This window comes from Thamnophis elegans, chromosome 12 (assembly GCF_009769535.1).
Source record: "Thamnophis elegans isolate rThaEle1 chromosome 12, rThaEle1.pri, whole genome shotgun sequence".
Taxonomy (NCBI): domain Eukaryota; kingdom Metazoa; phylum Chordata; class Lepidosauria; order Squamata; family Colubridae; genus Thamnophis; species Thamnophis elegans.
The window spans coordinates 56,839,169-56,960,118 of NC_045552.1; the positions used below are offsets into that span (position 1 = coordinate 56,839,169).

Sequence of the window (120,950 nt, forward strand, 5' to 3'; positions counted from 1 at the left end):
TTTAAATTATGTATTGTTTTGTGTCGCTTTAATTTTTTGTCTGTATCCCCCCTTCCCTGGTTTGAGTTGTGAGCTGCCCTGAGTCCCCTTCGGGGGAAAAGGGCGGCATATAAATAAAATAAACATTCAAACATTCAACAAACATTTCCAAAATCAGTCGTTTGTAACTAGACACCAAGTGCCTACAGGCAGGGCTATCTGTCCTGCCGTGGATTTTTTCTCCCCATATTAGGGGAAAAAAATGAGTAATTGTATGCTTGTAAAACATCTTAGCTGGAAAGGCATTTTTTAAGTTCTGGTGAGATAAGAGAACTGTATTGTGCTGTTATTTATTTGCTCTTTGCCTGAAATAATTGTATGTTTAGGGAGGGGGACTCAGTGGGACTGAGAAAAATTGCCATGTCATTCTGGCTCAGTCATTCCTAGTATTTAAAGTAACCAAAGTCTTTTTCTCTCTCTTTTTTTTTTTTTTTCAAGCGCCACTTCTTCCGAAACCTTGGATCCATTTTAGCATATGCATTTCTTGGAACAGCAATTTCCTGTTTTATGATAGGGTGAGAATTCCTACCCCTTTCTGCTTCTAAAAATTGTTTCCTGTTTTGCATATTACCTAATCAACAATTCTCTTGTGAGCAGCTGCAATGCCAGAGGTTAAAATCATGACAACAATAAGGATCCGGCAATTAAAACAGGGACAGCCTAAATCACAACCAAATGAACAAGAGCAAGGCAAAGGCCTCGTCGCCTTTTTAAATGAGAAGCCCGAACAATTCCAGGCTGGTTTGGATGTGTTGATAAACAAACCCAGTTTTCAGAGTTCTGTGATTTCCCTTCATGCCCATTGTATAACAGAATAACTCTGTTATTCTATGAGACGTTTCTGCTCCATGGCAGATTGCACAGAATTGAACATACCGAATGAACTATGGTTGGTTAATCTTAATTGTGACGGTTCGACCCAATCACTAAACTGCCTTTGAAGTGGGTCCATCTAGGTTGTGTTTAAGCAGAGACGGGACAGACATTCGTCTGAAATGGTACAGGGTCTCCTGCTTGAGCAGGGGGTTGGACTAGAAGACCTCCAAGGTCCCTTCCAACTCTGTTATTCTAGAAGGATCTCCTGCTTGAGCAGGGGATTGGACTAGAAGACCTCCAAGGTCCCTTCCAACTCTGTTATTCTATAAGGATCTCCTGCTTGAGCAGGAAGTTGGACTAGAAGACCTCCAAGGTCCCTTCCAACTCTGTTATTCTATGAGGATCTCCTGCTTGGGCAGGGGGTTGGACTAGAAGGCCTCCAAGCTCCCTTCCAACTCTGCTCTTCTGCATGAAAATTCTATATTGAAGATTTAAAGCGTGTCTGGATTTAGATGCCGTGATGTGATGGCTAAAGAGAATGTGAAAGTTAACTCCTCCCTGTTGAGCTGGTGGCCGACTCAGACAGTGAGGGGGTTGAGGAGGAAGATGGGCCAGTCCTGGAGTCTGGGGAGGGCTCTGCGTCAGAGGCAGAGAGGGGGCCAGGGCCATCCAACAGTTATCAGCTGCCTTCAGAGTCAGACTTCAGTGAGGCAGATGAACAGCTGGAGCCTGTTCCTGATGTGCGCATATACAGAGCTCCAGGAGAAGGAAACGGCTAAGGAACAAGGGTCCACTTGGGAATAAAGGCACAGGTGGACGGTGAATGGCCCCTCCCATAGGATATAAAGAGGAAGGAAAGGGGAGTGGAGTTTTCAGGAGACATTTAGTTCACTTAGTGTGAAGATTTGTTCGTGACTCTTTTTGCCAAGCATTTTCTTGTTCTTGCTAGAAGCCACCACCACTGCTGTAGGTTCAAGGACTTCCTGTCTTGAGGTTCAGCTTGACAGCGATGCCAACTCTGTTGTGTTCCACAGGTCCATCATGTACGGCTGTGTGGCGCTGATGAAAGTGATGGGGCAGCTTGGAGGAGACTTCTATTTTACCGACTGCCTGTTCTTCGGTGCCATCGCCTCCGCTACAGACCCTGGTAGGTTGTAGGCGGGAACTAGGGCCCCTCCTCAAAAATGCCCTTGGGAACGGACAACCAAGTTGATTTTTTTTTCTTGTTTCGGCTTCCTTGTGGCCTACAAACGTGGAGGTACCATTTTGGAATATCGTGAGATCCACCTTGATGGATCAGGTCAGGTAGAGGTCTGGATGCCCACCAAAAGCCCATCGAGACGGTGTTAGTAACCTTGAAGTTCAAGCAGCGTCTGCTTTATGTCACAAGAGGGGGAAAAAAAGCCGCAAGAGAATTGTGTCCTTGTGTCTGAGCTTCTTGAAAGGATATTGATGTGGCAAGGATCTAGGATGGGATAGGAATGGCTGCTCAGCCTTACAGGAATCTCGTTAAGATTCCTGAGTATGTTTGAACCGCTCAAACTATCATAAGGAACAGTCTTCTTTCAACTTTTCATTTATTTCATGAAGTCCATTGTCAACCCTGAAGCTACCTGACCTGCGCCATGTCAGAGCGTCAGTGTTGCCACACCGGAGCTGAGGGATTAGGGAGTGGGGGCGTGGTTAGAGGTAGCTGGGCCTGTGTAGCCAAAACAAAATACTTTCTCTTGAGAACCAAGGACATTCTCACACCTGGATGGTGGAGGGAGGAGGGAGGTCACCAGACTATCAGACAGCTTTGATTGGACCAGGTGTTCAATGTTCAATGTTTATTACACTTGTATGCCGCCCTATTCCCGAGGGACTCAGGGCGGCTAACAAACAAGGTGGGGAGGGGGGAAATACAGAAAAACAAAGACAACTCAAAGACAAAAAACAGCTTAAAAACAACAAGGTGAACTGATGGTTTGGGGTTGTGGGAAAGCTTTCTCTCTTAACGAGTTGAAAACCACGGGAATTGTTAGAGTAGGTTTTCAGCAGATATGTGCCAATACGGTTTCCTCTGAGGAATCTACCTGCCTCAAAGCTTGTGATGGAAGAATCCATACGAAGTATTCATGGATGACTGAGGTGGACTGTCCTATAAGCTGGGAAGAAGTTCCCCAAAGATGGGCTCCACTCTGAGTCCAAAACCTCGGAAGACAAAACCTCTAGTCCTGGTGTCCAACCCAGATTGGATCCTGTCTTATAAGCATTAGTTGGTTTTTTTTCTTACATGGGTGTTTGCATCTCTGTTGTATTTTGAAGACTTGAGATGTTGCCACATCAATAATGCGGTAAGCTAACTTGGGATTCTGGCAAATTCTTTGCTCCTTTTTCTTGGCTAGTTACGGTCCTCGCCATATTCCATGAACTTCAAGTGGACGTTGAGCTCTACGCCCTTCTCTTTGGAGAGAGTGTCCTCAACGATGCGGTGGCCATTGTGCTGTGTTCGTAAGTTGTGTGTTTTTTGCCTGTTTCCCCCACTCCCCCCCCCCAAAAAAAAAACCAGCGGGGCAGCTCAAGAGCCGAAGTGGCACAGTGGTTAAATGCAGCACTGCAGGCTACTTCAGCTGACCGCAGTTCTGCAGTTCGGCTGTTCAAATCTCACCGGCTCAGGGTTGACTCAGCCTTCCATCCTTCCGAGGTGGGTAAAATGAGGACCCGGATTGTTGTTGGGGGCAATATGCTGACTCTGTAAACCACTTAGAGAGGGCTGAAAGCTCTATGAAGCGGTATATAAGTCTAACTGCTATTGCTATTGCTAACTGCTAAGTTAGGGAGCGTCTGCAAAGCGGTTGTGCCTCGTAGAAAGTGATGGCACTTTTATACCGCTTTACAGTGCTTTACAGCCCTCTCTAAGCGGTTTGTAGTGTCAGCCTCTTGTCCACCCCCCACCCCCAACAATCCGGGCCCTCATTTTATTGACCTTGGAAGGATGGAAGGCTGAGTCAACCTTGAGCTGGTAAGGATTGAACTGCTGGCAGTGGGCAGAGTTAGCCTGCAATTGTGCACTCTAACCACTGTGCCACCCTGGCTCTTCCAACTGATTCTTGGAGCATCTGGCACTAGCAGAAATGAGGAAGGATCCTACTTGGCCACAGAGCCATCTGTGTGACTTTCTGAAGAAGTCCTGATAACCTCAGCTGAACCTAAGGAGAAGGTTGACTGAGTCCATCTTTTGTCCTGGTGACCCCCAGACGTTACAGTTTCAGCTCAGTGCCCAGTGCCATAGTTGTCCTCCCTCTCCTGATATTAGGTAGAACATTTCTTCTAGATAGGAAGGAGTAGTGCAGTGGCCTAGAGATGGAGCTCTCGCCTCACAATCAGGAGGTCACGAGTTTGATCCTAGCTAGAGGCAGATATTTCTCTCTCTGGGAACAACAAGAATATACCGTATTTTTCAGAGTATAAGATGTACCTTTTTCCCCTCAAAAAAGAGGGTGAAAATCTGGGTGCGTCTTGTAGACCGAATACAGCATTTTGAAGTCCCACCCCTTCACCAAAATGGCCGTGCATAGCCTTTAGGAGGCTTCCAGAGTGCTGCTGGGGGCTGGGGAGGGCAAAAATGGGCGAAAAACGGGCTGGTTTTTGCTTGTTCCCCCCTGCCCCCTGAGCACTCTAATAAACCTAAAGGCTAGGCATGGCCTTCTTTTGACATAAAATGGGCCCGTTTTTGTGAAAAACAGGCCATTTTGGGGAGGTCTGCAGAGGTGCAAAAACTTCTTTTTTTTAATTTGCTTCTTCAAAATCTTGGCGCATCTTATACTCTGAAAAATACGGTATCTGCTGGAAATATAAACCCTGCATTGGGGATAGGAAGGGCATCGGGCCAGTAAATACTCAGCTCCATTCAGTTGCCAGGATTCCATCCCGCAAGGGATTATGGGGGTCATTGGAGATGAAGATGAGATTTCTTCTAGATAGGAAGAAGAAGAAGAATTCTTGGCTCCTGCCATCTGTGGAACGCTTAGCAAAGCCGCCTACTAAGACGTCTGCGTTCTGTGTTTTCCCACAGTTCAATCATTGCCTACCAGCCCGCAGGAGACAACAGCCACACTTTCGATGTGACAGCCATGTTCAAATCCATCGGGATTTTCCTCGGGATCTTCAGCGGATCGTTTGCCATGGGGGCTGCCACAGGTGTCGTCACCGCACTGATATCCTTGGTTTGTCCGTCGGAAACTTGGTTTTTGTTTCCGAGCGAGGAGGTTCGCAGCTCGGGAGGCCGTAAAAACCGGCAGAGTCAGGAGGTTCGCCCAGGGAAAGAGTTCAGAATTCTGGACTGGTTTTGTCAGTAAACACCTCACATTTTTACTGAGGTGTTACCGTATTTTTCAGAGTATAAGACGCACCTTTTTCCCGCTCAAAAAAGAGGGAGAAAATCTGGGTGAGTCTTATACACTGAATACAGCATTTTTGGCCTCCCAAAACTCTGCCTCCTTTGCAAAAATGGCCGTGCATAGCCTTTAGGAGGCTTCCAGAGTGCTCCTGGGGGCTGGGGAGGGCAGAAATGAGCGAAAAACGGGCCGTTTTTTGCTTGTTTTTGCTCCCCCACCCCCCCAGGAGCACTCTAATAAACCTACTAAAAGCTAGGCATGCCCTTCTTTTGACAAAAAACTGGCCCATTTTCGCGAAAAATGGGCAGCTTTTGGAAGGCCTGCAGAGTGCAAAAAATATATATATATATATTTATGCATCTTATACTCCGAAAAATACGGTGTTTGTTATTATTAACATGCTGCTTCTTTTCAGAAACAGACTTAAAGCTCTAACCCCCTGATGTCGAACCTGTGGCATGCCACAGGTTTGCCATCCCTGCTCTAACCCATTTATCCTAAACTTGATTGGCCACAAATATCCAAACTGTAGAAATATATTTTTTTTAAAAAAAAATCATTATATGCATTTCAGCCGGCCAGAAGTGCCCCTATTTGCTTGTATTTCCTTATTGGGTGTATAAGACTCTCTTCACTGTCAAGTGGTTTAATTAAGGGCCAGTTGAGTCAAACAGTGCCACGCCGTTTGAATGCAAATGGTTTGGTTTGAATGTGTCTGGTTTGCCAATTGCACAGTGGCAGACAAGACAGCACTTCAGAGGGGTTAACATCATCGCCCAGAGGTCATGGGTTGCCCCCTCCCCTCTGTGGAAGAGTTTTAGAGCTCCCGCTGCCTTAAGAAAGTTACGTTCTTCAAGATCCATCTCATCCTGGGCACCCATTTATTTATTTATTTTGAACTATTACCATCTGGCAGACGGTACAGGACAATAAAAACCAGGGACCAATAGGCTGAAAAACAGCTTCTATCCCAGGGCAGCAACTTTACTGAATTCTACAGTATTCGTGCACTATTAATGCAATATCAGGGGTTTCCAATTTCAATTATGTAGCATGCGAAGGATGTGTGTTTGTGTTTTTATTTTTATAGTGATCATGTACACTGAGGGCGGCATTTCATTACGTTGTACGAGGTACAATGACAATCAAGTAAGCTAAACTAAACGAAGGGCAGAAATATTTCAAGAACAGGCCACAGGGGGGTCCATGACATACACTCTTCTCCCCTGGATTGCAAGCTGAAAACATTAAAAGTAAAAAAAGCCCAATATTTTACAACCCATAGCTTTGCCGATGCATTTATGGGGTGGCTTTTAAATATACTTTTTTTATTTTCCATTTTCATAACATATAATCACATGTATACTATTACATAGCCAATATTCTATTATATTAAGTAGTAATTACATCAGTTCCTCTTGTCATCAACGCCCAGAAAGATAATAAACCCATTATTAGCTCTTCTGCTCTCCATATACCTCTTTCTTCTACCTCTCTCCTACCTCCTTTCTTCTCTCCATCATCCTTTTCTACTCTACTTCCCCTTCCTTTCTCCTTCTCCTCTCTCCCCTTACCACTCCTCCTTATACACCTCATCTTCCCCCCTTACCCTCTCTCCTATCCCTCTCTTCCCATCTTTCGTCTCTCCTCTGCTTCCCACTCTTCCTCTCATTGGTGTATTTCAGCTTCTGATTGGGTGATGCTTGATGAGAAATTGCTCAGGTTTTGTTGGGAGCGTTGTTTTTTTTTTAAAAAAAATCTGAAATCTCTTGTGGATTTCCCCCCTTAACTACTTCCATCTTCACGTCACCAAGTTCACCAAACTCCATGAGTTCCAACTGCTGGAAACTGGCTTGTTTTTCCTGATGTCCTGGAGTACGTTCCTGTTGGCCGAGGCCTGTGGTTTTACAGGTAAGTGGCGGAGTGCTTCTTCCTTGTACCGCCCGAGTGGAGCTGTTCCAGGAACTTTTCCCAGTGAGATTTAAATCACTTTGCCCAATTAGCAGCCACGCCACTTCTCAGATGCTGAAAAGGCCACACCCAGAAAGGTTCCCCACCAGAGGTGGGTTCCTACCGGTTCGCGCCAGTTCGGTAGAACCGGTTCGTCAAATTTACCGAACCGGTTTAGAAGAGGTCCCACCAGAAAGCAGGCCACACCTACAGAAGAGGTTCCAAAATTTTTTGAAACCCACCACTGACACACAGGCAGGCAGGCAGGCAGGCAGGCAGGCAGGCAGGCAGGCAGACAGACAGACAGACAGACAGACAGACAGACTCGCACAGAGAGAGAAAGAGAAAGAAAGGAAGAAAGAAAAAAAGAAAAAGTGAGAGAGAGATGAAAGAAAAAAAGGAAAAAGGGACAGAGAGACAAAAGGAAGGAGAGAGAGAGAGAGAGAGAGAGAGAGAGAGCGAGAGGGAACACATGGCCGGCAAGCCACTCCCACCAGGTCACATAGCCGGGAAGCCACTCCCACAGAGGCCACACCCACAGAGTAGGTTCGAACATTTTTTGAAACCCACCACACATACACAGACACAGAGAGAGAGAGAGAGAGAGAGACTCACACAGAGACTCACACAGAGAGAAAGAGAAAGAAAGGAAGAAAGAAATAACGAAAAAAAGAAAAAGTGTGAGAGACAGCTGAAAGAAAAAAAGGAAAAAGGGACAGAGAGACAAAAGGAAGGAAAGAGAGAGAGAGAAAGAAAGAAAGAAAGAAAACACATGGCTGGCAAGCCACTCCCACCAGGTCACATGGCCAGCAAGCCGCTCCCACAAAGGAGGCCACACCCACAGAGTAGGTTCCAAAAACTTTCGAAACCCACCACTGTTCCCCACTCCTCCAAAACCCCTGGGGACAGTCCAGCAGGGGATCTTGTCCCTACATCATTGTTCAGCAGTTAGGAACCTCTTCGACTCCACAAATTTCTCTCTTTGCTGCCACCATCCCTTAAATTTGATTTATGCCTTTGTATCTAGGCTTTTGTCTTAATCTTCTGCAGTCTCCCACCACCGAAATACATCCTAATATATTACGGCCCTTGGTTATGTTACAACAAATAACAGGAAGTAAAATAATGCAGTTGTCGAGCGCAAATAAATAATTGCCAGTGTGAATGTTTGATGTAAGTAGAGAAACGGCCCATCCGAGGGAAAGTAGGTCTTCCTCTTATGCTGAGGGTTTTCTTTACACAGACATATTTTACACGGAAGGGACGCTTGGCTTAATCACGTCATCTCATTCTGTGATAATATGGTATAATGGAAACAGGGTAGGCAGCCTGCTGATAGTAGGGTGTAATGGGTGGAGCCGCTTATGCCACACGGAACTATGTCATAATCAACCCTTTGGGGCTGATCGCTCTCACCTGTGGGAAGAAATATTCTGCATAACTAAAAGCTTGTGGGTTTCTGTTGGACCCACGGATCCTGCCAGCTTTTTAGCTTTTACCCGAGTCCGTTCAGATCAGGCTGAAAGGCCAATAGCAATAGCAATAGCAGTTAGACTTATATACCGCTTCATAGGGCTTTCAGCCCTCTCTAAGCGGTTTACAGAGTCAGCATATCGCCCCCAACAACAACAATCCGGGTCCTCATTTTACCCACCTCGGAAGGATGGAAGGCTGAGTCAACCTTGAGCCGGTGAGATTTGAACCGCCGAACTGCAGCTAGCAGTCAGCTGAAGTGGCCTGCAGTGCTGCATCCTAACCACTGCGCCACCTCGGCTCTTAATATGCCAAGCCTTGAAATTAGGTTTATGCCGGTACAGCCCTCACCTATCCTGCTAAAAAGGGGGTTGAAGAGAAACGGGAGATGGGCTTTGGGTGCTGTAGGCTCCCTTATTCATCCAATTATTTTTGTCCCCAGGTGTGGTGGCAGTTTTGTTCTGTGGCATCACTCAAGCTCACTATACTTACAACAACCTGTCCACAGAGTCGCAGCACAGGACAAAACAGGTGAGGACTCGGGCCAGACTGGCCAGAGGGGGGGACACCTTCCGTCAACCCAGTTGCAGTTGCAATGATTTTCTTTTTTTTTTTTTTTATTGTCCACTATGCCCCCTTAGAAATCTAATTAAGTTGTAATGCTGGCTGATCTATTGTGTGCTGTCCCATGCTTTGAAGAATTAATTCCCTGTCACTTTAAAGAAACATTTGGGCCGTTGTCATCGCGAGGACCGTGCTGACGTTGCTCCCCCCCCCCCCCAATCTTGTCCAATCTTTTAGTTGTTCGAGCTTCTCAACTTCTTGGCGGAGAATTTCATCTTTTCCTACATGGGGCTCACGCTGTTCACCTTCCAGAACCACATCTTCAATCCAACCTTTGTGGTTGGGGCTTTCGTATCCTTTTTTTTTTTGGTTTAAAAAAATATGAGTGGAAGCCACATAGGTGTTGTGGCCCACAAGCAGTGCTGGGAGCAGATTCGGACAGTGGGGAGGTTGGGGAGGAAGATGGGCCTGTCCTGGAGTCTGGGGAAGGCTCAGATGAGGGCTCTGTGTCGGAGGCAGAGAGGGGGACAGAGCTGTATGCCAGTTATCAGCTGCCTCCGGAGTCAGACATGAGTGAGGCAGAAGAACAGCTGGAGCCTGTTCCCAGTGTGCGCATGCACAGAGCTGCCAGACAAAGGGAGCAGCTAAAGAACAGGGGTCGACTTGGGAGTAAGGCCACAGGTGGATGATGAATGGCCCTTCATCATCATCAGAGGGAATAAAAGAGGAGCGAAAGGGGAGTGGAGTTTGCAGGAGACAGTTTGTTCATTCGGTCGTTAGCTTCGTTTCAGGAGTGTGAAGATCCATCCGTGAATCTCAGAGACTCTGTGCCATGTCTTTCCTTGCACAGCTCCTCATTGGGAAAATAGTGACATGACAACTTTCCAAGTTAGATACACTATATTGCCAAAAGTATTGGCTCGCGACTGAGTCTGATTATGTGGATGGGTGAGCGAATACTTTTGGCAATATCGTGTAAGGTCTGTGGTCATAAATTCACCTTTGAAAGACGGTTTACCAAGCCTTGCGGAATGTGAATGAGAGCAAGTCACGTTCGTTTAATAAAAGGCGTTTTCTCAGGGCCAGGAATCTGCTTCGTGCTTTCGGGGGGGAAACCTTGGTCAGAACAATAGGTTGTTTAGCTTAACCGTCTCAGTTTCTCACGTTCAGAATTTCTACTTGGAAGATGGGTGGGAAGCATTGATTAGAAGAAGAAGAAAAAAACCCCACTGAGTTTGCTTGTTGTTTACACCATTTTGGTTTAATCCTGGTTTGTTGGATGTTGGTTTGAAGTATCCATAACCTGTGTCTGACAGGTGACCAGGAAATTGGGCCTCTCAAGCTGCCAGTCAAGAGTTTGCCGACCGGCGTACCTGGGCTCTGTCTGAAAAAACAAAAGCCAACAGACATTCATTTGAGCTTTTTCGCTTTGTGGCATTTTTCCGTGGCAAGCCTTGTCTGGCTCAGAAAAGTTCTTACTTCCTCACCTGCCTGGTGAGGAAGTAAAAAAACCCCACCAACATTTGTGACATTTGCACGACATTCTAAGCTGCTGTGAACAGGGTTAAATAGCCGATTTTACAGTGGCTTTTAAAAGGAAAAATAATTTATGGCGTCCTTGGTGCTCTCTGAGCTGGGTAGTTTTCTTGGAGACGTTTCACGACCCAACTAGATAACATCATCAGTGCTAGAAGGGACTTTATGTATACAGAGAGCAAACCCAACCCCCTTCTACCACCGATGACACACACACACACATACGAACATCCTTTCAGCTCAACCCTCAGCTACAATTTCAGAAAACAATTTCCTTAACGCAGCCATGAACCTAGCTGGCGGTATTCCTGGGAAGAGCGGCAAACATCTATCCCCTCTCTTTCCTACTTAACCTGGGGAGGCGAAACAAGATTGGGACAAACCTTCAACACATGATGATGTTCGCTGGTGAGTGGCCCTTGGGCTCCTTTGAACGCCGTTGCCACAAATAATTGCACGCTTACTTGAAAGAAGGAGGGGAGGCTAGTTACGGAGGCGAAGAACGGGGCCCTTCCGGTTTGTAGGATTATATTGGAGGGAACCAGGGACGCGGGTGGCTCGGGGGCTAAGACGCTGAGCTTGTTGATCAGAAAAGTCGGCGGTTCGAATCCCTAGCACTGTGTAACGGAGGGAGCTTCTGTTGCTTGTCCCAGCTTCTGCCAACCTAGCAGTTCGAAAGCACGTAAAAAATGCAAGTAGAAAAATAGGAACCACCTTTGGTGGGAAGGGAATAGTGTTCCGTGCGCCTTTGGCGTTGAGTCACGCCGACCACATGACCACGGAGACGTCTTCGGACAGCGCTGGCTCTTTGGCTTTGAAACGGAGATGAACACCGCCCCCTGGAGTCAGGAACGACTTAACACACATGTGCGAGGGGAACCTTTCCCTTCTATTGGAGTGAGAGGGGAGGGCCAGCTGAATCCTTCTTCTTGGTCTGAACGAATTGCCTCCAGGAAACAAACTGCCCCTTCATGGCATCGGACCTGGGTACCTGAGAGACCGCCTCCTGCCGATCACCTCCCATAGACCGATTAGATCACATAGGTTAGGTCTCCTCCGGATCCCATCTGCCAGCCAATGTCGGCTGGCGACTCCCCGGGGGAAGAGCCTTTTCTGTTGCAGCTCCAGCCCTCTGGAACGATCTCCCCGTGGAGATCCGGACCCTTACTATCCTCCCGGCCTTCCGCAAAGCCGTTAAGTTCTGGCTACTCCAGCAGGCCGGGGGGCTCTCGAAATATCCAGCCCCTCGGAAATTGTGACTGTTGTATATTTTAATATGTTGTTTGTCTATTATTCCCCCTCCCTTGTTTTATTGTAAGCCGCCCGGAGTCCCTTCGGGAGTGGGCGGCATACAAATCAATAAAACTCTGAACTCTAACTGGGGAGAGTAAGGGAGCCAGAGGAGGACCTGATGGCTGCTTGAAGGACCAGGAGATTATTTGCAACCTTTCTGGCTGTGTAGGGAGGGGGGAAGAGAGAGCAGAGGAAATGCTTCCGTGTGAGCAGCAGATGTGCGGGCTCAAGGTCTGCAACTCCCATTTGCGCCCACATGGAACTCCACGCATGTGCGCGAATGGCAGCTTCCTATGTCACCCTGCTCACCCGGTGGTGGGGTAGGGGTGGGGAGACCCCTGGACTAGAAAGCCAGCCACGTTTAGGGAAACCTCACGCGTCCTTTCTCTCCCGTAGGCCTGCGGGGAGCCATGGCCTTTGCCTTGGCCATCCGGGACACGGCCACCTACGCGCGGCAGGTGATGTTCAGCACCACCCTCCTGATCGTCTTTTTCACCGTCTGGGTCTTCGGGGGCGGCACCACCGCGATGCTCTCCTGCCTGCACATTCGGTGCGTAGACCCTCCCTCCTCCTCCCCCCCCTCTTCCTCAGCGGGATTGCTCCGTTCGGGTGGCGCATCCTCTGCGCGGTGGGTTTGAAAAGAGTAGCTGCCAAAGGCGCTTTCCGGAGAATTGGGCAATTTTGAGCAAGTCGGTTTATGTCTTTTCGGGATAAGGGAGCTGCCGGTTTCGACGGAGCAAATTGCAGTCATGTGTATGTGTGTGTGTGGGGGGGTTGCCCTTGCGCAAGGGGTGCCATTCACTTACTTTCCCTACCGGCTCGCAAATGTCAGCGAGAGAGCGTCCACCCATGTGCTTGGTCTTAGATTGTGCGTGCAATTTGCACGCAGCTTGAAAACGTGCCTAAATAGGACAGCCTGGAGCGGTGAGGGTGAACCTTTTAGCAATAGCAATAGCAGTTAGACTTATATACCGCTTCATAGGGCTTTCAGCCCTCTCTAAGCGGTTTACAGAGTCAGCATATCGCCCCCAACAACAATCCGGGTCCTCATTTCACCCACCTCGGAAGGATGGAAGGCTGAGTCGACCTTGAGCCGGTGAGATTTGAACAGCCGAACTGCAGAACTGCAGTCAGCTGAAGTAGCCTGCAGTGCTGCATTTAACCACTGCGCCACCTCGGCTCTCTTTTGGGAACCGAGTGCCCCCAAAACCCATGCGGAGAGACGTGCCTGCACTTACGCTCCTCAGGGCTGCGCTGCGGAAAAACCAAAGGTCTGGGTTCTAGCGCCCCTGCACTAGGCGGTCAGCTGATTGGCGCACATGCACACATGGTTTTTTGACACTGGTGCGTGCCCGGACAGCTGGTGGTAGCGCACCTGCGCACCAGAAACCCAGAAGACAAACAGGCAAGGCCGCAACTTGCCGGCCGACATGACTTTGCATGCCACTCTGGGCATGCGTGTGATAGGTTCGCCGTCACGGGCAGAGAGCCCCGCCTGCGATCCAGAGCGGGCTGAATAGCAATAGCAATAGCAGTTAGACTTATCTACCGCTTCATAGGGCTTTCAGCCCTCTCTAAGCGGTTTACAGAGTCAGCATATCGCCCCCAACAACAATCCGGGTCCTCATTTTACCCACCTCGGAAGGATGGAAGGCCGAGTCAACCCTGAGCCGGTGAGATTTGAACAGCCGAACTGCTGAACTGCAGTCAGTGGAAGTACCCTGCAGTGCTGCATTTAACCACTGTGCCACCTCGGCTCTCTTTTGGGAACTGAGTGCCCCCAAAACCCACGCGGAGAGACGTGCCTGCGTTCACGCTCCTCAGGGCTGCGCTGCGGAAAAACCGAACGTCCGGGTTCTAGCGCCCCTGAAAACCGGGCGGTCAGCTGATTGGCGCACATGCACACATGGTTTTTTGACACTGGTGCGTGCCCAGACAGCTGGTGGAAGTGCACCTGCGCACCAGAAACCCAGAAGACAAACAGGCAAGGCCGCAACTTGCCAGCCGACATGACTTCGTGTGCCACTCTGGGCACGCGTGTGATAGGTTCGCGGTCACGGGCAGAAAGCCCCGCCCGCGATCCAGAGCGGGCTGAATAGCAATAGCAATAGCAGTTAGACTTATCTACCTCTTCATAGGGCTTTCAGCCCTCTCTAAGCGGTTTACAGAGTCAGCATATCGCCCCCACAGTCTGGGTCCTCATTTCACCCACCTTGGAAGGATGGAAGGCTGAGTCAACCCTGAGCCGGTGAGATTAGAACCGCTGAACTGCAGATAACAGTCAGCTGAAGTGGCCTGCAGTACTGCACCCTAACCACTCTCTGCCTTGTGTGAGTTTGGGCGAGGCGTCCTTTGTGCGAACTGAGTGGGGACACCACCAGTTTGTGCAAAGGATATTCTTAGCCACTGGGGGTCAGCTTGGCTCTGGGTGATGAGGGTGAGAAGGCCGGGATAAACCACGCCAACCTCCCACGGGTGCAGCCTTCACTGCCCACATCTGAGCAGAGCTGTGAGATTTCTCCCCCTGTGCTCCACCGTGTCCCCTCAGGTGGAGAAGAGATGGATTATGGATATGCCGTCAAGTCTGGGTCGATGCTTAAGATTGTCTCCAAGATGACCTGTCCTCAATCTGGTCCTTCAGATCTTCTAACGGTGCCCTCCGTATTCCTGCTGGCACCCCCTTCTCCTCTTCCCTTCCGCCTTTCCCAGCATCGGAGCCTTCCTTCCCTTTGCATGCTTTTGTGCCCGCCTGTTCCTTTAGCACAAAGGGCCAATGGTCGTATTTAGAGGCGCACACCCCAGAGTCTTTCAGGGGAGGGTTTGTGTGCCAGCTGGATGGCCAGAGTGCTCTGCCCCCCACCCCAGTCTGAACAGGGAATGCAATGTAGTCCTTGTGTGTTCTTCCCTGCAGGGTTGGTGTCGATGCTGATCAAGACAATGTGGTAAGTGCCTCTCCTCCGCTCTCCGTCATCACTCCCACATTCTTGTGGTTGTTAAGTCAGAATTTCCGAGGCTTCAGTGATTAGGATTAGGACTCCTGAAACGTCTCTCACCGTTGGGAGTGCCAAGTGCTTTCGAGGTAAAGAAAATTAAGAGAAGAAATTAGAATAGAATAGGAGAATAGTAATAGAATAGAATAGGTAACGAAGAAATAGAATAGAATAATAATGAATAATAGAATATAATAGAAATAAAAGAATAGAATGAAATAGAAATGGAATAGAAAGAATAATAATAGAATAGAAATAATAGAATAGAATGTAATAGAAATAGAATAGAAAGAATAGAATAATAGAATAGAATAATAGAATAGAATAATAGAATGAAATAGAAATAAAATAAAAAGAATAGAATAATAATAGAATAAAAAAATAGAATAATAACAGAATAGAAATAATAGAATAGAATGTAATAGAAATAGAATAGAAAGAATAGAATAATAGAATAGAATAATAGAATAGAATAATAAAAGAATAGAATAATAATAAAATAAAAAGAATAGAATAATAATAGAATAAAAAGAATAGAATAATAATAGAATAGAAAGAATAGAATGAAATAGATATAAAATAGAAAGAATAGAAAAATAATAGAATTGAATAATAATAGAATAGAAATAATAGAATAGAATAAAATAGAAATAATAGAAATAGAATAGAATAATAATAAATAATAGAATATAATAGAAATAAAAGAATAGAATGAAATAGAAATGGAATAGAAAGAATAATAATAGAATAGAAATAATAGAATAGAATGTAATAGAAATAGAATAGAAAGAATAGAATAATAGAATAGAATAATAGAATAGAATAATAGAATGAAATAGAAATAAAATAAAAAGAATAGAATAATAATAGAATAAAAAAATAGAATAATAACAGAATAGAAATAATAGAATAGAATGTAATAGAAATAGAATAGAAAGAATAGAATAATAGAATAGAATAATAGAATAGAATAATAAAAGAATAGAATAATAATAAAATAAAAAGAATAGAATAATAATAGAATAAAAAGAATAGAATAATAATAGAATAGAAATAATAGAATAGAATGAAATAGATATAAAATAGAAAGAATAGAAAAATAATAGAATTGAATAATAATAGAATAGAAATAATAGAATAGAATAAAATAGAAATAATAGAAATAGAATAGAATCTTTGTCACTTTAAATGTACATCAGCATTAAAATGAAATTCCATTCAGCTCTCAAAAGATAACTATTATGCATATATACACAGGGAGATGCACAAAACGCTCACACACACAAACACCATATCTCATTTCCGACCAGCCTGAATAGCCCCCACCCCCACCCCCTGTGTCCTGATGCCAAGATTCTGTCACAACTTTGTTAAAACACTACAGATCTTTAAATTCCTCCCGGTTTTTGTTTAATGCAATCCAGATCACAAACATCGGACCATCAGCAACGCACCACAGCAAATAAAGAGCAAAACTGGGCATTGGGGGGGGGGGCTCTCCTCCCGCAAACCCCGCTATAACCCTGTCGCGTTCCTTCTTTTCCAGGGCGGTCCAGAAATCGAGGGGCGAAGCACCAGAGCTGAGAGCGCCTGGCTCTTCCGAGTCTGGTACAACTTTGACCATAAGTATCCTTCCTAAAGACGAGCCGGGGTGTGTGTGTGTGTGGGGTTCCAGAGATGGCCGAAGCGCCTTTCCTGCCTCAGCTGTGCATTCTTGTCTCTCGCGGCCATTTATCTGGGCTCAGGACCAAGAAATGCAGAGCGATAGGCCTGTCGTATGTGCCATGCCTGCAGGGGCAGGAGATTATTTTAGTTTTCTCCCAGTCTCTGTATCCCACCCCCCCACCCCGAGTTTTGACACCAGGCCAGCTCTCTGCTGTGTCCAGAAGTGACCAAGCGCCTGCCACCAGAAACAAACCTTTGAGAAACCTGAAACCAAAACTTATACTGAACAACCTGTAACTTCAGGGCCAAAGCCTTATCCTCCTCCTGCTCCTGCAAGCTGCTTTTTTCTTAGAATGAAAGTGGGCCACGCTTGTCTCTCGCTCCGTGGTGTAAAGCAGAAAGAGAATTAACAGTTGACCCCAAAAAAGTTGGGATGGCTTAATTCCAAATTTAATGAATTTATATGCCGCCCAATCCCGAAGGATTCCGGGCAGCTTACATAAAAACAACTCTAAAAAGAATACAAAAACATTTAAAATAGAGAGGAAAAGCAGGTTAAAAAACACATCATGCACTCAATCTTAGTGGGGCTGGACCTCATTCATGAGGTCAACAGCCCCAGGCCTGCCGGAATAGCCAGGTCTTAGTAGACTTTCGGAAGGCCGAGAGAGTGGGGATATAGGAATATAGGAAATATATTTCCTAATATAGGAAAACGGGAGGAATAGCAATAGCAGTTAGACTTATATACCGCTTCATAGGGCTTTCAGCCCTCTCTAAGCGGTTTACAGAGTCAGCATATTGCCCCCAACAACAATCCGGGTCCTCATTTTACCCACCTCGGAAGGATGGAAGGCTGAGTCAACCTTGAGCTGGTGAGATTTGAACAGCCGAACTGCAGATAACAGTCAGCTGAAGTGGCCTGCAGTGCTGCATTTAACCACTGCGCCACCTCGGCTCGGCAAGCATGTGTAGGTAATGCTGTATGGCGTTGGCTATCACCCTGTGGCCCACCAACCTCTGGCAGGGGGGCGGGGGGGGGAGCGTGATGTTGTCACAGGAGGTCAGTGAAATGGTATGATTTCAGTCTTGGGGGGGGGGTCCGTGGCCACAAAAGGTATTTAAAAGGGATTTAGTGTGAAGAAAGTGGATGAAAACCATTCCCAGATGGGAAAGCGATCACTGCTCAGCTGATCAGCAACTTAGAGCAGCAATTATGGCAATTTTACAGCCAGTGGACTTCAACTCCCAGAATTCCTAAGCCAGCATCCCACAAGTCCATCCCATAATCCAATCCCCCACTGCCGGGCTGCCATCCACCCATCCAGTTCCGGTCAGGTGCAGAGACAAAGGATGATGACCTTGGCTTTCTAGAAAGAATGTTGTTATGGCTACATAGCATCTAACTCCGTACAATCCCATTTCCCCACCATAGAAAATGCCTAGTAGGATAATAGAAAGTGTGGCAGGCCAAAAGACCCAAAAGGAAAGATGGCTGCAGGCCTGACAAATGTACTGTTTCCAAAAAGAAGGATGCCTCCTTAACCAAGACCCCCTCCTCAGCTATTTAAAACCTCTGTTGACGCACAGCGGTCCCCCACTCACCACCACGCTCCCCAGCTGCTGCGGCCCCCTTGCACGGTGTTTGACGAGTCCGCAGGCTTATGAGGTGAGTCCAGGACTTCCCCCAACCATAACCTGAAGGACACCCCCCACCCCCCGTGGCCCACCGGTGCATTCTTCTCGGCCCGCTCGCTGTTACTGAGGTGGGCCGGGCAAAACGGCTTTGTCCAATAGGAGTTGGAGAGTAGACATCCAGAAAAGGAGGGAAGGGCCTTGGGGAAGTGGTCAGGGCATGGTTTGGGCCGTCCTTTGCTGAGGTGGGCTCTCACCTCTGCTGGGCGGGGAGGTGGGCTTTTTCCTCCTTGAGGTTGATCGATGAACCCGTTTCCAGCCTCAAAGCTCTGGAGGCTTCCTCCCACATCCCTCCTCCACCATAGAGCTTCAGCCGAAATATAAGTGGTGTCCAAGGGAAAGGTTTCCATCATGGAAATGTCCATTATTCTTTTCTTCTCGAAATAAACCTCTCTCCTCACAGTGCTCTCTCATTGGCCGCGACCCCATCTTGCAAAAAAAGTAGGGAATGTGGTTGTAGATACTAAGAAGTTGCTCATCTCTCTTATGGAATCCTCTTTGGTCTTCTGCTGTTTAATAAAGCTATCAGTCTCCTCCTCTTCTCCCTTATTCCTCCTCACATTCTTTTTCTTCCTCTTCCTCCTCTTTCTTCTCCTCCTCCTCCCTTCTTCTCCCTTACTCCTCTTCCCTGTGTTCTTTCTCTTTTTCTTCCTCCTATTCCTCTTCTACCTTCTCTTTCAATTCTTCATCCTTCCCCCTCTCCTCCCTTCTCCCTTATTCCTCCTCCTCATGTTCTTTCTCTTTTTCTTCCTATTCCTCCTCCTCTTTCTTCTCTTCTCCCTTCCTCTTCCTCCTCCTTGTCTTCTTTCTCTTTTTCTTCCTCTTCCTCCTCCTGTTTCTCCTTTCCTCTCTTCTCCCTTCCTCCTCCTCATCTTTCTCTTCCTCCTCTTTCTTCTCTTCTCCTCCCTTCTCCCTCCTTCTCTTCTTTCTCTTTTTCTTCCTCTTCTCCCTTCCTCCCTCTCGTTCTTCCTTTTTCTTCCTCTTCCTCCTCCTCCTCCTTCTCCTTTCCTCCCTTCTCCCTTACTCCTCTTCCCTGTGTTCTTTCTCTTTTCCTACCTCCCATTCCTCTTCTCCCTTCTTCAATTCTTCATCCTTCCCCCTCTCTTCCCTTTTCCCTTATTCCTCATCCTCATGTTCTTTCTCTTTTTCTTACTCCTCTTCCTCTCCTACCTTCTCTTTCAATTCTTCATCCTTCCCCCTCTCCCTCTCCTCCCTTCTCCCTTATTCCTCCTCCTCATGTTCTTTTTCTTCCTATTCCTCCTCTTTCTCCTCTCCTCCCTTCTCCCTTCCTCTTCCTCCTCCTCATCTTTCTCTTTTTCTTCCTCCTCTTCTCCCTTCTCCCTCCTCCTTGTCTTCTTTCTCTTTTCCTACCTCCCATTTGTCTTCTTCCTTCTCTTTCAATTCTTCATCCTTCCCCCTCTCTTCCCTTCTCCCTTATTCCTCATCCTCATGTTCTTTCTCTTTTTCTTCCTCCTCTTCCAATTCTTCCTCCTCCTCCTCCAGAATCAAGAGCAGCTGAAGGACGATGACTCAGATCTGATCCTGAACGACGGGGACATCAGCCTGACGTATGGGGATTCCAGCGGGAATTCCGATTCGTTGCCGTCGGGCGCCTCCAGGCGGGTGGCTGGAAACGGTTCCGAGGACACGCTGGACCAAGAGCTTGCCTTTGGCGACCACGAACTGGTCATCCGGGGGACACGCCTCGTTCTCCCCATGGACGACTCCGAGCCTCCTTCCGGCATGGTTGACAACGCCCGCCATGGCCCAGCCTAAGATCGGTTTCTTGAGACGACGGGGAGCCCGAGAAAGAGAGGCGACGGGAACACACAAAAATATCCGCAGATGATGGTGAAGAAAACCTGGCTGTCGACGACCCCAAAAACCTACCGCACGGAACCTCTCAGAACGTCTGAGCTGTATAAATACGATTTATTCAAATGGTGTCAGGAGAAACAACCGCTATCTCTGCAAAGGCAGTTCCCGGGGAGCGAGCGGTTGATTTCGTACGCTTAGAAACAACCGTGGGAAATCGATGGGGACTTCCACCAAATAGCAGTGGGACTGTTTTTAGGTAACGATCGGGCCACGAGGGAAGGGAGAGACTCGCCAGGCAAACCTGCTTTGCAGCCGCCCTCCCAGTCCTCTAGAATGATGTGTCGTTGTTGTTGTTTTTGGGAGTTGGGTTTTGACCGTCCCGTGCCCGTTTTGCTGATGCCAGGGAAGGAAGGAAGGACGGAGGGGTAGCGGGGGAACTTTAGACGAGGTGGCCCAGCCGCCGTTAGGCAGAAGGACTAAGGAAAACTGAAGGGGGTTGCTTTAAATCTTTTATTTTTGGGGGGGGAAAACATCTGGATGTTGGAGAGAGTTGCCCAGGGGGCTTCTGTCTTGGCCACCTGGCTGCTGTCCAGATTGAAGGGAGAATCAGCCAGATGTTGGATGCTGTGGACATAACAAGCTTCTGACGTGGCAAGTTGTGCATGTGTGAGTCTTAACAGGAACAACCTCCTTAGTTGTCGCGCGAGAGAGAGAGAGGCCAGGAGGTTATCCTCTGGACCACAAAGGTGGATCATTTTATCATTGTTTGGCTTTTAATTTTCCTCTCACCTTTTATCCCACCCCCTCAGGTTGAGGAACCGAACGACGGAGTGTCTAAAACGGTTGCCATTTTTTAAACATTTTCATGCGGAGAATTAGCGCATGGCTTCCGGAGCAGGTTGGAGGCACCCAGAAATGGCACCGTTAGTTTTTGAGCTTTCCGTTTTAGTGGCTGGGCCCTGGGGGATGTGTGTGTGGAAGGGGGGGGGGCAGAAGAATTTTTTTAAAAATGGGGGCACATCTGCAAACGCAAAACAGCTGGAACAGTAGCGTTTGGGACTGTTTAAAAGACACAGGTAGAGATTTTACAGGTTTTTTTTTTTAAGATACCTGGAATATCCGTCCATTTGTTTGGTATTGGTTGCACGATTGTGTGTGTGTGTGTGTGTGTGTGTGTGTGTCTATATAATGGGGAGGGGAGATTTCTGTCTCATCGTTTACAATTCAGTGAGAAAAATGCCAATAAGGCCTATTTCTTGGTGATGACGTTATTATTATTTTTTCTTTGCCTACGAAAGAGCTCTGAACAACCAGCTGGTTTTTTTTACGTTCAGTTTATTCAGATTTTTCTCCCTCCTAACTTTCTGTTTCACTCGTTTTGAGGATTTTCACTGCATCTTTTCCAGGCACACTGGCCAGATCTGGTAACTGTTACCGACCGAACCTCATTGCTTTTCTTAAGCCGAAAACACACAAAAAGCCAACTCTTACGTTAGAATTTCGAAATCCTTTTTTTTAATGCCCTGTTTTTATTCTAGCTACTGACACTCCCTGTTTTTTTAATCCTGTTTTAAAAATGGGTTGCGTTTTTTTAGACTAGCAAGCAGCAGTATTGTCTCCCTTTGGCTACTCAATCACTCGCCAGAGAAATTTCTCATCCTAAAATTACAGTTAGGCATGCTTTCCTCTAACCAAGGAGGGGAAAAAACGCTCCAAAAATTGTGGAATGTTGTATGACCATTTTGTGCCCTGAAAGCAGGCTGGGGTAGCTGTAGACATCCTGCATTTCAGCATATAAAGTATAACTTTGCATGTCTGGAGTTTTTTTTTTTTCTTATTTTCTTTAATCAGAACATTTGGGCTGAGATTTTTCTCCCTTCCAGAACAGAAAAACGCAGTTGCTTCATCCTTTTAAACCTTAAAAGATTGGCTATGCTGGACTTTTGCCCCCCCAAAATCCTTCTTCTAGTCCAGCAAGGAATCGATTCCATTTCAGCCACGAAAACAGATTAACTTTTCGTTTTTTTCCCCCCAAAGTTTCAGGTCTGAATTTACTTTCTTCAAGTTTCCTTCAGAACAATTTTAGGGACTTGCCCAGGAATGGTGGGGGGGGGTCTGTTCCTTTCCTCTTATTTCCATTCTGCTTTCGTCGTGTCCCACCCACATTTTTCAAGAGATGCCCCAATTCTGTAGTGATACCCCTTTCTTGAGAAGTGTAAAGCTTCACTGCACTGGAAAATAAGATTATTATTTTTTCTTCCTCTTGTCTTTTAGATCTTTTGTTATTATTTTTTTTCCTGCTATGCAGGAAAACGTCATTCAATATATGTGAATGCATGTTGTGTTTCGATATAATGTCTGTATCTTAATGTCTGATGTTAAAATAATAATAATAATAGTACTATTGCTAATAATAATAATAATAATAACAATAATATGAGAAATGTTCATGTGATAACTCTTCGGTTTCAAATGTTTCTAATGATCTTGTGGAACCTGATCAGTCACAGAATTTGCAGACTTCTGTATCAGAAAACGTCGAATTTTGTCAAGGAGGCTGACTTGTCTGAAATGGTGGATCCCTCTTCTGCTCCGTCCTTCCCCAATTTGGAAGATTTGTGCAGACTCCTCTACCAGTTAAGTTTCTTTCTTTCTTTCTTTCTTTTTTGTGAATCATGACTAAGACTCCTTGCGTCCTCCAGATGTTGTGGGACCACAGTTCCCAGCAGCCTCAAATGCCACGGCCAAGAGGGTGGCATGCTGGGAATTGGAGCCCGCCAACATCCGCAAGGTTGAAGGTTGTGCCCGTCCTGTTAACGTGTACTTCAACAACATCTGGAAGGCCCCATTTTGTCCTGCTTGAGGCCTTTGCCCAGGCCAAAAATTAAAACAAGAATCCTTTGCAATTTTGGGTTGTGTGTCTAAATTTGATGTCTTATCAGCATGTAATAAATTAAAAGTGGGTTGGACGAGATCCTAAATCCTAAGGAAATCCACATTCTTTCGGTTCTGCTTTTGTTGCCTTAACTGGACAAAAGAGGGAAATGTCTCCACACCCAGCTCCTTGGTTGTGCCTCCTTTATCCTCAAGTGCAGTTGTGCAGTGCCAGACTATTCCCATAAGCACACCTCACACCTTTTCTTATTTATTTGAAGCAGCAACTTGCTAACGCGCGTTGAGAAGCAAGGACTCGTGATGTAACCATCGGTTGCAGTGCCTCTTGGTTAGAAAACCTGGCTTCAAAAGATAAGGCAACGGTTCCTGGTGGTCCATTGGAGAGGACACCCCTGTAACGGTTCACCAACAAAAGGGCACCCCACAAAAGCGCACCCGACTAAACCGCGGTGACAAAACAGCGAATTCTAAACCGCGCCGACGAATGAGCGCTGAAGCAAGCCAACAACAGCGCGCCAACAGAAGCGCGCTCTAAACCTAACTCTAAACCTGACCCTAACCCTTAACTTAAATCGCACTTCTGTCGGCGCGCTGTTGTCGGCGCGTTGATGACGTGGTTTTAGCGCCACGGTTTTGTCGGAGCGCTTTTGTCGGGCGCGCATTTGTCGGGTCATGCCTTGTAACATCATCTTGAGAAGGTGTCTTCCTTGAACGCATGGACTCCCATCTAATCGTGTTCCATTCCTGAGCTATATATTGAAGAATGTAGTTTGGTTACAAGTTCCTTTGCGGGAAAGGCAACCTGGTCTTCAACAACTTCTGAGCCGGAAATTCTGCATCTTTGAGAATTTCTCTTTCTAAATACGGTAATAGTTTTTCGTGCAAGTTTGCCGTTAAGGCGTAACAATAACCGCCACTCCACTCCAGACGTCGAACGCCTGGGAGAGTTTTCAACTGCTGGTTGAGTTAATACTCACCTGTTGGGAGATGGATCCCAGGTTTCATGGCCAGTGAGTAATGGAGGATCCCTTCCAACGCTGGCATTCTTCAGATCCCCACTCTGCGGTTCCTTCGGGATTAACCATGGCCTGCCACAGATTGAAGATGGCATCGGATAAGGGTTGTGTTTCTAGAGAAGCAATTCCCATGTTCTTGATTTCTCCGGGGTCTGTGGCGACCTCAGAAACAGCTGTGGGGGTTTATAAGCTTGTGACTCCAGCTGTGGATTTAAAATCCGCTGCCCTCAAACTACCCTCTTTTTTCCCCCCCTCCCCTGTAAAGATTCAATTTATGCATCGGTGACATTGTACGTTGAAGTTCTAGTGTTCTCTACTTAACTGTTGAATTGTCTTTATGGTATTAACTGCTGTCGTGGCATTCTTGTAACGATAACCCTGAAGCCTAATAATTGCACCTTTGATGATAACTCAAATCATTTATTGTTACTCGCACTGTGAAAGAAATCATGCACCTATAAAATAAGTTTCTTCGAATTGGATGCGTCTACCTGGTTTTTCACTCCACGCACAAATGGGTCGGTAAACGAATTTATTCCTCGATCGGTGGACCTTTTTTTTTAAAGTCACGTTTTGTAAATCTCCCACCAGGAAACCCTACACCACTTTAGACAGATGGTTCTCCAACATCTGCTTTAAAACGTCCAGTATTGGAGCATTCACAACCTCTGGAGGCAACTTGCCCCCAACAGCAATCCGGGTCCTCATTTCACCCACCTCGGAAGGATGGAAGGCTGAGTCAACCCTCAGCCGGTGAGATTTGAACAGCCGAACTGCAGAACTGCAGTCAGCTGAAGTAGCCTGCAGTGCTGCATTTAACCACTGCGCCACCTCGGCTCTTACTTTCCAGCCTTCTGACCTCAGGGCACCAGTCCAGAGGTGGCACAGTGGTTAAATGCAGCATTGCAGGCTATTTCAGCTGACTGCAGTTCTGCAGTTCGGCTGTTCAAATCTCACCGGCTCAGGGTTGACTCAGCCTTCCATCCTTCCGAGGTGGGTGAAATGAGGACCCGGATTGTTGTTGGGGGTGATATGCTGACTCTGTAAAACCGCTTAGAGAGGGCTGAAAGTCCTATGAAGCGGTATATAAGTCTAACTGCTATTGCTAGTTCAACTTTTTTTTTTTTTTTTTTTTTAAATCCGGTTTTGGGGAAAAAAAGCAAGAAACGTGCATCTTTTTCCAAACTACAAAAGTCGCGTTGGGCCACCGACAGTTCCAAGGAAGCATAAATCCTGCTTGGGATCAATCCGTGTGAAGACAACAGTCACAGAATCAGGGCCCAAATCGCAAGAGAACGAAACTTCCCACGTGGATTTCTATTGTGCGGGAATCTTAAGAATGTGGCTGCAAGAGGAACCTTGGAATGCTTTATAGCAGTGTTTCTCAACCTTGGCGAGTTTAAAGTCCCCAGGACTTTAAGGTTGAAATCCCCAGGACTTTAAACTCGCCAAGGTTGAGAAACACTGCTTTATAGCATATTTAGGCAGGAGTCTCTCTTAGCAGGGATATTTCCTTCCAGTCGCCTTTTTTCTCCCAAAAATATCCCCTTCCCTGCTCAGAGAGGGTCCAGAATGGGGGGGTGGGGTGGTGTTTGTCGGTCATGGCCTTTCCCAGCTAGAAGTTTCCATATATGGTTGCAGTCTCACAACGTGGTGTGTGTTGTGTGTGTATATTTGTATGAGCCTCCCTCATTTCTAAGGTGATGTACGTTTCGCTGCTTCCCTTTTACGTAACCTCCGGAGAATGTGGAAAGCAAAATATCATCGCTCACCAGTCAAAAATCTGCCTCTCCCCCCCCCCTCTCCCCATGCTGGCTTTGCAAACGGGTCGTTTCCTCCTGCGATGCAGGAGTGCCAAAATTAAACCAGCCCCACACTTTTGCTTTCTCTGGCTGCCGTCCCGCCAGATGCTTTCCCATGCTGAAGAGCCGCGTCCTGCAAAGGCCCACGGGCGAGATTGGCCAGACACTCCACACCAGAAGATAACCTTTGACCGGATAAGAGTTGGAAGGGACCTTAGAGGTCTTCTAGTCCAGCGGTCAACAACTGGTGCCCTTGGACCACTGGTGGACCGCAAGAAAATGTTTGGCAATCCATCGAAAAATTATCTGCGTTTTTTTATATTGCACTCAATCAGGGATCCTCAAACTACGACCCCTGGGACAGATACATGCAATGAACACTTGTGTTGCTGCAGAGAGTCTCCCCATTGGGGGGGTCTTTTGTGTGGGTTGGAGAGGGGCAGAAATTCCAACTGGGGGTCTGCTTCAGCCTCCTGGTGGGGGGCTTTGGGCGAAGGCTGGAGGGAAGCGTTGCTGGTGGCGAAGAGCCGGAGGGCCTCGTTCCAGTGGGACTGCATCACGGCCTGGAAGTGGCTGACCATCTCAGCCCGCTGAGCCTCCAGGCGCCGGCACCTGGCCTTGCACTCCCACAGTTCTTCCCTCTGCTTGGAAAGCCCATGCTCCTAGTCCTCAGTGAGGTGCTTCCGCTGAGCCTCCTTCTCGGCCAGATCCAATTTGAACTGAGCTGTTTTGCCAACTCCTTCTCCTGGCGGCTGCTTAGCTCCAGCAACTGCCTCCTGTTGGGGCCCTAAGGAGCCCGGGGCAGGCAAGCGAGGAGGGGCTGGGAGGGGAAGGGCAAGTTGAGGCTGATGAGACGCCCCTCAACATGAGTGACATTGAGTTAGCCACGCCCACCCAGTCACATGACCACCCAGCCAGTCATTAGGCAGATCATATCAGTGGTCCGCGGGATTTAAAACTATGAATTTAGTGGTCCCCGAAGTCCGAAAAGTTGGGGACTCCTGTTCCAGTGCAACCCCCTACTCAAGCAGGAGAACCTCTACCATTTCAGAAAAATAGAAGTCCAACCTCTGGCTTCTTCCCAGCTAAGGTAAAGAGTGTTTTGAGTGGTGGGTTCTCTGCCTCCTGCTCATAGCCTACACGGGGTTTGCCAGCTCTCTGAGCCACCCTTGGAAGTGCAAAGGCTTGATGGTATCTCCTCCAACTTCCCTCCTCTCCAGCCACCAACTCCCGTCTTCTCTCTTGGGGGTCCACACACTACCTTCAGGCCACAAACCAGCCAGCCCCCTCTTCCATTTGACCCATCCGCCAAACCCGACCGCTGGTTTGGTGACCCGATCGCTCGGTTTGGCCCGAGGATGTCCGAAACTTGAGTTGCACGAAGCACAGCAGCCGTAGGAATGGATTGGGAAGCAGAGCAAGTTGCCCATCCTTCCTGGATGGGAGACCCCCCCCCCAGAGAAATCCCACGCTTCGCAGAACGAGCGGCTGTCTGCTTTGGAAGCTCTTGCTGGAAGAAGAAGGAGGAAAAAGAAAAGGAAAGAAAGATGTTTCCTTATTTAGTTCTTTGGAATCGGTTAATTAGGGTCACTTCCTTCTGAGCACGTTTTGCAATAAACAAACAGAAAGCTTCTCGCCTCCCTCCTTCTCTTTAGTTTCAACATTTCCAAATAAAGCTTTTTTCTCGGCCGCAGCTGCTTCATCAGTGACTAATAAAACAGCCTCTTCCAAGAGGCTCTTCCCAGCTCAGGCTTGGCTCATGTTTGGGTAGCTAAGCCAAATCTTCATTTGTCTCCCGCTTCATTATCCCAGCCAGACAGGGATATGTCTGGACAGGAAGATCCCAGCCGTTTTTATGCTCAGCCGTTTCATTTTAAACCTCCCTAAATCTGTAGCGAGGAGTCTTCCATGGTTCTACATCCACCCATCCATCCATGCACGCCTCGCCGCCTCGCTCTTCATCCCTGTCGCTCTCCGATCATTTCCCAAACTTCAGATGGAGATTTTCTTCTAGAGGGAAATAAGAATCGCCTTTTTACGATTTGTGCAGGAAAAGGGTTGTTTCGAAACAAGCAGGGCCTCTAAGCTCATTGGTTTCGGGATCTGGGATTTCCACTTAAGAGATCTTGGCCATTTTCCCTTGAGTGTTGCTATAAAATGTCCAACAATGTTAGCAGCAGTCTGTTAATCCTTTAGAAATGTTAATGCTTAACTTTAGCAAAGTTAAGATGTGTGGACTTCAATTCCCAGAGTTCCCCAGCCAATATGTGGACTTCAATTCCCAGAATTCCCCAGCCAGCATGTGAACTTCAATTCCCATAATTCCCCAGGCAGCATGTGGACTTCAATTCCCATAATTCCCCAGCCAGCCTGTGGACTTCAATTCCCAGAATCCCCCAGCCAGCATGTGGACTTCAATTCCCAGAATCCCCCAGCCAGCATGTGGACTTCAATTCCCAGAATTCCCCAGCCAGCATGTGGACTTCAATTCCCAGAATTCCCCAGCCAACCTGTGGACTTCAATTCCCAGAATTCCCCAGCCAACATGTGGACTTCAATTCCCAGAATTCCCCAGTCAGCATGGGTGGACTTCAATTCCCAGAATTCCCCAGCCAGCACATGTCATATAGAGCATTCTGCAAAATGAAGAAATATTGACCAAATGATAACAGGTTTGCATCAACTCCCTTATGAGGGAGTATTAGAGCAGTGAGGAAATGCTTTATCTGGAAATAAAAAGAGAAATATGGAAGATGAAATTAAGAAAGCCCCTGGATGGGAAAGAAAAATGAGGGGAAGGAAATTTTGTTTCTGGTTTCAAAATCCTGCATTGCTGGTTAACAAGGAAGGAAGGAAGGAAGGTGAGTGAGTGAGTGAGTGAGTGAATGGAGAGATGCAAGGAAGGAAGGAGAGGAAGGGAGGAGGAAGGAAAGAAAATGGGTGAGAGAAAGAAAGGAAGAGCTTTGAGAATTTCCCAGGCTGCCCTTCTGAGTCTCTTTCCTGGTGCCAGTCTGCCAGTCTTCTGTAATCTCCTTGGCTGCCCAAACCTCACACCCAACACCTCCCTATAGGAAGCAACGGCAGCCAAGTGTGTACAGAGGGTGCAAGTCACACCTAGCCCCCTGATCTTCCAAGAGGGGTGCAAGACCCTTGCCCTTCATTCAGGAGACTGGCCTCGCACATTTGCCGCTCCCTCCCTTGGCACCAACTTCCCCAAAACTCTTTTTTTCCCCCTAAGAAATCTCCACCGTTTCGCCTTCACCCAAAAACCGAGTGAAAACAAACTTCACTGAAACTTTCTGCCGAGCGCTAAATCCTCATGCAGAAGAGGGTGGGGGTGTTTAACAAAACAAAAAAAAGGGAATTTTGTAATCCAGGAGCAATGAAATATATGCCCCCCCCCTCCTATTTTCCACTGGCATTTATTTCTCTGGCCTTCTCGCTCCCCCCACCTCCACCCCAAATTCCTGCTGGCTGAAGTCACTTCCCTTCTGTGCCATTTTATCTAAACTGTTTATAAGCCATGGGTCAATTCTTCTGAATTGTGACAATGTGGTGGAGAGCGGGCAGGAACTGAAGCGAGGCTGGCTTGGTGCCCGCCAAGCCTTTTATGGCACTGAAGTCCAGTTTTGTTAGAGTGCTGATTTTACAAGTACAGTCGCCACATCCTATCAACCCTTCTGGACCCAAAATAATAACGATTGTCAACTTTCCCTCTGGCAGTTTGGAACCTTTTCCGAAAAGTTGGACAACCGAAATCTTTCTTTTTTTTTTGGAGTGGGGAGAATTGGAGGCTTTTTCCATTTTGCTTGCATTGCAAAATCTGTTTGTCATCCAGTTTTGGCCACCACAATATAAAAAAAAGATGCGGAGACTCTGGAAAGAGTGCAGAGAAGAGCAATAAAGAGGATTAGGGGACTAATGTCGGATAGAGTGGATGGAGGGAGGAGTAGAAGGAAAGATAGGAAGGAGAGGAGAAAGGAGAGGAATAGGAGAAAGGGAAAGGCAGAGGAAGAATGGGAGGGAATGTAAGAGTAGGAAAGAGGGGAGGAATGGGAAGAAGAGGGGAAGGGTAAAGGGGAGGAAGGGGAAGGAGAGAAGGGAAAGGAGAGGAGGAAGGAGAGAAGAAAGGGGGGTAGGAAGGAGGGAGGGAAGGAGGGAGGGAAGGAAGGAGAGAAGAAAGGAAGGAGGGAAGGAAGGAGAGAAGGAGAGAAGAAAGGAGGGAAGGAAGGAGGGAATGTAGGAGAGAAGGAAGGGGGAAGGAAGGAGGAAAGGAAGGGGGAAAGGAAGGAGAGAAGGAGAAAAGAAAGGGAAGGAATGAGAGAAGGAGGGAAGGGGAAGGAGGGAGGGAAGGAAGGAGGGAAGGAAGGGGAGTAGGAGAGAAGAAACGAGGGAAGGAAAGAGGGAGGGAAGAAGAAGTAGGACCGTTGTAAGATAAGATGGATCTATGGGATGTTAAGAAAGCAATCTTCAAGTATATTGTCAACTGTAGGGAAAAATTGTTATAAATACATATTATTAATAACAGTTATGAGATCATATAATTGTGAATGTATATATGAAATTGATAAAATAAAATAAAAAAATCTAAAAAAAATCTGTTTGTCATCCAGTTTTGGCCACCACAATATAAAAAAAAGATGCAGAGACTCTGGAAAGAGTGCAGAGAAGAGCAATAAAGAGGATTAGGGGACTGGAGGCTAAAACATATGAAGAACAGTTGCAAGAATTAGATATGTTTAGTAGAATTAAAAAATAAATACTAGGGTTATATGATAGAGGATTTCCATTATTTGAGGGGCTGTCCCAGAGAAGGGGCGCGGTGGCTCAGTAGCTAAGACGCTGAGCTTGTCGATCAGAACGGTCGGCAGTTCGGCGGTTCGAATCCCTAGCGCCGCGTAACGGAGTGAGCTCCCATGACTTGTCCCAGTTTCTGCCAACCTAGCAGTTCGAAAGCATGTAAAAACACAAGTAGAAAAATAGGGACCACCTTTGGTGGGAAGATAACAACGTTCCGTACGCCTTCGATGTTGAGTCATGCCGGCCACATGACCCCGGAGACGTCTTTGGACAGCGCTGGCCCTTCGGCTTTGAAATGGAGATGAGCACTGCCCCCTAGAGTCGGGAACGAATAGCACACATGTGCGAGGGGAACCTTTACCTTTTACCACAGGGAAGAGGGGGTTAACCTGTTCTTCAAAGCATCTGAAGGCCAAGATGAGAAGCAACAGATGGACACTGATTAAGGAGGGAAGCAACCTGGAATTAAGGAGAAATTTCCTGACAGGGAGGACAATTAACCAGTGGAACAGCCTGCCACTAGAAGTTGTGGATCCTTCATCATTGGAGGGTTTTTTTTAAATAAAAGGCAAAAGATGTATACAATCTGAAGAGATCATCATTACAGGTTTTTAAGAAGAGATTGAACAAGCATTTGTCTGAAATGGGATTGGGTTACCCGCCTAAACGGGGTTGGACTAGAAGACCTCTAAGGTCTCTTCCATCTCTGTTACTCTATTCTGTTCTGTTCTGTTCTATTTCTGGGAGTTGAATGGAAAGGACAGCTTGACTGCAGAACACAAGTCCATTTTGTTCAGTGCCATAGTAACTTCGAATGGTCACTAAGAGAACTGTATTTGCCTGTATTCATTTATCTTATTATTTGTTTATTTTATCAATTTTATTTATTCAAAACATTTCTATAGGCAGCCCATCCTTCTAGCAATTCTGGGCAACACCCCATCAACAATGAAAAGACCAATAAATTGAATTGCCTTATCAGCCAAGTGTGGTTAGTCACACAAGGAATTTGTCTCTGGTGCGTACGTGCGAAGCAACAGAGAGAATAACAACAACAATACCAATAATGGGGAAGTCAGGGAGATAATAAGGAAGATAAATAATAATGCCACAGCCACACTATATGGGTTATTATACATAAGACATTAGACAGAACTACGAAAATTAGGTGTTAAAATCATTTTTAAAACTATGAAATTCAGGCCGGGAAGACATGGCTGCTTAAACCCATCAGTTTCCCTCCCCCCAATGCATTTTTGGGGTGAAATATTTAGCCCTTTTTTCGGGGGGGGGGGCTTTTGGGGATTGTATGGAGTTAGATGCTATGTAGCCATAACAACATTCTTTCTAGAAAGCCAAGGTCATCCTTGGTCTTCGTACCTCCGCACCTGACTGGAATTGGATGGGTGGAAGCTGCCAGCATGGCAGGGGGAGATTGGAGCATGGGATGGACCTGTGGGTGTGGGGGCAAGGTCATGAACTTTGAACTGGGTGGGGAAAACCCGGGAAGCTTTCAGATTCGGGTTTTCCCAGATGTGCCAACATGTCTCTCTTCATAAATTGGAACTTTGAGGAACCCTTTTGCCTCGGACTCTGATTTACTTTTGGATGCTATTTGGAACCCTGACACGCAATGCATTTATGACGTTGCCATCCCACGCATGTGTGCACACTTACACACGTGTGAGACCAACGGCTAGATAAACGTTTTGAATGCATCAGTGTGTTTCATGGTTTTTAAAATGACTTTCGAGGTCTTTTCGTTTTTGACGGGGGCGGATCCCCCAGAGTGGATTCAAAAATGGCTACAGAAACATATTTTATTAAATAAAAATAAAAATACATTGTGCATGGTGGATGGGTGCATCTACCCATTCTTGCACTGACCTAACGCTTCGGGGGTGGGAGTGGGTGGGAGATGGTTGGTCCCAAATTGTGAGAAGTAAATAAAATCTATTTTATCACTGGAAGCTTTCAAGAAGAGATTGGGCAGCCAGCCCTCTGTCAGAAATGGTGTACCTAATGTAGGGTCTTCTGCTTGGCCAGGAGGCTGGACTAGATGACCTACAAGGTCCCTTCCAGCTCTGTGAATCAGCCATAAGCACCTGAAGATGGGCTCTTTTGGCTGAGCTTCGGAGTCCCCCTTTACTCAAATCCAACACCCCCACCTCTCACAGCAGGTGGAGAATGCATCATACCAGCAAGCCCCCACAGGAGCTTCATGGGGGGTGGGGTGTCACACGAAGCAGCCCAGCTATTTTCCTTGCAAACCCCCCCCCCCAAAAAAAGAGAAGGGTCACCTCTGCTTCTCTTCACCTGGGCAGCTCATTTCCCCATTCCCCAAAAGGGAAAATCCCGGGAAAACTGACATTTCTCCTAGCAAACTCACAGAATAACAATAGTTGGAAGGGACCTTAGGGGGGGGGTCTTCTAGTCCAACCCCCCCCCCCTGCTTGCTGAAGCAGGAGACCCTCTGCCATTCCAGACAATGGAGTTTCTCCTTATTTCTCCGTTTGCTTCTCTCCTTGATTCGTTTCCATCTCTTCTGTGCCTTTTCTTTCTTGCTCCCTTTTTCTCTTTCGCTTCTTTTCCGTGCCTGGCTCCCTCCCTCCTGGGCTCCACCCTGTGTCAACTCGCTTTTTTAGTTCCTGCCTTCTCGCTCTCCTGCACATCGGCTTCTCCTGGTACCCAGACAGCCGCTTAGGAGACGCTGCCGCCAGTGGGTGAGTCAGTACCCCCCCTTCCTCTCTAGCATCTCCCTCTCCATACCGGTGGAGGAGTTGAGAGTTGGGGGGGGGGAAATGGGGTGACCCCTTAGCAAGTTAGGGGGGCGTGCAGGAAAAGGCAAGGCGTTTTGACTCGGCTTCATTGGAACAACTCAAGCTCAGTCAAAGTTCATTCTTGGCTCAGCTGGAAGGAAGAGAGACTTTGCATTCCTTCCTCCCCTTAAAAGAGGAGATTTAATTTCCCTTTAATTTCCTTCCCTGGCATCCTAAGGAAGCTACCCAAGATGGGTTGGCAAATTAAAACTTTCCTTTCCGTTCCCTGCGGGCTTTGGATGTTCCCATCATGGGGATAGCCGGAACTCCTAGCTAGCAGCGCAGGCTGGGCTGTGACTTCTGGGAGGGTGTAGTCCCTAACCAGTGGTGGGATTCAGCCACTTCGCACCACTTCGGGAGAACTTCGGTGTTAACTTTCTGAGCAGTTTTGGTGAGCTGGTTGTTGGGAGAAATCGTTAGGGCAGAGAAGTGGTTGTGAAATTATTTGAATCCCATCACTGGTCCTAACCCCATCTTTAAAACCAGAGAAAATAGGGGGGGGGGGTATTTTGCATGCTTTGCAAAATTAAATTTGGAAAACCTGGAGGATGCATTCAATCTGCTTGGTCTCTCTTTCGTTTCGTGGTTCTGCTTTTGGTCACGAGACCTGATGCTTGTATTTTTGCAAATCTCTTTTGTTCAAGTGGGAAAATAATACTTTCATCCTTCATCCTGCTGTTTCCAGGACCACTTTTTAAGGTTTGGTATGGCCTGAAATCGCGAGAGACAAACAATGGAAGTCTGTAGTGGCCAAAGTTCAGTAGAAAACGGCTAGCGCCATCTCTAAGTGCCATTCATTAACTTTATTAAAAGGCACAAACTTTGGCTTCCTCAAACACCAGTGATTATGTCTTTGAATAAAGTTGATTGCAACAGGTGCTAGGAAACCCCTCCTGCTTTCGGAAGAAGCCAGAGGTTTTAAACATCTGTCCTTGCACCGTAAGCCTTTCAACTTCTTGTCTCTTGCACGAACACCAAGGAGCTGAATTTGGGGTGCGATCACCTTCTTGAAAAAAGTCTCCGAGCTTTGAGTTTTGCAGACGGCAAAATAGGACTTGATCACTCAGGTCACACCCAAAAATTGAAACCATGGTTTGCAGATCCCTGGTTTGAAGCATGAATGTGAGCTGATTCCGGGGAACGGTGGGTGTGGCGAGGCTGTTTTCTCCCCCTTTCAGCTTTTTAATGTTTGAACTTTTCACACGGTAAACTGCATCTTTTAATTCTGTTTTTAACTTTGTTCTTATGGATGCTTTTATGTTTTGTGACCCGCTGTTATTGGAGCCACCCAGAATAATTTAGATGAGACAGGAGCCATAGAAATGAAATGAATAAGTACATAAATAAAATGTGGACCAAATCCACAACACTATCTATCTATCTTATCTATCTATCTATCTATCTATCTATCTATCTATCTATCTATCTATCTATCTATCTATCTATCTATCTATCTCTGTCTATCTCTCTCTCTCTCTCTCTCTCGGTCTATCTATCTATCTATCTCTGTCTATCATCTATCTATCTATGTATCTATGTATCTATCTATCTATCTATCTATCTATCTATCTATCTATCTATCTATCTATCTATCTATCTATCTATATCTATCTATCTATCATCTATCTATCTATCTATCTATCTATCTATCTATCTATCATCTATCTATCATCTATCTATCTATCTATCTATCTATCTATCTATCTATCTATCTATCTATCTATCTCTGTCTATCTATCTATCTATCTATCTCTGTCTATCTATCTATCTATCTATCTATCTCTCTCTCTCTCTCTCTCTCTCTCTCTCTCTCTCTGTCTATCTATCTATCTATCTATCTATCTATCTATCTATCTATCTATCTATCTATCTATCTATCTATCTAACTATATCTATCTATCTATCATCTATCTATTTATCTATCTATCTATCTATCTATCTATCTATCTATCTATCTATCTATCTATCTATCATCTATCTATCTATTCAGTTTTGAAACTGCCCATTTCTCTCATAGAAAAATGTATCGAGAAACAAACATGAAAACTCTTCCATCGTTTTTTTGTTTTTTTTAAAAAAAAACGCAAATACATGAAACAGGAGAGATGGAATTTAGCTCAAGGTATTGTCAAAGACCAAGAGGCTGACATCATGTCTGGTTTATTTGCAGAAATAGTTCAGGGGAGACATGAGTGCAACGCAGTTTCCCAATTCTTATTTCCCAACTCACAAAATCAACCCCCGTTTCCAGGACACGGAATAAACACTTTTGATAAATAGTCCGATTATTCTAGAATAATGAGGCACGCTGGACCTTATTAATGGCAACAGGGGCAGCATCAAATTCATCCCTGATTTGTCCCAAAAGTTTTGACTGTTTCCCTTATATTGTGTTTTTTTTTTTTACTGCTAAATCTTCACCGTCCCCCAGATGGTCCAGCTTGGATCCTTTGCTTGATTCAACTACATTTATGGAGTTAGTTTTGCCAGCAAAAGTTTTGTGATTGTGTGTGTGAAATGCCCAGGTATTCATTTTGGGACGATTTGCAAAAAAATTGACCACGTCTTAACTGGCTATAATGAATCTTGACAACGAAGCAGAGTCAGACCGGCTATATTTTATTTCGCCAAGACGACTTTTATATATTTATTATCTGATTTATTTTTATCCATCCTTTGTTATTTTTTTTTTATAAGTGACTACAGGCAGTAAAAACACCTCATATTCCTTCCTTCATGTGTTTTCCTCAACAACAACAACAACGTTGTGAGGTGGGGTTGGGCTGGGAGAGAGAGTGGCTCAAGGTCACCCAGTTGGTTCTCAAATCTGAAGGAGAACTAGAACTCGCTGCCTCCTGGTTTTTACACAGGTGCCTTCGCCGCTAGACCAAACTGTTTCACTCTGAAAAATCCCAGATCTCTTGGTTAATTTTTCTGGATGAAGGCAATGCAAATAGGTTTGGCCCTTATGACTTTGTTGATTCATTTCCATTTCCTGAATACTAGTAAAACAGGTTTTAAAAGAACAGGGGAGCTGCTCATGAAACAGCTGGAAATGGCTTAAGTTTACTACTCCTTGTAAAACTGGAGTACTGACAGTTTCCAATTGGCTATTACTTTCCTATTCCTTTGCTGGGGTTTTGCACTGGACAGATCCCAGGGAGGGTGACAGAGCTTTTCAATAGTTGCTACACCCAACTTCACAACAGTACAGGCCTGGCATCACACAATTTGCCAGTTGTTTGAGTTCTGTCTTTTGAAAGTTGCATTCTGGATCTCCCACTGGGGGGGGGCAGCAGAGAAATGTAGTTCAGGGGAAAAAACCTACCCTCTACTGCCCTCTGTCGGTTGCCTGGATGCATGGCTTATTTGGGGAACGAAGCAATGGAGATTTATCCCTCCAGATGCAATGTTTGGATGCAAACACAGCATTTCCAAGGTTGGCGCTGCCACTGAGGAAGAGATTGTTTCAGCCACAGATGCCAAGGGGAGGTGGATTATTTTGAGCACACCTCACCTTGGCACCTGCCGTTCCTAAACCAACATAGCATCATCTAATCACCATCAAGATCAGATTTAACTCCTGCTCCTCCCAGTACCTGCACAAAGGAGGACCGGGTTGGCTCAGGAACATGGGTAAGATACCCTGGATAATACAGACCCTCCTGTCCCTCTTGCCCTCGGCTCTGAGAACAGGGATTGAAAGTTTTGGATAACCAATAAAGTTTCCCAAGACCAGCTTCACAGAAAAAGCCCCACCTTATAAAAGCACCGGTGGAACTGACTGCCACAAGAGGCAAGGGGAGAGCTTGTGATTTTGCCTTGCTTCTTTAGCCAAATAAGCAGCTCAGGAAGGTTGGGCGGAATGAAAAGTCTGTGCCAAAATTCAGTCTTTTATTATGGTTACAGACGAGAATAATGTGTACAAAATTAGTTGTAGGCTTCCGAGGCCGAACACCTTTGTTCCCGAATGGAGTTTCATTGAGTCGATTTATTTTTTATTGAGATTTGTGGACTTCAACTACCAGAATTCCCCAGCCAGCCAATTCTGGGAATTGAAGTCCACATACCTTAAAGTAGCTACTGTTGACTTAAACCAGAGGTGATATTCAGCTGGTTCTGACTGGTTCTAGCGGACCAGTAGTGGAAATTTTGAGTAGTTTGGAGAACCAGCAAATAGCAGCAAAAAGAGGATTAGGGGATGATTGGAGGCTAAAAAATATGTGTGTTGTTGAAAATAGAGCTCACAGAAATATAGAAAACTTCTGAGTAAATAGATTTCTCCCTGTTAGAAATTCTGTTTATATATAGCACCACAGAGCAAACAGAGAACACAGTCACCATGTGCTTTACTGCTCAGCTATTTAACTGTTAACAGGAAGCTCTACTTAGAGCTCTGGCTGGCCCTGCCCCTGTCTATTCATTGCCTCCAGTCCCCAGCTGATCGGCGTCCCAGCTGATCGGCTGGGTCTTCTTCTGCACAGGAGAACGGAGATGGAAAGCAAGTTAGTGGAGTGGGGAGGGAACGGGGATTTTGCAGTATCCTTCCCCTGCCACACCGGTAGTAAAAATGTTTGAATCCCACCACTGATGTCTTAAACCCTTTTATACATCCATTCACCTCACAGCTGAGAAGAGGATTAAAACCCACATTGCGAAACTGCCCTTTTGGGAAATGGGTGCCTGGAAGGATTTTTCAAAGGATAAAATGGACTTTGGGAAGGAAAGCAAAAAAGAAAGCGAGGAATGAGGAACGAACAGCAAGCCTCCTCTCTTAAAACAGCTGCTATAAATCTGTTGATTCCACTTCCCATGCGGAAGGGTGAAGGGCGCTTGTCCTGAGAAGCTCCGATTTTGAACCCTGGAGCCGAACAAGCAATTCCCAAAGTTGCTATTCTCAATTCTTGATTTTCCTTCCAAATGATAGGCGGTCACTTTAACCCTTCGCTTCATGGTATTTATTCAACTCCCCTCTTGCTTATCTTCGTATAAAAGGGGTAACTTATTCCCCAGGAATAAATTTATTCCCATAAGGAAAGATCCAGCATATGGCCAGGCAAACAGGCAATTAAAAACTATTGCGTTTCATTAGGAGGAATTGAGACTCGGCGGCCTTCCGGAGATGTTTGGATGCTGGTACCCATAATCCCCAGCCAATTCTGATCACAACTGGGTGCTGTTTGCTTTTTTTAAAAAGCGTGAGAAGTTTGCACCCGTAAAAGAATATTTCTCTAGACTTTCCCAGCACGATTTTCAACCCTGCAGGGGTTACATTTCTGCAGTTGTATTCCCCCCCCCCATTCCAAGTGTTGGAAAAATGAAAAGAGGGGAAGGGGTTTCAGCCACCCCCACCCACCCACCTGTTTTATTTCCAAGGCAAGAGTCTGAATAAATCCACCCAGCCTGGCTCCATCTCTGGAATGAGCCCTCCAGAGGTCCTCTAATTATAAATCTGATTTAAGAGTGGGGGAATAGTTTGCATTCCTCGGAGCCAGTATAAAATTATAAGGCGCCAGATCATTCCCCCCCCCCCAGCCCCACAAATCCTCCAGGTTCTATCTTTGCAATCCTTTCTATGGGGAGAGAAAAGCATGTGCTACAGACCCAGGGCCTCTCTACCAAGAAGAGGGTGGCTGGCACATCTCTGGGTGATTCCCTGCTCAAAGGGGGCGCCGGCTGCTTCCCGGTGTGAGTTGCTGTCCTTGTAAAAATTTACACCCCCGGGAATGAGGGATTTGAACCACATAGCTTTTGTGGCACCGATTGTCCCCCAAAGTCAGTGGTGGGGTGACCTCCCCCCTCCGCCTCTGGGGCAGGGATACGAGATGGGAGATAACTACATTTCAACCTCATTCCTTGCACGAGTCAGGAAAGCTTGGTGATGCTCCCAGGGTGGCACAGATACAGCATAGGTGGTACCTTGCTCAATAGTAGTAACTGCGAGAGGGATCTTGGAGTCCTAGTGGAGAACCATTTAAATAGGAGCCAGCCCTGTGCAGAAGCTGCCAAAAAAGCCAACACATTTCTAGGCTGCAGCAACAGAGGGAGAGAATCAAGATCACGTGAAGGGTTAATACCACTTTATAAGGCCACACTTGGAATCCTGCATTCAGTTTTGGTTGCCACGATGTAGAAAAGATGTGGAGACTCTGGAAAGAGTGAAGAGAAGAGCAACAAAGAGGATTAGGGGACTGGAGGCTAAAACATACGAAGAACGGTTGCAGGAACTGGGTATGTCTAGTTTAATGAAAAGAAGGACTATTCTTCAAGCTATTCTTCAAGCTATTCTCCAAGGCAGCTGAGGGTAGAAAAAGAAGCAATGGGTGGAAACTAATCAAGGAGAGAAGCAACTTAGAACTAAGGAGGAATTTCCTGACAGTCAGAACAATTAATCAGTGGAGTTCTATTCTTTTTGTCTGAAACGGTATAGGGTTTCCTGCCTAGGCAGAGGGTTGGACTAGAAGACCTCCAAGGTCCCTTCCAACTCTGTTATTCTATTCTATTCTATTCTATTCTATTCTATTCTATTCTATTTCTTTTCTATTTCTTTTCTATTTCTATTCTATTTCTATTCTAAATATTGCTGAGCCCCTCCCAAGATCTTTAACTCAAATTTCAGATTTTGCTGGCACCTGCTATGGCCAGAGACCTCCAGGGCATCCAAGGTTGGTCCATTAATGGCTCCCCCTACTCCGGGGCTGCCAGGCGTGACTCCCTGCCCTCCCCTAGGGAAGTCTGACCTTTCTAAGGTCCAAAACCTTCACAGGCCTCCAGGCTTTCAACCTTATTTCCCTGTCCTCAAAGTGGCGGGTCAAACTTAACATACGGGTGAGCGACCTCTGAAGAGTGAATCAGTATCCAGCAAGTCCTTTTTTTTCTGTCCTTTTCTTTTAATAACCTGGACAATTCCAGTTCTTCTCCAAACACAAGGAATTGTGGGCCTTTGCCCTTTCTGTCCTGGATGTCTGAAGAGAACCAGCCTGTTCCTGGAACTCATCTTCTTTGATCTTGTTTCACCCAACTCATAAATTAAGTTGTTCAGGGAATGCAGGCAGGCAGGGACTTCTCTCTGGTGGCCCCCTACTCTGCCACATCTTCTCTGAGAACAGAAGCCCGGAGACGAATCTCAGGCTATTCCAAGGGGGGGAAATGCATAAATTAGTGGCTGCGGTCAAGTCCTCCGGGATATTTCCATCTGGGACGTTGTTTCTATACTCATTCTCTTGTATCGCACCCTTCGCAATAATGTTTTCCAAACTCAAGAGTATTCTTACAAACCACCAAATTAATAAAAGCAATGCATTAAACTGGCAGGTGAGACCTTTGAAACAAGAATCACTGAAGGCCTGAGGGAGCATAAAGTCATGAATGGATTCCATCTCGTTTTGGAAAAATATGGGTAATTCCCCCTCTCTTTTTCTTTTGCACGCATGACGTGGTCATCCACCATCAGAGGCCTTCAGGCGTGCAAAAAAATCACACAGGCCTTCAGAAAAAAAAGTCACACCTCCCCAATAGCCGGGTGCCCCTTTGTCCTTTCCCTTGACCCCCCTCCACCCGCCCCACAGCCCAGAGGTCTACATTCTTTGTGTCAAAAGAGCCAAGGAAGAAATCCATTCTAAACAGATGACTCATAGGGGATTTTTTTTAATAGTGTGGCTGGCGTTCTCGCCAAGTCTTAATTTAAACCATAAATCCGCCCTGTGGCGTTAACAAGGGGATTGATAATGTAGCAGGCTGGGCTTTTGAAACCAGAGAGAGGGCAACATGATCTGCGCACGAAGCTAAAACTATGCGGGAGATCGAGCCAGAGAGAGCTTTTTTTCCCCCCTTTTTTCTTGGGCAGATTACAATTTTTGGGTTAAAAAAAGGGGGAGTGGTAAAAAAAATCACAGCGTTTCTTTTTCTAATTCAAGAGCTTTCCTTCTGGTTTCCCCAGCGCTTCCCGCCTCGCCGACTGTTTGGACATGCAGAGAGACAAAGTCTCCGCTAAGGGATACAGTCTGCCTTGTGTTATTGTTGTCGTTACCTAAACAGAGCTGCTGCCAGGAACCCAAAGGCCCATCGATCATGTATATTGGAAAAGGAAAAAGTTTCTGGGTGACTCAGTGTGATATTTTTTTTTTTTTGAGAGTGTGTGTGTGTGGGGAGGAAACATTGAAACTTTCAGGGTGTTTTCCCCCTCCCGCATGTTAAGTAGACGTTCTTTTCAACCAGAGTGTTTCTGCAGACTGGGAAGCTGACAATGAAGCAATCGAATGAAGCATTGTTCCTGTCCCACCTCGGGTGCCTCGGCTAACGTTAAAATAGTTTTTCCCATGTGGGAAAGGAACAGTCTGTTGATCTGTGCACCACTCCTGATGATGTAGCAATAGCAATAGCATATATATATATATGTGTGTGTGTGTGTGTGTGTATATGTATATGTATGTATGTATATGTTGTACTTGTGCTGATAAATAAATAAAGGGAGACTAGTATAGATCTATTTCAAGCTATTTAGCTCTCATCAGCTAGCCACACCCTTACTGGGATTTGAAATGGTATCTATCTATCTATCTATCTATCTATCTATCTATCTATCTATCTATCTATCATCTATCTATCTATATCTATATCTATATCTATATCTATATCTATATCTATATCTATATCTATATCTATATCTATCTATCTATCTATCTATCTATCTATCTATCTATCTATCTATCTATCTATCTATCTATCTATCTATCTATCTATCTATCGTCCCACCCCTGGTAAGCCCCAATTATGGGAGGAAGCTAACTGCTTCCATCATCTGTCAATCGGCTCGTCACAAGAGTCCATCACGACAGAAACCCAATATTTTTACTGTTGCCTTTGTTATATTTACAAATAAAAAAACACACACACACTATCTATCTATCACACACACACACACACACACACACACACACACACACACGTGTGTGTGTATGTGTGTGTGTGTGTATGTATATGTATATGTATATGTATATGTATATGTATATGTACATAACCAGACTGGTTGTGGATTATGGAAGCTGGTGTCCAAGGGCACCAAATTAGGACCTCTCTGAGAAGATGCTTGGAATTCAAGGGAGGTTGCTAGGCAACAACCAGAGCTTCCCTGGTCCTTCAGCGCCTAGCAACCACAAGACCTTTCCTCCTGTATCCTGGGAGCATCACAGGAAGTGGCCTAGAACGGAAGGCCTCTAGTTGCCCACGTGAATGGGAGCATGGCTGAGGAAGAGGAAGGCAAAACGTCCAAGGATGAAGATGAAACATTCAAGGATGATGATGATGAAGAAGGCGAGTTTGGGTGGCCCGTTGGTGAATATGAAATAGAGGAATGGAGGGGGGCGGCGGAAATGGGGCCTTCAGTTATCTCTACTGACCCAGAGGGTACAATTTTTGGTTGGCTTGTTCTATAAATCCAATATGGGTAACCAGACTCCAAGAAAGTTGGTGAAGGGGTTGAGGAAGAGCCACAGAGCTTTCAATTACTCCTGAAACACCATGAATGGAAGCGTTCTGGAGGTGCTTTTGGTCACACAAAGAATGGGCCAATCCATTGCTGGACAAAGAGGCATGCAATTAAGTATGGTGAGGTGGCCCACAGGATGGTGTTTTCTTTTTTTTTGCAAAAGCAGCTGTCTCTGGCATCTGGATGAGCTTTTTAGGAAAAGCCTCTCAGCAAATCCAGGAGTTGTGTAAAAGTAGAGGGAGATTTAACAACCCAGAGCCGAGAGTCTGTAAAAGGTTGGGCTTTAAGGAAGACTCAATATACTTTCAGCCCAGGGAAAGCTTGGACTCTGCTTTGAATCCTGCTCCCTTGAAGTCCTCCAATCAGTTGGAACCCAAATGAATCCCACAGAGTAAGGTTTCTTAGAGGTTGTGCTGCAGCCCCTTTGGCTTCCATCCTCGAGGAGTCCTATCCAGAGGATATCAAATATCTCTCCCTCCAAACTTTCCCTCTGAGTCCCAGTTTGCCCTCCCGTGTAAGTTTTTGGGGGACAGTCAACTTCAAGCCTTCCGTTTCCACCTCTGAACTTCAACGGACGGTGCACCTTCTCAAGATGAGCCATTCAGCCGCTCAAGGGAACAACTGTTGGGTTCTTCGATCGCATCTCTCTCCTCATCGCAAGCGGTTGGGGGGGGGAGTGAGTGTGGGGGCTCCTGCTAGTTAGAGAAACAGTCCCCGGACATTCGATCTGGTTGCCGCCTCCTGTGTGTGTTGAGTTGTCTTCTCAACACCATGGAAATTAAACCCTTTTGCTGGCAAAGGGTTGCAAAGGGATTAGGTTCTTCTTCAAGTGAGAATGCCTTGTTTTGTGTTTGGCATGTTCTCTCGGAGGGGGTACAGTTTGGGCGACGGACCAAGGTCGGAAGACTAATTTTAGGACGCCACTTGGCCTGTCTCTGTGCCAAACATAGCAGGCTTCATCCGGAGTCTTTGCAGGATAACCTTTGCAGATAATCCTTCCCAATAGATTCCACTCCACGGAGCTTTGTTCTTCTTGTAGAGGAATGACAGATGGAGAGGGACGCTGGTTGGGACGGTCCCATCACTGCCATTCCCCCCCCCCTCCAATCAAGATCTCTATCTCTCCTTTTCTCCAACAGCCCATACAACACTTCCTCCCCCAGTTGAGACTTTGTTGAGAGTTGTTGAGACTTTGGGAAAAGTGAAGAGAAGAGCAGCTAAGATGATTAAAGGTCTGGAGACTAAAACTTATGAAGAACGGTTGGGTTGGGCTAATCTAGAGAAAAGAAGGATGATGGGGGGGGGACGAAAGCAGCATTCCAGTATTTGAGGGGCTGCCCCCAAGAGGAGGGGCTCAACTTATTTTCCAAAGCACCTGAAGGTAGGGCAGGAAACAATGAACGGAAACTAATCAAGGAGAGAAGCAATTTGGAATTAAGCAGAAACTTCCTGACAGTGGGGACAATTAAAAAAAGAAGTTGCCTCCAGAAGTTGTGGGCGACTCATCACTTTAGGTTTTTAAGAAGAGGCTGGATAGCCATTTGTCTGGACTGAAATGGGGTCTCCTGCTTGAGGACTAGAAGACCTCCAAGACCCCTCCCAGCTCTATTCTGATTGATTGATCATTGATTTTCCTAACAATGCGGTGAAGTAGGTTGAGTTGAGAGTGTCACCCAAGGCTGGAAATGGACTTGAACATGGATGCCTAGTCCAGCCATGGCAGTACAGGTGGTGGTTCTTGGGCTTTTAAAAAACTTCCATACAGTTGGCTTCAACTTTCCCCAAAGTGAACAGCTGACCGATTCACCCTCTGAGAATTCCAGAATGCTGTAAATTGATCTCCCCAGATGTATGAAAGCCCTTTTGGCTGGACATTCCTCTCAGCCTTTCAAGCAGAAACAATTGCTCTCCCTATTATTTTTAAGCCCGGTTGTTGATTATTATTATTTTTTTGCTCCCAAGGACAAAAGCCACTTGGGTGTCTATTTTCTGTATCACAATCATGAGTGTATTTGTATCTACAGGACGTCCCACAGGTGTGTCCCACAAAGACCTATTTTCAACACTTTCACCGTTGCAACTTTTCAATGCTCGTTGTCCCAGTTGGTCATTGTTTAATAGCAATAGCAATAGCAGTTAGACTTATATACCGCTTCATAGGGCTTTCAGCCCTCTCTAAGTGGTTTACAGAGTCAGCATATCGCCCCCAACAACAATCCGGGTCCTCATTTTACCCACCTCGGAAGGATGGAAGGCTGAGTCAACCTTGAGCCGGTGAGATTTGAACCGCCGAACTGCAGAACTGCAGTCAGCTGAAGTGGCCTGCAGTACTGCATTTAACCACTGCGACACCTCAGGTTGGTTTTGGTTAATGGGTTGGTTTTTTTTAATTGGATGGCATTGGGTGCCAAGACAACATTATCTTGGAGAAGACCATTCACCATTTATGGAGCAGCCCCGAAGAGCTCTCAGAGCTGGTCTGGATCAGGTGACCCCATTCATTTGATGACCGTCTCACGAATCCTCTTCTTTGATTTGGGTCTTCTTCCACGGAAGGCATCTTGCCAAGAAACCGGTGTGGGGCAGCTGAGGCCAAGAGGGCAGGATCTCTCCCAGGAGGCCATTCTGGGAAGTTCAGATCTGATGGAAGGATTTAAGAAGAACGGAGGAAAAAAAACAACAACCAAGCTCTTTGTTTCCAGCTGGCATTTGTTAAGCTCTCTTATCCATCCCGGTTTGTTTTGTTTCACACTTGGGTTTTACTCGCTCTCCTGCTCCATAACTATTTGCTGTTCTCCTCTGTGAAAGCCTCACCTGTTGTTGCAATGAAACGTCACTGTGGGGTTGCTAAGAGCTCCCTGGCAGAGAGAAGACAGGGTACCATCAATCAGAGCTCTTGCCTGGCATCTTGGCACTGCAGAGCTTTTGATCTTCTCTCTCCCTCATCCCCCCCATCTCTGTCTTTCTCTCTGTGTGTATCTCTTTCTCTCTTTTCCTCCCCCTCTTTCTCTCTCAATCTTTCGCTCTCTGTGTCTCTTTCTCTCAATCTCTCTCTCTCTGTCTCTTTCTCAATCTTTCTCTCTCTCTGTCTTTCTCTCTGTGTGTATCTCTTTCTCTCTTTTCCTCCCCCTCTTTCTCTCTTTCTCTCTATCTCTGTCTCTCTCTCTTTCTCAATCTTTCTCTCTGTGTGTATCTCTTTCTCTCTTTTCCTCTCCCTCTTTCTCTCTCAATCTTTCGCTCTCTGTGTCTCTTTCTCTCAATCTCTCTCTCTCTGTCTCTTTCTCAATCTTTCTGTCTTTCTGTGTGTATCTCTTTCTCTCTTTTCCTCCTTCCCTCCCTCCCCCCCTCTCTCTCCTCCCCTTCCCAGTGCTAATCTAGGTCAAACCCAGGACATTTTCCAAAGCTAGAAAAGTGAACCATTGAGAAGGAAGGAGCTAGATGGAGCGACCCCTGTGTAAAGAAACGCTCCATTTTCACTCTGCCTCTTCTTCTCTTCGTCTTCATGCTTGTTACCCCAAGAAGCCATCTTCTCTTTTGGATTTCATCCCCATTTCTCTTGGGAGTGTGTGTGTTTGTGTGTGTGTGGGGTTCCTCTTCCATTCAGCCCCAATGTTTTCAAAGAAAACCATAATGGCACCCATTTCCTTACTGGCTTTGGAACAGTCAACGGAGGCCCTGGTAGGATTGTCCCAACGTGAAACGTTACTCCAAAGCTGAGAGGCGATGCCCTTTCCCTTCTCTCTTTAACCCTGCAGAGGGTTCTCCATTTGGTGAGAGTGACTAATGATTCATCCATGCTGGAACTGTTTTCATTCTCCAATGCCAAGTGATGGGGAAATGTGAGAAGATCTTGTCCTACTCATCCTTTCCCTTTTAGAGCAAGAGGGTTTAGAGAAGACACTGGGTAGGAAAAACCTCTGTGTGTGTGTGTGTGTGTGTGTGTGTATGTGTCACCCCGTAGACCTAACCCGCAGGCCTGGCCATGACCTTGAGGTGTGAGGGACTTGTCTAATGAACAGAAGACTAGGGGTGACATGATAGCAGTATTCCAATATTTGAGGGGCTCCTGCAAAGATGTGGAGGGGCGGGTGTGTGTGTCAAGCTATTCTCCAAAGCACCAGAAGGAGACACAAAAAGCAATGGATGGAAACTAACCAAGGAAAGAAGCAAACTGGAACTAAAGAGAACTTTCCTGACCGTCAATCAGAAGTTGTCTTCAGAAGTTGGATTGGATTGGATTTATTAAATTTATAGGCTGCCCAATCCCGAAGGACTTTGGGCGGCTTACAGAAAAGTTGTGGGTGCCCCATCACTGGAGGTTTCTAAAAAAGAGATTGGGACAGCCATTGGTCTGAAATGATCTAGATTTTCCTGCCTGAGCAAGGGGTCGGACTAGAAGACCTCCAAGGCCCCTTTCCAAGTCTTGTAATTCTGGTTAGGGCAGGACAAGAAGCAATGGATGGAGGTTTGTCAAAGAGAGACGCAACCTAGACCTAAGGAGGAGTTTCCTGACAGTGACAACAATTAATCAGTGGGGCAGAAGTTGCCTTCAGAAGTTGTCGGTGCTCCATCACTGGAGGCTTTCAAAAGAATTGGATGGCCATTTGTATGGAATGGTATATATCCTTCTTGAACAGGGGGTTGGATTAGAAGACCTCCAAGGTCCCTTCCAACTCTGTTATTCTGGGAGGAAGCCATGCAAAATATGACAGTCTGGAGGAGTTCTCCAGAACTCACCCTGGGAAGAGTTTGCAAAGACTAGAAGTGGGAACGGCCCCAAAAGTCTAGAGGCGGCTTTGAAGCTCCTCCTGCTTTCGATGTGTCATGTTGCAGACCCCCTTTGACCCCACAGCATGGGTTCATGTGGGCATCCCTTCCACTCTGGGCAAAGAGGGGGAAAAAAACATCAGGGAACAGGAGAAGGGCCTGGATGAGTTGAGAGACCCTCTTGAAGCCCTTGGTCAGTGGCCAATTGGAAGCCCGTGTTTGTCAGAGGCAATTTCAGATGTCACAGCAGATTTCGAGGAGGGCTGTCATCTCAGTGATGACTAACAGGAGATGAACTTTAAGGCCTGGGCTGAGCAGTTGGGGGCCAAATGTCTTCAGATGTTATCACCTTGAGTTTATGGGATATGAATGTTTAGTTTGTATTCTACCTTGTTGCTAGTTAATCTTGTGATATGTATCTAGGCCTGCCTGCCTGCCTGCTTGCCTGCCTGCCTATCTATCTATCTATCTATCTATCTATCTATCTATCTATCTATCTATCTATCTATCTATCTATCTATCATCTATCTATCTATCTATATCTATCTATCTATCTATCTATCTATCTATCTATCTATCTTTCTCTCTCTCTCTCTCTCTCTAACATATATGTATGTATGTCTATCTATCTCTCTATCCTTCTCTCTCTCTCTCTCTCTCTATCTCTATCTCTATCATCATTATCTGTCTGTCTGTCTGCCTACCTTTCTCTATCATCATTATCTATTTATCACCATTCTCTCTGTCTGTCTGTCTATCATCTATATCTAATTATCTCTATCATCAATATCTAACACCATTATCTGTGTCTGTCTGTCATCATTATTTATCACCATTCTCTCCCTCTCTCTCTAATATCTATCTATCTATCTATCTATCTATCTATCTATCTATCTATCTATCATCTATCTATCTATCTATCTATCTATCTATCTATCTATCTATCTATCTATCTATCTATCTATCATCTATGTATCATATCTATCATATCTATCATATCTATCTATCTATCTCTATCATCATTATCTATCATTATCTGTGTGTCTCTGTCTACCTATCTCTATCATCATCTATTTATCACCATTCTGTCTGTCTGTCTGTCTCTCTCTCTATCATCTATCATCTATCTCTATCATCAATATCTATCATCATCTGTGTCTGTCTCTGTCATTATCTATCACCATTCTCTCTCTCTCTCTCCCTCTCCCTAATCTCTCTCTCCTCTATCTATCTATCTATCTATCTATCTATCTATCTATCTATCTATCTATCTATCTATCTATCATCTATCTATCTATCTATCTATATCTATCTATCTATCTATCTATCTATCATCTATCTATCTATCTATCTATCTATCTATCTATCTATCTATCTATCTATCTATCTATCTATCTATCATCTATCTACCATCATCTATCTTTCTCTCTCATCCATCATCTTCTATCTCTCTATCTCCCTGTTATCTCTGTGTCTCATTTATCAGAATCATCACCCTTTTTTCCCACTGGGCTGCCCCAGAACCCCTGGGTGAATTCATCCCATTGACATTTAGAAAGCAAACTAAAAGAAAACAGAGCCCAAAGTCTCCGAACTAGGTTTAGCCGTTTCAACGTGGACCTTCGTGGGAGGGGGTGGGGAGTCTCTTTGGGCCCCAAGCCCGTGTTCTGAGGAGCCCTCCTTCCTTCCCTCCTGGTCCCCACCCGGCACGCCCTTGCCCAGCCGCAGGGCCAGTGTCCCAGCGCTCTGCCAGGGCCCCGTCACTAATCTTCTATTCTGTGGCACAGCCATCCCTCTTCAAGATGCTGAGCCCGAGGCAGCCTTTGCAGCCAACTCCCAAGTCTCAGGTTCCTTCAGGCATCCGAGAGTTTTGGAGCCTGAAGTCGGCAGGTATTTATATGTTGCGGGCGCTTCGTTCCGTCGGCTCTATTCTTCTCCCTCGAGATCTCCTAAAATGGTAAGATGTTTTGAGTGGGATGAAGTCCACAGGCCGGGCCGAGGGGTGTGGACATGTGTGGGAAGCCCAGGCCCCCCGTATTAATAGCCTCCCTTAAGTATATCCCGGTGATCTAAGTGGGAGGTCGCTCAACAGCTCCTTTCTCTTGATTCAGCCCGGACGCCGGTCGATTCCCACTTCCACCAGCATGGCTTACCACCGACACTCGGGTAAGGGGGCAAGGCGGGGGCAGACAATGCAGCCACAGCTGCTGAAGTCCCCTGCGGGACACAATTGCTTCAGTGGCCAGAGACAAGAGGGTGGGTGGGTGGGTGGGGGGTTTCCTTTCCTTCCTGACCCTCGATTAAATCATGGATTCAGGAGGAGTTTTTCCCAAAGTTGCTGGAAGCCCTTAAAGCTGCCGAAAAGAACTCTGCACTGATTTTTTTGGGGGGGAGTGAATGCAGGTGTGTGGTTATCCTTAGCATTGGGATAGGGATTTTTTTTTGGGTGTGCAAAAAAACTAAAATACTTCTAAAGCTCTTTAAAAAGAAAAACGAGTTCGACGGAGGATTTTGGAAGAAAACGGAAGCGGCTTCAAACTTTTTCAGCGCTGCTTGGATGAAATTCAATCCCTGACCCTTGGAGATGTCCCGTCTTAACCGGGGACACCCAGCTAAGAGAGATCCCGTCAGTCAGACGGATGGGCCCTAAGGCTGGCTTGGTCCTCCGAGGTTTCCAGCAGCCGTTTTATTCTACCTGTCTTACAGCTTAGGTCAACTGAGACTCAGAGACCAAATCGTCGGGTGCACTTCAAGGTCCTACTTACCACCTATAAAGCGCTCCATGGTAGTGGATCTGACTATTTGAGAGACTGCCTCCTGCCAATTAGCTCCCTGCGTCCCATCAGATCGCACAGAGTAGGCCTCCTCCGAATTCCATCCGCCAGTCAGTGCCGACTGGCGACTACGCGGAGGAGAGCCTTCTCAGTTGCAGCTCCGACATTATGGAACACCCTCCCCGTGGAGATCCGTACCCTCACCACAGTCCAGGCCTTCCGCACAGCCCTGAAGACCTGGCTATCCCGTCAGGCCTGGGGATAGGATTACTCTCACCCCGCCCGAATGTTGAATGAATGTTGTGTTTTTATGGATAATTTTCTTTTATTCACGATTTTTTTTCCTTTAAGTCTTGTCTTGCACCCCCTTCCCCTCACTATTGTAAGCCGCCCTGAGTCCCTCCAGGGAAAAGGGCGGCATATAAATTCTTAATAAAATCTAAATCTAAAAATCAAAGCCCCAATTCCAGGCAGATAAAAGCCAATTCCTTAGCCGTGGTTGGAGGGCGTGGAAAATTCCTCCAGTCTCTTCTTCAGGAGTTCGATTCATTTACAGGTTGCTTATAGGGACGCAGTGGCTCAGTAGCTAAGATGTTGAGCTTGTCGATCAGAAAGGTCGGTAGTTCGGCAGTTCGAATCCCTAGCGCTGCGAAACGGAGGGAGCTCCCGTGACTTGTCCCAGCTTCTGCCAACTTAGCAGTTGGAAAGCAGGTAAAAAAATGCAAGTAGAAAAATAGGAGCCACCTTTGGTGGGAAGGGAACAGCGTTCCGTGCGCCTTCGGCGTTGAGTCATGCCGGCCACATGACCACGGAGACGTCTTCGGACAGCGCTGGCTCTTCGGCTTTGAAACGGAGATGAGTAGCGCCCCCTAGAGTCAGGAACGACTAGCAAGGGGAGCCTTCACCCTTACACATTGGTTAATTGCTTCCTGGCTACAAACAGGTACTCCTTTCTATGCCAGATGGCATGGAAGGACTTCCTTCCCTCCTGCCTTGTAAGAGGAAAGGTCTTCGGCGGTGGGTAGGGACGGGGAATTAAAATGGCACAGTCAGGAGTTTGATGCCTTCTGCACAATGTTGCATCTTGGATTTTCGAACGGGGTTGCAGGTAAAATACTACACCTGAATGGCCAAGATTCGAACCACCAGCCAACTCGGAGCATGGGGGCAGGGCGAACGCTCCTATCCCAAAGCATTTCACAGCTGGCAGTGGGACGGTTTTGGGGTCGATCTGATTTGACCCACTTATTGTCCAGGTCTTCCAAAGCATGTTGATATCCTTGTGTGCGTTTTTGTGGTTCTCTTCCTGCCTTTAACTGCTGTGTTCCTGCCCCAGTTTAGGCTGGTCTGTGACGGTCATAAACCTTGGTTTGATTTCACTTGGTTCCTCCTTGATTTGTCAAGGGGATTCTGGATTCTTCCCCTGGCCCCAAGGATTGGCGTCTCTTGATTCATTGCTCCCAGTGTGGATCAATCCTGCTGGCTTTCCTGGATCTTAACTCTTCTGCAGGGCCACCCACCTTCCCCCTTAATAATCACCCCCAAACCAAACGTCTCAATCTGTGGGCTAGAAACTTGTCTTAGCAGGAACATTAATAGTGAATAATGGATAGTTGGTTGTTGATTTTTTTGGCTCCCTGGGATGTTTAGTGAGCATCTGCTTCATCTTCTGCTCATCTGGATTAATACTGGATTTTTAGATGTTCAGAAAAGAATATATTTTGTTCTTGGAGGTTGTCATGCACACTTTCCTTCCTTCCTTCTCTTCCTTCTCCTCTTATTTCTTTCCTTTCTTCCTTCTCCTCCTCTTCCTTTCTTCCTCCCTCCCTCCTCCTCTTCTTTCCTTCCTTCTTTCCTTCTCCTCCTCCTCCCTTCCTTCTCTTCCTTCTCCTCCTCCCCTTCCTTCTTTCTACTCCTGCCCTTCCTTCCTTCCTTCTCCTCTTCTTTCCTTTCTTCCTTCCTTCTCTTCCTTTCTTCCTCCCTCCCTCCTCCTCTTCTTTCCTTCCTTCTCCTCTTCTTTCCTTCCTTCTCCTTCTCCCCTTCCTTCTTTCTCCTCCTGCCCGTCCTTCCTTCCTTTTCCTTCCCGTCCTTCCTTCCTTCTCCTGCCCATTCTTCCTTTCTTTCTTCTCCTCCTCCTCCTCCCTTCCTTCTCTTCCTTCCTTCCTTCTCCTCCTCCCCTTCCTTCTTTCTACTCCTGCCCTTCCTTCCTTCCTTCTCCTCTTCTTTCCTTCTCCTTCTCTTCCTCTTCTTTCCTTCCTTCTCCTCCTCCTCCTCTTCCTTCCTTCTCCTCCTCCTCTTCCTTTCTTCCTCCCTCCCTTCTCTTCTTTCCTTCCTTCTCCCCTTCCTTCCTTCTCCTCCTTCCTGTCCTTCCTTCCTTCTCCTGCCCATTCTTCCTTTCTTTCTTCTCCTCCTCCTCCCCTTCCTTCCCCTCCTCTCCTTCCTTCCTTCCTTCCTTCCTTCCTTCCTCTTTTCTCTTTCCCCTGGGAAAGTGCTTTCTCTTTTTCTCAGCAATGCCTCAAGAGAGACCAAAGAAAGACTGTAAATCAAATGTGGGTCTCTGTGCAGCTTTGCAGTTTTTCTCCCCAAGTATCTCAGGCGCGGATCTTATGCCCTTCCAAACTTGTAGATGCATGGCTAAGACGGTCGTCTTTTTTTTTTTTTAACCCCGTGGCTTAGAAACACATCTAAAACACTAGAGAAGGAAAACGCGTAATCTCAGCGGGCACCATAAAAAAACAAAAAACAGCCATTCCAGACAGCAGAGAGATCTTCCTTGGAAACACCGTAAGAGGCTCAATTCCCAGGAGAAAAGTCTTCATCGGAGGGTGGCTGGCCTGCTTGGTGGTCTTTTTCCATTTGGCTTAGATCAGTGGTGGCATTCAGCCCTCTCTGTGGGCATCTGTCCTGTCGCCCCAGCCCAGCTCCAACATGTTTCTCCCACAGGGGGGGAAGAGAGAGAGAGGGAGAGAGAGGGAGGGAGGGAAAGAGAGAGGGAGAAGAGAGAGAGAGGGAAGGGAAGAGAGAGAGGGAGAGAGGGAAGGGAAGAGAGGGAGGGACAGAGGGAAAGAGAGAGGGAGTGGAAGAGAGAGAAGGAGAAGAGAGAGGGAGTGGAAGAGAGGGAGGGAGGGGAAGAGGGAGGGAGGGGAAGAGGGAGGGAGGGGAAGAGAGAGAAGGAGAAGAGAGAGGGAGGGGAAGAGAGGGAGGGAGGGAAAGGGAGGGAGGGGAAGAGAGAGAAGGAGAAGAGAGAGGGAGGGGAAAAGAGGGAGGGAGAGAGGGAAAGAGAGAGGGAGGGGAAGAGCGAGAGGGAGAAGAGAGAGGGAGGGGAAGAGAGGGAGGGAGAGAGGGAAAGAGGGAGGGAGGGAAAGAGAGAGGGTGGGGAAGAGAGGGAGGGAGAAGAGAGAGGGAGGGGAAGGGAGGGAGGGAGAGAGAGAGGGAGAAGAGATGGAGGGGAAGAGAGAGTGGGGAAGAGACAAATGATTATACAAAAGTTTTTCTTTTTATTGTTGCTAAACATAATATTTCAAAAGCGGGGGGGAAAGTGAAGGGGCAGAAAAGGGCATTTATCACCTTTTTCTTAGAACCATTAGCTGAACTCTGCCTTGTTTAATCCTTATTTTAGATAGTAAAACCTCATTATTCCGATTAGTTGGCCGTGTTGGCACTTTGCGATAAATAAGTGGATTCGGGTTGCAGTTCGGGCCCTCGGCCTCCAAAAGGTTCCCCATCACTGGCTGAGATGCCCCACCAGGCTTAACCCACACGGCAAACCCACCCTGTTGCGGCCGACTCAATCAACCACAGTTCACAAAACCACCGCTGAACTTTGTGTAACGGCTCCAGTTGCTTTCCAGCTTTAAACCCACACAAACCCACACTCTTCCATTCAGTCCTCCTCCTTCATGTTGGAGGACCACAAAGAAGACCATCTCGCCCCGGGGGTGTCTTCACCCCCCCCCCCAGTGCTGGTGCCTGGAAGGAATTCTTTGGTGGAGGACACTGCAAAATCTCCGGAACACACTTCCTACTGTGTGTATGTGTCTGTGTGTCTGTTTGTGCTCCCCCTTATCAGCCCTTCCCTTCCCGCCTGTGGCGAAGAGAATGCGCCTGCATACCGTTGCTATGATACAACACTCTTTATTTAGCCAGGTCAAATTGCGAGCAGCAACGCGGTGGAAGGCCAGGGGAGTCAAGGAAACAATGGAGTAATTGGCCTATTTTTAGACGGCGGGAGGGGAAGAATGAGTTGGCAATTAACACCCTTGGCTAAAGAGTTCTCGCTTTGCTTTTCTTCCCCTTCCCTGCTCTTGCTGGGCGTTGCTGGCGTGTTCCGGAGCGATCCAACGATCATCCCATGAATGGTCAGAGGAACGGTGGTTGTTCAACTGGGAGCCCAGTCTGGGGTTCTAGATCTAGTCCTGCTTTAGGAAAAGGCATACATCGGTCCCAAAGATCGACTCTGGGAGAGCGCTTGGGACAGTGGTGGGTTACAGGCGGTACGCACCAGTACGGGCGTAACGCTTCCTGGATACCGTTCCGGTACGGTGCTCCAGAGGGCCCACCCGCCCGCCTGAGCTCCTTACCTGTATTAGGAGGAAATGGGTCACCTGTGCATATGCACACAGTGTACGGCGCCTGCGCGATGCTCCGCCGAGCAGCTGGAGCGTCGCAGGTAAGGAAGCATGTGCGCGCTACGTGCATTCATGTGGTTGCCGCCGGACCCCGTTGTACCATACCAGTTGCATCGGGATCCGGAACCCACCACTGACTTGGGAGAGAAGGAGCCACAAAAGTCTGTGCATTTCCGGGGTTCCTTATTTCACCAAAGAGGTGATGGTGATGATGGACGGACGCCTGAATTGACAGGAAGAGGCAGTTCAAGGTTAACGTGTTGGGAAGCTTGGGCCAGAGGAAGAGAAGGGAGAACTCGGTCCTCCTAGAACCTGACCTCCAGCCAGATGCTGCGGTCATAAACCATTTCTTGGCATCAAGAAACTGTTGGCACCATGGTCAGGTTGATGTCAGGGTTCCAAATAGCATCCGAAATTTAATCAGAGTCCGAGGCAAAGGATTCCTCAACGTTCCAATTGAACAAGAGAGCCATGTTGGCACATCTGGGAAAACCCGAATCTGAAAGCTTCCCGGTTTTCCCCGCCTAGTTGAAAGTCCAAGATCTTGTCCCCCACACCCACAGCTCCAATCTCCCACTGCCATGCTGGCAGTTCCACCCATCCAGTTCTGGTCAGGTGCAGAGACAAAGGATGATGACCTTGGCTTGCTAGAAAGAATGTTGTTATGGCTACCTATTATCTAACTCCGTCCAATCCCCCCCTCCCATTTTCCCACCATAGAAAATGCATAGTAGGATAATAGAAAGTGTGGCAGGCCCAAGACCCAAAAGGAAAGATGGCTGCAGGCCTGACACTTCAACGAGAAGCATATCTACAGGATCTTTGCAACTACGGTCTTAAATTCGGAGACACCCCCCCCACAACTTTTCTGAGCCTGTTGAGTTTTGGGGAACATTCCATGAACTTCCTCAACCCTGAAGCTGCAACTTCCCATCTTTCCCAGCCAGCCACCTTCTTCTTTTCCCCTTTATTCTTTCCACGTGCTTATGGCTCTCACGGAAGACCATGGGAAATTGCTCAGCCCAACTCTCTTCTCGCCAATAACACAAGATGTCCGAGGACTTTTTTTTTAATGTGTCAGTTTTTTTTATTCTGCTACATCCCCTTTCTTGAAATCTATCTAGGATAGCAGCAGCTTTATCAAGTTTCCGGTCCTTATGAACCAGAGAGGAAGGATGTGGCTAACAGCAGTTGGGTCCTGCCTCCTTTTTCCCCGGATGTGGGTGGGTTGAGGGAATCCACATTTGCTCTGTTCCAGTAGTCAGAAATAATTGGATGAAAACAACCTTTTTGTTGACTTGTGGATGTGGCTTTGTTGAACATCAGCAGAAGACAAGGAGCTGGGAGAGGGTTTTTTTTTTTAGCGCTCCCTGACGACGCGAAAATATATGCTTGTCTCGTTTCCTCCAGTGAATCCTAAAATGTAGTAATAGTATAAAGTATTGTAGTAGTGTTGTAGAAGACACAATGTAGTAGACACAATGTAGACCAAATCCCCATAGCGTCTATTGCATTGTCTACTACACAATGTAGTAGGCGCAATATAGTAGACAGAATCCCCATTGTGTCTACATCCCTGTCACACTATGTTAATCTGGTCATGATGAGTTAATCCTGTCCCACTCCAAGAAGCTTAATATAGTACAACACAATAGCAGAGTTGAAAGGGACCTTGGAGGTCTTCTAGTCCAACCCCCTGCCTTGGCAGGAAACCCTACACCGCTTCAGACAAATGGCTATCCAACATCTTCTTAAAGACTTCCAGTGTTGGGGCATTCACAACTTCTGGAGGCAAGTTGTTAGTGGGATTAATTGTTAATCCCACTAACTAAATAATAATTATTAATTATTACTAACTAAATAATAATTAGTCAATAATTAGTTAATCAGTGGGATTAATTGTTCTAACTGTCACGAAATTTCTCCTCAGTTCTAAATTGCTTCTCTCCTTGATTAGTTTCCACCCATTGCTTCTTGTCCTGCCCTCAGGTGCGTTGGAGAATAGCTTGACTCCCTCCTCTCTGTGGCAGCCCCTCAAATATTGGAAGACTGCTATCATGTCTCCCCTAATCTTTCTCTTCACTAGACTAGCCAGGCCCAGTTCCTGCAACTGTTCCTCATACGTTTTCTTCATGAGAACAGGGCCAACCAGGGGTGAAATCCAGCAGGTTCTGGAGAACCGGTAGCGGAAATTTTGAGTAGTTCAGAGAACCGGCAAATGCCACCTCTTGCTGGCCCCAGGAGTGGGGAGGGAATGAGGATTATGCAGTAACTTTCCCCAGAATGGGGAGGGAATGGAGATTTTGCAGTATCCTTCCCCAGGAGTGGGGAGGGAATGGGGATTTTGCAGTATCCTTCCCCCGGAGTGGGGAGGGAATGGGGATTTTGCAGTATCATTTCCCAGAATGGAGAGGGAATGGGGATTTTGCAGTATCCTTCCTCAGGAGTGGGGAGGGAATGGGGATTTTGCAGTATCCTTCCCCAGAATGGAGAGGGAATGGGGATTTTGCAGTATCATTTCCCAGAATGGAGAGGGAATGGGGATTTTGCAGTATCCTTCCCCAGGAGTGGGGAGGGAATGGGGATTTTGCAGTATCCTTCGCCAGAATGGGGAGGGAATGGGGATTTTGCAGTATCCTTCCCCAGAATGGGGAGGGAATGGGGATTTTGCAGTATCCTTCGCCAGAATGGGGAGGGAATGGAGATTTTGCAGTATCCTTCCCCTGCCACACCCACCAAGCCACACCACGCCCACCCAGCCACGCCCACAGAACCGGTAGTAAAAAAAATCCGAATTTCATCACTGGGGCCAACCGTTGTCTTGGCTTGAATAATGTCCCCCCTTGGGGTGCTCAAGGCTGCCCTTGGCCCTCAACTCTGCCATGTTGCCTTCTGCCTCTCTGCAGGTCCCAGCAGCTACACCGTGGGCACCATGTCCGAGCGCTTCGACTGCCACTACTGCCGCGCCGCGCTGCATGGGAAGAAGTACGTGCAGAAGGAAGGGCGCCACTGCTGCGTCAAGTGCTTTGAGAAGTTCTGCGCCAACACCTGCGCCGAGTGCCGGAAGCCCATTGGGGCCGATTCCAAGGTAGGAGGGATAAAGTTGGAATGCCCCCCAAGTGCAACAGCCAACCCCTCACATCTCACTCCAGCCTGGGTCTGGAGTCCTTTGGACAATGACGTGGGGTTTTCTTTGTCCTGACAAGAGAGCAGCTCGAGTGAGAGATTGTGACTGTTGAGTTGGTTGATGGGCCTTGTTGGGTTGGGACCACTTTTGATATTATAATCAACCACGTTGGAACTGATTCTTACAATTGTACAGTGCATTTAGCTCTGCTTTGTAAGCGTGGGGTCCCGTTTGGTAGAGTAGTGAAGGGAGACACAGATTCGACTCCTTCTGTAGCAGAGGTGGGTTGTTCCCGGTTTGGAACCGGTTCTGGGAGAACCGATAATGGTAATTGGGTGTGGGAATTGAAGTCCACAAGTCTTAAAGTTCCCAAGTTCGGACACCATTAGATTAACACATCATTAAGAAGTTGCAATGGCTCCATCATCCAATCTTGGACCATTGTCGGTGCAGAAGACTTCGTTCCTGCTCTCAGATTCCTCTCTAGATTGATTGCACCCAGGAGGTTGGGGTGAGCAGACTCCCCTTATTTTGCCCCTGGGACAAAGACCCCTTGCAAAACCGCTCTGTCTTCTTCACGCAGGAGCTGCACTTCAAGAACCGCTACTGGCACGACAACTGTTTCCGCTGCTTCAAGTGTTCCGCATCCCTGGTCAACGAGCCCTTCATGCTGAAGGAGAACAACAAGGTGTGGTGTAACAAATGCACCACCAACGAAGATGCGCCGAAATGCAAAGGCTGCCAGAAGCCCATTGTGGCAGGTGAGGGTGCCAGGAGGGGCCGGTGTGTGTGTTGTTTTCCCGGAGCAATTTCTACCTTGTGGGAGAGGTGGGCTGCTTCATCCATCATGTGAAGGTCTAAGAAGACTTCTCGGGGCTGAGCCCAACCCACTGTGGCTTAGGAAGGGTGAACTCTTTTCTGAGTTAAGGATGGTTTCCTGGGCGCCCCCAATTATGAAAACGTTTTTGTCATTTGCATTAGTTATTTTGAGTTCCCCCAAATAATCTACAGACCTGGAAATTTCTGGGTTTTTTTTCTTCTCATTCAAGGATTAAACCTTATTGACGGGTCTTTCGTAAGACCAACTAAGGTTACAGGAGAAAGCCATCCACAGATGCCCCAAACGTTTGTTGTTAGTTGCAAAGTTGTGTCCGATCCATCGCGATCCCATGGACAACATTCCTCCAAGCCTTCCTGTCCTCTACCATCCTCTGGAGTCCATTCAAGCTCACGCCAACTGCTTCATCCAGCCACCTCTGTCGTCCCCTTCTTCTTCTTTTGCCCTCCAGCGTTCCCAGCATGAGGCTCTTCTCCAGGGAGTCCTTCTTCCTTCTCATTAGGTAGCCAAAGTACTTGAGATAGATAGATAGATAGATAGATGATAGATAGATGATAGATAGATAGATAGATAGATAGATAGATAGATAGTTGTTGTGAGTTGCAAAGTCATGTCCAAGCCATCATGACCCCATGGACAATGTTCCTCCAGGCCTACCTGTCCTCTACCATCCTCTGGAGTCCATTGAAGCTCATGCAGGCTGCTTCCGTGTCTCCATCCATCCACCTCCTTCTCTGCCGTCCCCTTCTTCTTCTTTTGCCCTCCATCGTTCCCAGCATGAGGCTCTTCTCCAGGGAGTCCTTCTTCCTTCTCATTAGGTGGCCAAAGTCTTTGAGTTTCCTCTTCAGGATCTGGCCTTCTGAGGAGCAGTCAGGGTTGATCTCCTCTAGGACTGACCGGTTGGATGGCCTTGCAGTCCAAGGGACCCGCAGGAGTCTTCTCCAGCCCCCCAAAACTAAATAGGACCAAACAAGACCCGCTTTGCATGCTGGGTTTTAGGAGTGTGGCTGGGGCAAAATGGGCCTTAAAGCAGATGCACAAGGCATCTATTTTCACCCCGTAAAACACCCCGTCCACAAATGGGACCTGTCTCCACCCAGATTTGGAGAGCAGCCATGATGTTGGACTGTCCTTCAGATGGTGTAGGTTGCCTTCCCTGCTTTAGAGCATGGGAGCCGAGGTGGTGCAGTGATTAGAGTGCAGCACTGCAGGCCACTTCAGCTGACTGAAAGCTGAAGTTTGGCGGTTCAAATCTCACTGGCTCAAGGTTGACTCAGCCTTCCATCCTTCCGAGGTGGGTGAAATGAGGACCCGGATTGTTGTTGGGGGCAATATGCTGACTCTGTAAACCGCTTAGAGAGGGCTGAAAGCCCTATGAAGCGGTATATAAGTCTAACTGCTATTGCTATTGCTATCCCTGAAAAGTTAAATGCCAATCTAGGCATCCTGAAAAGCTAGATGGTAGAGCTCCATGTGGACCTTGTCACTGCTAATTCTATGGTAGGTTGGGATGAGATCTTCTGATACTCTCCATGTCTTCCTTCTTCTGCAATTTACTACTGCAACGTGCTCTACATGGGGCAGCCCTTGAAGAGCATTCGGAGACTTCAGCTCGTCCAGAACACAGCCGTGCGAGTGATTGTGGGTGCACCTCGGTACACCCACGTTACACCTATCCTCCGCGAGCTGCACTGGCTGCCTATTGGTCTTCGGATACGCTTCAAGGCGCTAGTCGTCACTTATAATAGCCCTTCATGGTATTGAACCTGGGTACTTGAGAGACCGCCTGCTGCCAATTACCTCCAATAGGCCGATCAGATCCCACAGATTAGGCCTCCTCCAAATTCCATCCGCCGGCCAATGCCGCCTGGCGACTACCCGGAGGAGAGCCTTCTCTGTGGCTGCTCCAACCCTCTGGAACGAGCTCCCCGTGGAGATTCGTACCCTCACCACCCTCCAGGCCTTCCGCAAAGCCCTTAAAACCTGGCTGTTCCGACAGGCCTGGGGCTAAAGAGCTTTTGCCCCCCTTCTCGAATGGTATGGCTGTTGTGTGTTTTTAAATTGTGTATTGTTATGTCTCGTCTTTTTTATCCCCCTGTCTATACCCCCTTCCCTGATTGAATTGTGAGCCGCCCTGAGTCCCCTTTGGGGAAAAGGGCGGCATATAAATGTAATAAATCAATCAATCAATCTGGTGTTCCTTCTTGATAGGCACTTGGGCCTTCTAAGTGCAAAAGGATTTTGGAATGCGAGAGAAAGCAAGAAAATATCTCCACCCCTCTCCAATTTCTGGAGTACCCTGTGATTAAAAGCAGGGACCTTCTTCTCCAGGGATGCCATCACCAATGGTCTGATGGACCCCTAGTGGCAATTCCAGGCTTTGTTTTTTTTTAACAGCTCTGGAGATCTTGCATTTTGGACCTCCCATTCTCTCTCCCCAGGTGATCAGAACGTGGAATACAAGAAGACCGTCTGGCACAAGGATTGTTTCATTTGCAGCCATTGCAAGCAAGTGATTGGCACCGCCAGCTTCTTCCCCAAAGGAGATGAGATCTATTGCGTCTCCTGCCACGAGCAAAAGTTTGCCAAGAACTGCGTGAAGTGTAAGAATGTAAGTCTCGGGCGCCATCGCTGCATTTTTCTTGTGTTCAATTAATGCTTCCTCTCTGTTTCCCATCTGTAGATATGAAAATATGAAGTTGAAAGTCACTTAGGTTATTCAGAACTCCAAACATGGCAACTTTAAGACTTGTAGGCTTCGACTCCCAGAATTCCCCAGCCAGCAAGTTGGCTAGGTTGAGAAACACTGGACCAGGTGACTCTTCTGGTCCCTTCCAACGCTATCATTCATGGCTGGCTGGGGAATTCTGGGACTTGAAGTCCACAAGTCTTAAAGTTGCCAAGATTGAGAAACACTGGTGACCCTTCTGGTCCCTCCCAACTCTATCGTTCATGTCTGGCTGGGGAATTCTGGGAGTTGAAGTCCACAAGTCTTAAAGTTGGCTAGGTTGAGAAACAGTGGTGACCCTTCTGGTCCCTCCCAACTCTATCGTTCATGTCTGGCTGGGGAATTCTGGGAGTCGAAGTCTACAAGTTTTACAGCTGGCTAGGTTTAGAAACAGTGGTGACCCTTCTGGTCCCTTCCAACTCTATCATCCATGGCTGGCTGGGGAATTCTGGGACTTGAGGTCCACAAGTCTTTAAGTTTCCAAGGTTGAGAAACACTGGTGACCCTTCTGGTCCCTTCCAACTCTATCATCCATGGCTGGCTGGGGAATTCTGGGACTTGAGGTCCACAAGTCTTAAAGTTTCCAAGGTTGAGAAACACTGGTGACCCTTCTGGTCCCTTCCAACTCTATCATCCATGGCTGGCTGGGGAATTCTGGGACTTGAAATCCACAAGTCTTAAAGTTGCCAAGGTTGAGAAACACTGGTGACCCTTCTGGTCCCTTCCAACTCTATGATTCATGGCTGGCTGGGGAATTCTGGGACTTGAAGTCCACAAGTCTTAAAGTTGCCAAGGTTGAGAAACACTGGTGACCCTTCTGGTCCCTTCCAACTCTATGATTCATGGCTGGCTGGGGAATTCTGGCCTCAATGATCATCATCTTCTTCTTCTTTGAAATACCCCTTGTGGGGTGGAGTCTGGGCAACTGAATGGAACTGTTTACTGGCCAGATGCTCTTCCTGTCACCAGTGCGGAGTTTCATCCAGCAGATACATTCTCATTGTGAATTCTGGGCTCGATGCTAACACATTTATTCCACTCCCCGAACTCCACACTAATGGTCCTCTGTCTGATTGCTTTTTAAGGCCATCACCTCTGGAGGCGTCTCCTACCAAGACCAGCCTTACCATGCCGAGTGCTTCGTGTGTGCTACTTGCACCAAGAAGCTGGGCGGACAACGCTTCACCGCGGTGGAAGACCAGTTCTACTGCGTGGATTGCTACAAGTCTTTCGTGGCTAAGAAATGCAACGGTTGCAAGAACCCCATTACAGGTAGGCCACGGAGGACCAGCCGAAGGGTTCCAGGTGAACCACGGGGTGGGCAGGCTCCTCCTCGGTCTCCCTTTGCCCGGGAGGAGCAACGGCTTCCTTAACCGTTGCGACGCTCTCTCTGTCCTCTCTAGGCTTTGGGAAAGGCACCAACGTGGTGAGCCACGAGGGCCACTCCTGGCACGAGTACTGCTTCAACTGCAAGAAGTGCTCCATCCCTTTGGCCAACAAGCCTTTCGTCTTCCACCTGGAGCAGGTCTACTGCCCCAACTGCGCCAAGAAGCTGTAAAAGGGGACGGCGAAGCGAAGGGCAGCAGCAGGAAACGCTCCGCTCTTTCCCGCATAGCAGCTTGGAGACACCCCCACCCGCCTCCCGCCTCAGCTTGCAAGTGGCCTGGCTGTAGGCATTTGCATTGTAGCTCCTCCCCAAGCCCACCCCTCTTTTTTTTTGCTTTTCTAAAGGATGTTAAGGCTCTTCCCTCTCTCCCACCCCCTCCTCTTCCCTCTTTCCCCCCTCAATTCCCTCTGCGGGTCATGTTCTAATAAAAAGGTTGACTAGCTGCAGCAGCCAGCTCTGCTCTCTGCTCCCTCCTGAAGAGGGGCGGGCTACATCTTACACGTTCCACGTAGAGTCACTCCGGGCTTTGCGCATCGGACTTTGTACTTGAGAGACCGCCTGCTGCCAATTACCTCCCACAGACCCATTAGATCTCACAGGGTCGGCCTCCTCCGGGTGCCATCTACCAGCCAATGCCACCTGGCTATTACCCGGGGGAGGGCCTTCTCTGTGGCAGCTCCGGCCCTCTGGAATGAACTCCCCGCAGGGATTCGGACCCTCACCTCTCTCCAGGCCTTCCGGAAAGCCGTCAAAACCTGGCTTTGCCGACAGGCCTGGGGGTGATGAGTTCCCTTCCCCTCTCGACATGTATGGTTGTGCGACTGTTGCCTATTTTTATTATTTGTATTTCGCTTTTATGTTCCCGCTTTTGAATTGTTCGCCGCCCTGAGTCCTCCCGGAGAAGGGCGGCATACAAATAATAAAATTCTATTCTGTTCTATCGGCCACTTAGGGGGCTAGCAGCTCAGCAAGGGTGAGTTCACATGGCTGCTTTTTTTCCAGAGCAATTCCCCATCTCCCTTCCTGGGGTACATCCTGTTTGCAAAGCCACAGGAAAAAAGGAAAGGACTTGGTAACTGGAGAAAACCAGATGTCCAGGGGATTGGAGAAGAGGTGCCCGTTTGTTCTCTCCGTGTGCCCTTAGCTTTCTACAGCCCCCTTGTGGGCACCTTATTATTATTATTGTTTTTGGAAAGGCCCTTCTCTTCTCTTGGACATCCATTGAAAACATTCCTGGTCCACAGAGGAGACAATGCTGCACCTGTGGGACAGCTTTCTCAGCGGCTAAATTCAGCTTTCGGCTCCCAACGGCTGCGGATATTGTGGTCCGAGGACCCTTCTATGCGATGGTGCTCACCCCGAATCATTTTTTTATAAACACAATTAACTGGGTTTTTTTTATAAAACACACAATGTTGAGAGCTTCAAGGATTTCCATGTCTTTTAACCCAAACGCTGAAATATTGAATTTGTCCGTGCTGAGACACTCTTAAGCAGCAAACAGTGGACGCTCTCCTCCCATCTCCAGTTTTCAGAGAAAGCGGCCCCTTTGTTGAAAGGAACGCAGGTGGTCCTTGCCTTACCACCATCCGCTTAGCGACCGTTTTGACATTGATAAGCAAAGTCAGCGACCACGTAGCTCGCTTAACGACGGTTTGCTCAAGCGCCAAAAAAGATCGTAAAAACCAGGCATTTAACAATTGCCTTGTTCAGCAAGGGAAAGCCTGATTCCCCCACTCTGGCCGTAAACCGAGGACTACCTGTTGATCTGAGTGGCCATCTGACTCCACCCTATAAGCTGCTAGCTCAGACAATGGTTCACTGCTTTTCTTGGGTTTGCATCCATATTAATCCACACGAGAGATCGCAACCAATCCCCCACCCACCCCTTTTTCCTTGCCTCTGATGCAGAGAGCGGGCGCAAAATAGGTAGCTTATTTTAACCAGCATTTCTAACCTCCGGGAACGGCCACTGCTGACTTTAGAATAACCTTATTTAGCCATCGATTTTAATACTTTTAACTCTGCTGGAAAGCGAAAAGCAAGTCGCCAGATTAGTTGCTTCTTCGGTTCACCCCCAAAAAATGTCGACGTGGGCATCGTTCTCAGCCCGAGAGGTGGCACAGGAGGAGCTCCCCCGGGCAGATTTGAAAGATAAGGGTGACGTAACGGCAATTCTTGTTCTTGTACCAAGGCCTTTCCTCCAATAAACAGGAAGTTACTGCTTACTTCGACTCGGCGTGGTGTTTTCTAGTTATTATTTGTGATACAGAACGGGAGATTCATGTGGCGTCGAATCCCTTGAAACCGGTCGATGCTCAAACATTTGCTCTTCCGTCATCCAGAATGAGGCTGACTACAACAAAACCTTCACCGGGATGTCCTCAATTTTAAAACCAGGTTTTGTTTCTGTTTTGACCGAGGCTTCCCGAGAGCCTGAAGCAAACTCCTTGTCCCGACAAAAAACTCTTTTATTAATTGACTGTGAGTTCTGCTCATTTGCATCCAGCAAAGTCTTTCAAGGGAGGATTTACAGTCACAGACCTTATCTGGCTTGGAGAGCTGCCAGGCCGAGATCTGCAAAACTTGGCAAGGAGTCTCGGAGAGTCACGGACCAATGAAGCGAACTAATGGTCTCCTGCAAACTCCACTCCCCTTTCGCTCCTCTTTTATTTCCTCTGGGAGGGGCCATTCATTGTCCATCTGTGGCTTTACTCCCAAGTCGACCCCTGCATGCGCACACTGGGAACAGGCTCCAGCTGTTCTTCTGCCTCACTGATGTCTTGGGACAACGGGATGACTGAGAATCTCCGTAGACATTCAGTGATAATAGTTCCCATTTTATTTTTTTGAAAGCGAAATACATTTCGGGGGGTGTTTCGCCCCGGAATAACCACTCGCCACCAGAAAGCCCTTCCAATTGCAAAGTTTATTAACAGTGCATACGTATTTACATACAACTAACAAAGCATTCAACGGGCCTCAGTTTGCGCGGAAAAAAACAGGAGCGTCATCATTGCATGCATGTTAGAACGATTGTCTCTTGTCGGGATCCTAAAGATGTCGTATAAAAATAATATGTGTTAGTTCCACCTAAGGCACTGCTCTATGGGGGAAATTCATTCTAAAACCTTGGCGATTCCGGGGGCGGGGTAGGGGGGGGGAAGCCTGCAAGGAGGAGACTGGCTTGGGCAATTTAATGGGGAGGGACCCTCCCCAGGTTGTGTGCGTTCCCAGAAACGGTTCCACGGGGAACATCTGGGCTTGAAAAGAGGTTGAGGAGCAGGCTTGCAAAGAAAGGGTTTGAGAGGGGGGGGGGAAATCACAGTCGTTTCGTGAGAACAGTTCTTTGAAGAGATTGGGAATTTGGGGGGGGGGGGGAGAGAAGCAGGACGTGGGTCTAAGACCGTTCTCCTTTCTACGTGTTTGCAGAAAGCTTCATTCCTTCTTTTGCTAGGCAAAAATAATAATAATAATAAACCGAGCCGCTGGGCTGAACACGTAGTAGCCTCAGCTTCAAACGGCTGGAGGCAAGCGGTGAGTTAAAGCTAGAAGTGCAATTCACACGGCCCAGAGAGGAACGAGCACCTTCCGAGGGTTTAATACTGGTATCGTGTTCTCACACACAAATATAATACTTAACAGGTCCGGGGAGGTTCAATGTCGAACCGCGGGATGGTTTAACCGTTTGGAACGACGACCCACCCAATGGGACCGGCGGTGGGTGGGTGGGCTGCCAAGAATTCCTGGCTGGGGCTGCTATGAATTTCAGGGTGGGTTTTCCACGAGGCTTGTTCTCCCACCCCTGCCACGCCCGCAAACTGAGGGGCACCCGGTTTGGTAAACCGGACGGGGGGGGACGCTGCGGTGTGCGGTATCTTGAAAAAGAAAACCACAGCACGGCTCGACTGAAGGCCACGCATCCATGAATAAAAATAGATAAATAAAGCAAGATATTCTGGGGCCCTCTAAAATCAGGCGGTCTGGGAGGGGGTTTCTGCAGCTGGAGGACTCCTTCCTTGCACCCTGCACAAACACCATCCCCCCCCGGGGGTCTTAGGGGGCTGGTCTTCACACCCACCTCCTGCTGGTGAGCCGAACTTTGCGGGGAGTGGTCTCCATCGAGCCTCCCCCCTTGCAACACTGAGGAGAGGGGTGGGGGAGAGCTGCGTAAGGCAACAGAATGGAGCGCTGTCCGACTTTGGGGGGCCCTGTTGAGTTTTGAAAAAATCCCCCGTCCGTCCGGAACAAGCGCTGGTTTTCAAGTGTTGGTAGAGACAATCAAGAGGTTGGCGTCCATTTTTTTTTTGTCGTTAAGCTGAGAAATGATCTGACCCCAAAATGGACTCGTTCTAGAGTGAGGTGCTACGTTTTCAGATATTCAAGTTAAATTCGAAGTAACCGTCGCTCCCTCGAAACAATGAAAGGGAGGGAGGGAGCAACAAGCGCATGACATTGGCTCCGGGTTTTGTTTTTTGTTTAAATATACATCGGATTAAACCGCGGTTAACCTTGCAGACGGGGGCATCCTGGGTGAATAGCTAGCTTGTTAAGTGTCTCCGGTTACAAGCCGCTGTGTTTACGGGCGAAAACAGGAAGGGATATTAAGGACCAACAGCTAACAGACAGAACATTACATCCAAAGGAGAACAAGAGGTTATTTCATTTTTAAAAAGCAAAAATCTTGTTTAAAGAGTGCGGATAAAGCAACAGTGACATAACTCCTGCCCCCCCCCCCCTTCCTGCTTTGCGATGCTTCGAGGGGCAACGCCGGATCGGCCGATTGGGGGGGGGGGCTGTTGCGGGTGACGCGGAGAGAAACGTGGAGGTGAAGTCGACAAGCAGCTTTTTCTTTTTCCAAACCGAGACATTCCCGCCGGGAGGAGCCCCGCGCATCCCTGCGTAGCCACCAGGAGCCTTCCGGGGTTGTAGTGTTCACAGGTCTGTTCAAAAGCGAGAGCAGGCTTTTAGTACTGGTAGCCCTGGACTTACGACCACAATTGAGCCCAAAATCGAAACTGCTAAGCGAGACGTTTTTAAAGTGATTTTCGCCTCGTTTTTATGATGTTTCTCGCTAAGTGAATCGCGGCAATGGTTAAGTTAGCCGCAGCTGTCGTTCAGTGAGTATGGCTTCCCACTTAACTTGGCAGGTCAGGTGGTCACAAAAGGGGATCACGTGGCCCCGGGGACGCTGCCACTGTCATAACTGTGAACCAAGCATCCAAATGTAAATCAGGCGGCAACAGGGCGTAAGTGTGAAAAATGATCTTAGTTTTTTCAGTGCTGTTTGTTAACTTTCAATGGTCATTAAGGGAACTGTTGTAAGTCAAGGACTACCCTGTTTTCCCCCAAATAAGACCTCCCTGGATAATAAGCCCAATTGGGCTTTTGAGCACATGCGCTAAAATAAGCCCTCCCCTAAAAACAAGCCCTCCCCGAAAATATTGCAACACAGCAGCAGCCATGAGGTGACCACACTGACCGCCTCCTGCACCTCAAAAACAATAAGACCTCCCAGAAAATAAGGCCAAGCGCTTATTTCAGGGGTCAAAAGATTTCAGGGAAACACGGTATCTGTAGGGAAAATATGAGGGGTCAGAAGAAACATCTTTACGGCAGCGATAAATGGCCCTTACCTGATGCCGCCTCGATGGGTTTGGTCAAGGGATTCATGCCACCGTCCTCCTCAAACGCCAGCTTTGGGCTTGCCGGTAACGGAGGGCCGTCTCTGAACTTCTGGCCGGGCACATCAGCCGCGAGACTCTCCGAACTCAGCCTGCCTGTCTTAGGATGCACCCCGAGATCAATGATTTCTTCGAAATCCCACGCGGAAGTTTTTCCGTTGAAATTTGGGATGAACGCCACGGGGCGGTTGGCTTCGTTCACCTGCAGGATTTCCGAGTTCTCGATGACTGGTCCTTTGGCTGGAATACTGGGAAGAGAAGAGGGAAGGGCAGTGCGGAGAGATTCATCACCAGGAGACCATCCCGGTGTCGGGTTTCCGAAAGATGCCCTAATTGATTCATGAGTCTCGAGCCAAGTTTCAAAAGAAAACCAGTCACCATTTCGGCAATACCCTAATGCAGTCAGATCTCTAAAAGGATGCAAATGACCAGCTGTCTGCAAGGAGTTATCAATCCTTCCGTTCCTCACCATTCACTCAGAACTGAAGAAGCTTCTTGGATGAGAAGCGAAACCTCTTCAAAAGAAAAAAAAAAACACAGGAAGTCCAGTTGCTTTTTTCCCCCCCAAAAGCACCTTTGGGACCACCATAACCTGGATGACGGACAATCTCTACGGACATTTACCTGGTTTCTACTGACTGGCCGAAATACAGGGAGGGCCCATCCTCACTCCTCTCCTCCTCTTCCTCCCGCTTGTTCCCATTGAGGAAGACGTCGTCCGCTCCCATTTTCGAGCCTTCGTGCAGCAAAGTGAAACGGCACAAGGCCTCCGGGCTGTCTTCAAGGGAGGGGTCCTCGCATTTGGACTTTTCTGTAAGTGGGGGGGGGGGGGAGTTAAAAGAGTTGAGGATTTGGGGCGACTTGCGGAGAGCGCTTCCAACTACAGGGAGTCCTCAACTTGCGACCGCAACCAAGCCCCAAATTTCTCCGGCTAAGTGGGTTGTGTCCCCTTTTACAACCTTTCCTGCCACAGTTGTTAAGGGAATCACTGCAGTTGTTGAGTTAGTCACACACTGGTTAAAGGAATCTGGCTTTGCTTGTCGGGAGGTCGCAAAAGGGGATCACGTAACCCCGGAACGCCGTAACCGTCATAAATGCGAGTCAGTTGCCAAGCGCCCGAATGCTGATCACGTGACCACGGGAGATGCTTCAACAACCGGCCCTTTCTCCAGGGCCGTTATAACTTTGAACGCTCACTAAATGAATGTCGTAAGGCGAGGGCCACCTGTATTTCCGGACTCTTTCCCCAAGGCCTGAGAGTTTACACCAGGTTCGAGGTTCATTTTATTTATATGCCGCCCTATTCCCAGCGGGACTCAGGCGGCGCACAAACCCAAGGAGGGGGGGGGGGGAACACAAGAACTACAAAAAAAAGTACACGGAATTTAAAACAACCAACAGCCACACAATTCGAGAGGGGAAGGGAACTCATCGACCCCAGGCCTGCCGACACAGCCAGGTTTTAACGGCTTTTCGGAAGGCCTGGAGAGAGGTGAGGGTCCGAATCTCTGTGGGGAGCTCGTTCCAAAGGTTTGCAAAGGCGAGGAGAGACAAAGAGGTGACCCCCTACCCGGCTGATCTTGCTTTTCGAGACCCTGCTCTTCCTCTTCTTCAGTGTCCTCATCTTCCTCATTCGACTTGTCTTCATTCTGCGACAGAGGAAAGGAAAGTGATCCTTTGCAAGGCAGGAGGGAGCATGAGATCCATGCTCAACGAGAACTGCCTGAGATTAAGTCCATCAATCAACTCAGTGTAAAAAATAAAGGTTCCCCTCGCACACATGTGCTAGTCATTCCCGACACTAGGGAGCAGAATTCATCTCCGTTTCAAAGCCGAGGAGCCAGCGCTGTCCGAAGACGTCTCCATGGTCATGTGGCCGGCATGTCTAAATGCCGAAGGTGCACGGAACGTTGTTACCTTCCCACCAAAGGTGGTTCCTATTTCTCTACTTGCATTTAAGAGCCCAGGTGGCGCAGTGGTTAGAGTGCAGTACTGCAGGCTACTTCAGCTGACAGCTAGTTCGGGGGTTCAAATCTCACCGGCTCAGGGTTGACTCAGCCTTCCATCCTTCCGAGGTGGGTAAAATGAGGACCCGGATTGTTGTTGGGGGCGATACGCTGACTCTGTAAACCGCTTAGAGAGGGCTGAAAGCCCTATGAAGCGGTATATAAGTCTAACTGCTATTGCTAACTGCTATTGCTATTTTCGAACTGCTAGGTTGGCGGAAGCTGGGACAAGTAACGGGAGCTCCCTCCGTTACGCGGTGCTAGGGATTTGAACCGCCGACCTTTCTGATCTGCAAGCTCAGCGCCTTGGCCACTGAGCCACCTTCTCAACTCAATGTTCACGACATCAATTAACTCTCTGTGTCATTGAGAAGCTCCTGGCACCTCGGAGGCCAAAATGCACCAGCTTTGTGCCTGCTGTCGAGGCAGATCAATACGAAGGGTGGGTGGGACTGGGGGGGGGAGTGGGAGTTATTTTTGCAGATTAATAACCCCGGCAACAGTTAAGGGCCCAAAGCAGCTCAGCTGCCCGGTGAGAGACAGAGAGAGAGAGATGCTCACTTTAGCGTCGCTTCGCTCGGCCTTCCGCGTCCTCTTCATAATTTCTTCGATTCTCTGTAGGATAGAAATTCCGTTTGAAGGACATGGCGCAGACCCCGAATGCTTCAGGGGGATTCTGAGGGTAGCGGAGCCCACCGGTTAAAACCCCTGCCCAACCCCTCACCCGACTCGCACAGCTCTGGCGAGAGGGCAAACCGAGAGAGGGGAAGGAGGAATCCAGGTGTCCTGGCGCTCTCAAATGGGGGATACCATAAATGCAGCAGGAACAAAAAAATGAAAATAAATTTTCCTGCTGAGTGCTGGGGGGTGAGGGGGGCAGAAGGGAAAGAGTTCTCTTTAAAGGGCAACTTTCCATAACGAGGAGGAGGAGGAGGGAGAGAAAGGGGAAGGAGAGAAAGGGGGAGGGAGAAAGGGGGAGGAGGAAGAGAAGAAAGGAGGACACGTAGGGAGAAAGGGGGAGGAGGAATAGAAAGGGGAAGAAGGAGAGAAAGGGGGAGGGAGAAAGGGGGAGGAGGAAGAGAAGAAAGGAGGACATGTAGGGAGAAAGGGGGAGGAAGAATAGAAAGGGGAAGGAGAGAAAGGGGGAGGGAGAAAGGGGGAGAAGAAAGGAGGACATGTAGGGAGAAAGGGGGAGGAGGAATAGAAAGGGGAAGAAGGAGAGAAAGGGGGAGGGAGAAAGGGGGAGGAGGAAGAGAAGAAAGGAGGACATGTAGGGAGAAAGGGGGAGGAAGAATAGAAAGGGGAAGAAGGAGAGAAAGGGGGAGGGAGAAAGGGGGAGAAGGAAGGAGGACAAGTAGGGAGAAAGGGGGAGGAGGAAGAGAAGAAAGGAGGATCCGTAGGAAGAAAGGGGGAGGAGGAGGAAGAAGAGAAAGGGGAAGGAGAGAAAGGGGGAGGGAGAAAGGGGGAGGAGGAGGAGGAAGGGCCTCCTACCTTCTTCCTCTCCATCCTCTCCTGCAGGTTCTGCTGCATAATCCGCTCCCGTTCCTGCCGCTGTTTCTCGGCCTCTTCGAAAGCCTTTGCCTCGGCTTCTTCCCGCTAAAAGAGGAAAACCGGCGCGGTGAGTTCCCCAGGCCCCAACCTGTCCTCTGCGAAAGGGTCCGAACGTCATTTACAGACAACGAGTTACGCCAGGAGTGGTTACGGCAGCGAAAGACAGCCGGAGCTCCCAAATCTTCACTTGGGTCCTGCGTTCGAGTCACACACCCAAGAGGGGAAAGCCTGGATTTAACTCCGCCACTGCTGCTTGGCGTTACGCCGCAATTCCCTGGGTGGACATTGTGGCCCAACGTAGGGAGGGTGGGGGGGCAGGCTGAACAAGCCGCAAAGGATGCCCTGCTGGGACCCCAACCTGCAGCTGAAGCTCCACCAGCTTCTCCTGCTCTTCCTGCTCCTTCTGAATCCGCTCCTTCTCGGCCAGCTGCTGCTGCTCCTCTTCTTCTGCTCTCTTCAGCTCCTCCATCTCTCGGAGGGCGGCCTCCTCCTGCGCCTGCTTTTCCTGGGCTAAGCTGGCCAGCTCCTCCTTCCGGATTCTAAGAGCCCAAAGCAAAGGGAAGGTGGGTAAAAGCTCACCTGGGCAGGCCGGCCAGCCAGCCTCGTGCAGCCCGGTTTGCAAACGCCTGGCCTCTCCATTGGCAACACCGAGCCCTCCTGTTCCCAGGCCTGGGGAGGGTGTGTCGGTGGAGCCCCTGTTGTGGGTTTGTGGTTAGGGTTGTTTTGAATCCGGGCTGATGTGTTTTAATGCTTTTCACTGTTTTGACTGTAGATTTGGAGGGGGTTCACTGCCCAGGCTTTTGGGTGGCTTGCCATATGTTGAATAAATCAACCAACCAGTAAACCCAACCAATCTACCAAGCAGTCAAGCCAACCAAGTAGTCAACCATCTAACCAACCTACCAACCCAAACCAACCAACCATTCAAATCACCCAGCCAACCTACCAACCTGTCAACCCAACCGATCAACCAACCTGTCAACTCAACCAATCAACCAACCTGTCAACCCAACCAATCAACCAACCTGTCAACTCAACCAACCTGTCAACCCAACCAATCAACCAACCAACCAACCTGTCAACTCAACCAACTTGCCAACCCAACCACATCAACCAACCTGTCAACCCAATCGATCAACCAACCTGTCAACTCAACCAACCTGTCAACTCAACCAACCTGTCAACTCAACCAACCAACCAGTCAACTCAACCAATCTGTCAACTCAACCAACCAACCTGTCAACTCAACCAACTTGTCAACTCAACCAACCTGTCAACCCAACCGATCAACCAACCTGTCAACTCAACCAATCAACCAACCTGTCAACCCAACCAACCTGCCAACTCAACCAACCTGCCAACTCAACCAACCAACCTGTCAACCCAACCAACCTGTCAACTCAACCAACCTGTCAACCCAACCGATCAACCCAACTGACCACTCAATCAGCCAATTAACCAGCCAGCAGAACCAAAGGAGAGAATGCTTCAGGCCTCCTTTCTAAAAGAAGGAAGGCAGTTTTTGAATTTTAACTGATCAGCCATTTAGAATTTTAAAAGGTTCAAGATCTGCAATGGAGCAAAAGGAGGACCTTTCTATTTTATTCAATTATCTTTGTCTAAGTCTCTTAGAGTCTTTATCCCAGGAGATCAGGGGTTAGGGTCAGAGAATCTCCCTAGAGAAACCTTGATTAAAAACCTTTCTGGGTGGGTAAACGAACCCCTCTCTCGTTTACCTTTCTTCCTCTTCTCTTTGAAGCTTTTCCTGGTCTTCACGCTCTCGCTGTTCCCGGGCAAGGCGGCGTTTTTCTGCCAAGATCTTCGATGCTTCTTCAGCAGTTGTGGTCCCTGGAAGAGTTTTGCCACTCGCATCTGGAAAAATAAGAGAGGGATTTAGCAATAGCAACAGCACTTAAGAGTTATATACCGCTTCACAGTGCTTTACAGCCCTCTCTAAGCGGTTTACCGAATCAGCCTACGGCCCCCAATAATGTGGGTCCTCATTTTACCCACCTCGGAAGGATGGCAGGCTGAGTCAACCTTAAGGTGGTCAGGATTGAACTGCTGGCAGTGGGGAGATTTAGCCTGCAATACTGCATTCTAACCACTGTGCCACCGGGAAGGAGAATGAAAAAGGTAATAAGAAGGAAGGAAGGAAGGAAAGAAGGAAGGAAGGGCACTTATATACCGCTTCAGAGCCTTCCTTCCTTCGCACTCAGATTCACAGCGCTTTACCACCTTCTCTAAGAGGTTAACAATGTGAGCTTCTTGCCCCCAAACAATCTGGGTCCTCAATTTACCGACTCTGGAAGGATGGAAGGCTGAGTCAACCTTGTGTTGATCCGGATCGAACTGTGGGCAGAATGAGCCTGCAATACCGCAATCCAACCACTGAGCCGCCATGGCTCTTAAGCAAAGTCATACAAAGGCAGTCCAGTGCTGAATTTGCTTCCCACTGCTTGTGACTCTGCTCTGTTCAGAATGAAGCTTGATTTAGACAGGACAGGGAGGAGAAAGCTTTGGCTTTTGTATCCCAGCCCCCCCCCCCCCAATACCTGTCACAACACAGTCTCTCCTTGCTGGCCAGGGGATCTGAACGCAAACAAATAAGGCATGCCGAAAGTGATGGTAAAGGCTTTCAAATAAGCACCAAGTCCCACGTTTAGGAGCCTCACACCAAGTTTGATGGTGTGCGAAGAACCAAGTTGAATAATCAAATACGATGGGTTTAAGTTCTAGGTAGTAGATTTTTTCTACTTCCGTGCTTTGAATTCCCTTCAAAATAAGGAATTATCTCAAAATAAGAAAAAGCCGGGTTTTTACAATAGGGTGAAGTTTCACACACCCCAAAGACCACTTTGGCTGTTGAAGAGGTTCGCCTAGAACAGTGTTTCTCAACCTTGTCAACTTGAAGATGTCTGGACTTCAACTCCCAGAATTCCCCAGCCGGGGAATTCTGGGAGTTGAAGTCCAGACATTTTCAAGTTGACAAGGTTGAGAAATACTGGCCTAGAAGCACCTCTGGCCATGGAGAGATTTCTTGGGTGCGAAAGCTGTTTTGCTGTTATCTCAGAAAGTTTTCAAGAATTCGACTTCTGGCACGAGAGACACAAGTTTCCTTGGAAAACGCCCATCGAAGTGGAGAATTTAGGAGAAGCTGATCCATGTCTCCAACTGGGTGTGTGTGTTGGTTACAAACATTTAACTCGCATGGACCAAAGTGAAAAATATCTATGCAACACTGGACGCTTTACTAGAGGTCTATGCTCTAGGGCAGTCTTTCTCAACCATGTCAAGTTTAAGATGGGTGGACTTCAATTCCCAGAATTCCCCAGACAGCTTTCCCAACCGCGCACATTAGGCGAACGGTCATATTGTTCCATCAACCGACAGTTGACTTAGGACACTTGAGGGGATGCTTCTTTCTCTTGGAGTTTGGGCTATAATACACTTAAAGGAGAATATTTGTAGCTCAGGGTTGAAGGGAGGGGTCCTGGGTGCAGACGTTTCCTAACCCAACTAGGTAACATCATCAGTGCTATTAAGGAGTGTTGTTTGCTGTCAGTTTATATCTTCTATCAATCATCAGCACTCAGATCAGCATATTTAGATCGAGGTCAACTTCAGATCAACGATCAATGCCCCAATCAAGGAACTGTCAAAGAGCCATCAGTGACCAGCCCAATAAAAGAATCTCTAAGACCGGCCACACCCACCCCAGAATATCTAAACGGACAGCAAACCCCATTCCAGCAAACAGTCCAAGTCATACATGGGTAAGACAGTTAGTCATCAATGTCTTTCAGTTAAGGGATAATCCAAATAACATAGTCCAGTATCCATATAATCAGTCCGGTACAGTTGCAAAACTTACAATAGCTCACGGCACTTTCTAATAGCCAGCTTCCAAAAACACTCAGATCAGATCAGATCAGTCCAGCATCTAACGCAACAGAGAGCTAACAGTCGTTCTGGCTCCCTCTTATGGCCGATTGAGGAAAAACAGCAATCACATTTTACAGTATGATTTAAAGAAACAGGTACAACATTGTTACGTGATTTATATATTGCCAACCCAACCGTTAGATTATATTCCTAACGGCTAGCACTGATGATGTTACCTAGCTGGGTCATGAAACGTCTGCAAGAAAACCACCCATATATTATGAAGAAAAATGTATGTAAAACCTGATTATATGCATTATACTATTATACTACGGTATAATTATTATTTTAGTATTAGAATAAGGCAATAATTGACTAGTAAACTACAAAAGCAGAATATACTTGCTGGTACAGTAAAATTATATTATATTGTCAAGTTGCATTTTTATCTGTTTTGTATCTGTTTTTCTATTTCTCATGTTTTTGCTTATTTTTGTTTTCTTTTTTTTTTGGTGGTTTTTAAACCTGAAAATGTTCAATAAAAACTATTAAAAAGAAAAAAAAGAAAAGCATTCACCCCAGAGACCACCAAAGACTCCTCGCTGTAATCCCGTAAACTCTGTTTTATGTTGGGGCAAGGAGGCCCCATGGCTTCCTGAATCACAAAACAATCCAGAGGAAAATAAGACATTTGGCCTGACTGATTTGGTCAGCTTTTTCTTCTGGCCACCGATTTCCCATTCTTCTTCAATTATCTCCCCTTTTTAATCGATCTAAACCAGGGGTGTCCAACCTTGGCAACTTGTACGTCTGGTGGACTTGAACCGCCAGAATTCCCCAGCCGGCCCTCCCTAAACCAGGTTCTTTCTCTCCTTGGCAATAAATAAATCCAATTCCACATCCTCAAGGAAAGACCTCCCCACTCTGATGACACAGCAATGTAAATGCGATGATTGAAAGTTGTTATGGATGGGAAAAAACCAATGAAAATCTATTTAAAAAAAATAAAGACCTCCCCCATTCATCCATTCTTTACAATAGCAATAGCAATAGCATAGCAATAGCAGTTCGACTTATATACTGCTTCATAGGGCTTTCAGCCCTCTCTAAGCGGTTTACAGAGTCAGCATATCGCCCCCAACAACAATCCGGGTCCTCATTTCACCCACCCCGGAAGGATGGAAGGCTGAGTCAACCTTGAGCCGGTGAGATTTGAACCTCTGAACTGCAGATAGCAGTCAGCTGAAGTGGCCTGCAGTACTGCACTCTACCCACTGCGCCACCTCGGCTCTTTGAAACAACAAATACTGTTTCGTGTGCAGCTCTTTTTGTTCCTGGACCCTGAATACGAGTAACACGCCCAAGGACACATGCAAACACATACGCACACAAATTAAAAAGCCACAGGTTAATCGTTCGGTAGAATGTACAAATGTCCTCACCAGGACTAAAACGCTTCTCGATTCTGCAGATTTCCCTTGAGATAAATAAAGATTACCCGGAGGTGTTTAATATTTATATATATATGCCCTTGTCGGTTTATCTTTAAAATAAAAAATGACTGCTCTATTATATTGCAAGAGACCATTTATTGCAAAAAAAGAGGAGGTGCTCCAATAAATAAATCAATAGATAAATATATAAATAGGGAGGTGTCCCTCCTAGCTAGGTCTTTCCCCCTACCTCGTTTTCGGCAGGGGAAGAAAAGGGCATGTATGAAGGGGATGGGTGAAATGTTCCTTTGTCACCTGTAGCTCTGGGGTGAAGCTGTGGGCCGAGGACAGGGGAACAGGTGGGGGAAAATCCCGCTCTGAAGATTCTGCTTTCAAAGCAGAACGATTTACCCTGGACCTAAATTTGAGCCTGAACTGGGCAAGGAGCTAAGACTTTGCTCGGCTTAATCCGAATCGTCCTGCTCGTTCTGGGAAGAGTAGCCAGGGCTGGGCAGCGCCCCAAAGTGGTCGGAGAGGCTGGCCAGGTGAGTGTTTACCACCCTGAGCTCCTGGAAGATGTTGTCCACGCTACAGCGCATGGTCTGGAAAGTGTGCAGCAGCTTATTCAGGACATAAGGGTCGGTGGCCACCGTCATGGGTCGGTGGACTGAGCTCCTCCGGCAGAAAGGAGATGGAGGGGTAAGCCGGTAGGTCGTGGCGGGCCGGCGTGGGCACGGGAAGCTCATGCATTGCACGGGGCTGAGCCCGCCTGCGTCGCTGCGCCTGCAGGCCCCAAACACAAAATGCGGTGGGAAACCCTTGGCAGACACGGCTCCCTCCATGTTCGGCGGGCTGGGAACGCACGGCGGGAAGATGCAGGGGGAGTCCCCCTGGCCCGGGAAGTCAGCCCGGGAAGGGCTGGGGTTGGCGCCGCTCAGGGAGTGAGAGGAGCCTCCCAGGCGCGAGATGGGATCGTAGCCGAATAGCATCCTTCTGCCGAAAGAGGAGGCCGTCGGGAAATCCTGCGTGCGGAAAGATGGCGTGTCAGGAGACGAGGGACTGAAGACGTGAGGTGGCAACTCAGGAAGGAAGGTGAAGGAGGCCGCTGGCTCTGCAAAGGAAAACATGGGGCGGGGCTGAAGCCAGGGGCCGTAGCTCACTCTACGGTGCTAGCTGGACCTACGAGTGCTAAGGGGGAGGACGAGCGGGAGCCAGCAAGCCAGGAAGGGATCCCGGGGCCTGCTTAAAGCGATACAGTTAGTCCTCGGCTTAACGACCAAAACTGAGCCCAAAACTGTCGTCGCGTCGGGCGTTTGTTAGGTGAGTTTTGTCATGTTTTACATCCTTGTTGGCTGCAAGGGTTACGTGAATCCCTGCAGTTGTTAAGTTAACCAGAGCCGTGGTGGCGCAGTGGTCAGAATGCAGGATTGCAGGAGAATTCTGCCCGCTGTCTGGAGTTTGATCTTGACTGCCTCAAGGGGGGGGTGTGTGTCTTATACTCTGAAAAATCCGGTATTGAGCGCAACTTGGGAAACAGACCGGTACCGAGACAGATTCAGCAATGGTGATGACGGGGGCTGGCTGGCTCAGCCTTAAATATAAACGGATATTTACTTAACTTGTTTTACATTTCACACTTCTAAACCACCCCTCAAAGAGCGAACGTACGGCAAACCATCAAAATATAAAACGGTGTATAAAAATTAAAACGTTCATGTCACTTTTTTTCCTCAATTAAGATTTTTTTCCTCTTTACCTTCTTTGGTTTTAGGCAGTCCGGCGGGCGATTCTTTCTCCGAGGGGAGCCCGGTGGTTTCCTGCTCCTGGGGAGCCGCACTGCTCTCCACCTCGCTCTTCTTTTTGGTGACGCCGAGGACGTTCAGGGTGAGGGGTGGGCGCTGAATCGGGGCCGGTTTAGGGACCGCCATGGGTGAGGATGGCCGCTGCCGTGAGACATTTGTGGAAGATTGCTGCGGCCTGCGTCTGCCGAGAGAGAAAGAGAGGGAGCGATTAGAAGGGGCTTCAAAGGCCAAAGAATGTGTTGACCTAATGCTTGACCCTTTTTTCTTTGAAGACATTTCGCTTCTCATCCAAGAAGCTTCTTCAGCTCTGACTGGAGGGTGGGGAATGGAAGGATTTATACTCGTGCCCTTGTGACCTCTAGGCTGGAGTACTGCAACGTGCTCTACATGGGGCAGCCCTTGAAGAGTATTCGGCGACTTCAGCTAGTCCAGAATGCAGCCGCGCGAGTGATCGTGGGTGCACCTCGTTTCACCCACGTAACACCTATCCTCCGCGAGCTGCACTGGCTGCCTGTTGATCTCCGGGTACGCTTCAAGGTGCTAGTTGTCACCTACAAAGCCCTTCATGGTATTGGATCTGGGTACTTGAGAGACCGCCTACTGCCAATTGCCTCCACTAGACCAATAAGATCCCATAGATTAGGCCTCCTCCGAATTCCATCAGCCGGCCAATGTCGACTGGCAACTACCCGGAGGAGAGCCTTCTCGGTGGCTGCTCCGACCCTCTGGAACGAACTCCCCGTGGAGATTCGTACCCTCACCACCCTCCAGACCTTCCGCATAGCCCTTAAAACCTGGCTGTTCCGACAGGCCTGGGGCTAAAGACTTCAACCCCACTCGAATGGTATGACTGTTGTGCTTTTTAACGGTGTATTGTCTTCATGTTTGTAACTTGTCTATTCCTCCCTTCCCTTGAATTGTGAGCCGCCCTGAGTCCCCCCAGGGAAAAGGGTGGCATACAAATAAAGTAAAATCTAATCTAAATCTAAATCCTTGCAGACAGTTGGTCATTTGCAGCCTTTTAGAGGGTCGTTGAGGCCGCTTGGAGTCTCAAAGATGCTTTTTCAATTGGACTTGCTGGTTTTCTCTGAAGGTGTTTTGCTTCTCATCCAAGGAGCTTCTTCTTCAACTCTGAAAGGATGGTGGGGAATGGAAGGATTTATATTCCTTGCAGACAACTGGTCGTTTGCATCCTTTTAGAGGGTCGTTGAGGATGCTTGGAGGTTTATCTCAAGATCACCTGAGTGGTGCAAATGGGTGTGGAGCTTCTTGGAACCGTTGAAAGACCCAACAGTCTACAACACACTCCTTTCAACGGTTCCAACAAGGCTCCATACTCAGGTGATCTTGAGATAAACCTCCAAGTGGCCTCAAGGACTCTCTAAAAGGCTGGCAAATAACCAGCTGTCTGCAAGGAATGTAGATCCTTCCATTGCCCACCATCCTTTTGGAGCTGAAGAACGATAAGAAGCCAAATGTCCTTCAAAGTAAAAATCAGGAAATCCACAGCCGCCTCCTGAAAAAGCACCTTTGGGACAACCGGTACCTGGATGGCGGAGAATCTCCATGGACCTCTGTCTTTATGGAGAGAACCATGAAACCGAGAGGAAAAACAATGGGTTTCTTGAAAATCTCTTGGGGTTCCTCAGTAGGGCCGAGGGGTGCAAGAATTAAGGAGAAACCTCCTGGCAGTGGGGACCATTGACCAGTGAAACATGCTGCCTTCAGAGGTTTTAGATGCTTTATCACTGGAGGTCTTCAAGAAGAGAACGGACAGCCATTTGTCTGAAATGATGTAGGGTCTCCTGCTTGAGCAGGGACTGGACTTGAAGACCTCCAAGGTCCCTTCCAGCTCTATTCTGATGGATGGACGGATTGAAATGTTCTAGGGTCTCCTGCTTGAGCAGGGGCTGGACTAGAAGATCTCCAAGGTCCCTTCCAGCTCTATTCTGACTGATGGATAGAGTAAAATGATGTAGGGTCTCCTGCTTGAGCAGGGGCTGGACTACAAGACCTCCAAGGTCCCTTCCAGCTCTATTCTGATGGATGGACGGATTGAAATGTTCTAGGGTCTCCTGCTTGAGCAGGGGCTGGACTAGAAGATCTCCAAGGTCCCTTCCAGCTCTATTCTGACTGATGGATAGAGTAAAATGATGTAGGGTCTCCTGCTTGAGCAGGGGCTGGACTACAAGACCTCCAAGGTCTCTTCCAGCTCTATTCTGATGGATGGATGGATGGAGTGAAATGATGTAGGGTCTCCTGCTTGAGCAGGGGCTGGACTAGAAGACCTCCAAGGTCCCTTCCAGCTCTATTCTGACTGATGGATGGATGGATGAAATGTTCTAGGGTCTCCTGCCTGAGCAGGGGCTGGACTAGAAGACCTCCAAGGTCCCTTCCAGCTCTATTCCGACTGACTGACTGGTTTTACCCCAAGCACAATAGAGGGAAAGCAGAGATTCTGAATGGGATAGAAACCTTATTGTTGCTGGAGACGGAGGGAGCTTCCCCACGTTCCCGGGTGAGATGGAGCGCCTGGAGCCAGGCAGAGACGGGGAAGGCGCTCTCCTCCCTGTGGAAGACGGGGGCTGCTTGGCTGGCTCAGGTTTCTTGGAAAAGAAGAGAGAGAGAGATATATATACTGTCACATCACTGGTTTTCTCTTGAAAGAGATACTGCAAAGCTTCAGCTAGAATAAATTCTACTCTGCCGGGTAGGGAAAATCTCCTTCTCATCTGACATGGTGAAAAATGGGGCCCAGCTCTTTTAATTCACATTTATAGGGAGGCGAAGGGGAGATACCAGTTCTGGACTATCTGAAAAAAATACACTGAATTACAGAAAAGCTGGTCAGAAACGGGAGGATCGTCGGCGAATCTTGGCTTCCAAAAAGGTAGAATGTGGCTTTTTAAGCCCCTGCGATGGTCATCGTTCGAGCCACCACGTCAATGCCAAAAAATGTTACCAGCAAGACACCCCTTCAAATACTTTAATTGTACCCTTATTTCTCACCACTACAACTGCTACGTTGCAAAAGCAGGGGGGGCGTGGGGCGTGGAGAGTAACTGAAGCCATCCTATCAAAAGAATTGGGAGGGGAGGCTCCGTTATCCGTGGGTCTCCTGCTGGTGCTATCCCCGAAGCTGAAACCCGCAGCTGGGTCTTACTCAAAGGCTTACCTGTGTGGATTCCGACGGGGCGTGTTCGGAGGAGGAAGCCGCTCCCTTCAACCGGTCTGTGCTGCGGCTACGTAATGGCACTTTGGGGAGGTGGGCTGGGGAGCTGACGGAAGCTGAATGAGGACAGAGGGGAGAATCGATCAACAGCCAAGGATATTTGCAGTTCAGGGTTGAGCTGGGGAGTCCTTGGTGCTCTTTTTCGAGTTTGGTGGGTTGTTTTTTTTTTCATAACCCAACTAGGTAACATCATCAGTGCTAGAAGGGAGTGGAGTGGAGTGTGCAGAGGAGGAGGAGTGGTGGTTTTCTTGCAGATGTTTCATGACCGAACTAGGTAACATCATCAGTGCTAGAACCCCCATCCCTTCTAGCACTGATAATGTTACTTAGTTAGGTCACGAGACGTCTGCAAGAAAACCACCAAACTCGCGAGAGCACCGAGGACCACACAGTCCTGCTCCTCTTCCTCTTCTCCTCCTCCACTCCACAAACCCTGCTCCCTTCTTGCGCTGATGACGTTACCCAGTTGGGTCATGAAATGCCTAAACTGCGAAGTTCAAAGAGCAACAAGGACCCCACAGAATCCATCAAGTCAAGAAGCTGATAAAGGCCATAAAGGTAAAGATTCCCCTCGCACATGTGTTAGTTGTTCTCTCGACTCCAAGGGGTGATGCTCATCTCCGTTTCACAGCCGAAGAGCCAGCGCTGTCCGAAGACGTCTCCGTGGTCATGTGGCCGGCATGACTCAACGCCGAAGGCGCACGGAATGCTCTTCCCTTCCCACCCAAGGGGGTCCCTATTTTTCTACTTGCATTTTTTACCTGCTTTCGAACTGCTAGGTCGGCAGAAGCTGGGACGAGGAACGGGGAGCTCACTCCGTTATGTGGCGCTAGGGATTCGAACTGCCGATTTGAACTCAGTGGCTAAGACGCTGAGCTTGTCGCTCGGAAAGGTCGGCAGTTCAGCGGTTCGGGTCCCTAGCGCCGTGTAACGGACTGAGCTCCCATTACCTGCCCCAGAGAGATGCAGAGGCTCAGTGACAGGCCACGAAATCGCTCGAGTTACCACGCTTGGGTTAAAAGTCTTTACAGGCACATGCAAAGAAGTATTTCAAGTTGGCTGCTCCTGAAGGCATTTCCCGGGACCCCAAACTCCGGGTAGAGAGCAGACCCCTGCCCCCCCCATCTTCAAAGCCCCTAATGGGGAAATTCAGGAGATTTGTTATATGGGGGAGGGGTGGTAGTGTGATTGGCAGAACTGATTTCTTCCCCATTCTACTGGTTAGAAAACATCCAACAAGGCAAGGTTAGAATAGATCAGTAGATCTATTATACCCCGTTTCCCCGAAAATAAGACAGGATCCCGTTTTGACACCCCAAAATAAGCACTTGGCCTTATTTTTGGGGAGGTCTTATTATTTTTGAGGTGCAGGAGGCGGCGAGCGTGGTCACCTGATGGCTGCTGCTGTGTTGCCATATTTTCAGGGAGGGCTTATTCTAGCGCATGCATTCAAAAGCCCGATTGTAATTCCGTGAAAGGGGGAGGGGTTTCGTGAGGCCAAAAATGCTGCATTCAGTGTATAAGACGCACCCAGATTTTCAGCCTCTTTTTTGAGGGAAAAAGGGTGCGTCTTATTCTCCGAAAAAATACGGTATTATCCGGGGAGGTCTTATTTTCGGGGAGAAACAGGGAACATGTCTGGTTGTGCTCCTAAACTACCCAGCAGCCCTGCCATGCTGGATGGCTCCGGGCTGTTACCTGCGGGATCTTTGCCCTCAGCAGACAAGGTGGCTGCGCTCTTACTCCTGGCTAGAGAGGCCTGGGTGGGGGTGAGCAGGCGGCTGACGGAAGTGTTCTCGGCCAAACGGCGAGCTGCGGGACGGGAAGCAACGGAGGAGGCGTCAACGAGGAGTCTCCAAGGAGAGTGAGGGAGGAGGAGAAACACTTTCGGGTGGAAGGCCGTCCACACCATGGAGAAGGCTTAGGACCCGTCTTGGCACGAGACACTTGTGGGTATACACAGGTTTGGCAAATCAATAAAAAGGGGAGTCAAATTCCAGAGCTAAGACCAGCCTGCTGAGGCCTACAGGCCCTTGCCAAAATCAGAAGTCAGATAGCGCCTTAACAACTTGCCCCGTTAGTCAGGAAAGGCACAACCAGACTTCTGATTTCTCGAAACCAAGAGACTAACCTGGTCCCTCTCTCTCTCTCTCTCTCCAATCTACCTCACAAGGTTGTCGTTGTGGGGCAAACAGGAGGAGGAAAGAGTACTGGATGCATTTGCTGAGTTGTTTATCGAAATAATAAAGGTGGTTTGCTCAGAAGCTGAAATACACCAATGAGAGGAAGAGTGGGAAACAGAGGAGAGAAGAAAGATAGGAAGAGAGAGATAGGAGAGAGGGTAAGGGGGGAAGATGAGGAGGATAAGGAGGAGTGGAATGAAGAGAGAGGAGAAGGAGAAAGGAAGGGGAAGTAGAGTAGGAAAGGATGATGGAGGGAAGAAAGGAGGTAGGAGAGAGGTAGAAGAAAGAGGTGTATGGAGAGCAAAAGAGCTAATAATGGGTTTTTATCTTTCTGGGTGTTGATGACAAGAGGAACTGATGTAATTACTACTTAATACAATAGGATATTGACTATGTAATAGTATACATGTGATTGTATGTTATGAAAATGGAAAATAAAAAAGTATATTAAAAAAAAGAATAAAGGTTGGATTAAAACAAGTAAAATTAAAATGCTGCAAAGAACAGCATCCTTGCCAAGAGCTGCCTACGAGGCACAAGGTCTTTATTAAGAAGGAATTAAAAAAAAAAAAGGGGGGGGGGGAGAGAATTAAAAGGCAGTGCCAAGTATTGTCCAATAGGCAGGAGGGGGTCAATTGTTGGAGGGTCCATGCAGGCTGCCCCCCCAAGAATCATGAAGGAAGCAATGCAGGCAGGTAGTGGGAATCAGTGGGTTTGATCTGGGCTAGCTGTACAATTTGAGATGTGGGCTTTCTATAAAAGCTTTTTCTTTCTTTCTTTCTTTCTTTCTTTCTTTCTTTCTTTCTTTCCTCTTCCACTTTCTCGCCCTCTTCTCTTTCTCTTCCACTCTTTCTCTCTCTCTTCCACTCTCTTTTTCACCCTCTCGACCTCTTTCTCTATCTCTCTCTTCCACTTGCTTTCTCTTCCTTTGTCTCTCTTCCTCTCTCTCTCTCTCTCTGTCACTCACACAAGAAACCTATTTTCAAAAGCACCCAGAGGCCAGACAAAGAAATAATGGACAGAAACTGACCGAGGAGAGATTCAACCTAGAAATGAGATATTTTCTGACAGGGAGAACCATCAACCCATGGAACAGAAGTTGCCTTCAGAAGTTGTGGGGAGCTTCATCCCTGGAAGCTTTCAAGAAGAGACTGGACTGCCCTCATGTCAGAAATGGTGTAGGGTCTCCTTCTTGGGGGGGGGGGGGGGGGTTGGACTAGATGACCTACACGGTCCCTCCCAACTCTTGTGAGATTCATGAACAACAAGGGCAGTTTGCAACGATTTTTTTGAAATTGCTAACCGAGTCAAATCTTAGCTACCTGCTTTTTCTTCTTTCTGTACGTTTTCTATTTCGGGAAGTTTATTGCTCATTCTGCTCAACGATGAACTCCGTTTCTTCTCCGGTTCTCCTAGAACCCAAAAACACACAGATTATTTTCAAGCTGCGCTCAGGATGACTTAAGATATACACAATTTATGGAGATCATCAAAAACATCGTTTATCAGACTGAAGGACAGCAACAATCCCAGCTAACACCACATTTGTTTGGCTCGCCAACTATAAATTTGGAAGAAATACACCCAATATTTAACTTTGTGGATCAGTTATCCTCAAGTACCATGTTTTCCCGAAAATAAGACAGGGTCTTATTTTCTTTTGACCCCTAAAATAAGTGCTTGGCCTTATTTTCGGGGGAGGTCTTATTATTTTTGAGGTGCAGGAGGCAGCGAGCATGGTCACCTTGTGGCTGCTGCGTCTCAATTTTTTTTTGGGGGGGAGGGCTTATTTTCGGGGAGGTCTTTTTTTAGCGAATGCGCTCAAAAGCCCGATTGGGCTTATTATCTGGGGAGGTCTTAATTTCGGGGAAACAGGGTATCAAGGGGGAATAAGGGCTAATTTAAATCAACGGTTTTACAGTACATGAAATCCTTATGACCAAAATTACAGTCCCAAATTTCTTTTTGCTAAGTTCAGTTCAGTTTATTTCATTTATATGCTGCCCTTTTCCCCCGAAGGGGACTCAGGGCGGCTCACAACTCAACCAGGAAAGGGGGATACAGACAAAAAATTAAAAAATGAAACATAACAATGCATAATTTAAAACACACAACAGTCATACCATTCGAGATGGGGGCAACAGCTCTTTAGTCCCAGGCCTGTCGGAACAGCCAGATTTTAAGGGCCTTGCGGAAGGCCTGGAGGGTGGTGAGGGTTCGAATCTCCACGGGGAGTTGTTTAAATTGAGTATTGTTGCAAAAATGGGCCTACCAAAAACCCCACCCCCTTCACCAAAATGGCCGGGCAGAGGGTTTGGGAGGCTTGCAAAGTGCTCCTGGGGGCCAAAAACGGCCTCTTCTTTGTTCCTTTTCCACCTCCCCAGCTCCCAGGAGCACTTTGCAAGCCTCCCAAGCCCTCTGCACGGCCATTTTGGTGAAGGGGGTGGGGTTTTGGTAGGCCAAAAATGCTGTATTCGGTGTATAAGAGGCACCCAGATTTCCACCCTCTTTTTTGAGGGGGAAAAAGGTGCGCCTTATACTCCGAAAAATACAATAAGACAAATGAAACGATTCTCAAACTTCTCGTCTGCTGCACCTTTCTGCTCTGCTTGTGAAGCGTTGAGTAGTCCTTGCTCCGAACTCAGAGATCCTTTGTTATTCAGCCTGTTTAGGGAAGAGCTCCTTTTAGCTGCGCCTGCAAGGAAATATATATATATGGAATTGTTAGCTTGGCAAACATCCATCGGGCAGTATCAGAGGGAGGTTCCTACCCATTCGGTCCGGTTTGGCTGAATGGGTAGTAACTCCGGCGGACGCGTGACTGTACCGGTTCTACCCTCGCGAGCACCATCGTGATTTTATATTCTGCACATGCACGGAACAACCTTCATTGAAAATAATGTCATTTTTATTCCTTTTTTAAAATGTTGTGCACATGCGCAGATCGTTTTAAGTGCAAATGCGCACAGGCAAATTTTTTCGGCGGCCGAACCGGTAGTAATGGCAGCCACAACCCACCCCCTGGGCAGTTATCAATGAAGGAGATTCTTTAAGACAGAAAGACGTTAATCCCTCTGCTCAATGGGAATTCAGAGTCCTGGTGACCCCATAGCTGGAGGGAGGAGACCACCAGGCCCAAATGCAGGCTACCGTATTACAACCAGGCCTTAATTTAAAAATAAATTAATATAAATTAAGAGGAAACCAAATGGAGATCTAAGGAAAATTTTGAACAATTTTTAAGCTGGGCTGGGCGCCAGAGAAATGCAGAAGCTGAATTCCGTTTAATTAATCCGGATCGCAGTTAATAAGAGCCGAGGTGGCGCAGTGGTTAGGGTGCAGTACTGCAGGCCACTTCAGCTGACCGTTATCTGCAGTTCAGCGGTTCAAATCTCACCGGCTCAAGGTTGACTCAGCCTTCCATCCTTCCGAGGTGGGTGAAATGAGGACCCAGACTGTGGTGGGGCGATATGCTGACTCTGTAAACCGCTTAAGAGAGGGCTGAAAGCCCTATGAAGCGGTATATAAGTCTAACTGCTATTGCTATTAATTCCGAGGTTTAGATGAGGCAAACCCATTGGGCCCGTGAAAAGCTTGTGCTCGCTCAAAGATTTGAGGCAGCACCATGAGCCATTGGGTGTGTGTGTGTGTGTGTGAGGTTTCATAGAAAGGGGCAGGAGTGATTCGAAGGGTAACTTTTGAGGAGATCCCGTGGCTTGGAAGAAAGGGTGGTGGGTCCTGGGAGTCTGCTCCTTACCTACGCTGGGAGAATTGAGAAGCGCTGCCGAGGAGGAGAGGCGCTTGTGGAGAGGCGTTTCGGGCTGTTTGAGGTTGAGTGCTGATGCAGAGCGCTTGCTGGCTGAAGGAACAAATGATTGTTTTAGCATTCTGATAAAACTTTCTTGGCCAGGAGGCAGGCAAGACGGACAGATGGGTGCATGGGTAGACGACAGACAGACAGACATGGAGACCGACAGATACAATGACGCATCTGAATGTCTTAAAGTTGTGAGGAATGTTCCAGGTGACATTTAACCCACGGAAGTCTCTCCTACTTAACAACATTTTGTTCAATGTTCCTAGCAGAAATCACGGACTAGATCAGTGGCAAGTAAACCCAGGTGTTTTTCAGGGGATTTTAGACAATCACTTGTCCACGAGCATTACTGGTAGTCCTTGACTTATGATTCTTTGCTTAACGTCGGTTCAAAGTTACGGCAGCCTCAGGGAAAGCGCTTCACGATTTGTGCTCGTGCTTATGACTGTTGCACTGCGAGCGCGATTTGGGTGTTTGGCAAACAGCTTACGCTTGCAACTGGCTGCTACTGTGAATTTTTTCCCCTTGGGATCACCTGGATCTGTGTTAATTAGGATCTACGAGAGAAGCATTAAGTTTTCCCAGTCTTGGACTAGAGTTTATAGAGAAAGGATATCCTGTTCCCCCCAAAATAAGACCTCCCCTGAAAATATTGCAACAGAGCAGCAGCCATGAAGGTGACCACACTCCCCACCTCCTAAATAGTAAGACCTCCCCGAGAATAAGGCCAAGCGCTTATTTTGGGGTGGGGTGTCAAAAGAAAATAAGACCCTGTCTTATTTTGGGGGAAACACAGTAGAAAAGAAGAAATTTTTTCTTGGGAAAACTAGATTGCCTGATTATCAAAAGAACGGAAGGGCGTGCCCATTTGTATAAAATTGTCCTTTAAAATTTTTCAGAGGTGTCTTTTTAGGACAGGTAAAGAGGTTAACAAGCTTCACAGCACAAAGGCAGCAGGAATTCTAAACAAAACGCCGTGCAGAAAAATGTAAAGACAAATACACCCGTGGATTAAACCAGCCCTCGACACAGGCAGCTTAGATTCCCAGAATACCTCCGGGGCAGTGATGGCAAACCTTTCCGGCACTGAGTGCTCAAACTGGAACGTATGTGCCACCGGCCCGCTGGTCTTCGTGCGCACCAGAGCATCGGAAACACGAAAACCAGCTGGTTGTTATGCCTGTTTTTTGGGCATTTGTGGGGCCGTTTTCCAGCCGTTTCTTGGCCGTCCGTCGCCCGCGGAAGAGCAGCCGAGCAACCAGAAGAGAAGCTGGCGACAGCACACATGCCTTCTGCATGCCACAGGTTTGCCATCACAGCTCTGGGGCAAACTGAACACCTGAGCATTGCAGCAGAGCAGTTTTGCTTTGAGAATAGTGATAGCAGCAGCAGCAAGTTTCTTCCAAAATGGCCCCTTCCAAAATCCTCAAATCAAAGGATGCCTTTGAGAGGGAGGGGGTGTTTAGGTTAATGAAGGTAGAAAGCAGGCAAGCAGGCAGATTGTTCCAAGGGGACCCACCTTCAGCTACAGCGGGGGCTTCTGTGGAAGAGAAAAGGGATAGGCGCATGTCACAAATTTATCACAGCTCTCTTCAAAGAGAGAGAGAGAGACAGAGACAGAGAGAGACAGAGACAGACAGAGAGATGGAGAGAGAGAGAGAGACAGATGGAGAGAGAGAGAGAGAAAGAAAGGAGAGAAAGAAAGGAGAGAAAATAGAGAAAGGCAGAGAGAGAGAGAGAGAGAGTGAGAGAGAGAGAGAGAGAGAGAGAGAGAGAGAGATAGATAGATAGATAGATAGATAGATAGATAGATAGATAGATAGATAGATAGATAGATATGGGGGCCCTTCGGTTGTCTTAAAATGCTTAGCGACCGGAGGGAAGCGGATTCTCCTGGCTTTTAAAAGGCATCTGTTATTCCAGAGGGGTTGACTGTGTAAGATTGAATTCGATTCCAGCCAGGGTGCCAAGACCGAAGTCTCTGTCTCAGCATTCCCCACCCCGAGAGAAGAGGATAATATTTGGAGCTCGAGGTGAAAGATCCTTGGTATTCTCTGAGCTTGGTTTGCTTGCCGACGTTTCGTGGTCCAGCACCATCAATGCTCGTTTGCAAATCCCACCCCCTTCTAGCATTGATGATGTTGCCTAGTTTGGTAGTGAAATGTCTGCCAGAAAATAATCAACCTCAGAGAGCATCAGGGACCCCACAATCCTCTTCCTCCTCCCTACAAATCCCACTCCTTTCCAGCATCGATGATGTTACCTAGTTGGGTCAGGAAACGTCCGCCAGAAAATAATCAGCCTCAGAGAGCATCGGGGACCCCACAATTTCCCAACCTGGCATTCTCAAAACATGGTAAGGTCACCATCCTAGAGCATTCCAGATAAGACATCCCGGAGTCCTAGGGAACCCACCTGCCTTCCCGCTGGTGTCTGTCACCGACCCGCTCCACGACCACCGTTTCTGTCGCGAATCCAACCGCTGGCTGCGTGCCAACGTTCGATGGACCACCGCTTCGTAATGCACCTACAGATCAAACCGTCTGGGGGATTAGTTTGCGAGAACTTATGGCTTGCCTGCGGGAAAGCAGACCGTTATGTCCCCCCCCCCACTTCCCCCAGGAACTGATTATTCACCAGCTTTTACAGGACTTTATGTCACTAATTAGAAAGCAAGACCAGCTGAAGACCAGAGACTCCGATTAGCCGTAATCTTGGCGATAAACAAGATTTGCGCTAAGATGCACAGGTTCAGCTGTTGGGGGGCAGGCGGGCTTGTCAGATTAGCAAAACCACTTCTGTGCTTTCTGTAGTTCAGTGTTTTTCAAGCTTAGCCAAGATGCTTGGACTTCAACTCCCAGAATTCCCCAGCTGGTCATGCTGGGAGTTGGAAGTCCAAATATCTTAAAACGGCCAAGCTTGAGAAACGCTGGCGTAATTTCTCACCTTAGTACCGTACGATGTTTCCATATATCAATTTATTCTCCTCACCCTGGCAAGTTTATTACTAGAAGGTGAATTGGGGGGGGAATTTTACTTCCAAATGCAAACTTGTCTAGAATTCTTAAATGATTCAGAATTGGTTCTATTCAAAGGAAGGCTAAATTGCAAGGGTGGCTCAATAGGGACGTGGTGGCTCAGTGGCTAAGACGCTGAGCTTGACGATAAAAGGTTGGCCGTTGGAATCCCTAGCGCCGCGTAATGGAGTGAGCTCCCACGACTTATCCCAGCTTCTGCCAACCTAGCAGTTCGAAAGCAGGTAAAAAATGCAAGTAGAAAAATAGGAGCCACCATTGTTGGGAAGGGAACAGCGTCCGTGCGCCTTCGGTGTTTAGTCATGCCGGTCACATGACCACAGAGACGTCTTCGGACAGCGCTGGCTCTTGGGCTTTGAAACGGAGATGAGCACCACCCTCTAGAGCCAGGAACAACTAGGACATATGTGCAAGGGGAACCTTTACCTTTACCTAAATCGCAAGACTCTGATACAAAAATCTGATGTAGTTGGGAAAAAGCATTTGGCTAATTCAGTCACAAATGAGATGGATTTCCACGTTTTCAGGACTCCCTTCTGTGCCCCTAGTTGAAAACAGTTCACAGAGAAATTTTCAACCACCAAGTTTTTAGGAAATTCCACAGATTGGCAGAGGAAAGAAAGTATGGTTTGTAAGCCTTGATGCAAGTCAAATATGATAACACACAGGAAATTTCTCAACGGCTGGCGGAGGACTCCCTCTTTCAAATCTGCTTGCAAATCTTCCTTAGGCCAGGCAAATACTGTATTTTTTGGAGTATAAGACGCACCTTTTTCCCTCAGAAAAGAGGCTGAATATCTAGGTGCGTCTTATACACTGAATACAGCATTTTTGGCCTCACGAAACCCTGCCCACTTCAACAAGATGGCCGTTCAGAGCCTTTAGGGGGCTTCCAGAGTGCTCCTGGGGGCCGGGGAGGGTAGAAATAAGCGAAAAATAGGGTGTTTTTTGCTCGTTTTTGCCCCCCCCCCCTTTGAGCAATTTACAAGCCTCCTAAAGGCTATTCATGCCCTTTTAAAAAAACACACACATGGGGCGTTTTTGTGAAAAACGGGCTATTTTTGGGAGGTCTGCAGAGTGCAAAAACTTTTTTTTTTTTTTTAAATTTGCCTCTTCAAAACCTTGGTGCATCTTATACTCCAAAAAATACGGTAATTGCTCACACCACTGCATTTTTGTCGTCATGTCAATGGAAACCTTTAATCACCTAATATGACCAAGAACCACAAACTGCCTAATATTATCTCTCACTAAACACTCTTGTTGAATGATTCATCTCCTTTTAACGACCCCATAATCCCTTGCAGGGTGGAGTCGGGGCAACTGAATGGAACCGAGTGTTTACTGGCCGGATGCCCTACCCTGTCGCCAGAGCGGAGCTTTGTTCAGCAGATGATATATTCTCATCGTGTCGAGAGAGAGAAATATCAGCCTCTACCTAGGATCGAACTCACAGCCTCTTGATTGTGAGGCGAGAACGCCACCTCTAGGCCACCGCACCACTCACGTTGAAGGATTAAAGTGATCCGTTAAAAACCAGCCACAGAAATGCCACAGAAGTCGGAACGGCTCAACCCGGGGAAGACTTTAGAGTGCTTCCTCGCAAGCTGCACAAACATTGCGTACCACAGAATGCAGGTAGTCCTCAACTTATGGCCACAAGTGAGCCCCAAATTCATGTTAAGTGAGAAATGCGTTCAGTGAGCTTTGCCCCATTTTCTTGCCATATTTGTCAAGCAGATCGCCGCGGTTGTTAAAATAACCAGCACCGTCATTAAGTGAATCTGGCTTCCCCCTTGACTTCGCTCATCAGGATGGGATCGCGGTGACTCTGGGGACGTGGCGACCGTCATAAATGTGAGTCAGTCGTCAAAGCAATCTGAATATAAATCACGTGACCCCCAGGGATGCTACAACAGTCGTAAGGGTGAAACAATAGTCGCAAGTCACTTTTTTCCCAGGACCATTGCTAACTTTGAGTGGTCACTGAATGAACTCTTGTAAGTTGAGGACTATCTGTCAGTGAAACCGATATAGATGCAGAAGGGACCAGGGAGGCCACGGACTTATTCCTGGTCCCAGCTACGAGCTCAAGGCCAGCGCTGACCCTCCCTTAGAAACACCGACATGAAGTTGTACGCTACTTTTTCCTCTTCGATCTTCTGTTTCCGCTTCTGCTCCACCGCAGCCCTTCTCTGCTGCTCTTTCAGCTTCTGCTCCTTCAGCCGTTTCTGCTTCTCTTCTATTTGCTTTTCGTACTGCAGCTTCGCTTTCTTCTCCTTCTCCAGGATCTGGGTTTCTTTGGCAGCTGAAAGTCACCAAAGAGAACAGACACGTGAAACACCAGGGAAACCAGAAAAAGGGGGTGGGATGCGTTATGCTGCCAATTGCAAAAAAACCTGAGCTTTATAGAATACAGACAGACAAAGAGAGAAAGAGAGAAAGAGAGACAGAAAGACAGACAGAGAGAGAAAGAGAGACAGTGTGAGAGAGAGACAGACAGACAGAGAAAGAGACAGAGAGAGAGACAGTGTGAGAGACACAGACAAAGAAAGAGACAGAGAGAGACAGAGAGAAAGACACAGACGGAGAGACAGAGAGAAAGACAGACACAGAGAGAAAGAGACAGAGAGAGACAGAAAGACAGACAGACAGACAGAGAAAGACAGAGAGAGAGACAGTGAGAAAAAGAGACAGACAGACAGCGAGAGAGACACAGACAGACAGAAAGAGACAGAGAGAGACAGAAAGACAGACAGAGAGAAAGACAGAGAGAGAGACAGTGAGAAAAAGACAGACAGACAGCGAGAGAGACACAGACAGACAGAAAGAGACAGAGAGAAAGACAGACAGAGAGAGAAAGAGACAGAGAGACAGAGACACAGACAGACAGAGACAGTGACAAAGAGACAGAGAGACAAAGAGACAGAGAGAAAGACAGACAGAGAGAGAAAGATAGAGAGAGACAGAGAGACAGAAAGACAAAGAGAGACAGAGAGAAAGAGAAAGAGACAGAGAGAAAGACAGACAGAGAGACAGAAAGACAAAGAGACAGAGAGAAAGAAAGACAGACAGAGAAAGAGAGAGAGAAAGACAGAGAGACAGAGAGAGAAAGACAGACAGAGAAAGAGAGAAAGACAGAGACACAGAGAGAAAGACAGAGAGAGAGAAAGACAGACAAAGAGACGCAGAGAGACAGAGATAAAGACAGACAGAGAGAGACAGTGAGAGAGAGACACAGACAGACAGACAATATCACACTGATCAGATTTTGTTATGTTCAACCATCTCCATCTGGAGCCAAGCCTTGCCAGAATCCACCTTATCTGCTTGAGGTCAAGGAAAAGCAGAGAAAAGAGGAAGCAGCAAGCGCCTCATTTTACGCCAAGGATGCATTTTCGCTACAAGCCAAAACCTCAACTCCTGCTAAGTGCCTCTCTTTGCAGAGCAATAGGAAGGGAATCAGTTGTTCTGGGAGGAATGGTGCAGGACTGAAGCAGCAGGGACCCAAAGTGTCTGGATCTGAATCTCACAAACCGATCCTCCTTCAGGGGAGGGGGATTAAACCCTTGGATGAGACGTTCGGACCTCTGGCAGCCCAGAACACTGTTAAGTGAACCGCGAGTCAAATTGCCAAGCGTCTGAATTTCAATCACGTGGCCATGTATTAAAAAGCTTCGCGTGCAGAAGAAGCTCGCCTGGCTGCATTCATACCATGCTGTTTCTCCCGCTCTTCTCGACGTTCCCGAGCCAATCTTTGCCGTTCTTCTGACTTCAAGAGAGAACCATCCAGCACTGCGAAAGGGAAAAAAAGAAAAAATCAAACGTTTAGCACATTGGATTTGGAGGAACCTTTCCTACAAAACACACACTGTTGTGGCCTGCCAGCAGAGCCGGACAGTGAGGAGGTTGGGGATGAACCTGGGCCAGTCCTCGAGTCCGGGGAAGGCTCTGATGAGGGCTCTGTGTCGGAGCAGAGAGGGGGCCAGGGACGTATGCCAGTTCTCAGCTGCCTTCAGAGTCAGACATCAGTGGGGCAGAAGAACAGCTGCAGCCTGTTCCCAGTGTGCGCATGCGCAGAATGGGCAAACAAAGGGAGCAGCTAAAGAATAGGGGTCAACTTGGGAGTAAGGCCACAGGTGGATGATGAATGCCCCCCCCCCAAGGAAATAAAAGAGGAGCGAAAAGGGAGTGGAGTTTGCAGGAGACCATTTGTTCGCTTCATTGGTTCATGATTCTCCGAGACTCCTTGCCAAATTTTGCAGATATCAGCCTGGCAGCTCTCCAAGCCAGATAAGGTCTGTGACTGTAAATCCTCCCTTGAAAGACTTTGCTGGATGTAACTGAGCAAAATCCACAGGAAATTAATCAAAGGGGTTTTATTAGAGTCCTTAAAAGGAGGCACACACCAGTATCACTATTTCCCAGGTGACAAGGGGATGCTTTTGCTGGCCTGGCACTGCAGACTTTCATTCATCTAATTTCTTATTTTTTTAAAAAGATAAGAACGGCACATTTTGAGCAAATATGAGCTGCATGCAAAAAACAGCCCCCAAGATCAAAATACAGAATGTTGTTGTTAGTTGCGACGTGGTGTCCGGCCCAAAGCAACCCCACGGACAACATTCCTCCAGGCCTTCCTGTCCTCTACCCTCCTCTGGAGTCCATTTAAGCTCACGCAGGCTGCTTCGGTGACTCCATCCAGCCACCTCCTTCTCTGGCGTCCCCTTCTTCTTTTGCCCTCCATCGTTCCCAGCATGAGGCTCTTCTCCAGAGAGTCCTTCTTTCTCCTTAAGTGGAACAAAGTCTTTGAGTTTCCTCTTCAGGATCTGGCCTTCTAAAGAGCAGTCAGGGTTGATGTCCTCTAGGACTGACCAGTTGGATGGCCTTGCAGTCCAAGGGACTCGCAGGAGTCTCCTCCAGCGCCAGAGTTCAAAGGCCTCCATTCTTTGGTGCTCAGCCTTCACAGCCAAACCCCATGGACAGTACCAAAAGGCAAAATATAGAATAGTCAAACGAAAAACACTGTGATTTATTTTTTTTTACCTGGTTTTGCTTTTGTGCTAATTGGGGCCTGGAGTGAAACAGTGCTAACCCCTCCTTGGTTCCTTCTTTCTTCGGCTAATGCTTGGGCCGCAGCAACTGTTAAGAAAAATACGACTGGCTGAAACAAACCCATCATACACACAACCGTTGTTTGGATTACACTACCCAAATCTTAAATTTCTGTACAGGAAACTCTCTCCAAATCCAGAGTTTGTGGCCAGTAATTCCACCGTCTCTGAACCGTGGCTAGCCTTCCGAATCAATCTTGATCAAACGCTTAAGACAAATCTCATAACACCTTGGCTTCATTCAAACAGCAGTTCTGGAAACACCGACTGTATCACAATATATATATTCACGACATTTATACCTTTTTCATTCCTAAGTCACCAGGAAGAAAAGCATACAATTCTCTTTTGGGGAGTTGGCCACAAATCCCACATTTGTGTTGTATTATGTACCCAAGCATTCAGGATTAAAAACCTTGTGTTAAGTGGACCACACTCAAAAAAAAAAAAGGCCCGCTGTATGAAATTAGGAAGAGCAATGAACTGAGTTCACGCTCCATTTGTTTTTAAGATTCCCATTTCAAATCAAGTGTTCCAACTTCCACTCCCAGTAGTATAGTCGAAACATAAAACAGCTGTACCACACGGGGAGATTAAATTACAAGTTTCAATCCATTAAAAGGGGTGGCATTAATGGACAAGGGAAATTTGCAAGCAGAGTGGTGGGAAAATCCCTGTTTGACATTTTGAGGATCCAGGACGCAACACGGAGCAGATAACCGCAGTTGGGTTGCTGTTTTTCCTGGATGTTCACATTTGCCAAGCGACTTGAGAGCTTTAAATCAGGGGTGTCCAACCATGGAAAACTTCCACGACGTGTGGATTTCAACTCCCAAAATTCCCCAGCCAGCTATAGCTGGCTGGGGAATTCTGGGAGTTGAAATCCACAGGTCTTAAGTTCCCAAGGCTGGACGGCATTGTTTTAAGTGAATTCCCTTTCCAGATCTGGCTTTGTCCAGAGGAGGAAATTCATTAAACCTCTGTTAAAACAAAAGAGAGGGGAAGTAAAACAGCTTGTATTTTCATACCAAGTTCCTTTGTGGAGGGCAGGAGAGAATACAAAGGTACCCACTAAGACAATATGGCTTGTTTCAAGAGACGGAAATAAAATAAACCTTGCTCGCAAAACTTCCTTCCAAGTCTGCAAAGAGTCCGCATTATTTCGGGTCACAATATCGAAACACGTCTATTCGTGTCACGTTTTTAAACAAAAGGCTCACGATGCGTATCCGATAAAGAGTGTCTTGCGAAGTGCCTGGTAGCCACTCATGGTCATTTCATGTGTTTTGATTGCAAATTTTTTTACAAAGCGCCAGTACTGAAATGCCAAGTCTCAGCCCTCTGAACTTAAAAGAGAAATCACACGGCAACCTTTTACGTTTTAATTCGTAACATGAACTGCAAAGAATTGCTGGAACCTCACTGGGTGATTTGGGGCTGGCCATTCTCAGTCCAATCTACAGCCACAATATTGTGAACATCATTTGTCGGCTGTGACCAGGGGAGCTTTTGCCCAGGTTCGCCTGGTGCACCAGTCGCGGCCCTACCTGGACCGGGAGGCACTCCAAAAGGTCACTCACGCCCTCGTCACCTCAAGGCTCGACTACTGTTAACGCGCTCTACATGGGGCTGCCCTTGAAAAGTGTTTGGAGACTACAACGGGTCCAGAATGCAGCCGCGCGAGTGATGCTGGGTGTACCTAGATACACCCACGTTACACCTATCCTCCGTGAGCTGCACTGGCTCCCTATCGGTCTCCGAACACGCTTCAAGGTGCTGGTTATCACCTTTAAAGCCCTACATGGCTTAGGACCTGGATATCTCCGTGACCACCTCCTGCCACATACCTCCCAGCGCCCAATAAGATCTCACAGGGTGGGCCTTCTCCGGGTGCCGTCGGCTACACAATGCCGTGTGGCGGCTCCTTGGGGGAGAGCCTTCTCTGTAGCTGCCCCGGCCCTTTGGAACGATCTACCCCCTGAGATCCGGACCCTCCCCACTCTCTCGGCCTTCCGAAAGTCTGTTAAGACCTGGCTGTTCCGGCAGGCCTGGGGCTGTTGATCTTTGATTGAGCTTCAGCCCCATTAAGATCGAGTATATGTTGTGTCTTTTTTTAAAATTTGTTTTGTCTTGCATTTTAAATTCTTTTAATATTTTTTAAACTGTTTTTATGTAAGCCGCCCAGAGTCCTTCGGGATTGGGCGGCATACAAATCCATTAAAATTGAAATTGAATTAAGGGGAGGGGGTGCTAAGGGTACCAATCAAATAAATCTCTCCCTGCTAAATGTGCCGATGCTCAAGTTACACCAAGGACAAAGCCACGGGGATTTTTATTTCTTAGTTGTGTCCCTGAGATGCAATATTCGCTTCCTGTGTTCGGGCTCCCGCCTTCTTTTTCCTCATCCTCTCACTTTATTTTACTTCCCGGGGCTCAGGATGTGGAAGTGGGCTGCTTTCCTCTCCCCCCCACGTGTAGGAAAACCCACCGAAACCTTTTTTTCTGAAGTGAGATTTGTTCTCCAGTGCCCAGGCACACCACTGCTGAATGTGCCTGGCTCCAACCCAACTCAAAAAACCCTGTGACAATAGAGCCCAGCACTGCATATCACAACCGACACCCGTCCGCTCTGCAGCCGCAACTCCCATCGCTCCCAAGAGACACTCAATAATGCTTCTATTATGTAGGATGCATTTTAACCTCTGATCCTCTTGTTTTTTTGATAAGCTAGTTTCCTCCAGTGGTTTCCTCCATACTCTGCTCAGGCAATATAAGGTTACAGCTCAAACCATGATTGCGGTTTCATTTTTTGTGCTGCTTCTTTAAGAATGATGAATAGAACAGAACAGAAGAGTTGAAAGGGACCTTGGAGGTCTTCTAGTCCAACCCCCTGCTTAAGCAAGAAACCCTACACCATTTCAGACAAATGGTTGCTCAGTCTCTTCTTAAAAACATCCAGTGTTGGAGCATTTAAACTTCTGGAGGCCAAGTTGTTCCACTGGTTAATTATTCTAACTTGTCAGGAAGTTTCTCCTCAGTTCTAAGTTGCTTCTCTCCTTGATTAGTTTCCACCCACTGCTTCTTGTTCTACCCTGAGGTGCCTTGGAGAATAGCTTGGCTCCCTCTTCTTTGTGGAAACCCCTGAGATATTGGAAGACTGCTATCATGTCTCCCCTAATCCTTCTCTTCACTAGACTAGTCATGCCCAGTTCCTGCAACCGTTCTTCGTATGTTTTAGCCTCCAGTCCCCTAATCCTCTTTGTTGCTCTTCTTTGCACTCTTTCCAGAGTCTAACCCAGCCTATGGGAAACCATAGCCGGTCACAAGCCCGGATAAATGGGGAGTGTTGGTTCCCGTGGCGACGGAACCGTGAAACAAGCTGAGAACCCAATGGCAGGACAACACACGGATAAACAACTCTGTAATCCGTGACGTTCTGCCTTTGGCCTTCACAATGCAACGGTCACTGCCTTGTGGACGTTGACATTTACGAAGATTAAGTCCAAGTAAGTTTTCCAGAGTCTCCACATCTTTTTGACATCGTGGCGACCAAAACTGGATGCTGTGTTCCACGTGTGGGCTTACCACGGCACTATAAAGAAATAGGAATGAAATGAAATAGGAATTATCTATACGGAGATAAAATTATAGGCCCATGAGACATGGATGAGTCTTCTGTCTGACAAGAGGATCCAACTGGAAGCTTATTCACAATTAAACAGGGGCTGTTTATATTCAGGAAAGATCAAATAATTGTTCTCAGTTAGCTGCAGCGTACAACTGGAATTAGCTCCCCTTAGGCGTCTAAGCCACCTTCTAGAATCTTTTGCCCTTTGCTTGCAAAGTTAAGAAATTTGAGCGACGGAATAAACACGGCATCCCCTTCAATTCCCATCCTGCAGGAATAGGCAGTAAACTGGGATAAGAATCAACATTATTTCACCAACTCACTTGGTGAGTATTCATGAAGTGACAAAAGACCCCAGGATAACCAAGCCCAGGATAACCAAGCCCAATTTTTTTTCATCGCACACAGTTTGGCAGGAAGGTTTCATGGAAATAATATCACCACCACCACCCCAAATTTCTCACAGGAGATTGCAAAAAGAAAAAGGTCCCTTTTTCAAATTTTCCGTCACCGAGTCTTCCCAGGCTTGGATAGGAAGGGGCTGGTCTCGATTTAAATCTGAAGGCAGGAATAAAACCACAATGGAGGCACAGCCATCTGCTCTCAAGACTGAGCTCCCCGTTTGGGAGATGGGAATAAACCCTGACACCTTAATTCAATTAGGGGTAAGAAGGCCAAGGCCAAGGCCTTGGCGGCAGCCTTTCCACTGCACAATGAACAAGTATTACAGCAGAATTCATAAGCTGCTCAGAAGGCAGAAGGGTAGCCTTAAGGAAAAAGTCTGCCCCCCACACCCTTAGCATCTTTTCCCAAAGGGCCAGCTAGGTGTTACAGTGGGGAAGAGTGGGAGAGAGAGAAAGGGGAAGAAGAGAAGGGAAAGGAGAGGAGGAAAGAAGAAAGGAGAGAAGAAGGGAGGGAAGGAGAAAAGGGGAGGGAAGAAGAAGCAGGGTGATTGTAAATCAATATGGCTCTATGGGATGGCACGGAAGCAATCTCGATTATATTTTTAATTTTAGGAGGAATAAATTGTTATAAATGTCAAAAGATAACACATCTTAATAATAGTTATGAGATTGTATATTTGTGAACATATGTATGAGAAATAAAAATAAAAAAAGGATGAGGCCCCCTCCTGTACAGGTAGTCCTTCGACTTACAACCACAATTTTGGGCCCCAAATTTTGGTGGCTAAGTGAGTCATTTAAGAGTTCTGCCCCATTCTACGACCTTTTTGCCACGGTTAAGTGAATCACTGCAGTTGATGTTAGTAACACCGTGGTTAAGCAAATCTGACTCCCCCCATCGATTTTGCTCAACAGAGGGTTGCAAAAGGGGATCGTGTGACCCTGGGACACAGTGACGGTCGTAAGTAGGAACCAGATTCCAATAATTTTTATCCTATGATCGTGGGGAGGCTGGGAACATTTTGTGTGACAGACAGGTCGTAAGTCCCTTTTTTCAGTGAACAGTCACTAACTGAACTGTTCTTAAATCGAGGATTACCTGTGGTTAGGTGGAAAGGCACAAGGCTTTGCACCACTGGATTTGAAAGCGAAATGAAGCTTCAGGGTATGGATACCCGCCTGCCACTCACTCAAAGCCACACCTTTCCTGGAAGTGCTCATCACTCTTCCACGCTGCCCTGGGATTGCTAGAAGCCATATTTTTTTTTAAAAAAAGAACTAGAATAGGTGTGACCTTTGTAACTCCACCTGTTCCGAAGCATCTTTCCCTTCTTAAGGTGTCAAGTATTGCCCAACCCAAATCATCCCAGTCTCGGCGATCAGAAAGTACTGACAGACTTATTCTTTTGGTAGATATCAAAAGACATCGACATTTGGTGAATCACACGTCCTGGCCACAGCCAAAGCGAAGCTTCAAATGACGGCTTAGATATTTTCTGAACAAAAAAAAAATATGGCACTCGGGTGATTATGCCCCGTGGCTGAAGTGAGACAATGCCTCTCACAGGGTTAAAGACACTTGCAAACTAAGACCGAGCTTCCAGGGAATCAGGGCTGCAGCAAGAAAAGGAATTATTCAGCAACTCTTCCCCCTCTGCATTAATTGATAAGCAAAGAGGAATTCTGCTTTAATCAGGCAGGAATTAAACAGTACCCAAATGCTGCAATTTCTAAACAGACCTAAAAAAACAGAAATCCAGAAGATAGGGAGAGGAGTGGGAGTATATACCTTCTATCTATCTATCTATCTATCTATCTATCTATCTATCTATCTATCTATCTATCTATCTATCTATCTATCTATCTATCATCTATCTATCTATCTATCTATCTATCTATCTATCTATCTATCTATCTAATCTCTTTCACATCTATCTACCATCTTTCTCTTTAACATATCTATCATCTACCTACCTACCTACCTACCAACCATCTCTCTTCTCTCTTATCCATCCATCCATCCATCCACCTACCATCTCTCTCTTCTCTCTCATCTATCTATCTATCTATCTATCTATCTATCTATCTATCTATCTATCTATCTATCTATCTATCTATCTATCTAATCTATCTATCAATCATCTCTCTTTCACATCTATCTATCTATCATCTTTCTCTTTAACATATCTATCTATCATCTACCATCTCTCTTCTCCCTCTTATACATCCATCCATCCATCCACCTACCATCTCTTTCTCTCTCTCATCTATCTATCCATTCATCCATCATCTATCTATCATCTATCTATCTATCATCTATCTATCTATCTATCTATCTATCTATCTATCTATCTATCTATCTATCATCTTTCTCTTTCACATCTATCTATCATCTATCTATCTATCTATCTATCTATCTATCTATCTATCTATCTATCTATCTATCTTCTTTCTCTTTCACAGCTATCTATCTATCTATCTATCTATCTATCTATCTATCTATCTATCTATCATCTTTCTCTTTCACTTCTCTATATGTCTGTCTATCATCTTTTCTGACTGCAGCAGAGAAAAGAGTGGATGCAAACGGATTTCCAGATGCTTTTTTTTAAAGCCAAGGATATTTGGGGGAGGGGTCGGAGTGGAAGGATTAAGACGCAAGACCTCCAGATCTCCTCTGTATCTCCTCAAAACGCAAAGGTTCCTTTTGTCCGCAAAATAAAGAGAAGGAAAGTGGAGGGACGGACGGAGGGAGGCCAGGCGGAAGAGGAGGCCCTTCAAGCAGAAAAAAAGAAAAAAAAAGGGAACCTCCAGCATTTTGTATGGGGGGGGGGGGAAGAGAGCTGAGAAATGAGGTTGGGAAAGAGGAAGGAGGGAGGGGATGAATGACTAATGGGTTGGGGGGATGGAAGGGATGAAGGGGGGGAGAGAGCCCTGAATTGGGGTTGCCTGGGATGATAAAATGGGGGGGGGGTTAGGATAAATGAGTATAAGAGTGGGGGGGGGGCGTTTGCAGGGGTGGAAAAGGCAGAAAGAAGGGAGAAAATGGGTGGGGTGAAAAGGGAGGTGTCAAATTAAGGTTTTGGGGACTCCCCTCCCCAAGAGCCCTCCCCAAAACCAGCTTCCCAGACATGCCTTACTACAAGCCCCATCAGGCACTCCAAAGACTCATTATATCCCACCCCCTCCCCGTTCCTATTCCAGAGAGACCCCTCCCCAGGCCTTGTGGAGGCATCTGCCCACAGCCATCCAGACTCACCCCCCCCCCAAAGCAGGGCTCAATGACATCCCCCCCACCGCCACATGGGGCACTAACAGGATGATGGGTCCTTTAGTCCAGCTGCTTGGACTCCTGAAAGACCCATAACCCCACCCCATCCTATCCCAGATAGAGCCCCCCCCTCCCAGGCCTTGTGGAGGCATCCGCCCACAGCCCCCCTCCCCAGAAGCCAGGTTGAATTACATACACTTCACCCCCCCATGGGGGCTAACAGGATGATGGGCCCTGTAGTCCAGCCACTTGGGACTCTAGAAAGGCCCATAACCCCCCTCCCCATCCCAGTTGGACCCCCCCACCTCCTACGCCGGCCAGGGGGAGGGCAGACATCTGCTCACAGCTCCACCAAGAAGCCGAGCTCAATTACACCCCCCTCCCCCAAGGATGATGGGTCCTGTAGTTCAGCCCCTTGGGACCCCCCCCCCAAAAGACCCATCATCCCCCATCCTATCCCAAACAGAGCCCCTCCCCCAGGGCCTTGTGGTGGCATCTGCTCACAGCTCCCCCAAGAAGCCTCCCCCAATTACACCCCCCGCCCCCAAGGATGATGGGTCCTGTAGTTCAGCCCCTTGGGACCCCCCCAAAAAGACCCATCATCCCCCATCCTATCCCAAACAGAGCCCCTCCCCCAGGGCCTTGTGGAGGCATCTGCCCACAGCCATCCCGCCCCCCCCCACAAGCCAGGGTGAATCACACCCCCTCCCCCGCGGATGATGGGCCTTGTAGTCAAGGCCAGAGCAGAGAAACCCAGATTGGTCCGGGGGGGGGTAATTGGGGGAGGGGGAGGCTGAAGGGATGCGAAGGGGGAAATTAGGAAGGGGTGAGGAGAGTTTTAAGAGATAAAATTGGGGAAGGGGCCGAAGGGGGGGCGGGGGGTCTCACCCATCTGCTCCCGCAGCCCCTTCAGGGTCGAGGGAGGCGGCGTGGCGACCCCGGGAGGCGCCCCTCCGCCGTTCCCCTCCGCCATCTTCGCCCCCGAGAGGCGGACCGGAGCCTCGTTCGCTCCACACGCCGGTAGAGCCTCCGCCTCCTCCTTGGCCGCCGCCGCCGCTGCCTCAGGCCGGTGGCGCGGAAACTGCCGAAGGGACGCGGGGACGGCGGCGCGCCCCACGGCGCAGGCGCGGCACAAGGCCACGCCCCGGAGCCCTTTCGCTGAGGGGGTGGGAGCGGAGGAGGAAGAGAGCGCATGCGCCTACCCGCCGCTCGGCCGTTCGGGGCACTTCGCCTCAGGCCAGGCGGGGAACGAGTCCTCCGGCTGGCCGAAGCGGTGACGCGCGTGCGCGTAGCGGTTCGCTTAAATTGCCCTTCCATTTCCCCGGGTTCGATTCCCGCTTTCTCCATGAACTTTCAGGGGTTCTCCATCCTTTGTCTTCTTTAAGGATATTTTATTAAGGATAATAAAGGACATTATATTATATTATATTGCATTGCATTGCATTGCATTATATTATATTTATTATATTTATTCTATTCTATTCTATTGTATTAATAATATAATATAATTAATATTATAATATAATATAATATAATATAATATAATATAATATAATATAATATAATATAATATAATATAATATAATATAATATAATATAATATAATATAATATAATATAATATAATATAATATAATTAATATAATTAATATAATATAATTAATATATATAATATTGTATTGTATTGTATTGTATTTATTATTATATTATATTATATTATAATATAATATAATATTATATTATATTATATTATATTATATTATATTATATTATATTATATTATATTATATTATATTATATTTATTATATTATTATATTATATTATATTATATTATATTATATTATAAAATCTTAAGAATAAGGTTACGTTATATCTGTTGAGCCCCCTGTTTTCATCTTGGTTTGTCAGCTAAGCCACTTGGCTGCATTCCTACAAATCAACCCCCAACGACAGATGATTGTTTATAAAACACAATAGATGGATGCTTCCTAAACCTTAAGCCACAATGGCTTCCCCTACTGACTTTCCTTATTGAAGGTGGTTTGCATAATTAGCAAAGAGGTGATTGTGTGATCCTGGTAAGTTGCAACCATCCTAAATGCCTGCCAGTTGGTCAAGTGCCCAAAAATTGGTCATGTGGACATAGCAATGGTCATAAGTGTGAGGACTAGTCCTAGGTCACTTTTTTCTGTACTGTTGCAACTTTGGTCACCAAGTCGATTGAACTGAACTGAAGAAGCTTCTTGGATGACAAGCGAAATGTTTTCAAAGCAAAAAAACAAATCCCAGTTGCGTTTTGGAAAAACATACCTTTGCGACAACCATGACCTGGATGATTGAGAAGTAAAGTAATGGATTATCTGTATTTATGTTTTATTTAATAGATTTTTTTAAAGTCCCACTTTTATTCCTTTATAAACAACTCAAGGTGGCAAACATTGCTAATCCTCTTCCCTCCCTCTGGTTTCCCCATCAGAATAATCCTGCGAGGTAGGTAGGTTTGGGTGGGGTGGGGGAGATAGAGACAGAGAGAGACTAAGAGAGAGAGAAAGAGGGGAAGAGAGAGAGAGAAAGACACACACACAGACACAGAGAGAGACAGAGATAGAAACAGAGACAGAGAAAGACTAAGAGAGAGAGAGAAAGAGAGAGGGAGAAAGACACACACACAGAGACACACACACACAGACACAGAGAGAGGGAGAGAGAGACACAGAGAGAGAGGACAGAGAGAGGACAGACAAAGAGACAGAGTGAAAGAGAGAGAGACATACACACACACACACACACAGACAGAAAGAGAGAGAGAGAGAAAGTGAGAAAGAGGGAGAGAAAGAGAGAAAGGCAGAGAGAGAAAGAGACACAGACAGAGACAGAGAGAACGAGAGAGAAAGTGAGAAAGAGGGAGAGAAAGAGAAAGGCAGAGAGAGAAAGAGACACACAGACAGACAGAGAGAGAAAGAGAGAGAAAGTAGAGAAGGCGAGAGGGAAGAGAAAGTGAGAGAAAGGGCGAGAAGAGAAAGGCAGGAAAGCGACCACACCACGACAGAGAGAAGAAGATTGGCCGCCGTCGAGAAGAAGAGGAGAGAAAGTGAGAAAGAGGGAGGAGGAAAGAGAGAAGGCCAGAGAGAGAAGACACACACAAGACAGGACGACAGGACAGACAGACCGAGACCGATGGAAACGAGAGAAAGTGAGAAAGAGGGAGAGAAAAAGAGAAAGGCAGAGAGAGAAAGACACACACACACAGACAGACAGAGAGAGACAGAGAGAACGAGAGAGAGAAAGTGAGAAAGGGAGAGAGAGAGAAAGGCAGAGAGAGAAAGAGACACACACAGACAGACAGACAAAGTGAGAAAGAGGGAAAGAGAGAAAGGCAGAGAGAGAAAGAGGGAGAGACACAGAAAGAGACAGAGACAGAGACAGAGACAGAGAGAGAGAGAGAGAGAGAGAGAGAGAGAGAGAAGGGGGTGGGGAGAGAGAGAAATTGGAACCGGCCCAAAGAAAATCGGCATTGAGATTCCCATCCGCAAGAGGTTCTCCCTTCTGGCTCCCTGCATTTGGGCATCTCCCATCTCTCCGCACGGGACGTGCTGCTTGGAAGGACAGCCTCTCCGTGCTGTCGACCTTCTTATAAAAAGGCGCATTCTTCGCCCCCGGCTCCAGCTGAACCCAGCGGAGGCTTTGTGGAGGCACGTCTCTCCCTTACTCCAAAGCCGGTTTTGTTCGCTGCCATAAAAGACCCGTCTGTGTCCACCGACTCCCCAGAATTTTGCTCCTCTCTTTCGATTCAGAGATCTGCCTCGGATGTTCGACGCATCAGAGAGACTCTTTTAAATGTATCGCGGGGGCATCTTGGGCTTTGCAAACTTCCCATCTCACCTTTTTTTCAAGGCTGGCGGCCCCATTTTATATATTTGTCTTTTGCACCAGCCGGGGAGTGAAAATAAATGTTTGCGACATTAGCCACCATCCTACAAAGAGAATCTTTATAAAATGTTCTACAGGCGCAGTGGGGAGGGATACGACCGGTACACCCCAGTATGGGCGTACCGGTGCCTGCTGGGAGCACCAGGTACCGTCCCGGTACGGTGCTGCAGAGGGCCCGCCCGCCTGCTCTTCTTACCGCTATTTGAGCCATTTGGGGGCTTTCGCGCGCATGCATGGAGCATACGGTGCCTGCGCGACGCTTCGCCAAGCAGCTGGAGTGTCACAGGCGGTAAGTACGCAAACGCGCACTGTGGCCTTGCTGCATGTGTTCATGTGGTGGACGCGGGGCCCCCACTGCAGCGTACCCGTTGCAACGCGATACGGAACCTACCACTGTAAAGAGCCAAGGTGGCTCAGTGGTTAGAGTGCAGTACTGCAGGCCACTTCAGCTGACTGCTATCTGCAGATCGGCGGTTCTAATAGCAGTAATAGCAATAGCAATAGCAGTCAGACTTATATACCGCTTCATAGGGCTTTCAGCCCTCTCTAAGCGGTTTACAGAGTCAGCATATTGCCCCCAACAACAATCCGGGTCCTCATTTTACTCACCTCGGAAGGATGGAAGGCTGAGTCAACCTTGAGCCGGTGAGATTTGAACAGCCAAACTGCAGAACTGCAGTCAGTTGAAGTAGCCTGCACCACCTTGGCTCACCGGCTCAAGGTTGACTCAGCCTTCCATCCTTCCGAGGTGGGTGAAATGAGGACCCAGATTGTGGGGGCGATATGCTGACTCTGTAAACCGCTTAGAGAGGGCTGAAAAGCCCTATGAAGCGGTATATAAGTCTGACTGCTATTGCTATTGTACAGGTGGCATCTTCCCCTGGAAAGATTGGCTGAAATGTTTAGCGACACATCTCCAAAATGTTGGAAATGTAAACAATCACCAGGCACTTACTACCCTATGTGGTGGAGCTGTAAAAAAAAAAAAAAAAAAGCGAGGAGATTTTTGTTACAAATTCAGATGTGGCTAGAAAAAAATGATTGGACAACATATAGAATTCAATCCAGAATTATTTCTATGAGGTATTATTACAGAAGGCTACAGCAAAGGTTCAATAAGAGCCGAGGTGGCGCAGTGGTTAAATGCAGCACTGCAGGCTACTTCAGCTGACTGCAGTTCTGCAGTTCGGCTGTTCAAATCTCACCGGCTCAGGGTTGACTCAGCCTTCCATCCTTCCGAGGTGGGTGAAATGAGGACCCGGATTGTTGTTGGGGGCAATATGCTGACTCTGTAAACCGCTTAGAGAGGGCTGAAAGCCCTATGAAGCGGTATATAAGTCTAACTGCTATTGCTATAATAGATTTAATCCTTCACATCCTAACAGCAGCGAGAATGGTGTATGCACAGCAATGGAAAAGTGAAAACACCCCTTCAGAAAAGGAAATAATAAGGAAGAGATTAACATGTGCAGAAATGGATAGACTAACTGCAGAATTAGAAAACAAAGGAGAGACAGAATATTATGACATGTGGAATAGATTTTATCAACGGCTGGAAACACAAGGTGGGGATTGGAACACAAAAAAAATTAGGCCAAGTAGACGTGAAATGAGAGGTTATATATGTGTTAGAATGAATATGTTGGTCAAAAATAATTGTATAATAAAGTTTAGCCCTCAGTTATTTTTGTTAGGTATAATTACTGATTGTACAGTTATAGAGACTAACTTGATTTTGCACTTAATAACTGCAGCAAGACTCTTGGTGGCATAATACTGGAAGAAGGAAGATTTGCCTACTATTCAAGAACGGACATTAAAAGTAACAAACTTAGCAGAGATGGCTAAAATATCAGCATATCTCAAGGACCACTCAAACGAGAGATATAAACTGGAGTGGAGAGGATGGATTGACTATACTCAAAATAAATACGGGATTAAGAAATTCCAGATAGTTTATGACTGAAGAAACAAGGAATGATATAATCTGTTTAGAGCTAGCCTAGCAAAGAGGAGTTAAAGCTCAAATGAAAGATGAGACTAACTTTTTTTTTAAAGTTTATCTTAGAATATCTTTGTTAAAGATTTATACCATGTATTGGTTCTGGGAAGTCTGGGGGGGTGGGGGGGGGTTGTGGTGGGGAGGGTAGGGGGAGGGAGGTAATATTTGTAAAAGTTTTTTTTTCCAAAATTTTCAATAAAACAAATAATTGTATAAGATTAGCACTGTGTAAGTAGTATATATGTTATTTGTCTTGCACTTTTGTCTCTATGGCAGATGAAGCGCCAGGATGGTCACACTGTGTTCAATATTATTGGTAAATAATAAAAATATGTTTTAAAAAAGAAGAAAATAAAATGTTTGGCTCACACTCCTAGTAAGCCCTGAGTCCCCTTCAGGGGAAAAGGGCGGCATATAAATAAAATAAACATTCAAACATTCAAGCCATGTCTCCATCATTGTCAGGAAAAATAAAAATAAAAAATCCAGGCTCAATCATTGCTAGTTGCCGGGCCTTTAAAATTAAAAAGACAACCCCAAATCTTTTTTTTTTTTACAAATACGTCAAGTCTCAATTGCTGTGTGCCAGTTTATATCTAGAGAATCGAAAGAAACAGATTTAGCTTGACCAGAGAGAACGGAAATGAATCATGAATTTGGCATCTCGAGGAAGTTGCTTTTGACAGAATGTTAGAGGAGTTTGCTGGGTTTATGGGGAGAAAAATTTGGGGGAGATAGAGGAAAAAATTGGCATTAAGACCTATAACACCCTCAGCCTCAAATATTTTTTTCTCCGAGGACAAAGCTATTGTTTGCAAAATCTGGTAGGCAGAAACCGGTTCCTGCAAAAAAACATAGTTTAATTGCAAGAAACAGTTTCATTGCAAGAAACATAGTTTTTTTAAAAAAAATATTTTTATTAAACAGTTTTTCAAAAAGATTTTTTTTTTCTTACAATTTCCTACTGTACAACATTTCCACATTGGTATACATCCATTCTATAGAGTGCAAGAAACAGTTTAATAATTGCAAGAAACATAGTTTAATTGTGATGTCTTTTGACATCTTCCTTTGCTCTAAACTGCACCGCAACCATCGAAATACACTTTTTGGAGAAATATGTCGCATTTTTCATGGCTTTTTCTCTTCATGTCTGTGAGCTGCTGCAGTGTTTTTTTGTCTCCTCTCTGCCTTCGGTTTGCCGGTTGAGATTCATTAATATGACTGCCTAATGAAGGGCTGGGAGAAAGAAGGAAGCAGGGCTTTTTAATGGGTATCAGGCTCAAGAGACTGGAATGAAATCAGGTTGAAAGAAGGAACATCTGTTGAACAATAGCATCCTAATTGCTCAAAAGGTTAGAACAGCATCTGGAATTGCATTCTTCTTATTGCACGCCAATAGTCCCTATTGTAGTTTTGAGCCGAACCCCAAAATTCCTACCCGCAGAGTTGAAAGTGAGCTTGGCACACATGGAAGATTGGAAAAAACCTGGCTTTACAAACCAAATGTTCGCGATGGACCGAATTTAATAGTAAAATAATTCAGAGGTTCGTTTTAGCGGAAATGCATTAGGCTAACCGTTCATTCCTCTGAAAGTTCCCAATTATATTTGGCTCTTGGGAATGCCTTAAAGCATGCCTAAATTTGGGTTTTTGAAAATTAAGTGGGATATTGCTATATATAGACATGGCTAGTACTGTAGTTACTCTTTGGCATAACCAAAAGGTTGATACTACATCTTTATTATGTACCTTACTGCGTAAAAAAAGAGTTCTGAATTCACTGCTTTCTGTTTCTCTTTTTTATAATTCCTTTTTTCCCTCCTCCCTCCGTCTATCTCTTCCATCCCCTTTCCTTTTCCTTTTTTGCCATTGCCTTTCTTTCCATTTGTAGCTTACATGAATAAAAGAAACGTTTATTATTGTGTGTGTGTGTGTGTGTGTGTGTACAGTATATCCTTAAAAATATACTTCTCTTCTTTGATTTGGCTTGTGCAAAAAAAAGAGAGAGAGAGAGGGAAAAGGAGGAGAGAGGAAGAGAAAGTGAGAGGGGGAGAGAGAAAGAAAAGAAGGAGAGAGGGAGGGAGAGCGAGAGAAAGTGAGAAGGGGAGAGGGACAGAGAGAAAGAGAGAGAGAGAAAAGGAGAGAAAGAGAGAGAGAGAAAAGGTGAGAGAAAGAGAGAGAGAGATACATTTTTCTAGGCTCAAACTCCAGCTGTGCCGCAAATAAAACTCATATTTCTTCACGAAAGCTGCAATTCTTTGGCACGACAGTGACTCCCAGAGGAAGCGTGCAAAAACACTTATTCCTGGACACTCCGGCCAGATTTCTGCAGCAGATGGAGAAGCAATGCTTGAGCGTAGTTCCGGTGCTGCTTTCTCACAGATGGAAAACGATTGCTTTCTTTTCCACGGTTTAAAACGATTGCCTTCTTTTCCACGGTTGCGAATGCCGCAGTCTTTAACGGGGTGTCGGGCCTGATGAATAATGCGCGTAGAAAGATAATTGCCCTTCCTTCCAAAGTCCAGGGCCAAACTTTGTGTAGCCAAAAAGACACCCTCCGAATCGATTGTTTGAAAAATCCATCGAGAACTCCGAATCACGAAAACGATGCCGCGTGAATTGCAATGTAAAGTTAAACAAAAGAGGGAGTTTGTACCTGTTTTTTTTAAATTAAGAAAAGGGGAAAATTGAACCCAGCTGTGAAATTGGGCCTCAGATCTCCTTCCTTCTGATGGCTCTTCCCACTCCAATCAAAAGTATGGGGAGTCCTCAATGTACGACCTCAATTGGAACTTCCATTGCTGAGCAGTGGGGCTATTAAGCGAGTCACACCCAATTTCACAACTTTTTTTTTTGCTACCACCGTTAAGTGAATCCAGCTTCCCCCGTTGAGTTTGCTCGTTGGAAATGGTGATCCTGCAATCGTCATAAATGCGAGCCGGTTGCCCAATGCCTGGATTTCCAGCACGTGATGCGGCAACGGTCGTAGGTGTGAGATTTTTTCCAGTAGCTTTGAACAGTCGCTAAAAATTGCTGTAAGTCAAGGACTATCTGTAAGTGAGTGTTGCAACTCAGTTGTCAGGGTTCCAAGTAATAGATCCATACCAAGCAAAACTCCGAGGCAGGTGGGCTCCTCAAAGAATATTTTTATTGGAAATATCACATTGGCACAGATTTGGTGAAAACCGACTCTGAAAGTTCCTGTGGTTTTTATCTAATTAAAAGAGAAAGTTTTCCCACAACCCCAAACAAACAGTCACACGAGCTAATCAAGACACTGTCTGGTGACCTCACTCCTCCTTCCACAGTCCAGAGAATGTGAGAATGTCCTTGGTTCTCAAGAGAAAAGTATTTTGTTTTGGCTACATAACCCCAGCTGTTCTGACCCCCTCCTTCTCCATCCAAGAATGAACGCCGAAACCAACGTAAATGAGAATGTTTTTTAATCAGTCCAGACTCTCGTTGGCTGCAAGCCACATAAACAAAGAGACAAGCACTCTGGCAGCAAGTCCTACCAAAACTTGGCCGCAATGCAAACAAACTCTGGCAACAATCCAGCCTGCCAAGTTTGTTTCTTGTTAGTCCTTAACGTTGACTTCTGCAGAAAGGCGTGGCACAAGCAGTCTCTTTTATAATCAGGAGAGGATCTTAATGAGCATCAGCTGAGCGTAATCACCTCCTGTAATTACGCAGTTGTTCTTGACACCGAGTAGCCCTTCGATGGCGTGCATCCCGGAACAACTCACAGGTGTATTCTGGATCACTCACTCTTGTCTCCTCCCCACTGATTCAAGGCTCAGACGCCACCTGGTGGCTAACCAGTCTCTCCTCGCCCAGCTCGGAGTCGGAACCCTGTCCAGGGTCCTCCACATCCTCCAGGGCCGACTCATAAGACCCCTCACTGTCGGAGTCTGGTGGCAACTCCAACGGCTCCTGCCGAGCCACAACACCCAGCTATCTCTAATTCCCCCTCCCTATTTCTCAGCTCCGACATGGCTCCGGTCAGGTCAGCTTCAGAGCTGACATCAGAATTTGTAGAAGGATCCCATATTTCATAATGGCATTTTCCCCGCCCCTGTTTGAGATTTTTCTCCATCAGTAGCTGTGAAAAAGTTCCTGAATTCAAATTTTTTTGGGGGGGGGGGGAGGTTTGAACCCTAAAGGCGACAGGACAACTTTCCTTACAAAACCGTGTTCCCATTCCCATGTATGATTGCACTGCGCTAATCTAATCTTTGTTCTTCCTTTCTAGCCAAGATTAGATTTTATGATCCAATAAACTATTGAACTTTCCATGGCATTGAAAGTTTTAAAGATCATAGTTCATTCAGCCTTGTTAATCACTTCTAGCCCAATGGAGCCAGTTCTGGGTGTCGTGCTTTTCTGTAAAAAATGTTCCACCTTTTGCTTCAAATCAAGGAAGCCTTCAAGTTTCTCCGACTCATGGTGAGGGGTTTATCCTAGTGAGATCGTGCCCATTGCGTGAACAGAAGGTTATGATGGTACAACTCCAAATGTTTATGTGTTAATTTTTTCATCTCCCACGAGGTCTCCTCTGCTTGTATTGCAGTATTTAAGTTTGGCTTGTCTGAAGGAGTTGCTGGTGGCTTTTCGTTTTTGAAACGATTAAAAAATAAATCTGAAGAAGTAGATTAAGCAGCGTGCATTGGTCCAGAGCGGAAAAACGAGGTTGACACTTCAACAGCCAAAGCAACAAATCAAGAAAGTCGTAAGGGAAAAAGAGGCAGGGTTTGGCTGATTTGGCCGGTTGCCATGTTGACGGGAACTTTTCCAAAGTCCTCTGAGCTGGTGAGATCCTGTTGATGGACCCTGGAGATTGAAGCTGCCCAGGATTGATATTTTAATTTCCTCCTTGAGACGTGAGACTGACGTGAAAGAGACTTCATTCTGGAACCTGGGAACAGACTCTTCTTGATGGCTCAGGTAGGTTGGGGAGGGATCTTCAGAATATCTTGAACTCAGTCTGACTTGGAAATATCCTAATGTCAGCTGTTTAAGGGGTTCATCTCCCCAGATCTGGAACTCTGTGGAGGTCCCTCAGCTGTGGGGAGAGTCAGATGCTGAATATTGTCCAGGTGGGCAGAGAGATCCCGTGGAGTTAAATCAGGGTTTCTGTTGATGTCTTCTCTCTCCAGAACACATCTGAGAACTTCCTCTTCTGCCTTCAAGATCTCATCTAAAGGATGAGTAATCAGAAGTGTGATGTTGCTGGATACGCTCCATCCAAGATCTTCGGTAGCCTTTTCTTGGCCATGGCCACCACCTTCCTTTTGTCAGGTAGGAGTTTCCCCAATAATTTGAATTTGAATTTCCTTTATTTGTATGCCGCCCTTTTCCCTGGGGGGACTCAGGGCGGCTCACAATTCAAAAAGGGAGGGGGGGAAAGACAAACAGTATTCCAATATGGAAACAATACAACATATTAAAAGAGAGCACAACAGTCACACAATTCGGGTGGGGTTGGAATCTTAACCCCAGGCCAGCCGGGACAGCCAGATCTTCAAAGCGGCGTGGAAGGATTGGAGGGTGGTGAGGGTCCGAATCTCCATGGGGAGTTCGTTCCAGAGGGTCGGAGCAGCCACCGAGAAGGCTCTCCTCCGGGTAGTTGCCAGTTTGCACTGGCTAGTAGATGGAATTCGGAGGAGGCCTAATTGATGCGATCGTATCGGTCTAGTGGAGGTAATTGGCAGTAGGCGGTCTCTCAAATACCCAGGCCCACTACCATGAAGGGCTTTATAGGTGGTAAGTAGCACCTTGAAGCACACCCGGAGATCGACAGGCAGCCAGTGCAGCTCGCGGAGGATAGGTGTAACGTGGGTGTACCGAGGTGCACCCACAATCGCTCACGCGGCCGCATTCTGGACTAGCTGAAGTCGCCGAATGCTCTTCAAGGGCAGCCCCATGTAGAGCACAATTCAGGATGTACTGCTTCTTTGTAGAAGTTTTATGATTTTTGAAAATTCCCCCGTTAGTGGGCTCATAAACTCAACTGGAGGATCCAAGGGATTGATGCACTTTCCTCAGATCTTCTTCTTCTTCTGTCCTAAATAGAATCCATGTCTCTGAAAGGCAAGCAGGTGGATTTCCTGGGACTGAGTCACAAATATGTCTCCTTGGCCAACCGAAGTGTCCCTCGACTTTGTGCCTTCACGGTGTGTGTTGACCTCAACAAGACTGAAGAAAGTGTGGCCAGCGGGACAGCCTTTTCCTACGATATCAGCAGCCTCTCCACCATTAGCCAGGTGGAGCTGGCTCTGTCTTTCCATAATTCAATCTTGCAGTTATTCTTCTTGGGCAGCATCATTGATCTGGGAAAGTACATTGCGGCCTACAAAATGCACCAGATCTGCTGTGTCTGGGACAGCCAGAAGCACCTCCTGGAGCTCTTCTGGGATGGAAAGAAGCAGGTGAACCAATCCCTTCCAGATTTCAATCACCGCTGCCTAAGGCCCAATGGGACATTGGTGATAGGGCATTTGCACAAGAACTTTGACGGAGAACTCATCATCAATCCGCAATCATCCTTCGTTGGCATCGTACACTACTTCCAGATGTGGGATCATGTGAGAGGCCAGCAAGACTTTGAGCGTTGCGAAGATGGAAATGTGGTCAGCTGGGGGGAGAAGAATTGGTTTCTGAAAAACATATGGGCAGAGTCTGCGCAGCATCAACGTTGTGGTGAGTATCCATATTCTCTTCAAATGAACCTCCTTTGTCTTCAGTCGTTCGGAATAAATACACTATATGTTTTTTGGAAAAAGGTGGGTCTACATTTAAAGCCCCAAACAGAGAGAGATATAAAATACGGTTCACCGACAAAAGGGCGACCGACAAAACCGCGCCCGACTAAACCGTGGTGACAAAACCGCGAGTTCTAAACCGCACCGATGAATGAGCGCTGAATCGCACCGACAATAGCGCGGTGACAGAAGCGCGCTGTAACCCTAACCCTAACCCTAACCCTAATCCTAAACCTAACCCTAAACCTAACACTAACCCTAACCCTAACCCTAAACGTAACGCTAACCCTAACCCTAAACGTAACGTTAATCCTAACCCTAACCCTAATCCTAACCCTAACTCTAAACCTAACCCTAAACCTAACCCTTAACTTAAATCGTCCTTAAATCACCCTTCTATCGACGCACTGTTGTCGACACGCTGTTGTCGGCATGTTGATGACGTTGCGGTTTTTGCGACGCGGTTTTGTTGGTGCGCTTTTGTCGGGTCCGAAGGGTGAGAAGAACCATCAACCAAAGGAATAGCATGCCTTCAGAAGTTGTGGCTGCTCAATTGCTAGAGATCTATAGAGATTCTCAGGCATCCAGGCCATGGTTGTGCCAAAGTTGTGACACTTAGAACAATGAATCAGTGGAACAGAAGTTGCCTCCAGGAGTTGTGAATGCCCCAACACTGGAAGTCTTTAAGAAGATGGTGGATAACCGTTTGTCTGAAACGGTATAGGGTTTCCTGCCTAGGCAGGGGGTTGGACTAGAAGACCTCCAAGGTTCCTTCCAGCTCTGCTATTGTATTGTATTAAAGGTGTTTTTTTTCAAGAGACAGAAAGTCCAGTTGCCTCTTGCAAAAGCACCTTTGGGACTATCGCTAGAGCTTTCAAAAAGGGACTGGACTAGAGGTTGCTCCCGGTTCGGCCCAGTTCGGCTGAACCAGTAGTAGAATTCAGGCCTGCCTCGCAGAATTGGCAGCAACCCAGGCCTGCCACGCCCCCAAACCGGTTCCTTCGCTCCTGTTTGGCTGCCGCCATTTTGGATTTTGTTGACGGCGTGTGGGCAGTTCATTGTAAATTGTTCTGTGGAGTAACACCGGCAGCAAACCCCCCCCCCCCCATGGGCTGGACCACCAATTGTCAGAAGTGGTATGGTGTCTCCTGCTCAGGCAGGGGATTAGAAGACCCACAAGGCCCCTTCCAAATCATTATTCGATGTTCTATGTCAGCGATGGTGAACCTTTTTGGAACCGGGTGCCAAAAAGGTAGCGTGCGCACCAGTGGTGTGATTCAATTTTTTTTTTACTACCGGTTCTGTGAGTGTGGATTGGTGGGTGTGATGTGGCGGGCGTGGCAAGGGAAGGATACTGCAAAATCCCCATTCCCTCCCGATCAGCCTGGACTAGGGGGGCGTGGCCAGCCAGAGATGGTACTTAACAATTCTCCAAACTACTCAAAATTTCCGCTACCAGTTCTCCAGAACTGGCCAGAACCTGCTGAATATCACCTCTGGCGCGTGCGCACATGTGCATCGGGGCTGCTAACCTGGAAGAGGAGCTGCCCAGGGGGCATGCATCTGCTGGAAAATAAACTTCCAGTTTCTGGAGCGCGCATATGCCCTGACCAGCTAGTCTTGCATGGGTAACAATCAGCTGGCCGGCACTCATGCTCACACCGGGAAATGGAAAACCAGCTCTTCCAGTTTCTGGTAGTGCCACAGGCATGAAGGCCAGCTGCTCATCGCGTGTGCATGGACACCAGAAGCCCAAAAGAGGAATGGGTGATGCCACGTGTGCCAGGCCACATGACTCCACATGCCATTTTGGGCACGCGTGCCATAGGCTCACCATCACGGTTCTATGTTCTATAAACTATAAACTCTATTTGAGGGTTTAGATCAGGGATGGGTTCCTGCCAGTTCTAAGCTCTTCTATAGAAGAGGTTCCACAAATCTACACTGACGTTTAGAACTGGTTCCAGCTCCCTCCCCCCACATCATCAAGATTAAGAGTGAGAGGAGGAATTCTGGGAGTTGAAGTCCAGAAGTCTTAAAGCTTTCAAGTTTGAACACCCCTGGGGTTTTTTACTAAAGGGTTAGGGGTGCAAGGGTCTTGTAACTTGACAGCTTTAAGACTTGCACACTTCAATGCCAGAGTTCCTGAGCCAACATGACTGGAGGAGGAATTCTGGGAGTTGAAGTCCACAAGTCTTAAAGCTGTCAAGTTTGAACACCCCTGGCTTTTTCTTCTTCTAAAGGGTTAGGGGTGCAAGGGTCTTGTAACTTGACAGCTTTAAGACTTGCGTGCTTCAAATGCCAGAGTTTCTGAGCCAACATTTTGGTTGCTAAGCAAGAGCGTTGTTAAGTGAGTTTCGCCACATTTTTCAAGTTGGCCATGCCCATCCAGTCACATGGCTGGCAATCTACTCCCACAAAGCAGGCCACACCTACAGAAGAGGTTCTAAAAAAAAATTGAAACCCACCACTGGTTTAGATGTAGACTGATCCTAACCTGTTTGAATCAAAATTTGTCATACTTGTACCTGGATTATTCATGGTTCACTTTTCTCTTGCTTTATTGGAAAAGCTTACCTGCAAATCTGGACCTTGCTCACTCATTACACTAAGCTGCGGTTTGTTTAACTCTGGCTCTTGAATAAAACACAACAATGTGGGGACCAAGATTGGACTCTTTGACAAATGATGGTTAAAGCAGAACATGGTTTAGCATTTCTGTGTAAATGTAGAAACATTGGAGGCATCTCCTTTTTCAGGATGTCCCTGCCCCAATTCTTGCCTTTTTGTCTTATATAGAAGACACCATTGTTTCCTGTTTTGTAGTTTTGAATTTTTGGAATCCCTGATGGGAACGTAGGCCTTCAAGTTTTATTTATGAGCCCCCTGTCAAATCTTGGCTGAAGCGTATGAGAACCTGCGCAAGAGTTTAAAAACAAAATGTATTTCCTACTGAGTTTATGGCACTTTCCTACTGAATTTATGGACAAGGTGCGACATTTGAAGTAGATAAGACAACCTCAGTGCGCACCAGCAATCCTGCCTACGAGATGGGCGCCATACAAGTTGAACAGATAAATTGGTGTTTCTCTACCTTGGCAATCTGGAGCCAGCTGCGGGAATCCAAAGACATAAAATCAGTGGGAAATTTCAGGAAAAATCAAAAGAAAGTAACCCTTTTTAAGCTTTTTTTTTTTAAGTTTTGTATTTTTTATTTTCATACAAATATCCACCAGTATCCCATTACAAACTTACCAAACCCTATTTTATATTATGCAATATTATATCAGTTCTTCTCACCATCTATCACCACTCTCATTTGCTCTTCAGCTTTCCATACATATTATTATACCTAGCTCTGCAACAACCCTACCTCCTCTCCCTCCCTCCCCCTCTCTACCTCCTTCTTCCCTTCACTACTTTCTTCATCCCTCCTCTCCTTTCCCGTCTCTACTTCCCCTTCCTCTCTCCTCTTTCCTCTCCTTCTCTCTCTCCTACGCTTTCCCACACCTCTGCTTCCCTCTCTCCCATTCCCGCTCTTCTTTCTCTCTTCCCCTCCTTTCTTCTCCCCTCCTCCCTTCCAACTCTTCTCTACTCCTCTCTCCACTTCATCTCTCAACAACATCTCTATTGTTGAGATGTTGAGATGTTAAAAGATGTGGAGACTGTGGAAAGAGGGCAGAGAAGAGCAACAAAGAGGATTAGGGGACTGGAGGCTAAAACATATGAAGAACGTTTGCAGGAACTGGGTGGGTCAGGTTTAATGAAAAGAAGGACCAGGGGAGACATGAAAAGCAGTCTTCCAATATCTCAGGGGTTGCCACAAAGAAGAGGGAGGGTCCAACTATTCCTCAAAGCATCAAAAAGCAGGACAAGTAGCAACAGATGGAAACTAATCAAGGAGAGAAATAAGGAGGAATTTC

General features: G+C 47.1%; 3 protein-coding genes across 6 annotated transcripts in view; 2 read left to right on the forward strand and 1 right to left on the reverse strand.

Moving 5' to 3' along the window:
- The window catches only part of SLC9A6 (solute carrier family 9 member A6), a 33,030-nt gene extending 9,906 nt beyond the window's left edge, over positions 1 to 23,124 (forward strand). Inside the window, exons 4-16 of the mRNA XM_032227870.1 lie at positions 478 to 554; positions 1,890 to 2,002; positions 3,243 to 3,348; positions 4,913 to 5,054; positions 7,040 to 7,145; positions 9,100 to 9,188; positions 9,459 to 9,572; positions 11,054 to 11,165; positions 12,447 to 12,600; positions 14,962 to 14,992; positions 16,587 to 16,666; positions 18,269 to 18,374; positions 19,904 to 23,124. Of these exons, the coding sequence (XP_032083761.1) occupies positions 478 to 554; positions 1,890 to 2,002; positions 3,243 to 3,348; positions 4,913 to 5,054; positions 7,040 to 7,145; positions 9,100 to 9,188; positions 9,459 to 9,572; positions 11,054 to 11,165; positions 12,447 to 12,600; positions 14,962 to 14,992; positions 16,587 to 16,666; positions 18,269 to 18,374; positions 19,904 to 20,176 (1,503 nt within the window). The 3' untranslated portion in view covers positions 20,177 to 23,124. The remainder of the gene's footprint in view (positions 1 to 477; positions 555 to 1,889; positions 2,003 to 3,242; positions 3,349 to 4,912; positions 5,055 to 7,039; positions 7,146 to 9,099; positions 9,189 to 9,458; positions 9,573 to 11,053; positions 11,166 to 12,446; positions 12,601 to 14,961; positions 14,993 to 16,586; positions 16,667 to 18,268; positions 18,375 to 19,903) is intronic.
- A 10,255-nt stretch (positions 23,125 to 33,379) lies between these two features.
- On the forward strand, positions 33,380 to 63,901 carry FHL1 (four and a half LIM domains 1). 2 transcript variants are annotated; one of them, XM_032228667.1, is made up of 6 exons: positions 33,380 to 33,454; positions 58,113 to 58,294; positions 58,917 to 59,094; positions 61,613 to 61,782; positions 62,985 to 63,171; positions 63,303 to 63,901. In XM_032228667.1, exons 2-6 carry the CDS (start codon positions 58,139 to 58,141, stop codon positions 63,455 to 63,457), a joined length of 846 nt encoding a protein of 281 aa, XP_032084558.1. In that variant the 5' UTR covers positions 33,380 to 33,454; positions 58,113 to 58,138; the 3' UTR covers positions 63,458 to 63,901. The 2 variants fall into 2 exon arrangements, with proteins under 2 accessions (XP_032084558.1, XP_032084557.1); XM_032228666.1 differs by lacking the exon at positions 33,380 to 33,454 and adding an exon at positions 49,867 to 49,970.
- A 2,296-nt stretch (positions 63,902 to 66,197) lies between these two features.
- On the reverse strand, positions 66,198 to 105,458 carry MAP7D3 (MAP7 domain containing 3). 3 transcript variants are annotated; one of them, XM_032227521.1, is made up of 21 exons: positions 105,220 to 105,458; positions 96,961 to 97,056; positions 95,629 to 95,709; positions 94,059 to 94,222; positions 91,295 to 91,406; positions 90,399 to 90,419; positions 88,820 to 88,921; positions 87,659 to 87,757; positions 86,385 to 86,474; positions 84,578 to 84,691; positions 82,823 to 82,935; positions 82,123 to 82,253; positions 79,602 to 79,828; positions 74,264 to 74,399; positions 72,886 to 73,066; positions 72,468 to 72,572; positions 71,538 to 71,591; positions 70,541 to 70,619; positions 69,595 to 69,781; positions 68,923 to 69,218; positions 66,198 to 68,229 (listed from the first exon to the last, which is right to left on the reverse strand). In XM_032227521.1, exons 1-21 carry the CDS (start codon positions 105,302 to 105,304, stop codon positions 68,222 to 68,224), a joined length of 2,481 nt encoding a protein of 826 aa, XP_032083412.1. In that variant the 5' UTR covers positions 105,305 to 105,458; the 3' UTR covers positions 66,198 to 68,221. The 3 variants fall into 3 exon arrangements, with proteins under 3 accessions (XP_032083412.1, XP_032083413.1, XP_032083414.1); XM_032227522.1 differs by lacking the exon at positions 90,399 to 90,419; XM_032227523.1 differs by lacking the exon at positions 84,578 to 84,691.
- Positions 105,459 to 120,950: the final 15,492 nt, after the last annotated feature.

Bases quoted from the DNA above. Each gene is read 5' to 3' on its own strand.
- FHL1 (XM_032228666.1), top strand. From the start codon at position 49,949: ATGGCTTACCACCGACACTCGG. The intron at 49,971-58,112 runs GTAAGGGGGCAA...GCCTCTCTGCAG, and splicing joins GGCTTACCACCGACACTCGG to GTCCCAGCAGCTACACCGTG. The intron at 63,172-63,302 runs GTAGGCCACGGA...TGTCCTCTCTAG, and splicing joins TTGCAAGAACCCCATTACAG to GCTTTGGGAAAGGCACCAAC.
- MAP7D3 (XM_032227521.1), bottom strand. From the start codon at position 105,304: ATGGCGGAGGGGAACGGCGGAGGGGCGCCTCCCGGGGTCGCCACGCCG. The intron at 87,758-88,819 runs GTAAGGAGCAGA...ATTTCCTTGCAG, and splicing joins TCTCAATTCTCCCAGCGTAG to GCGCAGCTAAAAGGAGCTCT. The intron at 82,936-84,577 runs GTAACAGCCCGG...GTCCTCATTCAG, and splicing joins TGAGGGCAAAGATCCCGCAG to CTTCCGTCAGCTCCCCAGCC.